The sequence below is a fragment of the Eumetopias jubatus genome, unplaced genomic scaffold (genome assembly GCF_037043125.1).
Source record: "Eumetopias jubatus isolate StellerSeaLion01/CBP00866 unplaced genomic scaffold, mEumJub1_p1.0 scaffold_12, whole genome shotgun sequence".
Classification (NCBI taxonomy): domain Eukaryota; kingdom Metazoa; phylum Chordata; class Mammalia; order Carnivora; family Otariidae; genus Eumetopias; species Eumetopias jubatus.
In genome coordinates this window covers 40634905-40764851 of record NW_028274818.1, presented here as the reverse complement: position 1 = coordinate 40764851, position 129947 = coordinate 40634905, and the positions used below count along the sequence as shown (strand labels likewise).

General features: G+C 39.4%; 3 protein-coding genes and 1 pseudogene across 7 annotated transcripts; 2 read left to right on the top strand and 2 right to left on the bottom strand.

Annotated features, from left to right (window-relative positions):
- Positions 1-8252: 8252 nt before the first annotated feature.
- Positions 8253-48029, bottom strand: TOR1AIP1 (torsin 1A interacting protein 1). 2 transcript variants are annotated; one of them, XM_028121501.2, is made up of 12 exons: positions 47117-48027; positions 45365-45442; positions 42392-42451; positions 41446-41490; positions 31164-31205; positions 30242-30328; positions 27282-27338; positions 23509-23550; positions 22698-22766; positions 13574-13618; positions 13153-13209; positions 8253-10674 (listed from the first exon to the last, which is right to left on the bottom strand). In XM_028121501.2, the coding sequence occupies exons 1-12, from the start codon at positions 47601-47603 to the stop codon at positions 9881-9883; spliced, it is 1863 nt and encodes a 620-aa protein (XP_027977302.1). In that variant the 5' UTR covers positions 47604-48027; the 3' UTR covers positions 8253-9880. The 2 variants fall into 2 exon arrangements, with proteins under 2 accessions (XP_027977302.1, XP_027977303.1); XM_028121502.2 differs by lacking the exon at positions 13574-13618 and having other exon boundaries at positions 47117-48029.
- On the top strand, positions 47199-87984 carry LOC114222830 (torsin-1A-interacting protein 2-like). 4 transcript variants are annotated; one of them, XM_028121504.2, is made up of 5 exons: positions 47199-47285; positions 75488-75666; positions 77698-78174; positions 80953-81054; positions 84298-87984. In XM_028121504.2, the coding sequence occupies exons 2-5, from the start codon at positions 75633-75635 to the stop codon at positions 85050-85052; spliced, it is 1368 nt and encodes a 455-aa protein (XP_027977305.1). In that variant the 5' UTR covers positions 47199-47285; positions 75488-75632; the 3' UTR covers positions 85053-87984. The 4 variants fall into 4 exon arrangements, with proteins under 4 accessions (XP_027977305.1, XP_027977306.1, XP_027977304.1 ...); XM_028121505.2 differs by lacking the exon at positions 47199-47285 and adding an exon at positions 52127-52335; XM_028121503.2 differs by lacking the exon at positions 47199-47285 and adding an exon at positions 65876-65961.
- Positions 65958-68259, top strand: LOC114222831 (torsin-1A-interacting protein 2). Its single transcript, XM_028121507.2, has one exon. The coding sequence runs from the start codon at positions 66461-66463 to the stop codon at positions 66854-66856; it is 396 nt and encodes a 131-aa protein (XP_027977308.1). The 5' UTR covers positions 65958-66460; the 3' UTR covers positions 66857-68259.
- An 18283-nt stretch (positions 87985-106267) lies between the features above and the next one.
- On the bottom strand, positions 106268-107057 carry LOC114222858 (small ribosomal subunit protein eS6 pseudogene; annotated as a pseudogene).
- Between the last annotated feature and the right edge of the window lie 22890 nt (positions 107058-129947).

Sequence of the window (129947 nt, the reverse complement as noted above, 5' to 3'; positions counted from 1 at the left end):
GTTTAAATAAATGTAGCTCTCTGCCCTAAATTAACCTGATCTCTAGTCATTAAATTAACTTTAATCCTGAGCTCAGGCCAAAAGGAAGGAGAAATTTATGAATTCTCCATTTTGAAATGTAGTTAGAGTTCACATGCAGTTAATATTATCAAACTTTATTTTTGTCCTGTGATTAGTTTACTTCTAGCACAAGTATTTGATATCAGTATATATAAATATAACGATTTGTATTTGTGATTTTAAAAAAAGATTTATTTATTTTAGAGAAAGAGAGAGCATAAGTGGGAGTGGCAGAGGGAGAGGGAGAGAAAATCTCAAGCTGACTCCATGCTCAGCATGGAGCCTGACATGGGCCTCGATCTCACAGCCCTGAGATCATGACTTGAGCCAAAGCCAAGAATGGGTCGCTTAACCAACTGAGCCACCCAGGCACCCCTGTTTTTGTGATTTTTGTCAGAAGTAGTAATACCAACTCTGCACTGAAAAGTTTGTGTTCATGAAGCAGACTTTAAAAGAGTTAAAAGAGCTTAGAGATTAGGACTAAAATCAAAGGAACAGTCTTGAAAGGACAGCAAACAAGAACCACCCTCTCCCCTCATAATTTGTTCCCATAGAAATTACAGAATTTTCAGGGACAGTTCTGAGTGGGAGTATAAAGTACAGAATAATCCCTAAACCTTTTCAGTTCATGTCTACCTTACTAAAAATCATGTGGGACACACACACACAGAATAACCATTAGGACATTGGATACTAACTGACATAATTTTGTATGGTTCTATATTAGATACCTAACATAGGTTCTCCTAAATAACCTAAACCGAATGTGGCTACTTTTTTGAATCTGAGATAATTTATTTTTGGATCGCCTCTTAAATATCACCCATGAAAAGCAACCATCACTTCCAACAAAAGCATTTTCATTTCATTGTTTACAGAAGATAATATTGGTTTTAAAAGTACATTTAATACAAATTTACACCAATAAATGTCTTTTGGATCTGGAAAGCTGACCTAGTGATATGAACAGAAAAGTAGATTAGATTCCTGGAATAAATTTCTGGTTCCATCACTGACCCATTGTACATGCCTAAGTAAGTTATTTAATCTCTTGGTATCTTAGTTTCTCCACCTATAAAATGGGGATAATAATATTTGCTATTAGATAATGTCAGCAAAGCACTTGGAGAACCTCAGATGAAAGGCGCCACAAGTATTTTGCTATCTTAAGCATGACCTCATACTGTCTGAAAAATGGACTTTACCAGGCTTGCTGATTATCCCAGCACCTTAATTCCAAACTTTTCCTGTTCAGCTGCTTTCTGGCTTTACACATTTCTGTTTATACTATTTACATATTTTGACTTCATTGTGCTGTTTGTATTGTTTTGAGGAGAGTTGATGCCTTGAGGAAACCACGAGACCATGCTTTAATTTGTTTGGTTTGGGGATTTTTGGTTGTTTGTTTAAACTCAAATACTTATGTTTAAGGTTTGAAACAAATATAGAGCACTTAAACAACTTTTTTTTTTTTTAAAGATTTTATTTATTTATTTGACACACAGAGAGAGATAGCAAGAGCAGGAACACAAGCAGGGGGAGCGGGAGAGGGAGAAGCAGGCTTCCCGCGGAGCAGGGAGCCCGATGCAGGGCTCGATCCCAGGACCCTGGGACCATGATCTGAGCCGAAGGCAGACGCTTAACGACTGAGCCACCCAGGCGCCCCGAATCAATTTTCTAATTATGGGAGACAACTATAGCTATGTGAATTATATTGACCTTACCCATCCATCCCACTTGTTTGTGTTATTTATATTTTATTTCATATTAAAAAGTAATTTTTAGGATGCACATATATATTTACATTCCTCCCTGAACACTGTGAAAGATTTAAGGCAGATGTTGAGACTGTTGTAAATTTTGATGTTTGTGCCACTTTCCTAGAGGCATTAATGAGATAACATGATACAAAGGCAAAAGATTCATTGCTTAGAACTAAATCTGAGCTTGACTTATAGTCCAATCATCTAATAGGGGAAATGGCAAAGGCCAAATAGTTACTTCAAGAATAACCACATGACTCAAAAAGCAGAGCTGCTGATTCAGTAACAATTAGTACTTAGAGGTGAAGTCAGAGATAGAAAGTTGGCTACATTTCCTGAACAGAAAAACACTTCATTTCCTCTCTGTCAACTTGCCTATCCAAGACTAATACAAATACTTCAGAGGAGCAAAACTTTGGTCTTTGGAACCTACCAGCTAACGATAGAAAATCTAATTCTTTGGGACCATTTCCAAAGAGAAAGATTTCATTGGAATCTGCCCACGAAGATGTTCTATTTCAAACAGCAAGTATTACACTATGCAACCACAGTTTGAATCATCTGTTGAACAATAGACAGATAATGAACTGCCAGAGATAAAGACTCTTTCAGAGGAGACATGGAGCAAAATACTCTGGACTTTACAGTATTTTCAGATATTAGAACCTTTGCCAATTTTATAGAGTTGGCATTGGCAGAGATTTTAAATATCTAGTTGCATGTACATTCAAGTTAGGAAAATCAGAACCACAGCTTGCCTTTGTTATTAGAAAAGTATTCTTTCTAACAGAGCTTCAAGTCTTTTTGCCAGGTATTATCTCTATGGAGAGGTGTAAATTTCACCAGATAATGAAGTGATTCTGTCAGTCACTATGTTCCCCTAAATTGTATCTATTGTATGTTTATGGTTTATAAGATATGGTTTAATATTTCACTTAAAAAGTAGATATTATGGGGACACCTGGCTGGCTCAGTCAGTAGAGCATGTGATTCTTGATCTCAGGGTTGCAGTTTTGAGCCCCATGTTGGGTGTAGAGATTACTTAAACATAATTTTTTTTAAAAAAGTAGATAATATGATGGGATAGAATGTAGTATGATGGTTAAGAATGTAGGTTCTTGACTCGTGGTCTGAGTTCAAATTCTATCTGCAAAGTATAACTTTGTGTCTTTGTTTTCTCATCTATAACAGGGAGATAGTAGTAGTATGTACTTCAAAAGACTATGAAAATTAAATGAGATACCATATGCATGATGCCAGTCATGGTGCTTGGCACAAGTGCTCAAAAAACATCAGCTATCATTCACTCCATTTATACACTAAGTTTAGAGTGTGGCACAGGTTGGGGTCTCTGAGAAGCAGACTCAGACAAAATTTAGTGTGCTGGATGTTTACTAGGGAATGCCCTTGGTATGAACACCTATGGAGAGGAGGCGGAGGAAGCAGGATGCGGTTGAGGGGGGCGTCACACTATAATACAGGTCCTATAGCCTCAGCTAACTCCATGGGAAAACTTTGGAGTGCAAATGGTCTGTCCAAATTGCACTGTGTTGGGCTGAGAAGCTCGAGCCTTTATATCCTTTTTATCAGTCATTGGATGCGTACCACTCTCCCCCTAACCTGGCATGACCTTGAGCAAAATGACCCCCTGCAGCTGAAATAATCCACGAAGTGGCTGATGGTGAAGGCTGTTCACTGACTGCACTCCCAGCATTGGGTGCAACACAGCCTTCCTTTAAGGGATTCTAGGTGGTACATCTTTATGTTCAACACAGGATACTCTGTGCTGCACTTAGAAAAGAATCTCAACCAATTACAATCGCTTGAATAAAAGTAAGGTCTTTAAGGATGGAAATGGGATAGTGAAGCTGAACAAGCCATGGAAAGATGGGAGAAAGAGGTCTCTATGTGTGACAGCTTTCTCATTCTTTATAATTCCCCAGATTTTTAGAGAGGGTGGATTCTGGTTCACCGGAAGACCTTTAATGAACTGTGAAGGGTTGGGGTTTGTAGTGGAGGTGGAGGCTAGGAAAAAGCCGAGTACTCTGCATAATAAGGGTCGCTTAGGAAGGTGGAAATAGAAGCCAGCCAGTTGATGTCACACAGAAGAGAGGAGAATTAATAGTAACAATTAAGTGAACAAAAATGGCTAACATTGTACACTTTGGTCTCCTCAGCACTTTCTAAGTGCTCTGCATAGATCTAACTGACAATCCTCACAACCACACTGTAAGATAGCATTTACATTATTTTCCCCATTTTAGAGATGAGAAAACTGAGTCAGAGAGAAGTTAAGTAATTTGCCAATGTCGTTGAGCGAGAAAGGTGTAGAGTTGGGATTTGGACTCAGGCAGTCAGACTCCAGACTCGACTGTTGGGGATGTGCTCTTGGTCAAACTTGCCCCTCTGTTTCTGTGCAATTACCAATGTTTCTGATGCAGACTCTTTCTCAGCAATTCAAAGAGGTGCCATTTTGCATCAACACTGAGAGAGGGCAAACAGAGGCTGTGTGGTCTGTAGGGACAGCGAACACCTAGGCTACATATAGGTATTTCAAAAAATTCAACTGTGAGTCCACACTGCAGGTCTTTAGTTCCAGAAGCAGGAGTATGAGTCAACATGTAAGACTGCGTGATGACTGTCTCACCCTTCTCAAAATTCTTCGGACTCTTAGTGTGTGCAATATTGGATTCCACAAAGCTGGGCAAGGAGGAAAGAAAGACAGAGGTTTAAAGGAGAGCCACAAATAAGAACCTACAAAGTGGAAAAATACTCCAACCTGTACAGAACCTGAATAGATTGGGGGAAATACCATATTTAGGGGTTCTAGAGACTATGTACATAGTGGTTGACAATAGATGTTTTAAAGCCAGACTGCCTAAATTCAAAACTGCCTAAATTCAAATTTCTGCTTCACCACTTTTTCCTTGGGTATTCTTGAGCGTCACTTTACCTTTCTGTGTTTCAGCTTCCTATTAAATTGGGATAACAGTACTACCTCACAGAGCTATCATGAGACTTGAACCTGTTAATGCATGTGAAGCACTTGAAACGGTGTTTGGAGCTTTAATAAACGTAGTAAGTAGCTGACAAAAAATAGGAAAGGGTGATAGGCAACTTAATACATATTCAAATATGAAGATCATTATGTAGATCTTTTCCATTTATATGGTAGACGAAATGCGAGGAAGTCCACTTAAACTATGAGAGATTGATTTTCTAAAAACCGCCCATCAAGAATAACTACTGAGTCAATGTTCTCTATAAGGAGCTGCATAACATGGAGAAGATTCTCAAGTTTAGCCTAAGAATGGTACTCTCTAAAATTGGGGTGGGGGGGACAAACTTAAAAAAATCAAATTTGAATCAGGTACATAGTCTCCTACCACTACACTTGCCCAAGACACAGTTTGAAAACTAAAGAAAGCTCAGTGTTCTTTTGAGGGACTTATAACAAATTAATAACAGCCATTATATATTAAGATAGTACCTGCGGTTTTGATAACTGTTCTCTTTTATCAGCATAAAAAACGCAGAAGCAACGGGAAGAAATCAGAACACATTTGTAGCAGAGCCACATCAAGAACTTCCTTAGGCCAAATTTCTCTAGACCGAGCCATGATCAAGATTCAGATTTTAAAATTTTAATAGTGTTTCCATCATTTTATTTCATTTTTTAAAGTGAAAATGGAATGAAATAACCAGCATCATGTCATATAAAGGTCTTTATAAATTTGAAGATGTTTTTAGTTGTCCCTTAACCCTACCTGCCCACTTGTTGGCCTGACTTCAGGAGAATGCCATTCCTCATTCCCACCCCATGGTCCGTGTTAAAGGAGTGACCTAGGCATCTTTGTTTCATTATATATTCTTTTCAGGGATCATCCATACACTGGATTGAGCCAATCAAATTCATCCTCTTGACGTGGTTCAGTCACAAAGGCAAGGTTACTAAGGTGAAACAAGCCAGGAGTGGAGAGGCAGAGGGAATGGCAGCTGATCTGTCAATCAACAGTCCTCTCCATCCCAGTCTCCGGTCTTGGAGGCTGAAATGCTTTCTTGCAACACCCACCCCACCCCTCCTTCTCTCTTCTGGTTAGACAGGGTATTTTACAATCAAACAATTCCTGACTAAATACATGTCTATCTCTACTTCAAACTGCTAAAAGTCAACAAAGACATACAGAGATAAGAGTTTAGTCTACCACTGTGTACTCAGTATTTGGGGGAGAGAAGATACAGGGGCGAAATTGAATGAAGAGGTATTTTTTCTAATATTCAATTAACCACACCTTGTCATTTCTACCTAAATATTTTTTTTCATCCGTCTTCTCTCCACACCTATTGCCATCTCTTATTTGGACTATACTACCCTCTTAGGCATTATGAGATGTAAGGAAACTTGCTTTTTAAAAGAAAACTCAAATTCCAAATCTCAGCATAAAGACCTCATGGCCTCCCAGTTTTGTCTCTTACCATTCACCTTGCCCTTGGGGATCCCTCACTAATAATCCTTGCTTCCACAAGAAGTGGAAGTGCCAGTGTCCCATGGCATCAGTCCTCTACCTTAAATTACTCATAGCACTACTGAATTGAGGTTGAAGTAGTTATACAGCTTTAGAAAAAGGCTCAGGAATAACAGGAAAAAGCAAGTAAAGTACTAAGACGCAACTTACCTATTTTAGCTAACTAGATAGGCTGTGCAGTTTTTATTCAACAAGTATTTGAGCAGTCTGTGGTTACCACTGTGCATATATAGATGACAGTCTCTTGCTCTCAAGAGGCATATGGTAGTGCAGAGTGAGCTAACTGCTGTGTCAGGGGTAATGTACGATGAATGAGAGCATAAAAAAGAGGCACCTAAATCAGTCTTGGGGGAAGGAGACTAGTAAAGGTTTCAGTGAAGTTCTGCCTAAAAAACTGAGTCCTGAAGAAAAAACAAATAAGAATTAGCAAAGCATAAAATTGGGGAAAGGGAGAGGGCAAGAAAGGAGGAAATATTCCAGACGTGTCTAAGAATGGGCAAAAGACAAGGGTTCAATATGTAAATGGTGAGAGGTTTCTGCCTATTGATGCTCAGGTGACAGGCTATCTTCCCTACAATCCCCAAGAGCCTGCCTGCAAGCAAACCAGAACTTCTCTGAACCTAGGCCAAAGAGAGAAAGATATTCAAGGCAGGTGTTTCCTTTTAGTCGATGGCAACCTTCTCGGCTTGTTTTCCAACTCAGGACTCACATCTTCTTTCCAGGTGGCTAATGCCAGTAGAATCCTCTGTAAGATTTTACTCTATGACCTTGATAGAGACAATATAGCAGAATAGTCCATTATCTGTTCAATAGAAATGCTTCCTTACATTGCCAACATAAAGGCCACTTTCCAAAGACCTAAGATCAAAGGGAAACTGGATTTTGTATCTTTAGGCATTAACTAATGGCATGAACTATGCAAACAAGTTACAGTTCTTTTCATAGAATGAAAATCAAGTTTACTTCCAACCTTTGTTTTGAGAATTGGAGGTTTAGAAAACTTCCCTAAAGATAATATAAGAAAGTCATTAAAGGAAGGGAAGCAAATTAAGTTTCTAGAAATCTGTAAGACCAGTACTGTGTTGTGGTTTTCCCTGGGCCAGTGTTGCCACCCAAAGTCACAATGTGCCTGATTTCTAGAAACCCTAACTCCTATTTTCAAGCTGATGACTTACTAAATTTTCCCTTCACCCTATGTTATTCAGGGTAATAACATAAACAGAAAACAGAATGTTTTTGGCAGCATCAAAAATACAATGTTCTCAGGGTGCCTGGGTGGGTCAGTTGGTTAAGCATCCAATTCTTAATCTCAGCTCAGGTCTTGATCTCAGGGTTCTGAGTTCAAGCCTGACATTGGGCTCCATACTGGGCATGGAGTCTACTTAATGAACAGATAAGTACGTACATACATACATACATATATATATACATACATAAATTAAATATAGATAGATGTTCTTGAGCATGCATTCTCAGTGGCAACAAATACTGGTTCTTGGAGGGCAAAAAATGTTACTCTTATGTATAAAGGACAAAAATATAGTCCGTAAACAGATACACAGTATATGTGTGGTATTAGAATTTCAAGGGGGTAGACAATTAGGAAAAACAATATCTAAAAAGGCTCTTTAGCAAGGTGAGAAGGAAAAATTTGAGAAACACTGCTGTAGATACTTTTGCCAAGTCAGGAAAACCTAAGTTAATTCCAATATAGTGGTAATTCAAATACCAGCATGAAACAGAAAATCATGGTGATTATATTTTTAAACAATGTATTTGTGAATGGCTCCAGTTCTTTGGCCTTTGTTTCTCTTAGCAGAAGTTACTAAAATTGTTCAAGAAAAGTCTAGGATTAACTGGAAAAAAAAAAAGGTTTATGAATCATTAAGTTTACAACACAGAGTACAAATCAAGAAAGTAAATTTATTTAAATTACTAAAATAGCTTCTAAAGTCATTTACAGATCAGCTACTACAATTATTTTTTCTTGAAAGATATAAGTAACATTAATTTCTTTAAAATTATTTTGGTCAGCGAAACATTTAATAAAAACATTTGTTTCTCCATATAATATATGTGTATAAAATAAGCCTTTTCAAAAACTCTTGTTTTAGAATCCTCTATAAATCAGATGGCCTGACTTGTGACAGTCAGGAGCAAATTTCAATAAAGGGTATAAATTTATGAATAGTGGTTGTCCTAGTTGGAAGAAACCAGACCACATTCCACTACGAGGCATGGGATCCTCAAAAGGTAAATGATAAAGCCACTGACTGCCTCTAGTATTCTAAAAACAGTATTTTCACTTAAAAACAAAACAAAACAAAACATGGTAGATCCGGAATCTTAAGATTTTGAGAAAAACAACGGAGGCGACAGATTTTGAGAAAGCTCAGTTACAGAAGCAAAGTGACACTTGAAATGCAACAGTAGTACAGGAATGCACAATAGTACATTTCAACATTCTTCACATATGGTCAAGTTCATTTCCTTTTGGCTTGAGGCACTCTTAATAAAATTTATCACATGCATAGTAAATCTTTACATTTGTCATAAGAGTGACATTAAAGGACTTAGGACTGCACACAGAAAATCAAATCCTTCTTCGACAGTCCAGTACAGACAGTCCTGGCTGACTGATGGTTTAACAATTCCTGCAACTATATTTTCTGAATTCAAAACAAAGGCTTCAGGATATGTCCAAAATAAAATGCTCTGAATTGACCACACCCTTCAGAGTCAAATGAACAAATATGCTAAACCTTGTAATATACATGCTTCAAAATCCTTGGGAGGACCAAAAATTTCCTAAAGGAGAAAAAGGACATGTGAAAAACAAACCCCAACAGAATTCACTGAGAATGGAGTTTATATGGCTATGCCTGAGTGACCTAAGTCTCAGTGGCTTATTTTAAATTTCATCTTGAAGATTTTTTCCCCCCTTTCCTTCCTTATTCCACAATTTCTCTTTTCCCTAGCCCCCTTCTCCTGCCCTCCAAAAACAAAGAAAAAAACAATCCATACACATACTCAGGTGACCTTTCATTACTCTTATTCCTATGAGGGGAAGCTGACTAAGGAACTTGCACCTAAATGATGTAAAAGAACAAAATGGGAAAACCCACAGTTGCATTTAGAGAGCTGCCTTACTAATAGCAAACTCTGTGAAAAATCTAACTTAAAAAATTGAGAGGATTCCTAGGAAGGAGCCCAATCCCCCCCAACCTGGTCTGGTCATACCATAGTAATAATGTTTCAACCCCGAATCTAGAGATCCTCTATGGGACTTGCATGTAATTTATAGTCCTCAGAGATCATTAACACAGATCTCAGTGGAAACAGGGAAATGATTCTCTCAAGTAACAGATACTTAGGTTGAATATATGATTTAGATGTTCTATGTTTACATAAGAACTTAATTTCCTTTAAAAAGAAACCAGTTCTTTCAAAAAGAGCTCTGAATCCCGTCTCTGGCTAGAAAGTCTGAAAAATTCTCAGAACTTGAGACATGATTTTATCGTCTGTCACCCCTTATAAGCAGATGCCACTTTTCAGGGCATTTTCAGGTTGGACAGGCAGGACCAAGTGAGAAATACGGCTCCAGAGCCCACTCAATTTGTCTGGGTCCATATGTTTGCTGGAGTTGGGTGTGTCAGAGTTGGTGAACTTGACTTTGAGGAAATCTCTCACTTTTTCTTCAATTTCCTTTAGGCCTAGACTGGTTCCCAGTGTCTCTTCCTCCAACAAGACAGTCAGGACTAAGGCTACATCTTTGAAGGCTGCATTTTCATGGTCACAATATTTATAGAAGATCAAAGTAGAGCCTGCAGGCAGGGACTCAAAGCGGTGTACCACAGCAGCATTCTGGCCATTCTTAAATCCATTGCTCAGTTCCCAATCTACCTCTTGTTTGACAATATCGCTGTCTTGAGTAGCTTTGCCTGCCCCATCAATCCGGATGGCACGGACACTCCGGAAAGAAGAGTAGGCATCAGCAATTTGTTCGCTCAGACACCTGAGCACTTCTTCAGCATCCCGAGCAGCGGCGAGCAGCAAGATAGCAGGCTGAGGCCGAGGTTGGGAGCTATTAAGATGTTTTTCCAGGAATGTAAGACTCCTTTTCCACAGCTTCTCATCTTGACCTTGATACTTAGTCATTAGTTGTCTCATCTGGTTCTGGAACTCTTGAACAGCAGTGGTTTCTACTTCAGGACTACAAGGGAACAAAAAACTCCAAACGGCCAAAAAAACTATACAAACAGGTAGACACCACCACATCTTGATAAAAGATGCACTTTTGGGTTTTTTGGGTTGTCCAGTCACTTCTGCTCAGGACAGAAAAAAAAAAAACAAAACAGATTCAAATACCCTTTTCTTGGATTCAAGAACAAGTGACTTTTAAAATCAGTACTAATCTTCACAAACATTAAATAAAAGAGGAAGGAATTTAAAGAATGGAGCTGGTAATTTACTTTCTTAAAGAAATGTTCATCACATGTATTTAAGAAAATCTCACGCCCATAGGTTTTAGGTGTATTATAAGTATGCATGTGTCTCTTCAATGTCAAAATGATAAAAAGCCTTAGGGGAAAAAATAGAATTCAAAGATATGAAGTGGCATAAGCAAGTCAGAAATAATATAATTTATAAAGCAAAACTATTATTACTACTACTAATATTTGGGAGGCAAACAATAATAAAAGTCACTTGATAAAATATTTTTAAATTTAGATACCCAGAATTCATACAGCTTATTATCCAGGGTGGAATGTTTCTGAAGTATGTAAAGGGATTGAAAAAGGATGCACTGTAAGTTGAACATCTTCCATATATTATAATAGCTAGCTGTCCCTTTAATTGCACTGATGCCCACCTTTTGTGGAATGCAAGTTAATACCAGTAAAATTGAGTATGCATTTCATCCCTAATTATTATTGGCAATAATGATACCAATTTACATTTATCTAGTGCTTTTCAGTTTTTAAGCACATTGTCACATACCACTTCATTTAATAGGATAGCAACAATACATTTACACCTTCCATTTTATTTGTACTATGGACCTTTTAGAGCAATAGTTCTCAAAGTGTAATTGCTGGGTACCTCAGGATCCTTCCAAGAGGGTCCTTGAGGTTAAAGCTAGTCTCTTAACACCAGGACGTTATCTGACTTTCCCCAGCATGTTGACATTTGCATTGATGGTGCAACGCCATGGTGGGAAAAACAAATGATACCTTAGCATGGACCACAGGGCAGTGCTAATGTAGTCTTTGTATTCACAGCCATGCATTTAAGGCTATCAGTGAAACTGTTTCATAAAGCAGTTAAAATTATTCATCTTATTAAAATTCAACCCTTGAGTATAAATCTCAATAGAGTATATGAAGAACTGGGAAGTATACATAAAGCACTTCTGATACCTATAGCACAGTACAGTTTTCTCAAGGAAAGGAATTTTGTGCAACTCAGTTGAGCTGAACTAGTACTTTTAAGAACAAGTGACAAACTATGGTTAGTCAGACTTGAGTATTTGGCAGACATTTTCTTGAAAATGAACAAAGTGAGTCTGTTGTTTCTAGGAAAACAACTGACAATATTTGTTGCCAATTATAAAATTCACGGTTTAAAGTGAAAATTAGGATTGTGGAAATACTGTATCTGCCACTATAAGCTTGACAGCTCCTAAATCCTTAAAGACTTTTAGAGACATTGGTGGTGATATTAACAAATGTGGTCTTTTTATACTGTATTAGAATGTGTCAGTGAGATTGGTGGTGATTTTAACAAATGTGATCTTTTTATACTGTATTAGAATGTGTCAAAATTTGGAAGATTACAGAACTTAGTGAACCTTTATTTTCCAAATGATCAGTGTATGATATTCCATTCAAAGTACAAGAAAGACCAATGGATTTTAATGTAATAGAACACAAAAAGTTCATTAATTTGGTTTCAGATCTCACATTTTAAGTAACTTGTTGAGTTTTGGATAGTATCAAAAGAGAATATCCAAAATTATCTTTAGACTATTAAAAAATCTGTATTATCTGTATAAAGCTGGATTTTTGTATACACTACAACCAAAATATATTGTAACAGATTGAATACAGAAGCAGATATGAGAATCCAGCTCTATTTTATTAAGCCAGACATTAAAGAGATTAGAAAATACAAGCAATTTGTCACTATTCTTACTAAATTTTTAAAAAATAAATAGGTATTTTTAAAATGTTTCAATTTTAATTTCTAGGTAAACATGGATAGGTATAGCCCATACAAAAAAAAAGCTCTTTTAGGTACTAATTTTGCTAGTAGAAAGTGGTATTGAGACCAAAGTGAGAGTCACTGTGAAGTTATTTTCTTCGTACTCATTCGGGATAATAAATAGGCTTAGAGAATTAAAGAAGCTTGCTGCAAGGCTATAACAGAAGGTTAAGTGGTCCAATCTAATCCAAATACAGGTCTGTGGACTCTAAAACCCATGGTAAACATTACATCATGCAATGTGCCATCTTTCTTTTGACTCAGCAAGGTTCACCTGGTTATTGGTATTAGTAGTTCTGCTTATTAACTTTTACTTTTGGTCGTATGGCTAATTAAGTGAAGGGGAAAACCAGATGTTGTTTCATACAGTTTGTCCTTAAAGAATTTCACTGCTAGTAAAATATATACTTTTTCCTCTTAAGTGCTTAAAATACAATTTTTCAAATAGCATTGTTTATTTGCAGTCAAAAAAATTTAAAACAATTATGAATGACCAATTTTAGAAACTCACTTAATAAAAACTGAATAGGCAAACTTACGTTGGCTGGAGGTTGATGGAGACCAGTTTCCAAGCTCTGATTTCTGACTGCTGTCATCTAATTATAGGAGTAATAAAGACTATCAATTTATGGTTCATAATTTAAGTATTTCCAACAGAGAAAGAAAACACAAATTCCACCAAGAGAATATAAGGCAGAAATCAGCCAGAAATAGAAGAAAAAGTAGAAGATCTAAGTGCCCATTAGACTGACAGCTCCTTGAGACTTAAAGAGTTATTTCTTTCATAATTATTCACAGCATGCCATGGGGTCTAGTATAAAGCATACTCTTAATACATTTGTTTTGTGAGAAAGCCTTAAAGTATTTGACCCAAATTATTTGATGGAACTAGTGAAACTTACGGCACAAAGTTAAGAGAAGAAAATAAGCACAACTAAAAGAAAAGAAAACATGTTATACCATCGGAAAAACTGCCATATATTGAACTCTTGCTTGGTGATGATGCTGTAAGAGGGAAAAAAGGACAAAATATGGATTATGGATTACTGAGCTACCTGGATAAGGGGTTTTAAGGTAAAATGCAATGTTAATCCTATTCTCTACCTCAGACTGATACAAATATTTATTCTGGTGCCTCTGATCATTTCAAATATCAGTAATATTTTTTTAATTATATTAAAAACTCTTCACCATTTCTATTAATAGACAATTCTGTTTTATTTAGGTTTGTGGTTAAACCACAGATTTCAAAAATAATTTTCTCTCATGACTCCACCAAATCTCTATTTCTATCATTATTCTAGCAAACAAAAACTATCCTAACTCTTTACTTTTCCCCTCCATCCTTCTTGGCATGACCACAGATTTTAACATAAAAGAAAGAAGAAATTGAAGGACAGGGTTCAGAAGGTGGAGAGGCTGAATTACTAATTCGTATGACCTACTTTTACCAATACTGCCATGTATTATTTGCCTGGAGTTTTATAACTTATGTATCTATAAATGACCTTCCTGGTGTTTAGCAAGAGCTTTCATTTGAGAAACACTAGACTAAACTAGAGGTGTAAAATTAGCACTGCTAAGATATAAAAATAGTCTTATTTTTGGTCATATGATAAAAAAAACCTCAAATGAAACAAAATGACATCAACCTTCATTCTAAAGGCATACTGTTTTACAATTACTGGTTTAGCCTAAGAAATTACATTATTTAGAAACTTCTAAGTTAGGTCACCAAAGTTAACAAGTATATTACTAAAACAAACAAATTCCATCAAGTGATGTTTATCTTGAATACTTTATTCTATGGTGCAAAGATCAAATGAAATAATATATGATATTATAATAATACATAACTACAATAATATAAAACTATAATACTGTAATTATTAAAATTAAATTATTATAAAACTAAAAATACTGTAAATTATAAAAAGATCAAATGAGGTAATTTTTTATGTAACACCTAACTACAATATATAACTATAATAATACATACTATACTTATCATGTAACATTAGTTATAGTTATTATGTAACAAATGTAATATTTACATAACTCAGAAAACATTTTAAATTTTAAAATTAAATTAAGAAAATAATCCCATTTACAATAGTATCAAAAAGAATAAGATATTTAGGAATAAACTTAACCAAGGAGGTGAAAGACTTGTACACTGAAAACTATAAAACACCAATAAAAAATTAAAGCAGACACAACTAAATGGAAAGATACCCGCGTTTGTGGATTGGAGAATTAATATTCTTATAATGTCTATACTACCCAAAGCCATCTACAGATTCAGTACAATCCCGATCAAAACTCCAATGGCAAAACTCCAGAAATAGAAAACAATCCTAAAATGTGTATGGAAACACACATTCCATAAGATTCCAAACAGTCAAAGAAATTTTGAATAAGAAGAACAAAGCTGGAGGCATCACACTTACTGACTTCAAAATACTTTATAAAGCTAGAGTAATCAAAACAGTATGGTACTGGCATAAAAAAAGACATAGAGACCAACGGAAGAGAAGAGAGTTCAGAAATAAATCCATGCAGATATGGTCAGCTGATCCCTAACAAGGGTACCAAGAAAAAACAATGGGGAAAGGACAGTATCCTGAATAAATGGTGCTGGGAAAACTGGATATCCACAAGCAAAAGAATGAAATTGGACTCATACCATATACAAAAAATCAAAATGGATTAAAGACTTAAGCATAAGAACCAAAAGTATAGGGGGTGCCTTGATGGCTCAGTTGAGGAGCGTGTGACAATTGATTTTGGGGTCATGAGTTCGAGCCCCATGCTGGGTGTGGAGATTGCTTAAATAAATAAAACAAAACAAACAAACAAAAAAGAAAACCCAAACGATAAAACTCCCAGATGAAAACACAGGGAAAAAGCTTCCTGATACTGGTCTTGGCAATGATTTCTCGTATATGACACCAAGAACACAGGCAACAAAAGCAAAAACAGACCATGGGATTACAGCACACTTAAAAAACATGATGAGCTACATGATCAAAATCATAGTAAGATTCACCTCACACCTGTTAAGATGGCTATTATCCAAAAAACCAGAGCAAGTTATGTACAGAGGATATAGAGAAAAGGGAACCCCTGTACACTGTAGGGAGGAATTTAAACTGCGATAGCCACTATGGAAAAGAGTATGAAGGCTCCTCAGAAACTGAAGAATGAAACTACCATATGATCCAGCAATCCCACTTTTGGATATATACCCAAAGGAAATGAAATTAGGATCTTGAAGAGATATCCGTGTGCCCATGTTCACTGCAGTAATATTCACAATAGCCAAGACATGGAAGCAACCTAAATGTCTGGTGATGGACGAATGGATAAAAAAATGTGGCATACACAGTTAATCCTTGAAAAATATAGGTTTGAACTGTGAAGGTCCACTTACATGTGGATTTTTTTTTTTTTAAGATTTTATTGATTTATTTGAAAGAGAGAGACAGCAACAGAGAGCACAAGCAGGGAGGAGAGGGAGAAGCAGGCTCCCTGCTGAGTAGGGAGCCCAATGTGGGGCTTGATCCCAGGACCCTGGGATCATGACCTGAGCCCAAGGCGACGCTTAACTGACTGAGCCACCCAGGCGCCCCTATATGTGGATTTTTAAAAATAAATACATTGGAAAATTTTTTAAGATTTGCAACAATTTGAAAAACCTCATAGTCGAATTGCATAGCCTAGAAATATTTTAAAATATTAAGAAAAAGTTAGGGATTTCATGAATGCATAAAATATATATAGATACTATTTTATCATTTGCTACCATAAAATACACACAAACTACAAAAAGTTAAAATTTATCAGAATTTACGCATACAGACTGAACATGGTGCCATTCGCAGCTGAAAGAAACGTAAACAAACATAAAGATGCAGTATTAAATAATAACTGCATAGAATTAACAGTAGTATATACATGCCATAGTTGTTACAGAAAGAGCCATCAAACCCAAAACAATAAATTCCTGGAGAAAACTGTGTCCAAATGTGTATGACCTCACAGGATTTACAAAACAGCCAATCAAAGAAATCATGAAAGAGATCATGATTATGGCAAAAAAGGTAGGGGGTGAAGGGTTTCAAGATATGGATCTTAGATTTCAAGATATACTAAAAAGCTGTAGTAATCAAAACAGTATGGTACTGACACAAAAACACACATATAGCCCAGAAATAAACTCATGATTATATAGTCATTCTTCGACAAAGGAGGCAAGAATATGCAACGGGAAAAAGTCTCTTCAACAAACAGCGTTGGGGAAACTGGACAGCTACATGCAAAAGAATAAAACTGGACCACTTTCTCATACCATATACAAAAATAAGTTCAAAATGAATTAAGGACCTAAATATAAGAGCTGACACCATAAAAATCCTAAGAAAGAGCACAGGCAGTAACGTCTCTGACATTGGCCGTAGCAACATTTTTTTCTAGATAGGTCTCCTGAGGCAAGGGAAACAAAAGCAAAAATAAATTATTGGGACTCCACCAAAATAAAAAGCTTCTGCACAGCAAAGGAAATCATCAACCTACAGAATAAGGGAAAATATTTGTAAATGACATATTTGATAAAGGATTAGTATCCAAAACAGAGAAAGAACTTCTACAACTCAACACACACAAAAACAAATAATCCAACTAAAAATGGGAGACATGAACTAGATATTTCTATAAAGAAGACACACAGATGGTAAACAGACACATGAAAAGATGCTCAGTATCACTCATCATTAAGAAAATGCAAAGCAAAACCACAATGAGGTATTACCTCACACCTGTCAGAATGGTGAAAATAAAAAACACAAGAAGCAAGTGTTGGCACAGATGTGGAGAAAAATAATCCTCACTGAACTGATGGTAGGAATGCAAACTGATGCAGCCACTGTGGAAAACAGTATGGAGGTTCCTCCAAAAATTAAAAATAGAACTACCCTATGATCCAGTAATTCCACTATTGGGTATTTACCCAAAGAATATGAAAACACAAATTTGAAAAGATACACGTACCGCTATGTTTACTGCAGCGTTATTTACAATAGCCAAATTATGGAAGCAATCTAAGTGTCCATTGATAGATGAATGGATAAAGAAGATGTGGTATATATGTGTGTGTGTGTGTTTGTGTGTAAAAGAATGAAATCTTGCCATCTGCACAACATGGATGAATCTAGAGGGTGCAATGCTAAGTGAAATAAATAAGTCAGTCGGAGAAAGACAAATACCATATGACTTCACTCATATGTGGAATTTAACAAAGAAAGCAAACAAAGAAAAAAGGACAAACAAAAAACCAGACTCTTAAATACAGAGAACAAACTGATGGTTACCAAAGGGGAGGTTGGTGGGGGTATGGGTGAAATAGGTGAAGGGGATTAAGAGCACACTTACTGTGATAAGCTCTGAGTAACTGCTGAGTCACTATACTGTACATGTGAAACTAATATCACACTGTATTTTAATTATACTGGAATTAAAAAAAAAGATAACGAATCTTAGAGAAACTTAAGAGCAAATAGACACAGCAGAGGAATTAAAAGACCATGACTTGATGGAGATGAGCGCTCCCACACTGAGGAAGAAGGCAGAAGACCTAGAAGAAGTGCCAGAAAACAAACCGACATTAGACAATTTGGCAGAAGGGTTCCAATTATTCAAGACTGCCTTCTACTTCTTTTACGACATGGACCCTTTTATGATAGAGGCACTAAAACTAAAGGAAATGGTGGAAGAAAGTTGGTACCATATAGACACATTTTTCGAGACATGAGAAGGCAACAAAGTCAGACAGAAATTACGTATTTTGGAATGTGCCTGCCTCCCCTTCCACATTCTCCACCTTTTCAGCCTCTGCCACCCTTAAGACAGCAAGACCAACCCTCCATCTTCCTCCTCAGCCTACTCAATACAAAGAAGATGAGGTTGAAGACCTTTATGATGATGCACTTCCACCTAATGAACAGTAAATAACCATCATGCTGTACAGTTAATGAGCTTATCTGCTGGATGTGTATGAGTGTCTTTGTGTGAAAATCTAATTAACTGTACGGCAAGAACTGTAGACGTTTTTGTGTCATCATCTTCTCCTAAGTCCTCACTGTGTAGAACACTGTGTACAAGACTTGTATGGAAGAGGATAGCCTACCCTTACATAGGTATGAGATGAGTGATACTTAATATAAAATTAATAATGTCAGTTTTCTTACTGTTTCATTACTTTGCTTTCAGGGAAATAGGATACTGTATACCTCTCTCTCTAGTAACTGGAGAAACTGCCTATTGGCCTATCTTCACAGGTAAAAAATTTTTTTTAAGTAACAATGTTTCCAATACTGTATTATGAATATGACTGTAATACTGTATGCTATAGAAATTTTATAATGATCTATTTATTAGTGTATAGGTTAGGCTACTATGAAGCAATCAATTATACTAGGCTACCATAAAACAACCATAATGCCACTTCTTCATTGTCAATTTATGAATCATTATACCTGTAAATAAATACAAATTTCTTTTTCATATTATCTTCTCATTTTTAATGGTTGCTGTCAATAACACATATAAAATCTACAATTGTTTTGCATCACGTAAGACAATAGAGTTGTAGTTCTGACAGACAATTCATTTTATGAGGAATCTAAAATAGACAAATTCACAGAAGCGGAGAGTAGAATGGTGGTTGCTGGGGGCGGGGAAGGGTAAATGAGGAGGTATTAAAGGGTACAAAGTTTCGGTTATAGAAGATGAGTAAGTCCTAGAAATCTACTGTAAAGCATAGTACCTAGAGTTAACAATACTGTACTGTATATTTAAAAATTTGCCAAGAGGGAAGATCTTATGTTAAGTGCTCTTATCATACACACACATAATAATAAATGAAGAGGGTGGGAGGAAATTTTTGGAGGTGATATGCTTATGGCATAGTTTCCCAGATAGTCATGTTTCCCAGATGTATACTTATCTCCAAGCACATTGAGTTGTATACATTAAATGCATGCCAACCATACTTTGATAAAATGACTAAAAAAGTTATTATATGAGGATGGCAAGTAGAGGAGCCTGCAGTGAAAGAGCATGTGAAACATAATACAATTGTCTTAGAAAAAAAAATCCATCAAGATAATGTTTATCTTGAATATTTTACTCCACGGTTGCAAAGTTCAAATGAGATAATATATAAAAATTCTGTTAAGTGCTCTTCTATGATGATTTTAATGAGGAAGGATAGCTAAATAAGTTATTATATAACATGTAGTATTTATAAAATTCACAAAACACAAACTTAGCAAGGTATCTACTGCTCAGGCAGAGCATTCTCTAAGATAATCTCTATCCCTCTTATTAAAAATGTTATTAGAAATAGAGACAGAAATTCCTTAAAAACACAAACAAAAGATAAAACTCAAGATTTTCCAGTTTGAAGACTATGATAACAATCAATCACTCTATAAAAGTCAAGAGCAGAGGGCATGAATCTTTCAGAGTAGTTATTATTGATTATTACACAATATATTGTTAACAATAAACACTAGTAATTTTTCATTTGTTATTTAGACTTAAACTAATTAGAATAACTTAATTATAGGCACTATTGTCTCTACTTTAAAGGTAAGAAAATTGAGGTTCACAAAGGTTAAGTAGCTTTACCAAGATCACTCAATTACTAAGTAGAAGAGGTTGGGACTGGAGCTCTAACTCCAAACTCTTTTTCGTGTCTCTGCACTACTTTTAGAGATAGGTTCCAAAGCACATATATTGATGAAGCACTGACTCAGAAGTCTGACCTCTCCATAGAAACTCTTCCCTATTCTCACTGTTTTATCACCTGGGAAACAGGAAAAATAAAGACAGTGGTACCATCTTCCCCTAAAGGTTAGGACACAGGCAGAAACCCAAACTGGGACCTGTCTACCCAGGAAACTGGTGCTAACACGGGATAACAATAAGGATCTAAAATTCCACGTTCTTGAACACCTAAATCTAAATATTAATTTTTTCTCACTAAAGCAGGCAGAAATGTAAACTTAATGAAATATGAAATTCAGAATGCTAAGCAACCAATTTTTTTAAATGGTCTTGGATTGAAAAGGAATCTGTAAGGCTGTATGACAATCACTGCAGTCTTCCACTTTTATTGAAAATATTTTCTTCATGTTCACTGTTCTTATCTTAAAGTCCTCATGTGGTTAAAGGTCTAAAAAATTCTGTTATCTGCACCTTACTGCACAAACTTCTGGTATATAATTTCTATATGACTCTCAAAACTATATATGGTAGATGGCTATTAATCAGTATACCCATTGTTTAAGCCATAATAAGTGCACTAAGTTAAGACAAAGTAGGGATGCAAAAAGATAAAGTACTAAGACTTAGCTATCAATTTAGCAACTAAAAAGATCTACTTCTACATTCCAATCAGATCTTTAATGTAATTATTTTCCCTTCTGCATTACATTTGCACAGTGTCTTATCAGAGGGAATAAAAATTATACAAACATTTTTTGGTAACAATGTGTACTACACTTCACTTACTTGGGAGAAATGTATCTGCTATAAATTACCCAGAATATATAGTTAAGAGTCAAGAAACAGCATAACAAGTCCCAGAGATTTACATAGTGTATATACTTAAACTCATCCATTTTTACTTCTAAGAGTATATATCTCAGATCTATAAAGTAAGTTTTAATTTTTTTTTTTTTTTTTTTTAGAGAAAGAGAGAGAGGGAGGGAGAGAGAGGGGGCGGGGAGGAGCAGAGGGAGAGAGAGAAGCAGGCTCCATACCCAGCATGGAGCCTGACGTGGGGCTTGATCTCATAACCCTGAGATCATGACCTGAGCCAAACAGTCAGACCCTTAACAAGCCACTTAGGTGCCCCACAGGTTTTAATTTTTGATACTTGCTATAAACATAACCCTAGTAAGCTAAATAATGAATATTTGCCTTCCTAATTATAATAGGTCAGAAAGAGCAAACTGCAAGAAGAAATGGTTTTCTGATAGCAAGGCACATACAATAATAAGGAATGACAGGCAACAATAAAGCAAGGACAGAATGTTATTTCAGTTTTAGACAGCTGAAGAACTCACATGTGGGATAAAACTTGACTGGTGGGAAAGAATGAACTGTGACCATGGAAAAACAAAGCCACAGAGGTTCGTTTACCACAAGGTAATCTTGTCCTGTTACAGTTCGTCATTTCCTTTTCTTTTCTTTTTTTGTTAAGATTTTATTTTTAAGTAATCTCTACATCCAACATGGGGCTTTATCTCACAACCCCGAGATCAAGAGTCACACACTCCACCGACTGAGCCAGCCAGGAGCCCCCCTACAGTTTGTCATTTCTTGAGCAAGAGATATGTGATGGGGATTTTTACATTATCTAAATAAAAGTAAGGGAGTACCTAATGACTTTGAGATTTATTGTGGTTAGATGAATAAAGAAGGGATAAAACGTTAAGGGTGAGTTAGTATTTTTTTTTAGCATAGTCAAGATTTAATGTGGACACAACTACAGAAATTATGACAGACACTGAATTCAAAGCATGATTATTTCATCACATCTATCTATGGTATTTCTCAAATTCTGTGACATTTAATCCACCCTAAACCTAAACATGAATATACTACTTGTAGGTTTCAACCTTTATTACTTCATATAATGGGCAGGCAGAGTTGCTCTAAGTGGTTATTTAAATAAAAGTAAACAAAGTCCGCTACAAATAAAAAACAGGTGCTGTCAAGAGAGTAGAATTTCATGATCATGTACAGACTGGACTGCTGCTAGATAGAGCTGACAATTTTTTAAGTCTAGACCCATCATCCGCAGGCTTTCTCACACCACTATTTACACTTTACATCCAGACCATCTCCTGCTCCTCCAAGCAGATGGAAATAACTAGTAATCATAGCTGTTCTTTATTAATGAAATTACAGTCAAAATGCCTATCTGAAGAACTAAATATTTTTGTATGTTGAACAATAAAGAAAAACAGCAAATAAACTTAAAATTACTTCAATAGGTAGAGATTTATCAACTTACTTTGCATCCTAGCCCTTATTCTTGTGGTTTGTTCAAGCCATTCCTGAGGTTTTTTTTGATATCCCGAGCCTGAAGCAAATACATATATCAAAATATCATTTCACATACTTTGAAAATGTATACCATACAAATTTACAAGGTAAATTTATCAGAAAGGCAAGACAAATTTGGGGAGGAAAACAACAAAAGCAACAGGTTCAGAAGTAAAAGATAATGTTAAAGGACCATTCCATGAAGGATGAACCACTTACAGCAAAATAGGCAGCAAATAAATATATAATCATCTAATAGACAAAACTATGTACAAGTCCTTTGTTCTGGTCTGAGAATGACTGAACTCAATAATACTTGAACTTGATTTCAATATTAGGAAGAAAAAGTTAACCATTTATTCTTTTTTTTTTAAAAGATTTTATTTATTCACTTGAAACACAGAGATAACAGAGAGAGAGAGAGAAGAGAGAGAGCATGAGCAGGGAGAGAGGCAGAGGGAGAAGCAGGCTCCCTGCTGAGCCAGGAGCCTGACGCGGGCCTTGATCCCAGGACCCTGGGATCACAACCTGAGCCGAAGGCAGACATCCAACCATCTGAGCCACCCAGGCGCCCAACCATTTATTCTTGTAAGTAAGTTACTTTAGGTAAAATAGTCCTAAACACATTTCCACATCACAGAATAATTACACATTTGGTACCAATGTGTGGTGAGATTAAAAGGCAAAGAGGGTAAAATAACTTGAAACCCTATTCAAATCCAAATTTGACAAAGTCAGAATTACTTGACTGATAAAAGAACAGACAACCAACCACTTACTTAGCACAGAAGGTTGCTTATCAAGAGTTATGAAGTCTCGACCTAAAACACAAAACAAAGATAAGGTCATACAATACTTGGAAATAAGAACAGTGAAGATATTCCATAGATATTCTACTTGTATAATATGGATACTATAAACCAAAAAAATCCCCACAAAAATCAAACCCTTCTTTCATCAGTCCCAAACATGCAATATATCCATTTTTTCCCTTTTCTAAACTTCCAAAGTATTCAAGAATTGGATAATAAGAAGTCAACTTTAGGATCAATACCATCAAAATAATGGCTGCAGGTACTGAATGCTTACCAGGTATGAAGTATAATTTTACTTAATTCTCAAACTTTATGTGGTTGATATACCATTATCCCTATTTACAAATCAGGACACTGAAACTGAAACTGATCATTTCCCCAAGATTACATATCTAGAGGTAGTAGGGCTGAGATATAAACCCAGGCAGTCCATATATGTTAATATATAGTATGTTAGCAATGTGAGCATTACAAAGTAGTTATGAAGAGAAAGATGCTATTTTTTGTTTTGGGATGGTATCTAACAACTGTAAAATGATATAATGGGACGATTAGAAATGATATTTCAAACAATTATAACAAAGTAAATTTCCAAATCTGCCCTAAAGAAATGAGTTATTTCTACCCATTGTTACAAGTGTCACTGTAAATTTTTCAATTTTCTTCTGTATACAAATGCAATATATGCTAGCTGTAAAAGAAATAAAACATTCTAGAAACGTGTAACTTAAAAATTCATAAGTATTTATTAAGTGCCTACTATGTGCAGGAATACCATGGTGAATTAGACTTATGAATATTCCTTTAGATTTGTTTTCAGTCTATACCAACAAAATACTTAAAAAAAATAGACACATGCTTTTTAAAATGTCTTTCATCATTGATTTTAAGAAGTACTTTTTTTAATTAACAAGTCAGGAAACGACAGATGTTGGCGGGGATGTGGAGAAAGGGGAACTCTCCTACACTGTTGGTGGGAATGCAACCCCTCTGGAAAACAGTAAGGAGGTTCCTCAAACAGTTGAAAATAGAGCTACCATATGATCCAGGAATTGCACTACTGGGTATTTACCCCAAAGATACAAATGTAGGGATCCGAAGGGGTACGTGCACCCCAATGTTTATAGCAGCAATGTCCACAATGGCCAAACTGTGGAAAGAGCCAAGATGTCCATTGACAGATGAATGGATAAAGAAGATGTGGTAAATATACACAATGGAATATTATGCAGCCATCAAAAGGAATGAGATCTTGCCATTTGCAAGGACGTGGATAGAACTGGAGGGTGTTATGCTGAGTGAAATAAGTCAATCAGAGAAAGACATGTATCTTATGACCTCACTGATATGAGGACTTCTTAATCTCAGGAAACAAACTGAGTGTTGCTGGAGTGGTGGGGGGTGGGAGGGAAGGGGTGGCTGGGTGATAGACACTGGGGAGGGTATGTGCTATGGTGAGTGCTGTGAATTGTGCAAGACTGTTGAATCACAGATCTGTACTTCTGAAACAAATAATGCAACATATGTTAAGAAAAAAGAAAAAGAAGATAGCAGGAGAGGAAGAATGAAGGGGAGTAAGTTGGAGGGGGAGACGAACCATTAGAGACGATGGACTCTGAAAAACAAACTGAGCGTTCTAGAGGGGAGGAGGGTGGGGGGATGGGTTAGCCTGGTGATGGGTATTAAAGAGGGCACATTCTGCGTGGAGCACTGGGTGTTATGCACAAACAATGAATCATGGAACACTATATCAAGAACTAATGATGTAATGTATGGTGATTAACATAACAATAAAAAATTAAAAACAAAGAAGTACTTTATTTTTATTTTTTAAAGATTTTATTTATTTATTTGACAGAGAGAGACACAGTGAGAGAGGGAAGACAAGCAGGAGGAGTGGGAGAGGGAGAAGCAGGCTTCCCGCCGAGCAGGGAGCCCAATGCGGGGCTCAATCCCAGGACCCTGGGATCATGACCTGAGCCGAAGGCACACTTAACGACTGAGCCTCCCAGGCACCTCTACAAGTATTTTTTTTAAGATTTATTTATTTATTTGAGAGCGTGTGTACATGTGAGGGGGCAGGGAGGGAGCGGCGTGGGGGGGGGTAGGGCAGAAGGGGAAGGAGGGGGAGAGGGAGAGGGAAAGAATCTCAAACAAACTCTGTGCTGAGTGCAGAGCCCAACACGGGGCTCAATACCACAACCCTGAGATCATGACCTGAGCTGAAACCAACATCGGACCCTTAACTAACTGAGCCACCCAGGCACCCCAAGAAATACTTTTTAAAAAACACCTCTGACCTAGGTCTGTATCTTATAATCAAGGATAAGTCATAGTTTAACTGGATGGTTTATCTTTCTCAGTGACACATAAAATAATGGCATCTTAGATTTAAGGATATATATCTTGATCACCTATTCATTAGTATACAAAGTACTAATTTTTCATAATTAAAAAGTATTCCACTATATGCATGTAGCATAATTTATATAGGGAGATACTTTTAAGAGCTTCCAAAAATCAAAGACGTAGAATAACAAAGGCAAAGACATAAGATGATTTAGCAAGTAATTTTCCACAAATGATTTATTTTTGTGTCTTAGTGGGTGGGTTTTGTTTTATTGCAGTTTTAACTTCAAACCCAGGACCTTCTAAAAACTAAATATATATAAAGTGAAATAAAGTGGAATTCTATAAACAGTGATTACAAAGCAAATTTCTAAAGACTTCCTCCTTAAAAACAGTCTCATGGGACGCCTGGGTGGCTAGTCAGTTAAGCGTCTGCCTTTGGCTCAGGTCATGATCCCAGGGTCCTGGAATCGAGCCCTGAATCGGGCTCCCTGCTCAGCAGGGGAGTCTGCTTCTCCCTCTCTCTCTGCCTGCCACTCCCCCTGCTTGTGCTCTCTCTCTCTCTCTGTCATATAAAGAAATAAAATCTTTATAAATAAATAAGTAAATAAATACAGTCTCATATTTCAAAAAAGGTGATGTGGAAAGAAAAAAAAGTCCTTGAAGATTTTATATACAAGGATATTTTAGGTTGATTAATAACTAACTCAAATTCTGGGACTTGGTTTAAAAATGGAAAACAGTATCATTTCTGCTTAAGAAACACATATCCACTGTAGATAATCTGCAAAATACAGAAGAAAAGGAAAAGAAAAATGTCACCAGTTATTCTACCATCCTGAACAAATCGTTAGTAGCATTTTAGTATATTACTTTCCAATCTTTTCTTTTGTTAAAATTGCTCAACACATTGTGAAAATTTTCAAGATTGTAAGCGAGGTTCTAAGATTTTTATATACCTACCACCTACCTTATCATTAACTTTTTACTATACCTTGGTTTGTTACTCATTCAACCTTCCAAACTTTTGCAATAGAGCTCAAATCACACTACATATACAATTTTATATTCTTATTAGAATATGTCCATATAAGTATGCTCAAACTACATTAGTTAAATTAAACTAAAAACAGTCAACAAATTTATATGGGAAGCAAGGACATTCAACAAGTTGAAGAACGCAGATTCTTGTTTTTTAAAATAAAATTCAAGCTTGAGTACAGAGCTGAAGCAAATTCAAGATGCTGGGTGAGTGTTTTAGCATTCACTAGACCTCTTTTTCAACACTTCAGGTTAAAGTGGAAAAGAGGATCTTCAAAAATAAAAACAACATTTGACCACACATACAGGTAGACTTTTAAGAGTTGAAGACATGGTTTTACTCTTACTTTGTGATGACTGCCAAAATGATTCTGGATATTGAGTTGATGATCTGGGGGTTTGATCTAAAAACACAACAAAAATAAATATAGTACACTGTAAAGTATATTGTACTTTTTAAATGCATATTTTATAAGAGAACAATGAGTAATCAAAGGAGCAAAGATATTCAGTAATACCCTAGGGAATTCAACACTTGGGCTCACAATTTATTTTTAAAAAGTTTCTAAAGAGTCATGTTGTATTTAAAAAATTAACTAATTAACTCTTTCCCTAACCACTTCCTAAAGAAAAAAATGTAAGATATAGAACATGGCATGAGGTAAGGGAGATAATAAAAAGCTTTGAATTGGGGAATATTTTGAAAGTTTATAATGGATCTTCTTGAAATCATTAACACCCATTTTGCCTCAAATTTTTCTTGTAAGTGGCCAATACGTTACATATTACATATTTTAGTCTACTCTTCTTTAAAATCTTGTTTTCATATAAAAATGGAAATCGTAACTAAATCTGTTCAAAAGCGATCAGATGCAGGAGCATTTGACATATTCAGGGTGGTAGCTAAATATTTTTGTTACTGTATTCCTATTACTAAAAAAATTGGAGCATCAATCTCCAAAACATATACATGTATTACTGAAATAATATATTAATTAACATGTTGCATTTATTATAAAATAAAAATAGACATTTTAAATGGATGAAATAAAATATAAACATCCATGAAATTCTAGTATTTTCTTCCTGCACTCCAATGGATCTTTGTTTTTATTTAAATTCTAGTTAGTTAACATATGGTATAATATTAGTTTCAGATGTACAATTATTTAACACTTCCACACAATCCCTGGTGCTCATCACAGCAAGTGCACTCCTTAATCCCCATCACCTGTTTCGCCCATCCCCCCTCTCACCTCCCCTCTGGTCAGTTTGTTCTCTACAGTTAGGAGTCTGTTTCTTGGTTTGCCTCTCTCTCTCTCTCTTTTTATCCCTTCTCATTTGTTTATTCTTGTATCTCTTCGCTGATAATTAACCCAGAAAATAATCTAGGAAGATCTGTATTTTGTTCTTTAGCTAGAGTTTTCTTCTGCATGTGGGTAGGTGCTTCATTAAGAATTTATTAGAATTTTAAAGGGATCACAGAGCCTGCGGTTTATGTAGTTTTGAAGAGCTATATGCTAGTGGCAATAGCATCAAATTACTGGCTATATGAATGGCTTAATCAGTCTCTTAATTTTTAGAGCTTTGTGTATACATATACCAAAACTAATCAGAACACTTAATTTAAGTGTTTACTATGTGACAGGTACTTTCTAGGTGCTTGCACATGTGAACTAATTTAACCTCTTAACAACCCAGATGAGGAAACTGAGGAACACAGAAGTTAAACAATGGCCTGAGGGCACCAACCTAGTAGTGGAGGAGTGGAACCCAGGGATTCTGGCTCCAGAGCCCATGTTCTTAACCACTATGCTAGAATGGTGCATATCTCCTCTGGGATTTCTGTATCAAGAAAGAATGGGGGAAAATGAGGAAGGGTGGGAAATATAGAGAATACCAAATGCCCATAAACCAGCTTATGAGCTTATTTTGAAAATGAAATGATGAAGTAAAACTGGAATTACGGAAATTCTCAAAAGGTGGTAAGGGGAAAGTGGAGAATTACTCTTTCATAGGACTAAAATATAAATTATTCATTATTTACAGAGTTTACAAATTGGTTCAGGACTCTCTTAAGCCTCAATTGGTATTTTTTTTCTCTTCAGTCAATTCTTTCCTTTAATAAAACACAAATTCATGTGAACAATCATAAACTGTTATTATTGACCTGGTGTGAATTTGAACAATCCAGAGATAAAAGCGATTACCTAGGTATATTAAAACTTCATGTATCATATGATCTCACTGATATGAGGAATTCTTGATCTCAGGAAACAAACTGAGGGTTGTTGGAGTGGGGGGGTGGGAGGGATGGGGTGGCTGGGTGATAGACATTGGGGAGGGCATGTGCTATGGTGACTGCTGTGAATTGTGTAAAACTGTTGAATCACAGACTTGTACCTCTGAAACAAATAATACATTATATGTTAAAAAAAGATAGTAGGAAGGGAAAAATGAAACGGGGGAATCAGAGGGGGAGACGAACCATGAGGGACTATGGACTCTGAGAAACGAACTGAGGGTTCTAGAGGGGAGGGGGGTGGGTGGATGGGTTAGCCTGGTGATGGGTATTAAAGAGGGCACATATTGAATGGAGCGCTGGGTGTTACACTCAAACAATGAATCATGGAACACTACATCAAAAACTAATGATGGAATGTATGGTGATTAACATAACATAATAAAATAAAATTAAAAAAAAAAACTTCCTAAAAGCTAACTAACATTCCTGATAGTGTAATGAGTACCACTGCCAATGAGATCAGTTTCTCTATAACATTTTTAAAATTTTTTAACGATTTTATTTGAGAGGGAGAGAGGAAGCACATGCACACACACATACACACACACACGCATAAGTACACAAGTGGAGGGAGGGGCAGAGGGAGAGGGACAATGGACTCCCTGCTAAGAGGGGAACCCAACATGGGGCTCAATTAGGCCCTGGGATCATGACCAGGGCCTAAGTTAGATGCTTAACTGACTGAGCCACCCAGGCGTCCCTCTCTACAATGTTTTTTTAAAAACTACTTCTTTTGAGCACAAAAAATATCTTATATTTCATCAATATCAAAGTAGGCTAAAAAGTGACTTATTTGTTTAGATGTTATATGGCACTACATTACTAATTAGATGCACACATGAAATCAGTAATTTTCATAAATATTAAAAAGTACACTTTTTAAATAGTTTTTATAAAATACTTTGGAGTATTTTTTTAAAAAGCAGATTCACAAATACCTTTATATTTTAACTAAAAAGACACCTCCTAAGATAAAGTCATATGTATATAAAGCAATGTTACCTCCAGAATCAAGAGAATCCCCGGATCTGACCTTAACAGTAGTAATATCACTGTCAGAGCTGTCTTGATCATCCTGTTCAGTTTCTCCTAAAAAGAAGTAAATAATATACTAGTATAGTCTTTATTCTAATGCTCTAAAGATCTAGAAAAATAAGTAATTCAACATTAAAATGAAGCTTCTCTAATTATCAGATACAGAATTGCTATTTATTATGCTTACTATTCTGGATCACAAATTTTCATATAAGCTAAAATCGAGCACATTAATGTTCTCTGAGGTACATAATTATATCTCAAACAAATATTCAGAGTAGTATCTACAAGATTATATTCTGAAGCTTTACTGTAGAGTCAGAGAGTAAGCAAATGAGCATTAAATAGTGGAAAAATTCTATCTTATGGGAGGAACTACATATAGTCAGTGTGCAAATTCAGACAAGATTAGTATATGCACACACATGTGTTTACATATGTCCATCTGTGTTTCTGAAAGGGGGATGTACACATACACCCATAACAAACATTTTGTTATGCAGGTAACCTTAGATTATGGCGGGTTCTAAAATGGTATGCAGGTAACCTTAGATTATGGCAGGTTCTAAAATGGATTAAATTTTACTGTACTATTCACAGACTGATTTTGAAAAAATGATTATTTTAATACCATAGTCATAGGCCAGCATATGCTAGAACCTTTTTTTATTAACTTTGCTTAAAATTATTAACTCAGACAAAAGATGCTTAAAATGCATATAAAGACTATCATTGCTCACGCTATCCTATTTTACCGGCCCATCAGATAAGCATGAATTTTTTTTTTTTGTGAAGAAAAATACACTATTTTCTGCTCTCAAATACCTGTCAAACTTGCACCTCATGTTAATGGGGAAAAAAAGATTTAGAATATTTTAAAAGAAAATACCTCCTTCAGAAAAATTGACCTTCTGTTGGACACCGGTGGCTTCTAGAAAAGAAAAGCAGACATGTCAAACATAGTGTCAGAAGCTAAAGCTCAGGAATAAACAAAAGCATATAATTTAGGAAAGTGAACATAAAGATGGACCAACTAAGCTTTTTTCCTATTAAATCTTAAAAATACACATATTATATCTCTCTAGGTTATTTCAGAAATAAGTCTGATACAAACTAGAATCAGGAAGAGTTTATTTTTCTTTCAGCTGCAGGTCCGTTTGTACTCTAAAATGTACCCTGTTTGCAGAAAACATTAAATTCTGTTGACAAATATTCCAGTCCCTATAAAGGTTAACTGTATTCTCATTCTATCTGCCAGATTCCCTACACTCTCTTTAGAAACCCACCATCCTGGCAGAACTGATGAACCAGTTCTTTATTGCACTGATATATCCAAAAAGGAAGAAAGAAAGAGGGAAAGAAACTCTGTCTAGCTCCAGCAAGTTCATGAACACCACTATTTCTCAGAGCCAGAGAATTTGGACAAAGATAAATGAGAAAATGTATCAAACAAATTTTAAATGTAGGGCTATTCTGAAAGATTTTTATTAAAGGGAGATAAACCCAAATGTGGCATTGCATAATTGGGCTAAAACATTGCTGAGTGATCATTTGAGAAGTAGCATGAAATAGACTGCTCACAAAGCTGAAATCTGTTTTTTTATTTTTTATTGTTATGTTAATCACCATACATTACATCATTTCATTAGCTTTTGATGTAGTGTTCCATGATTCATTGTGAAATCTGTTTCTTTTTAGCTTTTCCTTCTAATGATTTTAATCCCTATTTGCTTTTCAAAAAGGGAAAACCACTGTGGAAGGCAAGGGCCAACACATTATATGGTGAATTTGGGAATCTTTTCTTCAGATCAGTTTAATTATATTAATATAACACTGGTCAAACTACTCCTACTATAATAGTGGCAAGTGTAAATCAACATGTGAAATATATTTGCCAGTATTTTTGGTATAAGAAAAAAACTAACCATTAACTACACATACTCTGTACTTTTAAAAAGCTAGAATCTGGTATATTATATTGCATTTTAATTTAGGATCTTTAGGGAGACTGTCTTTTCAATTTTCTTTTCCAAGCAGAAAAATGGAAAGTCAAACTTGCCTTAGTGCTATTCTCTTAAAACTTTTTCATAAATATTTCCATTCATACAAAAAGATATCATTCCCCTTTTGGAGTTTTCTAAGCATGTAACTATTATTGTACTTGTCTTTTGTACAGCAGTTTACATTCTTTATTCATATAACTAATCCCATAGCACGCAAACAAAAGATGTTTTCTTAAGAATCAATGGTTACGGGGTGCCTGGGTGGCTCAGATGGTTAAATGTCTGCCTTCAGCTCAGGTCATTCTCCCAGGGTCATGGGATGGAGCCCCACATGGGGTTCCTGACCTAGCTGGGAGCCTGCTTCTCCTCTGCCTCTCCCCCTGCTCATGCTCTATCTCTGTGTCTCAAATGAATAAATAAAATCTTTAAAAAAAAGAAGAATCAATGGTTATGCCTTAAGTCGTTATCTTAATAATAGTTAAGCCCTTGATATTTGCATGCTGCTAGTTTTCAGAAAAAACCATCATGTCTGCAATCTGATTCCCATAACGTCATAAGGGAATACTCTCCTGGATAAGGCTCGTTGATATTAAGTGATTTTTCTAAGGGTGTCTGAACAAATAAAAAAAGGACCTGAACACAAGCCCTTCTGATTTCTAGTCTACTACCCATCTACCACTGCATCAATCTCATTTATAATGGCATAATTACTTTTTAAATTAATTCTTTTTAAAGAGCAGTTTAAATTCACAGCAAAATTGAGGGGAAGGCAGATAGATTTCCTATACGGTCCCTGGCCTACACATGCATAGACTCCTCCATTATCAACATCCCCCACCAGTGTTCTGTTTGTTGAAAAGTGGTGTCATTGATGGATCTATATTTACACATCAATCACCCAAAGACCCTAATTTACATTACAATTCACTCTTGGTGTTGCACATTCTGTGTTTAGACAAATGTATAGTGACATGTACCCATCATTATGGTATCACACAGAGAATTTTTATGCCCTAAAAAATCCTCTGTGCTCTATCCTATTCATCCTTCCCCTACCGCCACTGCCACCGCCACCGCCACCGCCAAATCCTCGATGACCATTAATCTTTCTACTCTCAATAGGTTTGCCTTTTCCAGAATGTCATATAGGTTCCTGCGTGTCTTTTCATGGCTTGATAGCTCCTTTCTTTTTAGCACTGAATACTCCTCCGTTGTCTGGATGTGCCAGTTTATTTATCCATTCACTTACCGAAAGACATGTTGGTTGCTTCCAAGCTTTGGCAATTATGAATAAAGCCGCTATTAATGTGTGTGCAGGTTTTTTTGTATGGCTCATTTTTCAATCAGGTTGTTTTCTTATTGTTGAGTTCTAAGAGTTTTTTGTATATTTTGGATAACTGCCCTTTATAAGATGTGTCATTTGCAAGTATTTGCTCTCAGTCTGTGGCTTGTGTTATTCTCTTGTCATTGTCTTTTGCAGAGAAGTTTTTAACTTTAGTGAAGTTCAGCTTACCAATTCTTCCATGGGTTGTGTTTTTGGTTTATATCTAAAGAGTCATTACCACATCCAAAGTCCTCTAGGTTTTCTCCTGGTATCTTCCAGTTGTTTTCTAGTTCTTTAAAATTTATATTTAAGTCTGTGATACATTTTAATTTTTGCAAAGAGTTTAAGGTCTGTGTCTACATTCATTTTTTTACATGTAGATCCAGTTGTTCCAGCACTCTTTAATAAAGACTCTCTTTGCCTCTATTGTATTGCCTTCACTCCTCTGTCAAAGATCAGTTGACTACACGTGGTCTATTTATGGGTTCTCTATTCTATTCTATTGATCTATTTGTCTACTGTTTTACCAACACCACACTGTCTCGATTACTGGAGGTTGAGCCCTTCTACTTTGTTCTTCAATACTGTCTTGGCTATTCTGGATCTTTCAACTCTCTATATAAACTTAATCATTTTTTAATATCCGCAAAATAAGTTGTTGGGATTTTCATTGGGAATGCACTGAATCTATAGATTAAGTTGAAAAGAACTGACACCTTGACAACAGAGTCATCTTATCCATGAATGTGGAACCTCCCTTTAAGTAAATTCTTTGATTTTATTCATTAATTTTGTAGTTTTTCTCAGATAGATTTTGTACATAACTTCTTAGATTTATACCTCAGTATTTCATTTGGGGAAGGGATGCTATTGTAAATTGTATTGTTTTTTATTTCAAATTTCTCCTATTCATTGCTGGTATGTACAACAGTGATTAGCTTTGGTGTATTAAACTTGCATCCCATAACCTTGCTATAATTGCTTATCAGTTCCTATTTTTTGTCCATTCTTTTAGATTTCTACATTGATGATCATGTTACCAGTGAAAAAAGACAGTTTTTTTCTTCCCAACCTGTATACCTTTTGTCTCCTTTTGTCTTAACGGCATTAGCTAGAACTTCCAGCACAATGTTGGTAAGGAATGGTAAGCAGGGCCATCTCTGCCTAAATGTGCATTCAGGTTCCTTTATGTCTTTTCATAGCTTGATAGCTATTTCTTTTTAGCACTAATACTAATACAAAAGCTCCCAGTTTCTCACCATTATGAGGTTAGCTGTAAGATTTTTTGTAGTCTTATAAAGTTGAGAAAGATCCCCTCTATTCCTAGTTTACTGATAGAGTTTTTATCATGAATGGGTGTTGGATTCTGTCACATGCTTTTTCTGCATCTATCAACATGATCATGTGACTTTTCTTTTTTAGTTTGTTGATGTGATAGATTTTCAAATGTTGAACCAGCCTTGCGTACCTGGGACAAATCCTACTTGGTTCTAGTGTGCCTTTCTTTTTTTAAGATTTAAAAAAAAATTTTAAGTAATCTTTACACCCAATGTGGAGCTCGGATTCACAATCCCTAGATCAAGAATCCCATGCTCTACTGAGTGCGCCAGCCGGGTGCCCCTGATTCGTTTTGTAGTTTGGATTCATTTTGCTAGTATTTTGTGGAAGACTGTTGTTGCATCTATGTTCATGAGATATTGATCTGTAGTTTTGTTTTCTTGTATTTGTCTGGTTTTGGTATTAGGGGAATGCTGGCCCCACAGAATGAGTTGGGAAGTATTTCCTCTGCTTCTATCTATAGTAATTTGTGTCATTTTTTTCTTAGTTTCTCTTTTTTCTTTTTTCCTTGGTTAGCCTGGGTAAAGGCTTTACCTTTGAAAGATAATTTTGCAAGGTACAGAATTCTAGCTTGGTCATTTTTTTTTTTAAATCTCAACACTTAAAATCATTCACTCCACTCTTTTTTGCTTGTATGGTTTCTGAAGAAAAGTTGGATGTAATTCTTATCTTTGTTCCTTTATAGGTCAGGTGTTTTCTTCCTCTAGCTTCTTTCAGGTTTTATCTTTGATTTTCTGTAGTTTGAAAATGATAAACACCCACGTGTATTTTTTTGGCATTTATTCTGCTTGGTGTTCTCTGAGCTTCCTGAATCTGTGATTTGGTGTCTGACATTAACTTGGGGAAATTCTTAATCACTATTGTTTCAAGTATTTCTTCTGTTCCTTTTTTCTTCTTTTGGCACTCCGATTATGTGTGTTACACATTTTATAGCTGTATAGTCCTTGGATGTTGTTTTTTTCAGTCCTTGTTTCTCCTTCCTTTTGGCTGAGAATTCTAGTTTTTAAAATTAAGGTATAACTGACACACAACATTGTGTAAGTTTGTATATAACATGCTGACTTGATAATTTATATATTGCATTACCACCACCACAGCCTTAGTTAACACCTCTATCAGATCACATTATCATTTGAGAATTCTATTGATATGCCCTCTAGCACAGAAATTTTTTTCCTCAGCCATGTCCAATCTAGTATGTCCATCAAAGGCAGGCTTCATTTCTATCAGAGTGTTTGTTTTTGTTTTTATTTTTAATCTCTAGCATTTCTTTCTGATTCTTAGGATTTCATTTCTGTTTATATTGTCCCATCTGTTTGTGCATGCTGTCTACTTTATCCGTTAGAATCTCTAAGATATTAATCATAGTTGTTTTAAATTTCTGGTTTTGTAACTCCAACATTCCTGCCATATCTGGTTCTGATGTTAGCTGTCTCTTCAAATTGTTTTTTGCCTTTTGGTACATCTTTTTCTTTTGAGAGAGAACAAATGCGTTCACACGCACATGTGAGGGGCAGAGAGAGAATCTTAAGCAGGCTCCATGCCCAGTGCAGAGCCTGACACAGGGCTCCTCCATCTCACGACCCTGAGATTATGACCTGAGCTGAAATCAGGAACGCTGCCTCTTGATACCAAATCTTAATCTCAAGATTATGTCCTGATGGTTGAACACGATGTACTAGGTAAAAAGAACTGCTGTAAACAGGCCTTTAGTAATGTGCTGATGAGGTGTCAGGGGAGGGAAAGGGCTCCATTGTCCTATAATTCTTTCTTTCAGTGACTTTATGCCTCTGAACTGTGAACTTCAAAAGTGGTTCTCAATATTTTTCTTTCGTCCTTAGATGGCACAGGATGTCTAGAGTGGCCCAGAGTAGGGAATTTTCCTTCTCCTAGCTCAGTTGGGCTCTGATAATACTCCAGTAGGTCAGGCTCTGGTTAACTAGATTGCCCTGAAGGCAGGCCTTATTAAGAACAAAGTGCTCTGACATATTTCAAAATGATTCCTTTCCCCCCCTCTCCCTGCGAAAGCATGAGGGCATTTTTCTCTGATATATACACCATGGGGATTTGGTTGAGCTCCTGGAGGTAAATCTCACAGTATAGTGAGGGCCCCATGAGACTGGGTCCCGTTGGCATTTTTCACTCTCAGACTTCTCCACATGGAGCCTCCGGCAATTCATCAGTTACAGCTCAGGTTTTTCTACCCCAGAACTGGTACCTGCAAAAGTCTCCACTTTTGAGTCAGCTCTTGAGAAGCCATGATATCCTGTATTTGTCTCTCTACTCTGGGAGGCAGGCATTTGCCCTGTGTTCTCTCCTTTCTCACAGATCCAAAAAGAGCTTTTGATTTTTCAGTTGTGTTTATTTGCTGTTAGGTTGGCGTGGTGACTTCCAAGCTTCTTACATGTGGAATGGGAGGGAAACCAGAAATCTGTCTCAATAATTTTTTGAATAAATTGATGAAGAAAAGACAGAGGGGCTGAACTCTTCTGAGGTTCCAACAAACAACAACTTCTAAGGGTAACTCATTTACAACAGCAGCTTTGCTAAAGTCACATTTATATTAGGGCATTATGTTTTATATAATTTAAAAATTACTTGGTATAGCAAAATTTAAGGCCAAATTGATTTTAGAATCTATATATTCCTTCATTGAGCTATCAGTAAAAAAAAAAAATGAATAGTGTAGTTACCCTCTCTTTTTGATCCTAATTTATTTCTGCATACTTTTTAAACTCCAGGTCAATTTGTTCAGAGCCAATTCACCTAATAATCAATCCCTCATATAAAGGTTGCCTAAAATTCAATATCTTTTGTCTTCTTTATATATGTATTGTCTAATTAGCCTGGGGGAGAATTTAAGAATTATTTTTTTAACCAACTTATATACGGGAGCTCCCTATTTATTTTTTATACCATTATATTTGAAGTATTCCCTATTTCATGGATTTTACCTATTTTTGAACACTTTTAAAACTTTGATTCTAGTCTTTAAAAGTCCTTTCTTTAGAATTTTTCTAACAATATTTATCAATAGTATTCAAGACACGAACAGTAACTTGTTAAACAAGGTTGTCTTGATATCACTAATATCATTGTGCCTATGCATAGTCCAATGATATGAATTAGATGTTCTAAATAATAATAAATCCTATAGGTTTATTTGATTTTATAATAAACATCACTGTATCAGTCTACCCATTGTCTTGCCTATATTTACAATTTTTTTAAAACATGATTTTCATTTTAGTAAATGAAGGTCAAGAATTCCAAGTCTACTATTAGAAAGTCATCCTAAAAGTTATTTAACATATCTCAGAGTCACAGCTAATCAGAGACTGTTGACTCTAATGCAAAAGAGTTTAATTTCTCATACTGCACAGACTCTGAAGATAGTGATGTCTATTACAAGACATTTACAAGTACCTGCAAATCTCTTTCCCCATTCTGCTTGCTACTCATCTTCAAAATTCAGGTCAAATGCCATTTCCTCCATGAAACCTTCCCAACCTCTCCTGCAGTGTGGGGCACTTCTCCTCCAGCCTATCGCATACACGTACCACCATTTCAACACTTAGAACATTACAACAATTTTTCTAACTTGTTTTTCTTTTCCATTAGATCATGTACTGTAAGAGCTAGAAAAAAAAAAGTCGTAGTTCTTTATGGTTCTAGCATTTAGGCCACTGATCGATTTATATATATATAATAAATGAATAAGTTTTTATATCACAGAATAAAGATTTTTAAGTTAAGGCTTTGTTAATATAATATTTCTCATACCATGACAACATTACTTAACCACTCAAGAAAATAGTGTGAAATTAGTGCTTAATAATTAGGTTTTATGCAAGGTTTTAAACTTTCCAGTTTCATCTTTTTAACCTAAGCCGCAAAGAATGTATAAATATTTAAATACAATCTGATGATGAATCAGCAGCATCTAGGACTATGCGGAAGTTTTAATTTCATTTCCCTCTTTTGTATTCATCTTCCTTTATTTTAAACTCCTTTGCTTCTACATGTAGAAGGTTAAAACACTTGTTTTTTAAAAAGGTATTATTCTTCCCTATGGTTATGCAGAAACTTTGAGAAATTAAACTTTTATTTGGAGCAGTAATACCCTTAATTTTTAAAAAAAGTTAAAATATTATAAAGCTGGGGCAAAGCAGAGAGAATAGGCTGGGTCAGAGTACATCCGCCCACAGCTGGGGACAACCTGGCTGAGGGGGATAGAGCTTGGGCCTGGGGCTGGCAGCTTCACCACCCAGGGTCCCCAGGACTCACCATTCCCCTCCCCCCCCACTAGTGTCCCCCAGATTCACTGTGAGAACACAGCACAGGTCTTAGTCCGGACATTCTGGCCACTGACCTCACCTACTACCTGGTCCGCAAAGGGATGCCATTCCACCAGGACAAGATCTCCAAGAAGGCAGTGCTCATGGCCAAGACCAAGGGGGTTGCCCTCAACCAGTTATCGCTGAAGGAGCTACGCGCCATCAGCCCCCTGTTCGTGGGTGACACAAGCTGCCCGTGGTACTACAGACACAGTGTGGAGCAGTACACTGCCTTGAGTGGCACGGTGGGCTCCAGTGTCGACTGGCGGATCAGCCAGGTGCGAGCACTGCTGCGGGCCCAGCGGGCCTGGAGCCCTCCCCACCCTGATTCCAAATAAAGTGGGTTCAAGAGGAAAAAATAATTATAAAAGCTGTAGCACTTAATAGCCACACGGCAATAATTAAAGGAGCTGTGAAGGAGGTACTGCTGTTCCAATAATCTCAACCAATTAGAAAAAGGTACTTTCAGAAGTCCTAGGAACTTGTCTGTCGTAAGAATAGATCACTTAAGACCATCTCTCCTGGTGGAAACCAACCACTAATTGTATCACTTTCTTTTGCCTGGTTACAGAATTTAAGGAAAATACAAAGTTCCAAGTATATCTTTATTATAGAGTCTCTATTCCAAGAGACTTATTGAGTGTTGCTGTGAGAAGTGAAGGATATTCAAGGAAATAAAACTTTGCTTATTTTTTGCTCTTGTCTGGGGACAAAGATAAGAAGATTTCGTAAATGAGATTCTGGTGCTTTTTCAAAGAGAAGACTAGATAGAATGTAGGAGTCATTTTGCCTCCTTTCTTCTTGTGCTGTCCATACAGGCTAATATGGAGTGCTATGATAAATATGTCCAGGTAAGTATGTAACTCTCTGAATTTACTCTTAGAACAAACAAATGTCACTTTGAGTAATTTGTGGTCTTTATTCCTGCCACTGGTATAAACCAGGGACTGGTAAACTTTTTCTATACAGGGCCAAATAGTAAATATTTGAGACTTTGCCAGCCACACGAGGTCTCTTTTCTTAGCTCACAGGCTGTATAAAAACAGGATTGCAGGTCAGATTTTACTCAGAGGCCAACTCCCCATACAGACACCTTTAAGAGCGGTACCTGTAAGATTATTCAGTGCCAATCACGCTTTCGCGAAGAGTCAGAATGGGGTAGCAGGAAGGAGAGTGTAAAGAATAGTTTGGGGATATCAATAATACTCAAGCTCCATGAATAGTCACTTTTAATACTCTAAGAAGGTACTAACATTACTATAAAAAAGAATGAGAGGATGCCATTCTCTATTAATCCTGTAGAAATTTTTCTTTAAACTGGAAAGCAGTTTTTAAAAAGTTAGTTCTTATTATAAAGTACTTACAAAAATAATTTCTAAATCTACAATAGAAAGTAAAAGTACTGGATTAATTCAGCTCCAACTTCTATCCCAATTAAGAGACTGTAACTTAAAAACTTTTTTTTAAGTTTTTAAATAGAACACTTGAGAAACTCTGGTGGGTATGAGTACACATGAGTTGCATACTGCAAGGAACATTTTCAGTACCCAGACACTAAATCCTGAAGTCTCTAAGAAATCAGCCTGAACTTAAGTGAAAGATGAATTTCAAAGAAGTTGCAACAAGTTATTAAAAAAAAGGAAGCGTCCTTCCTTTTGACTCATCTCTAAACTTAGAAAAATACTGTAACTTAAAACTAAGTCCAACCACAATCAATGTAGGTTCACTCTTGGTATCTTATGTCCTACACCAAGGCAAACACTGGAAAAGCATTTAAACCAATTCAACAAACATGGCAAAGGACACTGAACTTACTATGAAAAACATCTAGAATTTACTTTCTAAATCAAGAAAAAATGTGAGCATGTAAGTTGAGATCCCCTTTTCTCTCAGCAGTGTGAATTTAACAAAGTCTAATTAATAAAAATTAAAATGTATTTGTTATTACACGTTCATATACGAATTTAAATTAATATGACAAAAGACATAATTTCAGATAGAATAAAAACCAGGGTGATTAAGAAAGATCATGGCCATAGGGACAGTGTCCCACAAGCTGAGATAATGAACAAAGTAATATTCTCAAGCTCACGACTAAATGTGTATATTCCTGTATTCTGGTAATGAAAATCCTCAAAAAGAACCTATAAGAATTAGAGATAAACAAACCTAATTCACTCATTTTAGTATTTCCATTTGTTTTGTATGCCGAATCTGCAAGAGAGATAGCAAGAAAATGATTAGAGCTTAAAAGGAAATGCATCATATGGTTCTTTACCACAAGTTCATCATCAAAACCTTAACAGATCTTTATCATTATAATACTTAAAATAACAGTTAGCCATCCATCAAAAAAAACCATCCTAATTCTTTCTTAAAGAAAAGGACTGAGGAGTAGAAACCTAATGTGAAGATAAATAAGGTTCTTTTTTAGTTTCCATGAGAAAGTACCCTAATAAACTCTGAAAATGAAGCAAGAGTAGACTGCTTGGAATGACTTTACTAGTTTTCTTTTATAGTCAAGAAATCAACTTAAGGGCAACATTTCTTAGAGGTTTTAGTCAAAAAGAAATATAAATGAGGCAGAAAAATTTTATAGCCCTGAGCTATTAAAGCCTCAGTCTTGTTTTTTTTTAGTAGCATTATGCTGGGAAAAATAAAAAGTCCCTGATCCTAGTTTAAAATCATCATGCTAACAAAAAATATCATAGCAACATATTAAGAACAACCTCTTAAAAAGAATAAGAAAGCCCTTTATATATGTATATGGAAAGATGTGTTAATATATTAAATAGAAATAAACACAATTAGGAAGGTGCAGAAAAGAGTGTTTATTGGGCTAACATTTGTGTTAAGAAGGGAGGAAAATATTTATACATGAGTTTCCTTGTATCTCCATAAAATATCTCTAAAAAAATACCTAAGAAACTGAAAACATTGGTTGCCTCTGATGAGGAGACTGAGTGCGTAAAGGACAGAGAGGGCAGGGAGATTTTTCATTGTATATTTATAATAACTTTTAAATTCTGAACCATATGAATACACGTGCTAACCTATTTAAAAATAAAACTATATTTATAAAACAGTTAAACCAACAGACAAAATAATCTCTTACCAGATCTTGGACTTCTTAGAGGGGGTCTACGCAGGCTGATTATAGGATCTTCACTCACCACTAATATAGGAAAACATTTAAAAAAAATATGAAATGAACAAATAAACAAGTAAACAATAAACAAATAAATTATTGTTGTCTCCAAAACAAAACAGATAGTGAGGGAATGATTTCCATTTCAGTGAAAATGATCAGGCACTATATGAATGGATGTTGACAAAGGGATACCTGCACTGATAGAAACTTTGAGCAGATGACTTCCCTAAATCTTTCAGCTCTCAGATTTTATGAAATATCTACCTTAGTTGCTAGTACTTCACACATCAGGTATTTAAAACTTAAAGAATTACCTTTAAAAATAAATCTTGTACATGTTCATAATCCCATCATTACAACTTCCTTCTTTTCCTCTTCTGCATTCCCACCCTTTTCAGATTTAGTTAAACCTAAAGCTCAACTTAATCTATAGGCATCAATTACTATTTCAGTTCCATCTTTTAAGAAGCATTTCCTGTATGCTCGCCTTATATAAGATACTTGAAGGAGAAAGAGTACCAAAGAGAGGTATTAGAGAATAAAATAGCAAGTATCCTTCTTCTGTAGCAATCTTTGTCCCTTGCCTGCTTTTGCTCACCACCGCACACCCAGCATCTAGTGTGGGGACTGGCATAAAGTAGGTGCTCGATAAATATCTGGAGAATGAATGAATGCTCCAAAGAATCAAATGTTCAGCAGCCAAAGAATCAAATGTTTGTGATAAAATAGTAGGCATTAAAAAATAATTATCCATGATTATTTAGCTAGGAACCACAACTATTAGAACAAAAATATCTATTTAACTGTAGGAAAAATAAATGAAATTCTCCTAATATAATTTCATGTTGTAAAATTAGCTTCATGATTTCCAGTAAAGAATGAATCTGATCGCAGAACAGTCATGTAAGTATACATGGACTGAACCGGATGAACAACCCAACAGCTATTTTAATGTGAAAACAATTCAGTTCTGGGACTTCTAACAATAAGAAGAGTTCAAACTGTATCCGTCTTCTAAGCTAATATAATCAACGTTTAACATGACTTACAAAAACAGGATGACAAATGATGTAGTTGTCTTTATTAGGTTGTTTTAGAAGGTGGCCCCTTGGTTTAGGTCTTTATTTTTTAAAGATTTATTTATCTGAGAGAGAGAGACCATGCGTGCAAGTGAGGGAAGGGACAGAAGGAGAGAATCTTTAAGCAGATTCCCCACTGAGCAGGGAGCCCTATTTGGGGCTCAATCTTATCACCCAAGAGATCATGACCCATGGTAAAACCAAGTCGGATGCTTGACTGAGCCATCCAGGCGCCCTTCAAAGTATTTTTCTAAGAGAGTTTATAACCCTTTTTTTTTTTGACAGTGAGAGAGACAGCGAGACAGGGAACACAAGCAGAGGGAGTGGGAGAGGGAGATGCAGGCTTCCCGCTGAGCATGGAGCCTAATGCGGGCCTCGATCCCAGGACCCTGGGATCATGACCTGAGCCAAAGGCAGACGCTTAACGACTGAGCCACTCAGGCGCCCCGAAGAGAGTTTATAATCTTAACACAGTAATATAGGCATCAAATATAAAGGGTATGTTTATTTGGAACTAAACTTGAACTTTATTCTAAATTGAGAACAGAATAGGTCAAATTATAAAGCATAATTTTTTTTTTTTTAAGATTTATTTGAGTTAGAGAGAGAGTGTGTGCGCACGTGCATGCATAGGAGGAGGAGCAGAGGGAGAGAGTCTCAAGCAGCGAGCCCAATGTGGGGCTCGATCCCAGGACCCTGAGATCATGACTTGAGCTGAAATCAAGAGTCTGACGCTCAAATGACTGAGACACCCAGGCACCCCAAAGCATAATCTTATCAGAAGCAATGGATAAGGAAACAAGTCAAGATATGTTATTAAAAAAAAAAAAAGCCAGGGATGGTCAGTTTCATAGTTACGATTATTTACAGTTGTGGGACTTTCCTAATATCAAAAAAAGCAAACTGAAAATAAATAGAACTAAAAACTAAAAGGATACTAAGCATTAATAACTGAACTAAATCCTTTCCCCTGCTTTTCAAAATAATTTAAATGGTTTTTAAAACTCAAGTAGACTATCAATGTAGCCTACTTCTATGTTACATTGATACTAAGATACAAATATTTCTACACTTTAACATCTCTGAAATTGGGATGCATCATACCATCTATGGCATATTATAGTTTAATTGGCAGTATTTCTTCTTTCTAGGTGGTACATAAAAAAATGATGGTAGATCTTACAACTGATGACATTTTAGATTTGATGAAACACTGACCATATCATGTCATGATTTTACTATCTAGACTACTTAATCCATTTTATTTTATTTATTTTTTTAAGGAGGCACCATGCCCAAAATGGGGCGTGAATTCATGACCCTGAGATCAAGAGTCCCATGCTTTACTGACTGAGCCAGCCAGGTGCCCCCCACTTAATCCATTTTAAATGGAAAGTAGTGTGACATAATCATGCACACCACACTTAACGAACTTCACTGAGTAGCTAATTATTACACAAGAGAGTGACAATGAGGTGCTTAGGGAAAATGAAAAGGCTTTGGAGAAGACAAACCTGGGTATGAATTTTGGTTCCATCATATATCATGTAATCATAGGGAAGAGTCTTAGCTTCTCTGAGCTCCAGTTTCCTCACCTATAAAATCGCTACATTGATCCTGCAGAGTTATGTGAATGAATGACGATACACAAAGTGGCAGGTAATTAGTAGTTACTCAAGTATCCATCCCATCTTTTCTTGACATATGCCTATATGGCTTAATCCAATAAACAATCTACAGAGAAGATTCACCGAACCGCCGAGTAAGTTATGATTTGGGACCCTTGATGAACCAGGCTACCATGTGTACATAAAAAAAAGTTGGCAGATAAGGCAAAAAACAAAATCACTTTTCTTACCCGGAGTTTCTTGTGTTCTCTGGATAGTTTTCTTTGGGACTGTTTGGCTTAAAACAGTTTGTGAAGATGGTTCGTCCTCTAAAGAACAGACATGACTTTTGTCAAAATTCAGAATATATGACGTGGGTACAGATTATGCACCTTAACAGCAATATATAAGCAGAAATGCAAGTAATTCATTTCTTTAGAAATGTGTAATTAGATCTACCAAAATTTAGGAATTTGGGTATAACTTCTCAAAGCTATATAAAAAATAAACTCACTTTGGATGGTTTACAATGAGTATATTACTTTAGAAATTTAAAAGATGGGCCACAGTTTCAGAAATGATGTGGAAGAATGGAGAAGTGTGAAAAATGTTTAGAACCTTATAGATTTACTAAAACAGAAATAAACCCTTTATGTATTAAAAAAAAGTTAGCGTATATAACTGCACTAGGCTCTGTGGCAGAGTCAATATAATGTAACCTATTTATTGCCTACCATGTGCAAAGAGGTCTTCAGATATAGAAGGAGATAAAATTAACCTAACTTCAAAGATGATGGGATCTTTGTCTTCAGGAAGCTTCTAATCTTAAAAGAGAGATAAAACTAAGTGGGCTAAACTCTCTTGAGTAGCTACACCCAATAGCAACTTACATCCCTTTAACATAGAGTTTTCAAAATCAACTCATCTTCAAATGTGTCAGCACTTCATGTGTCAGGTACAAGCGTTGCTTATTAACTCTGCTCTGAGCTGAAAATCCACCTCTCCATATCTATCAATGGGCTACCATTAACTATGTAATCCCATTGTGATTAAAACCCCCGGATTTTTAGCTCACAGGTGCCTTACGTGGGGCTAACACGAAACTTCACCTGTGACTCAGTGTTAGCTGGGGGAGAAGGAGGAGGGTGGGAGAGGATGGCTTAAGGGAGTTGCTTCACCTGTGACCTACCTAAAACTATACACTCGCCTTGCCAGTATCCTCTCGGACCCATTTAGTGGAAAACTAATTAAAAATCTCGTTTTGTCGAGCTACTTAACCAATGAGATCACATCGAGGGCCCCGAACGTGGCGAAGTTTTACAGAGTCCACCATACTTGAGACAGAGCTCAAGTTTATCAGGCATTAGGGATCCTCAAGCTCAGGATACCTGCCTTACCCCACCTCAGTGTATTTGGGTGGGGTCTCCAGTCAACTCACCAACGAAGCTCTCTCTCGAAACGCCCACTCACCAAATTTCCCCTCCCTCTCCCCCCGACAAGGGTGGCTATGGAAAAGGACTGGAAGGTTACATCGGAACCATAACTCTCAGCCGGGGGCTTCTGGCCTCTGAGAGTTAGAGGAAATGGAAGTGGCTTTGGTAGCAACATCCGTAGGACAGAGGGAACCGAAATGAAACCGAGCCTGAAGTGTTTCCCTGTCCCGCCAGCACCCAACTCGCCACCCCCCTCCCCGTGAAGGCCTGAGAAAGTGGCAATTCGGAGCCCCTGAGGTCGATGCCCAGGGATGCGCAGAGCACCCGGCTCAGGTCGCTCCGCCAGACCGCCTTTCCAACCCTCCCGCCTCGGGTTGAGGCGGACCCCGCGTGGGGGCGCCAGTCCATCCGCGCCGCCGAGCCACCCGAGCCCGGGCGGGGATGAGCTGGGCGGGGATGAGCTGCGCGGGGACGCACGCCCGCCCGGCACGCGCACACACTCCGCTTGCGCCCGCGCGCTGCGCTCGTTTTCCGGCTCACAGCTGAGACTGTTACCTCCGGCGGCCTCACCTTCAGAGGAATGAGAGTCCCGTAACCCTCTCCTGGTCGTAACCGGAGACGGGTGGAGCAGGGACTGGTGTGACTGCTGCTGTTGCTGCTGCTGCAGGCGGGTAGTCCTTCGTGTGTTCATCTCCTCGGCCCCCTGGAGTCGCGGCTGCCTCCGCTGCCGAGACCGAAGGTAGTAGGCGCTTTCTCTCACTTCCTCTTTCGCAGAATCAGGCCGGAACTCTTCTAGCGGGACTCGTCTTCTCGCCGGGGACTTTTCTTTGGCCACTCGGGGCTCGAAGTCGCCGTACACTTCTGGCGGCTTTTCTGAGAACCTCACTTCCCGCCGGCCGTGACGCGACGGCGAAGGAGTTCCGTACGCAGGCGCGTCACTGCCGCCGCCATTTTGAGGGGCGAGCCGGAGCTTTCCCTCCCGTATGGGGGCCCGGGGTGTGACGTACATCCCCCATCCTTCCCTCCCCGGCTCCGCCCGCCGCCCGTCCCCCGCCATAGTTGTTGACGTAGCTTGAGTCGATCGCGAGGGTGGTTTTGGGGTCCTTAGATTCTCTTGCCGTTGGTGGCGACGACTCTTCGGGGTATTGGGCGGTGGTCGTGGCGGTCAGGGAGGCAGTTGAGAGTCGCCGGGGCCACCGCCTGCGTCGTCGCTGCTGTGCTGCAAACCGGCCTCTGGGCCCATGGTGTGTCCTGAGGGCTGTGGGAGAGGCAGTGCCTCTGCCGGGTCAGCTGTTGCGGGTCACTCCCGCCTCTTGGCTGAAGGCACCAAAGAGGAGGAGAAGAGGGAGGACGACGTCGCTGTCCTTGGCCTTGGGGGAAGGAGGGAGGGAGGGGACGACGGAGAAGGGACAACTGGCTAGGCAGACTGCCTTTTCTAAACCCAGCTGCTCGTGGCAACTGTTGCCCGGACGCAGGAGGCGCCGGTCCTGGCCCCCGGTTCCGAGGCTCTTGAAAAGGCCGAGCCAAAGTTGGGTGGAGAAGTTTCTGTCCTCGCCCCCAGGCTGTTGCGCAGTTTTCCTGGAACCTTTTTGACCGACTGCTAGCTTAGCCATGCCTTTCTAAGTGTTTCTAGTAGGAGTGATGGTTTAAAGATACTTCTGCAAGTGCCATCTTTTCTTGGAAAAATTTTTAGTTTTAAGCCCCTTATGAAGGCAGCCAGTTTTAGTTTTTAAATCGCCGGTTGAGAGTGCAAAATCGTATCTACAGACACACACGGGTGGATTTACATTTGCAGAATTTATGCAGTCTTATTCCTGGCTTTCGTATAAAAACTCTATTCCAGTAGCGCTGTTCAGAAACCTTATTAGGGCTGTGTTACGGACTTTGAGAAATAAGCGAATACTTTGATTAAATAAGAGCAATGTAATTTTAACTTGTGGTCCATTATTTTGATTTTGGGTATGATTTGATCTACTAAATTTTACTTAGGGTTTCCTGCCTTTAATTTACCGAGTAAGAAAACATGGTAGGGCGCCTGGGTGGCTCAGATGGTTAAGCATTGGCCTTCGGCTCAGGTCATGACCCCACGGTCCTGGAATCGAGTTTGTTCCGCATCGGGCTCCCTGCTCCTTGGGGAGCCTGCTTCTCTCTCTCTGCCCCTCCCCCCTGTCTCATGAATAAATAAATAAAATCTTTAAAAAACAAAAGAAAATAGGGTAAGAGCTATTTGTTTCACCTCTCTATACCATATTTACAGATGTGGTTAATTGCAGTTATTTAGCCAGATTAAACATGGAGAAGGTTAATATTTGGGAGAAAGATTAATATTTACCTCAAACATACACACTTTTTTTTTTTTTAAGATTTTATTTATTTGACAGAGACACAGCGAGAGAGGGAACACAAGCAGGGGGGAGTGGGAGAGGGAGAAGCAGGCTTCCCGCTGAGTAGGGAGCCCTATATGGGGCTTGATCCCAGCAGTCTGGGATCATGACTTGAGCCCATGGCAGACGCTTTAAGGACTGAGCCACCCAGGCGCCCCCACGCTTGTCTTCTTGAAGGGCTTTCTAGAATTGAATTTAGTCAGTAGATTTAAGAAATTGTAATTTTGGGAACCAATTACAATGAATGATTCTGAAAACTCTGAAGATGTTTATTTCAGGTATTTTAAATCACCTTAGAATGTTTTTCAGCGACTCATTTGCTTAAACTGGACAAAAATTTCAATTTAATGAAATCTTCAGGTGTATTGTTTTCACTAATAGTTCATAAATTTGGCCGCAGACACAATTACATGCTTTAGAGTCACCCAGATTTTAGCCTGTCAGGAGCTTAGTTTTGTTTATAATATACAACATAGCCAGAGAAACTGGAGGAAGAGTAACAAAGGAGATGCTACTAATTTTTTAATCTTTCATTTTAAGGGAAAATTAAAAGCGTATTCTCCTTTGCCAGCTCGGGTTAAATGATACAGTGTTTGGGAAATTTGTGGGACTTAATTCTTCTCTGATAAAATACTGAAAAGATTGATACTTGGTAATACCAGGCTTTGATTTTATTTAAGTAATGATTTCTCTATAAGGTGCCTATTATATTGCTCATTATTAACATAATAGAAGTTTCATAGTGTAATTATTACAGAATATAAAACTATAGTATTAATATACAAAGTTCGTATTATGAACATTAATGCATATTTAAGTACCTCTTTAAAACATTTACCAGTACAGTTTATTTTTTTTTTAAGATTTTTTATTTATTTATTTGACAGAGAGAGACATGATGAGAGAGGGAACACAAGCAGGGGGAGCGGGAGAGGGAGAAGCAGGCTTCCCACTGAGCAGGGAGCCCGATGCGGGGCTCGATCCCAGGACTTTGGGATCATGACCTGAGCTGAAGGCAGATGCTTAATGACTGAACTGCCCACGTGCCCCACCAGTACAGTTCCTATGTAGAAACTTGGACACAGACTTTTAAACTTAGGTTTGGGGACATATTAAAAAAAGAAAGGACAAGAGGTTCTGTATATTACTGAACAATCAGAGAAGATGATCTTCATGTTACTGAATAATCAGTACTGTGTTATACAAAATCCTTGTAAAGGCTTAGGAAAGAAACTAATGGCTTTGGCTTTCCAAAAAATTCAGGAATCTTAAAATCAGAGGCGCATGGTAACTTTAACGTTAACACATGTATTTGCTTAGGATTTTCCCTCTTTAGGTAATAAGAATACATATTCTTGTGTATATACGTGTCTCCCACACCTAGCAACCTTACAAATAACAACTTTCGTTACTAACTGTGAGGTAAAGCTAAACTCTTGTCAAACCCGATTTTCTGCTGTAGATGTTTTCCAAACTACAAGGGTGGCCCAAAAGAGGTGACATTAGAGGCAGTAGATTCATAGCCAATAGTAGAAGGGACTTGCTGGGTCACCAATACCAAGAAGGGGCATGAGCTCTGGATGTTAGACAGTTACCTCAGGAATTTGAAATATATAGAGGAATTCAGTGGATCACAAGAGAAGACAGGTAAGAGAAGAAATGATTATAACAAGGAATTTAATTCATACATTTATCAAACATCTGTGTTGCCACAGCATAGATGTTTGATAAATGTATGGATTAAATTAATGTGTATTCTTTACCCTTAGGGAATTTGCCATTTATTAGGGGAAAGATACACACAAAAAATTATAATTCAGATTAAATAACTGGCATCAATTTATATACCTAGCTGTTATCCCTAGGTCTAGAAATCTAGTGTTGTTGACAGTGGATTTCTAAAGCAGCTATTCTAAAGGAAACATTTTATTTTAAAATAAAGTAATTTTTGTACATGAGTTTGTTTAGGGTAAGCACAAATCCATTTATTTACTTAGAAAGCATCTATCAATTCTTTGTGCATACTCACATTTCTGGTCAGGTAGGGAAAGAACTTTATATCTTAGTAGAAAGGCAACATTGTTATTAATAAGTTAAAGATAATTAAAATATTAAGAGAAAGTAAAGAAATAGTAGCTAACTCCATTTATTCCCCATTCTCACAAGTGATAGGAAAAATATTTTAAAGACTGTTAATACAAATGAAAGCGTCTAGCTAGAAATGTTATACTGAAATTTTAAAAAGTTAAATTCGACAAAGTGGGATATATTCTTCCACTTATTCTTTGTTGAATTAGAAATTGCAGTCAATTATTAAGCAGCATCTAGGAGTGTTCCCAAATTCTGTGATTTCTGCAGAAAGAATGAGAAGATGAAGGCACCAAAAATCATCACTACATGAAGAATCATTAACCAAATAAATGTTTGAGCTTCTGCTATGTACTAGACAAACCCTGTTCTATGTGCTGAGGATATAGCAGTGAAAGAATACAACCAAAATACAACCCTCCTTGCCTTGGAATTTACATTCTATGGGAGTCAGATAAAATCAAAGTAAGTAAAATAGTGTATTGGTCAGAAATGTTATGGAAAAAATGAGGAAAGGAAAAGTGAGCTTTAAGAGGGATTTCTTCTGTGTTGTTTTGTGTTGGTGTTGGTCAGGAACAGGAATTTTAGACTTACTTCATTGCCCATGACCGATCATGTGTTCTAGGGTAAATTCCTTGCCCTTTCTCAGTCTTCACATTTATAGAATTAATCAAAATAAGAGCTATTTTTTATTCATCATTTACTACTATCGTTTAGCAGATACCCTTACCTTCATTAATCAGCACGTTTACTCACAATAACCTTATGAGGTATGTAAGAGCCTTGTTCCCATTTGACGCAAGCAAACTGAGGTTTGGATTAAGCAACTCGTTTGAGGGGGACACACCTAGTAAAAGTAGAGGCTGAGTTTCAAGTCACGTCTGACTGGTGTTTGCTATTACTGGGTAGTGCCCCTCACTGAGTTGGTTCCACGGGTTGTTCCAGCCTGTAAATTTGTAAGTGCTAGAGTTGGTGGTTGTCTTGCAAAAGTGCGTGCCTTCCTGTGGATCTGCAGGGGCACTGGACGCCGGCGGTTCTGTTGCGCGTACTCACCACGCCCCCCGCCCGGGCTCTGGATGGGGAGTAGAGGGAGGGGGGTGCGCACTAGGAAGGAAGAGGGGTGGGCCGACTACCAGTCCCAGCATTCCGCGGGCTCCTCCCCTCCCCACGGAGGTCGTATCACGTGGACAGGGACTGGGACGACATTCTGCTCGGCTGCGTCCGAGGAGGGGTGCAGCCCGCGTCGTGGAGCAGAAAGAACACCCGAAGGGCTTCCCTGACGTTGACAGTTGACGGTTTAAGACCCTGCTAGAATTTGTAAGTAGATAAAATGTATATACAACTTTTCCATGTGCTAATATTTTCTCAGATATCTTCTTTGGAAAGATTTTTCCAAAATGATTCCTCCCCACCCCCACCTCCCTACCGCAGAAAACCTTAAACGGAGCAGTTTGGGGGCATATTTTTGTTTTGGAGTAAAAGAAGAGAAATCAAATCCTATAAACATTAAACAGATTAAGGTGGGAATAAATGTTTGATTTGGACTTCGAGACAAGAAGCTCAGAATATAAACGGGAAATTGGCTAGTGCAGGTGGCGATTACTCCCTTTACCTGCGTGCCTAACAGGATCTCGTTATTCGTTTTTATCCTTATAAAATAGTACTCTCCCTCCACCTTTTTTAGCCTTAATGGTGCTAAAAGGGCTAAGTTTGAAGTTTTGGTAAGACCCTACAATTATTACTTTGTTTACTTATTCTATATATATTCTCAGTTGCATTTCATACCCGTTGTGAAAGTTTACCCCTTTTTCCTTCAAGAAAGTGTATAGTACTCTATCAGTAGTGCTTGTTAGACTTTGTACATAGGTACAGGAGTTTTCTTAATCTAATTTTACATACTGCTTTTGTTTCAGTTTTACCTGTCTCTAGGTTTTAGAACATTTTATTTTGGATCTGTATGAGAAATCCTTTACTTGTCTCTTTTTTTTTTTAATGAATTGGGGCTGTGGGGGGGGGCGGGGAAAAGAATTAGGGCCATGGAATCTATCCATTTGTATCAGTTTCACTTTTTAAAGCACATGATTAGCCTATACATGGCCAGTGGAAAATCATTTAATGAAAAAAGGAACTTCATGGTACAAGAACTAAGAATGTTCTTGGAAGTGCCTGTGTGGATTACAGCGGTTTGAAAACTGACATTTGCTATGGAAACTTTAAGTGAGATCCTCTCCTCAGTAATTTTTATTATGTTGAAGCAGAGTCCACAACTTGATTACCACTTTTACTGCTTGTTCATCACATAACGATGAGTGACTCACTTAAGCTCTGTTTCATTTATCTTCCTTACCAGCATAGAGAAAATACTGGCCCTAGAGTCGAGTAACTTACAAATTTAGCTAATAAGATTTGAGGATTTGGGGGTATTTTAATAATGTATTGTGTCTTGTATGTAATTTGTTTTTGCCCAAGAAGTTATTTTAAACTGTATACCATGGAAATCCACGTTTCTCTGAAGTGCCACTTAAATTTCCTGAAGGGAAGTTTGTTCAGAGAAGCCTTACCTGCTTTCTGTTTCTCATTTTGTATATGGAATTTAATTGTGTTAAGGGGCGCCTGGGTGGCTCAGTTGTTGAGGGTCAGCCTTCGGCTCAGGTCATGATCCCAGGGTCCTGGGATTGAGCCCCACATCGGACTCCCTGCTCAGCGGGGAACCTGCTTCTCCCTCTCCCACTCCCCCTGCTTGTGTTCCCTCTTCTCGCTGTCTCTCTCTCTGTCAAATAAATAAATAAAATCTTAAAAAAAAAAAATTTGTGTTAAAATTTTGTTAGTATTCAACGTCTTATGGCTACTATTGTGTCCCAGAAGACTTAAGTCCACATAGTGAACATACTTTAAGTTTTACACAGCAAATCAAGCTTTTTGTGAATAAAGGTGATGGCCTCAACATTGGTCATGAGTATAGAGTTTGGAGTCAGAGCTGAGTTTGAATTCCTGTTCTGTCACTCTGTGACTTGGGCAGTTTGCTGTATTGCTCTGAGCTCCTTTTCTCATCTGCAAAGTGGAGAGTCACAGGGTTATTTGGAGTATTAAATAGGACAGTTTAAGGACTCAGTAGATGGGAACTGTTAATACTAATTGGGCGACTTTCCTCTTTGCTAATACTAAAGAAGTTGGTCCATGATTTTGATAATCAAAATAGAAAGGAAGAAAATTCACCTATAATTTCAACAGATCAAATTTTTTTTAAATATACTCATTTAGCCCTTGACTATAGGTATACATAATGTAAATGTAATAACCTTTTTGCAAAAAGTAAAAAATTTAAAAGATTGGTTTTTTAATTTCTGAGAGTTTTGTTTTAACTATATAAATAGAGTTGTCTGGGTCTGCCTTTATTCTGATCTATTAGTGAAGAAACAGCAGAACTTTCCTTTAGCACAGTTTCCACTTGCTCTCCCCATTCCAAAAAATAAAACCTCTAGTGGCACTGTTATTTAGTAATTCAAATAATAATAGTTTTTGAGGGCTTCTTTTGTGCCCTCATAGTGGCAAATGTAGCATGTTATCTCTTTAACCCTCACAATGCCTCTTATCTAGGTAGTGTTATTCCTTTTTGTGGTAAAGAAAATGAAGGCATAGAGATGATTTCACCAACAATTGCTCAGGCCCAGGTAGTCTGACTTCAGAGGACAGTGCTGCAAGAGATTTATCTTTGCAGCTTCAGCGTATGGTTGTTAAGTCATATATGTAGGCAGGAATTGATCCTGGAGGCTGACTTACAACTTTTTTGTATAAAAGTATAACAGTATCTGTAACTACTGTAACCACTTCAAAAAATTTTTATAGGAAAATAGTAAGAATAGGGAAGTACTGACTCTTTGAACAGATGAGGCGTTCACCTATAGTTTTATTAGTTGTGTCAGTGAAAGTATGATTTATTATATACAAGATGAGTTATTAGAGTAAGTTTTCTTTTTTTATTAAACATAGGGTCTACATTGAAGGAAAACTTCTTCAAAGCAGTGTTTCTCAAACTTTATAGTGAAGCCGTAAAATCATTTGACAAATCTTTTTGTTGTTAATTCTTTTATTTTTTTATTGTTGATCACCATACATTACATCATTAGTTTTTGATGTAGTGTTCCATGATTCATTGTTTGTGCATAACGCCCTGTGCTCCACGCAGAACGTGCCCTCTTTAATACCCATCACTAGGCTAACCCATCCCCCACCCCCCTCCCCTCTAGAACCCTCAGTTTGTTTTTCACAGTCCATCGTCTCTCATGGTTCATTTCCCCCTCCGATTTCCCTCCCTTCATTCTTCCCCTCTTGCTATCTTCTTTTTTTTTCCTTAACATATATTGCATTATTTGTTTCAGAGGTACAGATCTGTGATTCATCAGTCTTGCACACTTCAGAGTGCTCACCATAGCACATACCCTCCCCAATGTCTATCACGCAGCCACCCCATCCCTCCCACCCCCCCACCACTCCAGCAACCCTCAGTTTGTTGCCTGAGATTAAGAATTCCTCATATCACTGAGGGATTTGACAAATCTCTTAAAACATAGCCTGCGCCAGCCTCTCAAAAGATTCTGGTTAAAGGAGGTCTGGGATCGGGCCCAAGAATTTGCATCTCTAATATGCTCCAAGATGATGCTAATAATTTCCAGCTAATGAGTGTAGTAAGAAGACAGATATTAGCAGTGGCTCTCTAGATTGTTAGTTTGACAGTGAAACTTTGGTAAAGCACTGTCCTTTGCTAAAAGGACTGAGGATATTTTTTGAAACATAGTTGACTCCAGAGCTGAAGCAGGGAGCCTGGAACATCTGTAGTGCTTGAAATGAATGAAATGCTCAAAAAAGTTTAGGGGCTTGTTGAAAGGACACAGGAACCAATTTGAAGGAGCTTCTAATGGCCAAAGTTGGAACAATTTGAGCAACAAGATGAGTAATGGTAGTATTGGATATTAAGGCATGGAACAAAGTAAGTATCCATGTTGAATGGATATAGTCGAATAAACATATGGAAGAAGGGACAACTCTTACTGAAGAAGTCCGGTGAATGAATGAAAAGCAGGAAGTAGAAAATCATCAGACACACAGCACTGTAGTAATTATTGCAGACAAAATCTACCTGTAATGCTAGCGGATAGAAATTTGAGGAAAATCAGGATATTTACATGGTTTGAAAATATCTCTCCTAAGATAATTGTTAGTTGCAAAGCAAAAATAGTAACTTGGCAGTGGAGATACTGTATTAACCCAGTGATTGAAGTTAACATGACCTGTAGTAGGACATGGACATCATGAACTCAGTTATATGCTGTTAGAAGGATACAACATCATTTCTGTGGTGTTACTCTTGCCAAAAATGCAATCTGTTTATCTTTCTGATCATGAGGAAACATACAAACCCAAAGTGATCATTCTACAAAATAAGTGACCATTTTTTTCAGAAGTGTCAAGGTCACAAAGACTAAGTAAGTTCACAAAAGACAAAAGAAACTGTAAAGACTAAGAGACTGTCAACAGTTTAGAGATTCAGGAGAATTAACAACTAAATGCAATATGAGATCCCAGATTGGATCTGGAACAGAAAAAGGACATTAATGGAGAAACTGGTGAAATTTGAAGTCTGTAGTTTAGCTAACTGATTTGTACCAATGTTTCTTTTTTTTTAAGATTTTATTTATGAGAGAAAATACTGGCATACTATTTTTTTTTTTTAAAGATTTTACTTATTTGACAGAGACATAACGAGAGAAGGAACACAAGCAGAGGGAGCGGGAGAGGGAGAAGCAGGCTTCCCGCTGCGGGGGCTCGATCCCAGGACCCCGGGACCATGACCTGAGCCATAGGCAGACACTTAATGACAGAGCCACCCAGGAACCCCAATACTGGCATATTATGACAATAAATATGAGGCAGAGGAGGGGGCAAGACTTAGAAACTTAGTTTTAAATACAGATATAAATAGCTGTGTATTAATCTTAAAGGTTTTACTGCTGGTGTTCGAAATTGAAACTGTAGATAGACTTTGAACCATGACTTTAGGTCCATTAGAGCAAGGTCAATTGAAGTGTACGAATAAATGTCTAAAGCAGTTGTTCCCTTTTAGTGTATGCTAGCAGTCCACACATACACCTGCTTTGTCTGTTCCTGGAGTGAGAGGGGAACATTCAGCAGCTGTTTTCCTAACTCAGGATCATTTTTTTTGTTTGGCTCATGTGTTCTTCATAAGAGGGAACAGTGTATGTGGTAAGTTGTGCTGAAGATTGTTATCCATATGTCTTCTCTAACTGATTGCAAGACTACCGAATTAGAAATAGTTCCTCACAAAATAGTCTGAAGACTTTCTAAGGAGCGTTTATTTTCATAATATATTTTTAACAAAATTATCTTAGATTATGTGAATTTAAAAAGAAGGTTCCTGTTTATCCCCATGCTCCTTAATTTCCTGTCATGTAAATTCCAAACTACTTACAAAATATGAAACGTGAATGGTTTGACTTTGTGTATGAAACTTATCAGAGAAATTGTCTCGTATAAAAAATAGATATTTTTGATTATTGGTTAATCTTAGAATATAATACTCCATGGAGGAAAATAATTAAAATGGGAACTCACAGTTTAAAGCATTTATATTTTTTCTGTGCATCTGTCTTCTGATTTTATATATTATATGAGGAGTTAGCAGAGGCTGAATTCTAAGGGATATGTTTGCCTGGAGAAGTCACCCCAATCCTGACTCAGTCTGAGACTTATATTATCCTACCATAAAAAAGAGAATTTTTGTTTGTCAAAGGCGGTTTTGAGCTTGCTTACTAACATCCATTCAGGAAATAGCAAAGAATGAAATAGAATTAGGATATTTAGAGAAGATAATTATTTAATATGTATTAAACTGCCATTATTAGTAGATACAAATTTCAGTGGATTAGTTGCATTTTCATTTTGCAGCTAAAGTGCTATTTTCTAAATTTTCTCCTAAGTTTCAGGAAGAATCTTAAATTTACTGTAGTTCTTACACATAAAAAAACTTGATTTATGTTACCTTTTGTAAAGCATTTGTGCAGTAGAGAAACTCTTTAAACTTCGGTTTTTACCCACTTGGCAGGTTAAAAGGTTTGAAAACCTTGCTTTTTCGTGTGGGCCTTCCAGAATTTCCTAGGAACTCTGCATACAGTCTTTTAATATCTATCTGAAGGCCTTCAGCCTTTACCCAAAGCATCGCTTCCAATCTGGATTCCCTGGACATCTGGAAGTCCTGTAAGATTTTTCTTTATGTATCCAAAGTACTTGGCATTGAGCCAACTACTCAATGGCTCAATGGTACTACCAACTAAGTTGGTTTCCTCAGTAACGTAAACAGTTATGTTTAATAATCAATAGGGAAATGGTGGTTCTCAAGGTATTTTCAGCATTTCTACAAGCCTAACAGTAATCATATATTTACTATAAATCAACTGCTTTTAATGTAAGCTGACAACGACTTGAGGAAAGAAACAAATCCAGAATATCTAAATCTTTCCAACTTTATGATAGAGGCATTTTGAATATTTATCTGTAATTTACTGAAAATTTCTAAACCGGGTCTAGTAATAATAATTATCTTCTTTCTTAGAAGTTTTGATTGGCAGATTGACATTGGCAGACGTCTGATTAATAAAAATGAGAAAATGAAATTATTACAAGAACGCTGTTTGTTTAGACATCCTTCCAAAATGAGATCTGAGGAGGGGTGTGCTGGGATAAAAATTATATTTGGTAGTAAAATGATTAGGAACCATTAACAACCTAATGGTTTTGGGGAGTCTAAAAGTATTCTCTTTCCAGAAAAAAGCACAACTGTACATAAAAAATCTCAATGTAATTTCAGGGGATTCAGGACTCCCTAAACCTATCTTAGATCTTTTTCTGTGGTTGTGGAAAGTTGTGGTAGGTGATTTTTTCCACCCCCACCTCAGTATATACACACCACTGAAGAGTAGCGAACAGCTTGTGAAGGGGCTTTTTAAAGCTTAACTGTTGCTGTTTCAAAAAGGCGGTATCTTTAGTAGCTTAAGAGTACAGGCTCTGGAACCAGTCTGCCTGGATTCAGATACTGATTTCTCTGCAGTGACCTGTGACCTTTGCAAGTTGCTCAACCTCTCTGTTTCCTTAACTATAAAATTGATTATTGTAAGGATTGCATGAGTTAATATATGTAAAGTGCTTAGAACGGGTAGTGGTACTTGGTGTTAGTTACTGTTAGTAAGCATAATTATCTCACAGACAAAGGATTACTGTGGAATACCTGGCCATGTGAGGTTCTCTGGGCTACAACTTACTTGGAGGAAGGATTCCTTTTTCTAATTTAGCACAAAGGCGCCATGTGAAATAAAATCCTTGTACACAGATGCAGGCCTTGATGGGAATATGCCTAGATAAACTTCCTTTTCCATACCAGCATTAGGTAGGCTTCTCTTATTTTATTTTATTTTTTTTAAGATTTTATTTATTAGAGTGAGAGAGCGAACAAGCATGCACAAGCAGGGGGAACAGCAGGCAGAGGCAGAGGGAGAAGGAGGCTCCCCGAGGAGCAGGGAGCCTGATGCGGGACTCGATCCGAGGGCCCTGGGATCATGACCTGAGCCAAAGGCAGATGCTTGACCGACTGAACCACCCAGGCGCCCCAGGCTTCTTTGATTTCTATGAAGAGATAGTTGCTTACAATTTTATGAGAAAAAGATCTATATCCTTCTTTAAAAAAAAAAAAAGATTGTATTTATTTATTTTGAGAGAGAGAGGGAGGGAGCACAGCCAGGGGAGTGGGAGAGGGAGAAGCAGGCTCCCCGCTGAGCAGGAAGCTGAGCAGGAAGCTGAGCAGGAAGCTGAGCAGGAAGCGCAATGCGGGGCTCCATCCCAGGACCCCGGGATCATGACCTGAGCCGAAGGCAGACGCTTAACGACTGAGTCACCCAGGTGTCCCGATCTATATCTTCTGTAGTCTCTTTTTTCCTCCATATACTAGTCACCCTCTGGGCAAAGTACCTGCTGCTGCTCCTCTTGGCCACAATGTGGAATTTTGGTTTTGCTAAACCTCTTTTTCTAGACCATTGCTATTTCCACTCTACTCTTTTTTAAAATTATAACATATTGAATAGAGATTTTGTAAGCTGTTAGGACTTTAGGATACAGTGAACCTTGTACCTCCACTGAGTTAAAAAAAAATTTTGTTTTTTTAGATTTTTTAAATTTAAATTCAGTTAACTAACTTAGTGTATTATTAGTTTCAGAGGTAGAGTTTAGTGATTCATCAGTCTTATATAACACCTAGTGCTCATTGTATTGTGTGCCCTCCTAAATGTCTATCACCCAGTTACCCCATCAGCCCACCTCCCAAAATTATCATCTTTGAAATAGTTTGTATGCCTTCCCCAATCATATCCCCTTTCTTCTCCCATCAAAGGTATGATCATCCTTGTGCTTTTCCTTCTTTTCTTTATAGTTTTATTGAATATTCCTAAATAATATATTAAAGCTCTGCATAAATGGAGACTATAAGTGTGTGTGTGGAAGGAGATGTTCTACTTTTTATTTTTTTAGCTTAATATTCTTGAGTTTCTTCTGTGTCTGTATGTGCAATATTCCATTTACAGCCATAATGACAGGTTTTTCCCCACCACTGTAGTAAAGCAAATATCTCAGTAAAGGGAGTCAAGTCAATTTTTTGGTTTCCAGTGCATAAAAGCTATATTTACACTATACTATAGTGCATTAATCGTGCAATAGCATTATGTTTTTTAAAAATGTATATACCCTAATTAAAAAATAACTTATTGCTAAAAAAAATGCTAACCATTATTTGGGCTTTTAGTGAGTCATAATCTTTTTGCTGGTAGAGGGTCTTAGCTTGATGTTGATGGCTGCTGATGGCTGGGATGGCTGTGGCAATTTCCTAAAATAAGACAAGGGTGAAGTTTGCTGCATCAATTGAGCCTTCCTTTCATGAATGATTTCTCTGTAGCATGTGATCCTGTTTGATAGCATTTTACCCACAGTAGAACTTCATTTAAAATTGGAGTCAATCCTGTTAAACCCTGCCACTGCTTTATCAACAAAGTTATATAATACTCTCATTTTTTGTTGTCATTTCAACAGTCTTCACAACATCTTCACCAGGAATAGATTCCATCTCAAGAAACTACTTTCTTTGCTCATCCATAAGAACCAATTCCACATCATTTAGGTTTTATTATGAAATTACAGCAATTTACTCAAATCTTCAGGTTTGACTCCTAATTCTGGTTCTCTGGCGATTTCCACCACATCGGCAGTTACTTGCTCCACTGAAGTCTTGAAACCTCTCAGTCATCTATAAAGATTGGAATCAGTTTCTTCCAGAATCCTGTTAATGTTGATTTCGGCCTTTTCCCGTGAATCAGGAATGTTCTTTTTTTTTTTTTTTTTTTTAGTTTTATTTATTTGAGAGAGAGAGTGAGAAAGAGAGCACAAGAGGGGGTAGGATCAGAGGGAGAAGCAGACTCCCCGCCGAGCAGGGAGCCAGATGCGGGACTCGATCCTACCTGAGCTGAAGGCAGTCGCCTAACGAACTGAGCCACCCAGGCACCCTCAGGAATGTTCTTAATAGCATCTAAAATGGTGAATCATTTCCAGAAAGTTTTCAATTTACTTAGCCCAGATCCATCAGAGGAATCATTCTCTATGGCAGTCATAGCCATATTTCTGAAATAATAAGACTTAAAAGTCTAAATTACTCCTTGATTCATGGGCTGCAGAATGGGCATTGGGTTAGCAGGCACAAAAGCAACATTAATCTCATTATACATCTCCCTCAGAGCCCTTGGGTAACCAGATGCATTGTCAAGGAGCAGTAATATTTTGAAAGAAATCTCTCTTTGAGCAATAGGTCTCAACAGTGGGCTTAAAATACTCAGTAAACCATGTTGTAAACAGATGTGCTGTCATTCAGGGTTGGTTTTTCCACTTAGAGAGCACAGGCAGAGTAGATTTAGCATCATTCTTAAGGACCCTAGGATTTTTGGAATGGTCAGTGTGCAGTAACAAGAGTCGGCCTGTCCTTTGAAGCCAGGCATTGATTTCTCCTCTCTAGCTCTGAAAGTCCCAGATGGCATCTTCTTCCAATAGAAGGCTGCTTTAATCTACATTGTAAATCTGCTGTTAGTGTAACCACCTTCATTAAGGAAGTTAGCTGGATCTTCCGGATAACTTGCTGCAGCTTCTCCATCAACACTTGCTGCTTCACCTTGCACTGTTATGTTATGGAGACAGCTTCTTTCTTTAACCTCATGAACCCACCTCTGCTGGCTTCAGACTTCTGCTGCTGCTTCCTCACATCTCTCAGACTGCATAGAATTCAAGAGAGTGAGGATTTTGCTCTGGATTAGGCTTAGGCTTAAGGGAATGTCGTGGCTGGTTTGATCTTCATTCCAGACCATTTAAACTTTTTCCATATCAGCAGTAAGGCTGTTTCACTTTGTTATCATTTGTGTGTTCACTGGAGCAGCATTTTTAATTTCCCTCAAGAACTTTTCCTTCACATTCACAACTAAGCTGTTTGGTGCAAGAGGCCTTGTTTTCAGCCTGTCAGCTTTGGACATGCTTTTCGCACTAAGCATAATCATTTCTAGCTTTTGATTTAAAGTGAGAGGCGTGCAGCCCTTCCTCTCACTTGAATATTTAGGGACCGTTGTGGGGTTATTAATTCGCCTGATTTCAATATTGTTTTGTCTCCGAATAGGGAGGCCCGAGGAGAGGCCGAGAGATGGAGGAACAGCCAGTCAGTGGGGCAGTCAGAACACACACAACATTCATCAAGTTCACTGTCTTATATGGGCACGGTCTTGGACACCCTAAAACAGTAACAGTCGTAACATCAAAGATCACTGATCATAGATTACCATGGCAAATATAATTAATAATGGCAAAGTTTGAAATATTGTGAGAATTTCCAAAATGTAACATAGAGACACAAAGTGAGCAAATGCTGTTGGAAAAATGGTGCCGACAGACTTGCTTGATGCAGGGTTGCCACAAACCTTCAGTTTCTAAAAATGCAGTATCTGAGAAGCATAGTAAAGTGCAATAAAACGAGGTATGCCTGTACCTCGATTTATTTATCCATTTTACTGTTCATGGCCATTTTGGCTGTTTTGTTATTGCACGCAGTACTACCATGAATATTTTCATTCATGTGTTTAAGCACAAATTGCAAATTTTCTAGGGTATATACTTAAGAGTGGAATTACTGAGTTGTAGGAAACGCACATCTTCAGCTTTACTAGGTAATGCCAAATTAATTCCAAAAGTGGTTGTACTAATTTATGCTTCTATGGTATAAGGATTCAAATTATTTTTTTGTTCTTTTTATGTTTATTGGGCATGTACAGCAGTAAATACAAAAAACCTTGTTCTCAAGGAGTGTATATTTTCATAGAAACAAATAGCTAGAATATTTAATATATCAAAATGGAAAATATAAAGCAAGGAGAAGGGGATGTTATCTTGGCTGCTGTTGGATCCATATGGGGATTAGAGATTAAGGCAATGAAGTACAACCAGGAAGCCCTGGGCTTCGTTTAGTGGTCACCATAAACAGAGCTACAGGTATGATGAGATTGGCCGGTCCTGATTCTTTCAAGCCATTAATGGTAGTGAAGCTATGAGTGGGGCAGGGGGGGCAGTGGAGTTTGAGAATCGTGCTGGGAGCATTTTCAGGAGGCCCTCTTTACTCATTTATTAGTGGTAAGGCTAAGGAATGAGCGAGGAGGCTGGTGGATAAGTAATCTTATTCTGAGCACTTAGTGCTTTGGGGTCCCCTTTTGACTCTTGCCCATGGTGATTTAGAGGACCAGGGGAGGGGCTCTCTTGTCTGAAACATAAGGAACACTAAAGTTCTCTTAATTCAGGAATATTTGGAGCTCTAATGCTTTGTTGACTGTTGAAATTGGAGAAATGAAGGTTGGGGGAGGGTGGACTTAACTGAGTATTTGGAGCTTTAGGGCTCTGACACTGCCAATGGAGATGTGGAATCCTGGGGGTGGTGGGGTGGTTTTGCCTAGAGTATATACAACCCCAATTGTCAAACTTGTTAATTTTTGCCATGAAATAGTATCTTGTTGTGATTTAATTGCATAGCCCCTTTTCACTCTAAAAACCCAAAATTCTTTATCTTTTCAATGTTATCCTTGCCATATAACTTTTACTATTAACTTTTATGTTGAACCCCATGGTTGTGTGGGTTTTATTCATTGTCTGTTCCATGTACTAAACATGCAAGATTTCCCAGTTCAGTAACTGAAACTTTTGTGGTGCCTCTTGTCAGTAGACCCTCAGGGAAATCCGTTATGCCCTGTATTGTCACTACAAAGGTTATTGAGTCAGGAACCCTGCCATACCATCTGTTAACTTTGCCTGAGGAGCTGAGTTGGTAGCCCACACCTGTACATTGTTACCTAACCTAAGAAAATACTTCAGTGTACCTTCATTGACCTGTCTACCCTCATCCTGGGCTCTCATCAAAATAGGAGCCCTGTGTTGTAGCACTGTCAGAGGCTCTTCGGTTACCTTTTAAACTTGCCATTTTAAAATCTGAGAATCACAGCTACTGTTGACAGTCTGTAAGGAAAATGTTTTGTCTGACCACAACTAAGGCTGTCACTCCTCTGCTTTTCAGGCCAAATCTTTATACAGTTTTAGCACTCACGCCTTCCCCAGTGTCTCTACGTGCTCTCACAGGATCAAGCCTCAGAATTCACAAAAAGAACACTGGAGAAAAGCAAGGTATATGTCGTATTGTGGTATGTAGCACTCCCTAGGTGGCTATGCAGTTGTTGATACATCCTAGGACCCCACCTTTTTTACTTGTTATGTTCAGTGTCGTGAAGGAGTATGAAAATGATAGTATCTGCAAATTCCAACTGATTTCTAAATGTTTTCCAAGAATTGCTCGGGACTGTTGCTCAAGACTATACCTTACTTGCTTTCTTAAATTTGTAATGTGCATAAACCTATAAAGATAGATGTGGGTAATGAGACATGCCCTCTTGGTTTCTTTTTCAGCCTTCAAAAGGATTTCCTCCCAACTTCCTAGAGTTAGCTATTAAGAATATTTCCTGATGATTTTGTAAGCATTTTCCTGGATGGATTAAAGTCTGTTATAGAAAAGCAGTCACCATTGTTAAGGTTATCCCACACATTACAGGAATACCATATATGGTACCCATTTCACAGAAAAGATACACGAGAAATCTCAAGAGTTTTACTAGATTAAACATGATGATACACACTTTACTAGTACTAGAGGGCAGAAGGAGTTAGAAAAAAGAAACATAATCCTAAAAATATTAAGCTAGTACAAAAATTTTTTTAAAGATTTTGTTTGAGAGGGAGAGGGAGAAACAGATTCTCCGCTGAGCAGGGTTTCTGACATGGGGCTCGATCCTAGGACCCTGGGATCATGATCTGAGCTGAAGGCAGAGGCTTAACCTCCTGAGCCATCCAGGCATCCCAAGCTAGTACGAATCTTAAGTGAACCAAAACCCTTCCTAGTGCCCAAAATAAGCATAAGAATAACTCCCAGTGGATAAATTGGTGTGGATCCCCTATGAAATTGTCATAAAGAGACCCACAAGACAATTTTCATCCACCTTGACTGGCCCAAATGATTTCCAAGTGCATGTTTCTAATATTGTGAGCAACTCAAAGCCTATATGAGTCGTCTGAAGTTTTATCATTTACAGGTGTGTGAAGCATTCCCAGACGCTTCAACCAACTCAGCATCAACTGCTTCTCTCTGACTGGGTCCTGATTAAGGTCCTGCCAAGAAAGACTTCATTGGATCCACGCTCAAGAGGACTCTGCTAGGTTTTCCTGACCCCCTACATTGCTGTAAAGTGCCAAGGCCTTAAGACTTGGGTACGTGTATTACAACGGCAAGTGCCAGCGCCCACAAAAGACCCATTGGACCTGTCAGCTCCTTTTGTTTCACCAAGCAGACATAATAACTTACCAGCAAAGCAGAGTAAGCCAAGTGCCTCTGCATGACACCACCAGCTGATAACACACAAGAGAAAATAACCAATTTAGACTAGAGCCCTATCTTTTCTTGAGAAGCTGGGATTTGAAGGAGCTATTCTGAGATCTATGCTGCTAGTGAGTGACTGATAACATTATAGACTGGATCGGTCCCTGAGTTCAGAGACTTGAGTTGCAATTGAGTGAAAAATAGACAACGAAATCTTGAAGAATTGCACGGAGGTGCAAGCCAAATTTAACTCCGGTCGCCAAGTATTGTTGGTTGGACTGAGAAATTGCTAAACCAGACCTGTAATAGGACTGGTTATTTGGGTATCTCTCTTTGTCATTGTTGCCTTTTACTGTTACATTGCTTTCTGTGTTATCTCTCTAAGCCCAGATGTTCTCAGATAATTCACATTGCCCGGACTGTGGACAACAGTGGTTCCCTAGTTTAGAACTAGGCCATTGGTTGTACCAAACTGAACTTGTTGAAAATGAGTGTTACCAAGTATTCTTAGACCGTATTAACAGAGCGGATTATTGCCCTGAGTGTTACCCTGATAATCCTGCTAATAGAAGCCTTGTTCTTCCTTGGTCTTTCCCACTTGAGTGGGCGCCCCAAAATCTTACTAGATGGACCTTTGAAAAAGCTTGCCACCCGTTTCTTCTGGGTCCTCCACTGGTTAGAAAAAGGATACATGACTCTAGAGTAGCTGGCTTTAACCCTGCATTGCAGTTAATCTTGACCAGAACAGACAAAACCTTGAACAAAAAACTTGGCCAAAACAAATAACTTCTTAAGCAGTCAAAATCATGGAGACTCTAGAGTTTGTACTAGTAGCTCAAGGAAGACTGGGAAAATGACTCCTTTTCTAAATCTGATCTGGACTGTCACTACTTTGGGGAATTGCTTAAATTGTTGGATCTGCTCCCATCGGCTACACATATTTTGTTCAGCATGAATTTAATCAGTATTCCAGTCAGACTGTTAATCTAGAACCAGTCTAATCTACGTTCCCTATGTTTGGGAATTAGCTTACCCATCCTAAAAAGCTCCACAGCCTTATTATGGATGTATGACAGGATAGTCCTGGAGTAGAGGCCCTGTACTGTGTGTACCATAATGATACTTTTAGTGATAACTTTTGTGGGAAAGCATCTTTGTAGCTGGATTATAGATTATTCCAGTAAACAGCTAGATATTTTAATAAGAAACTGCATTGTTCTCCATTCCACCTCTTATACATTAACCAGTGGTAATATCTACATAGGATACACACAAACATGCAGAAATGCCACTGTCTTTACTTACTGACTCTACATAGCAAAGGCTATCCTGTTTTTGTGGTGACTGAACTTTGAATGTCCTCCTCTGGAAATGGAAAAGTACTTATACTATGGGATAGGTGACAGAAGGAGTTATCAAGCTTGACTCCATAGACACTCTGAGGAAGCATCTTTTCTGAGAACTAAGAATGTCTTGCTGGGCATTGACCACATTCTGGCCTTCACCTGTTGATGAGAATCATGGAACTAGAGTATAGGAGAAACTTAGAAAAATTTGCTGAAAACATCTCAGAGGCCATTGAACAATTTTTAAATTCCACTTAAGATACTAGATAATCCAGTGCTTGTGTAGCAGCTGAACAATGTTCCTAAGGTCCCAGGCTCTTTCTCTTCTTCTCTACCGGGATCCTTATCGTGGTGGCTTTTTGTCCTCATAGTTGTTTCTTCAGTGAGTATAGTGTGGCTGTTACTGTTCCAGACATTTCATTCCCAATCAAAGGCTGGAAATACGAAGCAAAAGCTTTTTCCTTTCAAGTCTGTGTCTTTTATTTGGGGAAAAAGGTCTTTCTCAAAAGGCCCTCACAGATTTCTCCTTATATCTCATTAGAATGTACTGGTTCACAAGCCTGGGAAGCCCAGCAGAGGGGAAGGGGGTTAGCAGTGCCTGGGTAGGGCCCATTGTCTCCCCTAATAAAATCATGGCTCTTTTAGGAAGGGAGAAGGGAGGAATGAATAGCTGTTGGTATGCAACAAATCATGCCTGCCACAAGTTGTGAAACCTAAAGTTACTTGTTCGTCTGTATAAAGGATGTACCCCAGAGACCTACCCTGTGTCTGCCTTATGTCTGTCACAATGGAAGTTCTCTCCTGTTACATTGCTGAATAAACTGTGTGGACTGCTAAATTGAATGAAGACTAGTTAGTTTATCATTGACCCTTGGTTAAGAACTCCTTTACTGTCCTAAAGCTCTTTCTACAAAGTGAAAATTTGCTTAGAGCTATTGCTTTTGATCACTACTATTGGTCCCTAAATTTTTTCAAACGCATATTGACAAACACTCTACATACATGCAATTTTAAGTATCAGCCAAGTGTTTTAACCAAAGATTGTTTTAACCAGTCTCTCCTTTAAATAGTTAAGAAAAAGTAAATGGATTTGTACTGTTGATTTTCAAATCAGTACCTGGATGAGCTTGTCAGAACATGCACATTTCTTGATCTCAGAGAAATTTTGATTCCTTAGGTTGCTCACAGGCCCCGGGAATCTGCATTTCTAAGTAGTGGTGCAGGAGATTCTTAGGCAGGTGCTCTGTGGATACTTTGAGAAGTACAATAGCAGCACCTCCATGGTGTTTAATTACCTGGCTTCAAAGGATGGGAAATGAGTACTCATAATACCGCAAGGTAGTGATAGTTATTGTCCTTTGCTAGTGCCGTATAAAGAGGTTTTATGTCAGACTGCAGGTAGGTCACTGTGGATATTTCAGATTATAACTCAGTCACATTTTTCTCATTACAATAATCAGGACTGTTGTAGTTCTGTGTGGTGTCATTATAAGCTTCGTAAGTATATGGGCAGGAGAAGGGAATCAAAAATATTAACTCAAATATTACATTAAGAATACTTTCCCTTCAGACATGGTTATATTATCACATACCTTTTACATGGTCAGCTCTCAGAAATAACATGTGGCAGAGTTCATAAAATTGAGCAAAGAAGAAAATTTAGAGAACTTTGTAGCTCTTCAGCTTAAGTCTTAATATGATTTTACTTGGCTTAAAATATTCTAGAATGCTCCAGTTCATAATTATGAACAGTGAATTATAAAGCATAAATATATTCCTAAAATTAAGTCTCACAACAAATGATCTGGAGGGTTATCCCCTATTTTAGATTATGTGAGCCACATTAATCATCTTTATACTGTGGCAGAGTTGATACTATTATATATATTGGTGGCCATTTTTAAAATGATTGTCAAAACTACTTCCAGTTATTTTATGGCAGACCTGGGAGTGGAAGGTTAAGAGACACATGCTTAAGTAGCCTGGGAAGGAAATAATCTGCTAAAGAAGAGGCTATCTTGGGTTGGGGGTGACTGAGTTATGATTCATCTCTAAGTGATAGGAGGAGAAACAAGCCCAGGCAGGCAGGCAGGCATAAAAGAATTCCATGGAATCCAAAGAGTATGTGGTAATCAGCATGATACACTTATCTGTAAAGCGAGATCTGTAAGACTGTTTCTTCAGTCTTCCCTGACAGCCCTGGATTCTCCATGGAATCCTGAGAACACAGCTTGAAAACTGCTTATTATACAGGAAAAATAATGGCGTTGCAGCCAGCTGACCTGGGTTTGTCATCAAATTTTGGTACTATTAAATGACTTTGGGCATTTTAACCTCTCTCTATCCAGTTTCTTTATCTGTCACAAAGGTAGTGCAGTAATAACCTACCTCATCCTGTGTGGGGTTTGAATGTGATAACATGTGCCAATCATATGGCACACATTAAGTCTTTAGGACTAGAAAAGGTACAGGAGAACGAGGCAGGAATAAGAGTTTAGTTTTAGGGGATTAAAGCCAATTGTTAGAGCTTGATGCTGAATTATCGAAAACTTAAGTCCCCTCCAATGAAGGACCAGATTAATCTTGGTACTGAGGTTGAGTCTGTAGTTGAGTTGAGTCAAATGGTATTACGTTTAAAGATTAAGAAATCTACAGGGATGGATGACCCCAAGCAGTTCCTTGTCACATTTTTTAGGCCCATTTACAGTCATAATGGTGGTAGGTGTAATTGCTGTGGGATTTACTATCTCACCTGAGACTTTCCACAACACCAAACTAAGCAGTTTGAGAAAAGTTGAAGGTTAGGTTATGTGTAGATTCAACCAGGTCATATGTGCTAGAGTCACAATTGAAGACTACATACAGGTCGCTTTGTAGTATGTTTACTATAGGTGGTTTTTTTGTTTTTGTTTTTTTTAGTGTCATGGTTAAAAGCTTGGGTCCCACAGTCAGATTGAGTTCCGATCCTGACTCTGCCTTTACTAGTTGTGTGTTTTTGAGTAAGGTTCTTAACCTCTTGTGTATGTCAGTTTCCTTGTCTGTAAACTAGTAAGAATATTAATGGTTCAGACATAAGACGATTGTGAAGATTAAATGAGTTAATACATAAAGTGCTTTGGATGCTGCTTGACATAAACAAGGCAATAAATGTTACCTATTATTTTTGTTGTGTATGTTTTGTATGTTGTCTCTACAGCAGAATTATAAATTGTTTGAGGGCCAAGATATCTGCTTTTTATCCCTAGAGCCAAAATTGACACCATTCACTAAAATAAAAGTGTTTAAAAATAGAAAAAAGATATATGTACTTCTTGGGCTCTGACTGCCATACATTTGTCATGATGGCATTTATATCTAAATTACCATCTTGGATTGACTGATTCTCTTTTGTCCTTACTGCTAAACTTCTGATTCCCTCCCTCTCTCTCTCTCTTTTTTTAATTCACCACTTAGGGGTGCGTGGGTGGCTCAGTTGGTTCAGCATCTGACTCTTGGTTTTGGCTTAGGTCACGATCTCGGAGTCGTGAGATCAAGCCCCACGTTGGGATTCTCTCTCTCCCTCCCCCACTTATGCTTACTCATGCTCACTCTTGCTCTCCCTCTTTCTAAAATAAATAAATAAATAAATAAAATCCTTAAAAAAAAACTATCACTTAGTGTTGCAGATTCCAGTGTTTCCTGGTACCTGCCCCTTCTCTCTTCCCCAGGTCTCCATCTCCTCCCTCCCTCCTGCCCGGTCCCCATGTGAGACCAGAGGTTGTCAGGATGAGTAGAGGTTGGGTGAAGTCCTGCTGTTCTCCTAGCCCTGATTTTGTTCTCACGGACAGCATTTTTGTGTCCTGTCTCCTCCCAGCTGGTTGTGACAAAATGCATGGGAGGCTGTGGTTGGAGTGTGCCTCTGTAACAGAAATGCATTGCTTGTGAGCTCAAAAGAGTTAGCATTTCAGGCCCCTGCCTTTTGATTCTTACTTTTCCTCACAGAGGCTGATACCTTTTATTGCTCATTTAAAAAAGTATTAACTACATCAAACATATAGAAAAGTCCAGAGAATAACATTCACCAGGTACCCAGATCTAAAATATGTCAACATTTTGCTACATTTGCTTCAGGTTTTTTTTTTCTTTAAGATACTTGACAGAGTTGGAACCCATTCTTGTCATCCTCTTCTGTCCTTCCGTCAGCAGAAGCAAGCACCAAATGGAAGTTTATGTGTATCCTTTCTGCTCATGTGTTTAATTTTTTTTATATGTATTTAAACAATGGGACAGAGCAATAAAAGAATTGACTGCTTTCAAAATGTTATTAGTAACATATCAGTAACATTTGTACATAAAAATGTAATATGCACCAATTTGTAGACTTGATGACACTTATGACACTTCATTTTGTATGTTGGGAGTCTGCTAAACTGGGTTGTATTGCTGCCGTGCAAAGGTCTGGGAGCGTACCAGTGAATGAACACATACCAAGTTGTCAAAGCATTACCATTGGTACAGTGAGATGGAACAGAAAGGATGCATCTTAAAAGAGCACAAGGCAATCACATCAGCAGAGGAGGTAGGCAGGCAAATTTGTGTCCCTATTTAGGAAAGTCCCAGGATGTGGAAATGAAGGAAGGCATCCCTCAGAGTATCATCTGTTGCATTCTCTGAAAAGGGAGAATAAAACTTTATTGCTTTATCCTGTTTAAGCCCTCATATAGAGTAAACTTAAAGTAAAATGATACAAGGGAAGTGCAAATAGCTGCCAGTGATGAAGCTGTGTTTTACTGAAGTGGCAAAATGAATCTTAACCTCCATAAATGGGCTTGTAAGGGATTTGCTGAAAGTAAATACCTTTTGTGCCATATGAAGCACGTGGGTCTTCATCAGTTCCTTTTTGCAAAAGATACCATCAAAGGGATCTTTTTTTGGACATGATTATGGAACGGTTATTCCTACAGTTGCAAAACGTCTCCAGCGTTCCCATTTTCCATCAGGATGAGGCTCTGCCTCACTTCCATTAATCAGTCCAGAGATTCCTAATGTACACGCTTCCTCCTATGGATTGGACACTGCTCAAAAGGTTGACCTGCTTCGGGAATAGTGGCCTCAAGATCTCCCAGCTGCCCCACCATGTGACTTCTTGTGAGGATGTGTCAAGAACCTCCGTGTTTATACCACTTCTTCCCTGTAGCCTTGAGGGAATACCATTTCAGCTCTGAACAGTGATATGTTACAAAGGGCCTGAATGAAATGGGCTGCAGGAATGTGTGCCTCCTGACAAGAAAGGTATATACTGAGCATTTGTAAGATTATAGAAAGATCTGTGATGGTTCCTTTTGTTTTAATTGCCATATCTAATATTGCATTGCAAGAATATACCACGATTTTTTAAAATCCACTTCCTAATTAATGGACATATAGGTGGTTTTCTCATTTTTTCCTCATTTTAAGCAATGATGCCATGAACATCGGTGAGCACTTGAGGGAAAGTTTCTCTAAGGCATATATCTAAAAATGCAATTGACTATTTGTAGAACATGCACATCTCAACTTTACCAGATATTGCCATATTGCTCTCCAAAGTTGTAGGAACAGTTTACCTCATTGCCAGTAGGATTTAAGAACTCTGTATATCCAAATCCTCACCAACATCTGGTATTGCCCGACTTGTAAATTTTTGCCAATCGATGGTTGTAAAACACTGTTGTATGTCATCATTAATTTGTTTTGCATTTCCTTGACCACTCTTCTTTTTGATTCATAAGAACGTTAGGTTTCCTTTTGTTTTAACAATTTGTTAAAACTGTTAAACTCTTTTGCCCACTTACTTTTTCATAGCATTATCTGTCTTTTAGGAGTCTTTATGTATTCTGGATATTAATCCCTTGCTGATTATACGTGTTGCTGATATTTTTCTAGTCAGTGAATTTATGTTTTAACTTTGATGATTTGTATAGAAATTAATATTTAAAATGTAATCAAATTTGTCAAATTTTCCCTTTATGGTTTGTGTATTTTATATCTTGTTTAAGAAAACCTTGAGATTATAAAGATACTTATTTTCTTAATTCAAAATTTTTCTCTTTACACTTAGGTCTTTAAATGGGAATTGATTTTTGTGTCGGGTGACAGGTTGAAATCTTAATTTTTTTTCCCATTTAAATTGTCACTTGTCCTCAAACTACTCATTAATCCATTCTTTCCCTCTTGTCCCTTAGCCAATTTCCTTTACGTATGTGTGCATGTGTTTCCTTCTCTCTCTCCTGTCTATTCTCTTTGTTCTTGTACCATTGTCCTATCGTTTTTATTTACTGTAAGTTTATAATAAGTCTTGATATATCTGGCAAGGATAGGCCCCCCTCCCTCAGAATTATCTTAACTCTTTTTAATCATTTACTGCTCTGTGTGAATTTTAGAGTCAGCTGTACATTCTTTAAGAAACATACAACAGTCCAAAAATTATCTTGCAATTTTGTTTCAATTTACAATGAACCTATAGATTGATTTGGAAAGAATTGGCATCAGTGGTTTAGAGTCTTACCGTCTCTGCACATGATGTATTTCTCTCCTTAGGTCTTTTTTATGTCCTTCAATAAAGTTTTATGCTTTTCTTCCTATGTATTTTTTTTTAATACAGCTTTATTGAGGTGTAATTTACATACCATAAAATTCATCCCACTCTAAAGTTCTTGCATATGTGTTAGATTTATTACCAGGTATCTTTTAGTTTTTATTATGAGATTCCTTATAGTTATTATGAATAGCATCTTTGCTTTCTAAAATTTTTGTCACTGGTGCATAAGAAAGTTCTACCCATTGTTTTCTTGGTTTGGGCTAGCAGGAAATAAGTGTTTTAAGAAATATGAAAAAGACGGGACTTTTTATTTTCTATCATGAACTAGGATAGGAGAGAAACCCTCATTGCAACATATGATGGTAATGAAAAGGAGAGTTGGAAGCCCAGTCTCAGGAGATTGAAGAAGATAAAAGGGTGACCGGAACTCTTCAAATATGAGACATGTTCCTGAATGTTTACACCAGCAGAGAGGAGGCCTGTCTCTAACTCCTCCCTTCCATTTATAATTGGCACCACTCTATACATTCATACATTTATTTATTCATATTCTTTTTAATTAAAATAGGGAGTTCTACTTTATACTAGGCATTATGCCAGGCATTTGGGATTAAAATTTTTAACTTGTAAAATTGAATTTTACAGAAGAGTGCTGTGAAAAAGACATAAAGTTAACTGGCTAGCCTCTCAACTTAGGCCATCAAAAATGTAACCCTTTCCAAACCTCTTTCACATATACTTTTGTATTTAATCCTCATATCACTCCTTAATCATTTTTACAGATAAGGAAAGTTAAATTAGGTATTACTGTTCCTGACAAAAAATGTGATTTAACTATAAAATAATAGAATATTTTATTGATTATTAATTACCTCTGATTTTGATTCCTTTTGTATATAGTTCATAATAATTTAAACATCAGTCTTCTTTGAGCACCACATGGAAAGGCATTGAAGAGATCTAAAAAGAATACTGTGAGAGAATCACTAAGAAGGCAGTAACAGAATTCCAGATGTGTATTTCCTACTCCTGATACCAAGGCAGCTACCTTAGTTTGTAGGGTACTCCCTGTGCATTGTTAGTAATGATAACTGAAAGCTGCTGATAGGCTGAGAGATTTATATGGGACAGAAATTGAAGACATAAAGGAAATATGCAGTGATTAACTGAGCAGTGACTTAAATTTCTACTCTAAGAATCACTTTTTATTCCATTTTCAAAGACATTCTCTTTAAGATTCTGGTCATTTAGCTTTTTCCATCCTTTCAACACACTAGAATGTATTAGGAGATTATGGCATACATGCAAGGTTAATATTATCTGAAGCTGTTTTCTATTTGTAGTCAAGGATTTGAAGATCCTCACCAATGCCAGAAAACATTTCTCCTTCACTAGAAAAGTTTCAAAGGGGAACTATTACTCAAACTAAACAGATTGAATAAATAAAGCTGAAATTGGCATTTCTTCCATGTATGAATAAAAAGTCATTTAATTTTTTTCATTTTATTTTAGTCACTGTATAAATGCCTTGTTTCCTGGGTCCACGGGAAGCATGAGTCTGTTGGGACTTGGGATAAGAAGAAAACAAGACATCTTCCCAAGAAAAACCAGACACTAACAAAAAGTATCCCAAAGTCTGAAGAGCTAGAACACAAACATGGCCGACAGAGGATTTAGGGATCCTGCAGAGGGTAAGACTAGTCTGTACAGCACTGGTTTGTCCAGGTTTGTGCTGTAGGAATCTAGATCTATGCTAAGAGAAGATCTCATGATGGAAACCTGAAGTTCGGAAGTAAAAAGGAAGTTAGCTTAATTGATTAGTTTGTTATGATTCTTATTCTTTTGTATTTACTGAAGTCCACCATAATATCAGACCCGAATTATAAGGAAGATTAATGTTTTAGAAAAGACTCCAGGAGTAGAAACCTGTAGTATTGGAAAAATACATGCATCTTAGGGACAATAGACCAATTTTTAGAGCTATATTTTTAAAAATCAAGAAAACCGATGTGCCATCTACTTTCAGTTATAGAGAATGATGAAATTTAAATTCTTGCTTGTGTATATATATGTAGAAGATATAAAATAGGCAGAATATGAAGTAGATATTTCAGAAGAGGGCATATTTACCTAAACCTTTTATTGAGGGTATTTTAAAATATGTAAAAGTTATAGCGCTCTAGCGCTATAATGAATTTGCATGTACTCAACATTTAATTCCTTTTTTTAAGTTTTTATTTAAATTCCAGTTAGTTAAAATACAATGTAATATTAGTTTCAGACATACAGTATAGTGATTTCAGCATCTGAATTTCAATTATAACCTATATAATGCTGATCTTTTTGTTTTTTAAGATTTTATTTATTTGTCAGGGAGACTGCACGCAAGCATAAGCAGGGGCATTGGCAGGCAGAGGGAGAAGCAGGCTCCGCTGAGTAAGGAGCCCGATTTGGGACTCGATCCCGGGACCCTGGGATCATGACCTGAGCTGAAGGCAGATGCCTAACTGACAGCCATCCAGGCATCCCTATAATGCTGATCTTGTTGCCTGCCTTGGAATATTTAAATGCAAATCCAAGGCATTTTATATTTTTGTTTGTACATACTTTATATCTCTTAAAGATAGATTTTTTTTTAAAAAGTAACGAAAATAGTATATCACACCTGAAAAATATATTAGTAGTTGTTCTTTAATATCCTAACATGTTTCATCAGTATGTACATTTCCCCACTTGTCTCAAATCCTTTTTTTCTCACTAATCTTTTTTTTCTCCCCACGGTTGGGGTTTTGGTTTTTTGTTTTTTTTTTCTTTATAGTGGGCTACTCACTGCATTTGATTGATATATCTTTTAGGTTGCTTTCTTTTTAAGCTTTATTATAGAAAATGTCAGACATACGTTAAGAGTAGAGAAGGAGATGAGATGAATCCCATGTACCCATCAAATGGCTTCATCTGCTGTCAATATATTATTTCATCTATAGTCTTGCTGCTTTTCGATATGTTTCTTCTCTTTAAGTTTCTATTAATAGGTCACCCCTCCTTTTTTTTTCTTTTCCATTTATTTTTATTTCTTGCTCTTATTAAAGAAACAAAGTCTCTTGTCCCTGTGAATTTCTCACATTTTGGGTTTTACGGAGTATATGTCTGAGACGTGATTTAATATATTCCTCTATCTGTGTTTTTCATGGAAACTGATAATTAACTCTAGAATCTTGATCAGATACCAGTGCATTTGTTTGGCAAGAATACTCATGGGTGGTATAGTGTACTTCCCACTGCATTGAATTGGGAGGTTAATGATGTGTGGTTTTCCTTCTTTCTGTGATGTTAAGATTGATCAATTGGTTCAGCAGTTCTGTCAGGTTTACTCATTATAAAATTTCTCATCAGCTTTTTGCATAGTGGCTTTAGTTGCTGTTGATGATTATTGCGTAGATGCATTATTTCACTAGGGAAGAGGATGTATTTAATACAACCAAAAATCGGTTCTGTCATTCAGAATAGTTTTACATTAGTATTACTAGATTTATTAACACATAATAAGTTTGTCTTAATCACCTTTAGTGGAAATCAAGAGAAATAATGTTTAGGAAGAGTGCCTTGTAAACCATCAAATCTATATACATTAAATAATAATACTTATTAATCAGGGACCTTGTGAAACTACAAAACAATAGGGAATTTTTTTCAAGAAAAATTATAAATTTTTATCTCAATAGCCTCTCAAAAGGATTTGGAAAATGACCCATCAATAAGTTCTCAGGCACTGGAGACCTCAGTCCCAGCAAGTACCACTGAGGAAGCTGAGACCCCAGACCCCGCCTCTGGTCCTAACGAAGTCCACCAAGAGGTAGAAACAATAGTTCCAGGAAGTGCAGACACAGATGGCCAATCAGAAAGTCCAGATGGGACCGATTATGGGAACTATCCAAAGGACAAATCAGAGCATGAGAACAACCAGAGTTTTCGCAAAGAGCAGAACCCACCAGAACCCACCTGTTCTCCAAGTGGCAGGGTGGGAAGAGAAGATGCACTCTTAAGGAGCGGCTCTGCAGCCCTGCCTGAGGAGGTGAGCAGCGGACCTGGAGTTTCACCCGAGCCACCTGCCACAGACTCTCAGGCTGCCCAGAGCCCTGAGCGTTCCCCCGCAGTGCTGGAGAGCCAGGCTACCGTGAGGAGGCGACTGCTGGCACCAGGTGAGGGAGCCCCCTGGACTTCTGTTTTGTATTGCTCTGTTCCCGAGGACACAGCATAGGTCAGGGTCCTTCTTTATAGAGAGGTTCTCTTCATAGGTTCAAGGCCTTTGGGCCTTGCTCGAGGTCACTTAGAGAGATACGACCGAGCTGAGATTGGAGTGAGGTTTCTCATCTCCTTGGCTCGCTCATTACACTACTTAAGTAGCTTCTAGCATACAAACTACATTTTTAAACTATTTTTATTTACTTACTGTTTGATGTAGTATGATTTTATTTTATTTTATTTTATTTTTTTTAAAGATTTTATTTATTTGAGAGAGAGAGAGAATGAGAGATAGAAAGCATGAGAGGGAAGAGGGTCAGAGGGAGAAGCAGACTCCCCGCTGAGCAGGAAGCCCGATGCGGGACTCGATCCCGGGACTCCAGGATCATGACCTGAGCTGAAGGCAGTCGCTTAACCAACTGAGCCACCCAGGCACCCAGATGTAGTATGATTTTAAAAAAGGGATTGACTTTTTAAAACTTCACCTCTGGCTTTTCATTTATTTCTTAGGAGCATATTTTTACTTAACATTTTTTAAATCTTTTATTTTATTTTTTTCTGGAAACTAAATGGTACACAAATCAAGAGATGGGTATATATACATATATATATATATTTTTAAAGCTTTTATTTATTTATTTGACAGAGAGAGACACAGTGAGAGAGGGAATACAAGCAGGGGGCAGTGGGAGAGGGAGAAGCAGGCTTTCCGCTGAGCAGGGAGCCTGATGGGGGCTCGATCCCAGGACCCTGGGATCATGACCTGAGCTGAAGGCAGACGCTTAACTACTGAGCCACCCAGGCGCCCGGGGATGGGTATATTTAAAAACTAGCATCAATGGCCCAGTACCCTTAACTCAGTCATATTTTATCAGACTTTGAGCAAATCATTTAATTTCTCTTTACATGATTTTCCCCACTTCTGTATTAAGGAGAGTAAGCATCCTATCTTCTCTTATGAAGATAATAGTTTTAGTGGCTAAGTCCTTGACTGGAATACAAAAGAGACATGAATTCTACTTGTGGCCCTACAGTTTGCTAACTTGGGTGACCCTGGGCAAGTGTCTTAACTCCCTGGTACTTCAGTTTCCTATTTGTAGAATGAGAAAGTTGGATAAGAGCTATCCAGCTGGTCTCTCCAGCTCTGTCTATAATTGCATGTATGGATTTGTATTTTATAAGTACACGGAAGAGCTCAGTCTAAAATGCCTATTTGCCAAGTGCAAAGGGATATAAAATGTTAAGACATTCTGTTCATCTGGGACTCGACTAAGGGCTGGAAATTCATGCTTCATTATAAATCAGTGTCTGATCTCAAATAATGTTTCATTCACTAATCATTAGAATAGTCCGTAACTTCATTGAAGGTAAGGACTATGTCTCTGTCATTCATTGTTTTTCTGTGGCACCTGGCACAGAGAAGCAACTTTATGAATAGTAGTTACATAAATGAATGAATGTGACTTGTATGAACTACTAATTTTCCATCAGATTTTCACCAGTATACAGGTTCACTGAGTAGAGGAAGAAAATATTGTTTTAAAAATGCAGGCTGTGTATGGGAAGCAACTTAATATAATGGAATGAGCTGACCTAGCAGATGAGAAACCTTGTTTTAATCTCAGCTTAGCCACATCTCTTTATATGACCTTGGGCAAAGCCCTTAACATCCTTAGACCTTTTGCTATGATAGGTAAGGTGGGGCTACAGTACGGGATCATTAAAGATCCTTTCATATTCTGTGATATGATATTTTAAAGTCCTGTCTTTTTGGGTGTGCTGTGACTAAATACATGACCCTTTATAGGTGGAGATGATCTTATTTCTTTGTGTTAATAGAGTTTGAGTTGTTTTTCCAGTAAGCACACATCTTGACTGTAGAGTGACTTAGAATGCTACAAAAATACTGCCCTCCTTTTCACCCACACATTTTAACATTGATATCTCGCTCCACACCTACATTTTTATGTAGTTCATAGATTTTCTTAACTTTGTATTCCTTGCTTTTTATACTGCCTTCACTAAGAGGTTCAAACTTGCTTTTGTAAGCTATTTTGTAACTGTACAGTAATCTCTCCTATCTCTAAACTTAAGAGTCTCTGTTTTTATGTACTTGGGGTCTTGAGAAGCCACATGACTTGAACCCTGGAATTAAGAGTGCCATTGCCCTGTGATGTTGAGTCTTGTGTTCAACTAACATTTCTTTTTTTTAAAAAAGTGTTTCATTATGTGTGCTTTATTTATTTTTAGTAACTATTATTTATTGATTGATTTAAAGTAAGCTCTACTACGCCCAATGTAGGGCTTGAACTCAATGACCCTGAGATCAAGAGTTGCATGCTCTCCCAACTGAGCCAGCCAGTGCCCACAGCTAACACTTCTTAAATCCCTTTTTAATTTTGTACATTTTCTCGAAACACATTGTAGATAGGTTTGGCTACAAAATTAGGATGCTTGTTGCTTTGTCCTTGATGTGAGGGCCAGTGAGGAATAGTGAATGTAGCAACAGTAACCTTACATGAATTTTCACAGCTCTTCATTTGATTCTTCTAAGTAGAATAAAAGTAATAGTTAGCCTTAAGGAAAAGACAGGAAAAAAGTTAGTTTTGTATAAGAAGATCTTACAAAGTATAGAAATCCTCTCAATCTAATAATTCTTTTGTTTGGTAAGAGATTTAAAGTATATGATACCCCAGCAGTGTATTGTCTGAAAATAACATTCCTTTTCTCCCCAGAGGCTGAAAGTCATCAGCAAGAAACACAAGAGTTGGAAGAAAACAAAGAGAATGCACTTGATACCGTAAGAAAGATGAGTGAAAAGAATCAAAGACCTTATGGTGAGAACAAAATTAGTCTTATTGCCATGTTGATTCACATTCAGAAATCTCAGAGAAAACTAGCAGATTTAAACAGTTTTAACATTGTTTTATGTTGTATTGTTTTAATTCCAGTACAGTTAACTTACAGTGTTACATTAGACTCAGGTATATAATATAGTGATTCAGCAACTCCATACATCACCCAGTGCTCATCACAGCAAGTGCACTCCTTAATCCCCATCACCTATGTAACCCATCTCCCCACCAGCTCCCCTGTGGTAATCATCAGTTTGTTCTCTATAGTTAAGAGTCTGTGATTTTGGTTTGTCTCTTTTTTTCGTTCTTGCTCATTTGTCTTGTTTCTTAAATTCCACATATGACTGAAATCATATGGTATTTGTCTCTGACTGACTTATTTCAGTTAGCATTATACTTTCTAGCTCCATCCATGTTGTTGCAAATGGCAAGATTTCATTATTTTTGGCTGAATAATATTCCATTGGATATATATGCACCACATCTTTATCCATTCATCTATTGATGGACGCTTGGGCTGCTTCTATATTTTGGCTATTGTAAATAATACTGCAATAAACATAGGGGTGCGTGTATCTGTTTGAGTTAGTGTTTTGTATTTTTTGTGTAAATACCCAGTAGCACAATTACTGGATGGTAGGGCAGCTCTATTTTCAACTTCTTGAGGAACCTCCATACTGTTTCCAGAGTGGCTGCACCAGCTTGCATTCCCACCAGCAGTGTAGGAGGGGTCCCCTTTCTCCGCCTCCCCGCCAACATCTGTCGTTTCCTGACTTGTTAATTTTAGCCGTCCTGACTGGTGTGAGGTGATACCTATTTGTACTTTTGTATTTCTGTGATGAATGATGTTGAGCATCTTTTCATGTGCCTGTTGGCCTTCTGGATGTCTTCTTTGGAGAAATGGCTGTTCATTTCTTCTGCCCATTTTTTATTTGATTATTTGTTTTTTGGGTATTGATTTGTGTAAGCCCTTTATAAATTTTTGATACTAACCCTTTATCAGATATGTCATTTGCAGATCTCTTCTCCCATTCAGTAGGTTGCCTTTTAGTTTTGTTGATTGTCGAAGTCTAATTGACCATACAGTCATGGGTTTATTTCTGGGTTTTCTATACTGTTCCATTGATCTGTGTGGCTGTTTTAGTGCCAGTACCATACTGTTGGATCACTGCCACTTTGTAATATACCTGAAAGTCTGGAATTGTAATACCTCCAGCTTTGCTTTTCTTTTTCAAAATTGCTTTGGCTATTCAGGGCCTTTTGTGGTTCCATGTATATTTTAGGATTATTCTACAGTATTCTGTGAAAAATACTTTTGATATTATGATAGGGATTGCATTAAATCTGTAGATTGCTTTGGGTAGTATAGCCATTTTATTTATTTTTAAAGATTTTATTTATTTGTTCATAAGAGACAGAGAGAGGCAGAGGGAGAAGCAGGCTCCCCGCTGAGCAGGGAGCCCGCTGCAGGACTCGATCCCAGGATCCTGGGATCATGACCTGAGCCGAGGGCAGATGCTTAACTATCTGAGCCACCCAGGCACCCTAGTATAGCCATATTAATAATATTTGTTCTTCCAGTCCATGTGCATGAAATGTCTTTCCATTTCTTGGTGTCATCTTCAGTTTCTTTCATCAGTGTTCCTTAGTTTTTAGAGTACAGGTCTTTCACCTCTTTGGTTAGGTTTATTCTGAAGTATCTTACTATTTTTGGTGTGTAAATGGGATTATTTTCTTGATTTTTCTTTCTGCTGCTTCATTATTAGTGTATAAAAATGCAACAGATTTCTGCACATTGATTTTGTATCCAGCAACTTTAGTGAATATATTTATGAGTTCTAGTTTTTTGGTGGTGTCTTTAGGGTTTTCTGTATAGAGTATCATGTCATCTGCAAATAGGGAACCTTTTACTTTTTCCTTACCGATTTGGAAGCCTTTTGTTTCTTTTTTGTGTCTAATTACTGTGGCTTGTTTTAATGTTTTTTAAAAATGTTTGATAATAAGTAATAGTGAAATAGAGCAATAGAGTTTTAAGGATTTTTCCTTTAGGGGCCCTGGCAGATATTTTGCCATCCTTAACAAGATGGGAATTCCCAGGAGGAAAAGCTTTTCGTGAATAAGAAACTAAAACTGCTTTTTTAAAAACTTTTATTGTTATGTTAATCACCATATATTACATTATCAGTTTTTGATGTAGTGTTCCATGATTCATTGTTTGTGTGTAACACCCAGTGCTCCATGCAGAACGTGCCCTCTTTAATACCCATCACCAGGCTAACCCATCCCCCCACCCCCCTCCCCTCTAGAACCCTCAGTTTTTCAGAGTCCATCGTCTCTCATGGTTCGTCTCCCCCTCCAATTTCTCCCCATTCATTCTTCCCTCCTGCTATCTTCTTCTTCTTCTTTTTTTTTTTTTAACATATATTGTATTATTTGTTTCAGAGGTACAGATCTGTGATTCAGCAGTCTTGCACAATTCACAGCACTCACCATAACACATACCCTCCCCAGGGTCTGTCACCCGGCCACCCCATCCCTCCCACCCCCCACCACTCCAGCAACCCTCAGTTTGTTTCCTGAGATTAAGAATTCCTCATATCTAGGGCGCCTGGGTGGCTCAGTTGGTTAAGCGACTGCCTTCGGCTCAGGTCATGATCCTGGAGTCCCGGGATCGAGTCCCGCATCGGGCTCCCTGCTCAGCGAGGAGCCTGCTTCTCCCTCTGACCCTCCCCTCCTCTCATGTACTCTCTCTCTCTCATTCTCGCTCTCTCAAATAAATAAATAAATCTTTAAAAAAAAATAATTCCTCATATCTAAAACTGCTTTTTAAATGCAGAGTATTTATTAACTTCTCAAGTGGCATTTTTACATTTTGACCCTTAAGGAAAGAATGGCTTATTGTAGGTAATAGGTACTTTGAGAAGGTGGAAGACTATCCTGATAGTTCATTTCCAAATCACATCATTATAATGTTATAGCAACAAATACACAAACTTAGCTTTCACTTTTTAAGAAAAATATTATATCTTCAAATAATTCAATCTAAGAAATTAGAGAATAAGTATTTCTGGTAGACCTTAATATCTCAAACTTTAAAGGATATAGGCAAAAGAAACACCACAATTAATAAAATCTGACAGTATCTCTAACTCATTTCAGTTTGCCCCAGGTTTTATTTCTGATCCACGTTCTAATTTTGTGTTTTGTTTTCCCATTTTCTGACAGGCTCCATCATTTTTGGCATCCTGGTTATGGTTTTTTTGCTAAGTTGTGTTAATAGCTATTTCTCTCCAGCCCAGCAAGTGTCCAAAAGTCCAGCTTTGGAGGCCTTTTTGGCTCAGTTCAGCCAATTGAAGGATAAATTCCCAGGCCAGAGTTCCTTCTTGTGGCAGAGAGGACGTAAATTTCTCCAGAGGCACCTCAATGCTTCAAACCCTACTGAGCCGGCCACCATCATATTTACAGCAGCTCAAGAGGGAAGAGAGACCCTGAAGTGCCTGAGTCACCTCGTTGCGGATGCCTACACCTCCTCCCAGAAAGTCTCTGCCATTCAGATTGATGGTGCTGGAAGAACCTTGGAGGACAGTGACACCGTCAAGCACTTGGTTGACATGGAGCTGAGCTCGGGATTTGAGAATGGCCAGAAGGCTGCTGTGGTACATCACTTTGAATCCCTTCCTGCGGGCTCTACCTTGATCTTCTACAAGTATTGTGACCACGAGAATGCCGCCTTCAAAGATGTGGCCCTGGTCCTGACTGTTCTCCTGGAGGAGGAGACATTAGAAGCAAGTGTTGGCCCAAGGGAAACTGAGGAAAAAGTGAGAGATTTACTCTGGGCCAGGTTTACCAACTCTGACACTCCCCGCTCCTTCAACCACATGGACTCGGACAAACTGAGTGGGCTCTGGAGCCGCATTTCACACCTGGTGCTGCCCGTCCAGCCTGTGAGGAACATAGAAGAACAGGGGTGCCTTTTATAAGCTAAGCACAGAGCTGGTTTCTGAAGGCCTGGATTTATTAAAAAATCAGTTTAAAAACCTGTTTCTGTGGAAGGAGGTTGATGAAAAGCCTGGAAAGCACAAATGAGCTTATTTTAGAAAAGAATTTTCATTTTTTTAACTTTTGTACTATCTTCTAAGTTTGACAAAACTCGGGCCTTTCAAGCAAATCAGGTTTAAAATATGCATAGAACATAATAACTGAAGCTTTTTTTTTTAATCCAAAAATATAGCCACAGAATCATTGCATGAGAAGATAAAATCTTCTCAGAATGACTACAGAGTGATTTTTGTTTTCTTGATAAGGAGCCTTTTGGCTAGTGTTTGGACTTGGACTAGAACAATTACAGTTATGAAGCAATAGTAATTTAAAACATGTTTTTTCTATCACATATTAAATATTTTTAAAACTGATTTTAATAACTTAGTCATAGGATTACATCTTATACTAATTTGCATTTTTAATAGTTTGAAAAGAAATATGAATTAAAATACTTAGCTATATGTAAGGCACTGTGCTTTTATTCCATTAATGGGCTGAGGTAAAAGCCACTGTCCTCAAGAAATGTTCTTAAAAATTGGAAACAAGGGGGAAATTGTTTATAATCATTGGAAATGAAGAAATTCCAACAGCCTATATCTTTTCTTCAGCTTTCTTGAATGTTTTAGAGCAGGGGTTTCTAAGCTGTGTCTACTGACGAGCCCCTCCTTTTTATCAGAGCAGTTCTGCTTTTGACTGCTTTATGTAGTGGGAGTCTCCATAAGATTTCATTGGAAGAGAGAGTTCCACTGATAATGAAATTTGAAAATCGCTGATTAAGTGAAAAAAATCTTAGAAGATAGGAAAATGGGTAGGAAAATAATGAACGTATTAAAGCTTATGAGTTGGAAGAAGATGAAATACAGGTTTATTGTACAGACATGCTATTTATGAAAGATAAAGAGCTACAGATAAAAAGAAGAATGTATAAGCGAGTATTTGCTAAGCATATTTCTGATGCTCTTGTTAATTTCTCTTAGTCATCATTTCTGTCTCCCCTGAATGGAATTTTATAGTTATCTAGGATGAGAGTTTGAGTGCCATTTAAGCAGAACAGAGTTTAATAACTAATTGAATAGTGGGTTTTATGTGGGTGTAGTCTCATAACTGCACTATGCTGTTCACTTGTTACACAGTGGTGGCACATTACATAATGCAGCTCATTTCTCGACTAGATGGTTAGAAATACCATTAGGTTAACAATTAAAGAAATGTAAGAGATCTTATACTTTGCAAAAGGAAGCAGACGTGGTAAATGGATTCTAAGAGGTTTTAATGACCAATATTAGTTGTTGAGCCATGTTCTGTGGTTATAAGAAAGATTGAGAACAGTGTTTATGGAGACAGTAGTTGTTGATTTGCATTGCAGCTCTGAAGGCAGAACGCTACTAAAATTATCTTGACCTAATGAAGGGTCTGTTCCATGACATGGCATACCTGGGAACCATCACCATGATGCTGGAATATTGCAACAAGGTTTTGGCCTCTCTGCTGTGGTGGGAGCAGAATATGTATGTATATATATCTTCCTAGTGTTTCTAAAACCCTTCCATCCTTAAATCATGTGACTTCTTTCATGCTTTAAGCATTTTGATGATTAAAGCATGAAGCAAGTCACATGATTAAAACATGGAAGGATTTTTGGAAACACTAGGAAGATACAGGGATCTTTATCGATCCCTAAAGGATTACAGAGACATGGGAGAAGAGAATCTATTGGAAAATATCTGTCACAGGAAAAACATACATCTGTTCTAACCAGGGCCTTAAGCAGTGTTCAGTTGAGTGTAGGGACATACCTGAAAGAACTAGTTACATTTGCAACTTTGTGAAGGAATCTCTCAAATAGATTTGAGGAAAGACCTTCCTGAACAAAAAGACAAAGCATAGTGACTATCATATCAGTATCAATCCAATATAAAATCAGAGAAAATTGAAGAAAAATTTATATACCATAATTGAATTTTTTTGCTGTATTTGTAGATCTCAGGTGCCAGCTAGCGTTCTGTCACACAAAACCAATGGTGCCTTGTAGAATTGTTCTGTTGGCCAGCTGACCTGTGCTACCTCAGATCTGTGAAGAACCAGTATGAAATGTGCATATCTATCTCATCTACCAGTGATTTGGATCACCGACGAAACAAAAATTTTTGTTTCTTGGTTCAGTTGAATATGGTTTTTCATCATTTTCTTCCAATATAATTTAGAAAAAGATTTTAAAGTGGCATTTTTTTTAATGTTTAGCCTTTGTTAAAAAAAAAACACTTTTCTTTCCATGTGTAAGTGCAATCAACTGAAATTATTGTCAGTTTTCTATCCACTATTTCAAAACTTAAAAAGAAGCAGTATATTAGCTTTGGGTCTATTCATGAATAAAATGATTATTTTTAAAGCATAAAACTTTATATTTTTTAAATGTAAAATAATTAAAATTTATTATCTAATGTCCTCTTAAGTTAATTTTTATTCAGTTGTTTTGTTTTTTCAAGTTTACAGGTTTTCTTTTGTGTATCTGGTAGTTCATCTTTCATTACTTTCGCAGTTTGTTTTTTTGACTTAGAACAGGGACTTGTGGGCATATGATACCATACATGATACTGTACATCACTTTAATTCTTATCACAGAAAAGCTCTAATTACATTCTGCATTAAGATGAATTGCTTCTTGAGTGATACCAGACTTCTAGAAGAAACTGGTGTAGAATCAGAAACTGTCTCTGGACTTTGGAGGTTTTTCTCCTGTGAGGTAAATTTAAGTTTCCCAGTTCGTTTTCAAGGGTTGGCAGAGAAGTTCCAGGGACTTCCTATCACTAAAAGTAGTAATGCTATTGTTTCTATTTGTATTTTTTAAATTAATAAAATAGTTTAAATGTATTTCATTTGAAAGCCTCCAAGCTTTGTGGCAAGGCTCAGCAAGCCTGTGACCTCTCATCCTCCAGCTGATGACCCCGTGGAACCTGAAGAGCTGGCCTGGGTTATGTTCCAATTACAGATACCCGAGGGGCTTGATTTCTGTGGGAGCCTGGTACCACACCAGGCAGCACATCAAAATGGGGATTGACTGTTGCCAGTTTTAAGCTGCAGCCTCAACGACTTTCGTGGGTGGACTCCCACCAGACAAGGCTATACAGGTGGTTGGAGACCAGCCTGAGTTCCATAGGTCTACAGGACCGTGGCTGCCAGAGGTCAGCTGATAGTGCATAGGGTGCACACGTGGGCCATGCAGGTCATGGTAGGCAGGGGCATGGAGCAGGCCAAGTGTAGGGAGAGGCCAGATATCACAAATGGGCCATGGGTGTCCATGGCATTTGCCTTATTTCAAGCCCTAACGTCGACAAATATGCATACTCCCCCTGAAGGCAAAGTTGGAAGAATCTGAACGTTCTTGCCAGGGCAGGGCCAGGCAGGCTAGCTGGGAGATCCTCCACTAAGCGACGCTTGGGAGCTTAGGTTCTGGATAATCCCTGGATCCCATCAAGCAGACAGTCAAAATGGGGACCTGATGTTACCAGGTTAGAGCTGCTGGTGGGGGATGGGCCTGAACTCCACAGGCCCAAGGGCTCTAGCTGCGAGTTTGGCCAACAGTGTGTACTGTGCGTGTGTGGGCAGTGCAGGTCAAGGAAACCAGGGAACTTGCAACTGGCGAGTGTCAGGAGAGGCCAGGTCTAAAATGCAGGCTCTTGGGGTACCATGGCATCTGCCTAATTCTAAGTCCTAACCTACACAATCGCACATAGTTGCCCTGAAGGCAAAACTGGAGGACTCCGTACTGCCTTGCCAAGGCAGGTCCGATGGCTGGCCTAGGTATCCTCCATAAGAGATACATGGGAGCCTGGATTGCTGGAGAAACCCAAAACCACATCAGGCAGCCAGCAAATGGGGACTTTGTCCAGTATGAAGCAACCAGCTAGGAGATTTTAGGGGGCAGGGTCCCTCCACCATGGAGGCCATACAGATGGTTAGAGACCAGCAGGTGCTCCTCAGGCTGGAGGGCCTCTGCTGCCCCAGGCAGGCTGCGGTGCATGCAAGGGCCAAGCGCAGTGCCCCGGTGATGGCTGCTCCCACAGTGGGTTGAGAGCACAAGACCTCTGCCTAATTCTAAGCCTTAGTCTATGCATATGCACATATCGCCCTGAGGGCAAAGCTGGAGGAACCTGGGCTGCCTTGCCAAGGTGGGATGGGCACACTGGCTGGGATAGCCTTCGCTAAGAGACACCTGGGAGCTTTGATTGCTGTAGAAACCCAGGATACCCTTAGGCATCCAGTCCAAATGGGGACTGTCGCCAGTTTCAAGCTGTCTCCTCAGAAGGATTTTGAGGGGTGCTCCCTCTGCCCTGGAGGCTGTGTAGGTGGTCGGGAAGGACTGCTGATAGGGTCTGCGCTGATTAGGGCAGCCAAAGACCTGGAACTGGGCAGTGTCAGGAGAACCAGATCTCAAGGGGGTGTTTTTGGGGGATCCATGGCATCTAACGAATCTGGATAAATGTGAATATTCCCCATGAAGGCAAAGCTGGAGGAGTGTAGATGGCCTTGCCAGGGCTGGATTTCAAGGCCTGGTCAGGGTATCTTCCAAAAAGAGACACCTGGGAGCCTTGATTACAGCAGAGGCCCAGGACCCTGACAGCCAGCCAGTCCACATAGCTGATGCCTCAGAGCGATCTTTAGGTGGGTTCCCTCCACCCATGAGGCCATGCAGGTGGCTAGGGATGGGCCTGAGCTCCACAGTCCCGGAGAGTTCTGGCTGCCCAAGTTTGGCTGGCAGGGCACATACTGTGCATGCGCAGTTCATAGCCGTCAAGGTCGCCGGGGACCTGGCACAGCATAAGTGTAAGGATAGGCCAGTCACGGCAGCGGGCTACCATGGATCCAAGACATCTGCCTAATTCCAAACCCTAACCTACACAGATGTATATATTCCCCGCAAAGGCTGCACTGGGGATTCTGGACTGCTTTGTCAGGGCTGGTCTCTGTATCCTCCAATAAAAGACACCTGGGGGCCTTGATTGTTGCAGAAGCCTGGGACCCCAGCAGATAGTAAGTCCAAACGGGACAGGCTCACCCATTTCAGCAGCTATCTCAGAGTGCTAAATGGTGGGCCGGCTCACTCCATACCTCTAACTACATAAAAGTGGTTGGGGAGGGGCCATGTCTCCTCCAGGCCCAGGATGCCTAAGGGTGGCTGATGGGGTGTATACTTCATACATGCAGATCAGACAGATCAGCCAATCCAGGGACTGGGATTGGGCAATGTCAAGAGAATCTAGGGTCCGGAGTTGGCTCTTGGGGATCCATGGTATCTTCCTACTTCCAAGTTCTAACATGCACAAACGGGCATACTTCCCTTGAAGATAAAACTGTCGGAATCTGGACTGCCTTACCAGAATGGGGGTCTGGGGGTCTCGGGTCGGACTCGCTGGGGGACTCCTTCACTAAGGGACACCTGGGAGCTTTGATAGCTGGAAAAGCCAGGGACTCCATCCTGCGGCCAGTGTGAATGAGGACAGAACGTTGCCAGTATAAAGCTGCCTCCTCACAAGGATTTTCAAAGGGAGGTCTCCCTCCAACCAGGATGTTATATACGTGGTTGGGGACCAGTTTGAGCTCCACAGAGCAGGAGGGGCCCCCACTTGCTCAAGACTGCTGAAAGAGGGCAGACTGCCCAAGTGTGGGCCCTGTAGGTCAGGGAAGCCTGGCCCTTGACGGGCAAAATTGGGAGAAGCCTGGTAACAAGAGCAGGCTGTTGGGAACGCAAGGCCTCCGTCTAACTGCAAGCCTCAACTCACACAAGTTCTCATACTACCCCTGATGGCAGAGCTTGAGGAATCTCAAGCCTTACCAGGGTGTGGCAGGGGGTGCGGGATGACCTGGATGTCCTTCACTAAGGGACACCTGTGAACCTTGATGACGGATCCACCCAGTACCCCAAAAGGCATAATAAAGTGCAAATAGGGGCTTCCTGTTGCCAGTGTAATGCTCCAACTCAGATTTTGGAGGGTGAGCTCCTTACTTACGCCCTAGAGGCAATGCAGATGGTTGGGGCCTGGCCTAAGCTCCACAGGCCTGGAGTGCGAAGGCTGCCAAAGGCCAACTGACGGTGTACGTGTGCATATGCACAGATCACAACGGTCAGTGTAGCCAACGAGCCGGCAGTGCGAGAATTCAGGTATTAAGAGCAGGCTCTTGGGGTTACAATGCAACTGCTTGACTCCAAGCCCTAACCTATGCAAATGTACCTATTCCCACTGAATGCCTAACTGGAGTCATCTGTAGTGCCTTGCTGAGGTCAGATCAGCGGAATTGGCCAGGAGAGCTTCCACTAGGAGCCACCTGGGAGCCCTGATTGCTGTAGAAGCCCGGGAACCCAGCGGACCAGGAAGTGGGCTCCCTCCATCCTTGAGACTATGCAGGTAGTTAGGGACGGGTTCTAGCTCCACAGGCCTGGGGGGCCCCAGCCGCCCAGGGGTGGCTGATGTGATATGAAATGTGCATGCATAGGATGAGTAGATCATCGTCAGGAACCTGGGACAGGACAAGTGTCAGGAGAGGCTGGGTCACGAGAGAGGGCCCTTGGGATTCGGAACTTCAGCCTCATTGCAAAGCTTAGCTACCATTGTGGAATATTGCCCCCCACCCCTCCCCAAGTCACAGCTGGAGGCTTTTAACTCCCTTATGAGGAAGAAGCTGGCCAGGCAGGACAGGGTATCCGTTGATTAGGAGTCACCTGGGAGTCCTGGTTCCTTATGTAGCCAGGGATCCCATCGGGCAGCAAGACTGCATGGGGACCGACTGTTACCCATTTTTTTGCTGCTGCCACCCCAGAGCAATTTTCGCTAGGGGGGGTTGCCTCCATGCAGGGGTGAGTGAGGCCTGGCCGGAGTGCACCAGCTTGCAGGGTGGGGTTGCTAGGCCAGCTTACAGGTGTGGGCTGCACAAATGCTGGTGGTGCTGATCAGGGTAGCTAAGGATCTGAACGAGGCAAGAGCACTGGAGTGGGCTCTTGGGGTGACAGGGCAACTGCCTGATGCTCAGCCCTAACCTACACAAATGTGCACGTTCCTACTGAGGACCTAACTGGGGTCATCTGAGCTGCCTTGCCAGGGCTGGTTTGGACAACCCAGGGTTGCCTCCAACAAGAGACACCTGGAGCCCTGGTTGCTGCAGAAGCCAGGGACCCCAGCGGACAGTAAGACTACATGACATTGATTTTCACCCATTTCAGGGGCTGCCACAGTGAGGACTGGGGGGGTGGGTTCTCTCCATCCTTGCAGCTATGCACATGGTTGGGGATGGGCCCTACTCCACAGGCGTGGAGAGCCCCGCTTGCCTGAGAGTGGCTGACAGATTTGAACGGCGCATGCACGGACACGCAGGTCAGGGTGGCCAAGGACCTGGACCAGGGTGAGTGTTGGGGAAAGGCTTGGTCACAGGACCAAGTTATTGGTAGTACCTGGCATCTGCCTAATTCCAAGTCCCACTCTACACAAATGTGTATATTCCCTCTGGAGGCCGAGCTGGAGGAATGTGAGCTGCGGGCCCAGGCGGCAGGGCGGGAGTGCTGGGTACCTTCGGATCAGAGCCGCCTGGGAGCCCTACTTGCTGTTGGAGCCTCATCTCATCAGCCAGCCAGTCTAAACTGGTACAGGCTGTGGCTGGCTTAAAGCTGCCGCCTCACAGAGATTTTCAGGTGATGGGCTTTCTGCACCCTGAGGCCAATCAGGTGGTTGAGGTCAGGCTGGAACTCCACAGGCCTGGTGGAGTGGCCCTGTAGGCCAAGGCCAGCTGAGAGACGTCAGACCGCACGTGAGTAAACTGCGAAGGTCAGAGAGCCAGGCGTCTGGAACAGTGCAATGTTGGGAGAGGCCTGGACAGGCAGCGCTATGGGGGATAACTGGCATCCTCCTGATCCTAAACCCTAACCTACACGAACAGGTATATTCCCCTGAAAGCAGAGCTGGACTCATCTGGGCTGCCTTGCCAGGGCTGATCTGGTGGGCTGGCTGGGGCGTCTAGCAATAAGAGACCCCTGGGAGCCTAACTGCCACTGTAGCCCGGGCCCCACCAGGCAGCCAGTCCTCCAGGGGCCTGACTGTAGCCCATTACAGCCCCCGCTGATTTTCAGGAATGTGGTCTACCTCCACCCTTGAGGCAATGCAGGTGATGGGGCCTGGGCCCTAGCTCCACAGGCCTGGAGGGCCCTGGCTACCCAATGGTGGGTGAAGGGATGTGCAGGTCAGGCTTGCCAGGGACCTGGAACAGAGCAAGCATCAGGAGAGGCCAAGATCTAGGAGAGAGCTTATGGGGGTCGAGAACACTGGCCTAATCGCAAGGCTTACCTACCATTGTGTAATATTCCCCCAAAGGCCGAGATGGAGGTTTTACAACTCCCTCGTGAAGGAGGGGCTGGGCAGGCAGGACAGAGTAGCTCTTGACTGGGAGACACTGGGAGGCCTGGTTTCTTGTGAAGTCTGGGACCCCAACCGGCAGCAAGTCCATATGGAGATTTACTGTCTTGCATTTGTAGCTGTTTGCTAGGAGCAATTTTCTGAAGGTGGGCTACCTCCCCGCCGCAGGCTATGCAGGTGCTTGGGGCCTGGTGGTAGTTTCATAAGCGGGGAGGGCCAGGTCAGCCCAATACCAACTTTCCAGGTGTTTACTGTACATGTGTGGAGGTCACTGGAGTCAGTGACTTGGGTCAGGGCAGGGGTGGGTGAGGCCAGGTCAGAGGATGAGGCTGTCGGGGGTAGAAGGCACTGGCCTGACGCACAAGGCTTATCTACCCATGGTGGAATATTTCCCTCGAAGGCAGAGCTGGAAGTTTCTCAACTGGGCCAGCCGGGGGCCCAGGCTGGCAAGAAAGTCTGTTTTCCATTCGGGGACACCTGAGAATCCTGGGTTTTAGGCAAGCTTGGAACCCCATCAGGCAGTAAGTCCACAGAGGGACCGACTGTCGCCCTTTTGCAACTATGGGCTCGGAGTGGTTGTCGTAAGGTGGGCTTCCTCCACCCTGGAGTCTATTCAGATGGTGGGCATCCTTCCTGAGCTCCGGCCAGAGGGCCTTGGGCAGCCAGAGAAATGCTGACAGAGTGTGGACTGCACATGAGTAGGCGGTAGCCGGTCTGGAGAGCCAGTGACCTGGCTGGCTCTTGGGTGGCCTGGCTGGCCCTCACAGGGCCATGTGGGGTGAGGCCAGGCCACAAAGAGGGGGTTGGGAGTACATGGCATCTGATTAATTTTAAGGCTTAACCTACACAAATGTGCATATTTCCCTGAGGCAGTGCTGGAGGAATCCAGACTGCCTTGCCACGGTGAGGCCAGGCAGGATGGCTGGGGTACCCTCTGACAAAGAACACCTGGGAGTCTCGAATGCTGGAGAAGCCTGGGACCCTATCAAGCAATGGCTGGGGTACCCTCTGACAAAGAACACCTGGGAGCCTCGAATGCTGGAGAAGCCTGGGACCCTATCAAGCAGCCAGTTCATAAGGGGACTGACTGTCACCGGTTTAAAGCTGTCGCCTCAAAAAGATTTCGGAGCGTGGGCTCCCTCTACCGTGAGACTGACCAGGTGGTTGGGGTCCAGGTGTAGCCCCACCGGCCTGGAGTGCCCCCTGCAGCCCAAGGCCTGATAACACAGGGTGGGCTGTGCACACATGGTTTGCACAGGTCAGGATAGCCAGGGATCCAGAACAGGATGGGAGGCAGATTCCCAGGGTGGGGTTTTGGGGTCCCTGGCCAAATCCCAGACCTTCGTCTACACACCTGCACATACCCCCTCTGAAGGCAGAGCTGGGGGAATCTGGCCTGCCTGGCCAGCACTGCATCCTGAGGGCACCTCAGAGACAACTAGAACCTCGACTGCAGCAGAAGCCTGGGACCCCCATTAGGCAGCCAGGCCGCATGGGGCCTGACTGCCGCCACTTTAAAGCTGCTGCTTAGGGGCGCCTGGGCGGCTCAGTCAGCTGAGCGTCTGCCTTCAGCTCAGGTCAGGATCCCAGGGTCCTGGGATCGAGTCCCACGTCCCTCTGCCCCTCTGGCCCTCCCCCTGCTGGTGCTCTCTCTCTCTCAAATAAATAAATAGAATCTTAAAAAAAAAAAAATAAAGCTGCTGCTTTAGGAAGATATTCAGTGGGTGGGCTACCTCTGCCATGGAGGCTCCACAGAGGGTTGGGACTGTCCGAGTTCCACAGGCTTGAGGGCCTTCACTGCCCGAATCTGGTTAATGGGTTGTGTATTGCTCATAGGTAGACTATGCAGGACAGGAAAGGCAGGATTTTGGAACTGGGGAAGTGTAAGGAGAGTCTAGCACTCAAAGTGGGCTCTTGGTTCTCTGTGACATCGGCCTGGTTCCAAGCCCTAAGCTACACAAATGCTCCTGTCTTTTTCTGAAGCCTGAGCTGGAAGAATCTTGACCACCTGGCCAGGGTGGAGCCTTGTGGGTTGCTCTGCGCATCCTTCATTAAAAGACACCTGGGAGTCTAGGGGCATCTGAGTGGCTCAGTTGGTTGAGCATCCGACTCTTGATTTTGGCTCAGGTCATGGTCTTGGGGTTGTGGCGTTGAGCTCCATGCTCAGCGAGGTGCCTGTTTCAGATTCTCTCTCTCCTTGCCCCTCCCCGCTCTCTCTCAAATAAATAAATAAAATCTTAAAAAAAAAAAAGACACCTGGGCATCTTGATTATTGGTAAGTCTGGGACCCCATTAGGCAGCCAGTCCAAACGGGGTCTGTCACCAGTTAAAAGGTGCTGCCTCAGAAAGACTTTTGGGGGGTGGGATCCCTTGTCCTGCAGGTTATGCACATGGTTAGGGACGGTCCAAGCTCCACAGGCTTGGGAGAGTCTGACTGCCCTTGGCCGGCCAAGGGGGCTTATCTGGTACATGAATGGGCCTCGAAGTTCATGGTAGCCAGAAACCTATTCTAGGAAAATTGTGGAGTGAGGGCAGGCCACTGAGGCAGCTGATGGTAATTCCGGGCCCTAAACACAAATGCACATAATCCTCCTGAAGACTGTTTTCTTTGGGGAGGCAAATTAACGCTCAGACTGAGTTTGTCTTCCTCAACAATTTAATAAAAAACAATGTATTTGTGAATGTCACAAGCATATAGGATGTCTTCTCATAAACCATAATGACATAATCCAAACCAATGATCGATTAATCACACTGTCATTCCAGGAAAGGGGAGATGAAAGGAATAAAGTCCAACTTTAGCTGAGGTGCTCCTTTATGAGTTGGCTTGGGAGAGCCAGCACGTCCTGTGCAAAAGTAGACATCCTGCGTCGATGGAGCATGGAGGGCATTCCTAGGGAACAAGGGGGATGGTGTTGATGGGCAACAGAGTCTTCCAGGAGCTGCGGCATGGCTTTTTGCCACTGCTGGTAGAAGAGCCACCTTTATGGCCGCAGAACCCAACTGGCCCGCGGTGTTCAGGTGGCTGTTTCAGATCAGCAAATGGTAGCCTTACCCAGACCAAACACCGTCGGACTGTCCTCACAAACTCTCAGTGTTTGCAGTCCAAATGTCCCCGTGCCATAGTTACTTCTTCATCTGTTTTTGACAAACCCCAGCGGAGCCCCTCAGCAGCTGATCATCTGAACTCTTATCCATGAGGACAGATGAGAGATGACATCCTGACGCAACTGACTTCGTGTTTGTATTGTTAATGCAAAATGAACAAACCTTCTAGAATTCCTTAAAAAAAGAAGAAGAAGAAGAAGAAGAGAGTTTTGTTGGAGCCCAAGTGAGGACAGCTGCTGCTCAGGATACACAATCTTCACAAAGATCTGGGAAAGGAACATATGGTGTAGGGTTATATATATTTTTTACATAGAAAGTTACAAATTATTAGACAAAGGACATTTTGTAAAGTTGCAGACCTTAAATTTCTAGTATACACAGAGCTGAATGACTTTAATCTTGTGGAAACCAGGGAACTTTCTTCCTTTTTCTTATCTTTCGTGTTCAGAATGTTCCTTTTTGGTTACTTTCTTTAATGAAGTAGATGAACAATGTGTGCTCAGGGGAGACATTAAAGCCCATGCTTTGAGGTTTTGCCAAGTCGTTGTGATCTTGTTAAATGTTAAAATATAGCTTCCCTGGGAGCTTAGGAGCACGGCCCACAAACATTAAAAGTTGAAAATTTCAGGGCGCCTGGGTGGTGTAGTCAGTTAAGCGTCCGACTCTTTGTTTCAGCTCAGGTCACCATTTCAGAGTCATGGGATCAAGACCTTCATTGGGCTCCCTGCTCAATGGGGCGTCTGCTTCTCCCTCTGCCTGCCACTTCCCCTGCTTGTGTTTTCTCTCTCTCTGTCAAATAAATTAAAAAAAAAATTAAAATAAATAAAAATTAAAAAGGTGAAGGTTTCCTTAATATCAAAACAATTTTACTTCTAATGTATGATTTACATTTATTAGATTTTTTAAAAACAAAATATCTTTCTTCCTTCCTTTCTTCTTTCCTTCCTTTCTTCCTTAATCTCTACACCCAGTGTGGGGCTCGAACTCATGACCCTGAGATCAAGAGCCACATACTCCACTGACACCCAGCCAGGCACCCCTATATTTATTAGATTAACTTTAGGATGTCTTCTGTGAAATATTTCTCTGGTTATTTTACAAATAGTTCCTTTATCATGCATTGACCTCAAATCTCTTTTTCCTTCTATTGACACATTCATTACCTGTTCTATTTTTACACATCCTATCATGTGTGTTCCTTATTTTTTCCTGACTCTAACAGGCTAGCATGAGATTTGGCTTAGAGCATACAATCCTGGTCCAGTTTCCATGTTTTATATAACTGCTGGAGAAGGCACCAAGACCATAATCACAGGTCCTTGCTTCATAGGTATGTATATCCAAAGGTCCAGCAGGCATAAAGGTATTTGTGTTCCATTCCAACGACATATCCTTAGGAATGTGTTTTCCTTCTATCATAAGGGAACTTTTTGTGGCCTGTAAACTCTACTCTCCCTTTCAATATTGGGGAACTGCAAAAGTGTTGTACCTAATGTCATGTTTCATCCGTCAGGTGTCAATATCTGATTTCACAGTTGCCCAAGGAATCACAACCACTAGGGAAATGTGGTATTTACTCTACTTCTGGTTAGGTTGTCTATAATCTCAGGTGACCAATATTGCCCTGAGATTATAGCTTTTTTTAAAATTTCATATACCAACCAAGCTTAACTTCCACATTGACAATCTACACTTAGAGAAATATTTAATGGAGTTTTTTTTTTGGGTGTTTCATTATTTTTAGCATTTTCTCCAACTGCTTTATGTCAAATTTCCATTGCGCTATTTACTTCCAGGTGAAATTCATTTGCATTTTGTAATGTATTGCTAATTTTATCCATCTGCATACACAACATCGACAAAACTGCCATGCATATGTATTCAATTGAGATCATTTGGTTTCAAAATTTTTACTTATTTATTTTTTATTTATTATTATTATTATTTTTTTAAAGATTTTTGTTTATTCATTTGTGACAGAGACAGAGAGAGAACAAGCAGGGGGAGAGGCAGAGGGAGAGGGAGAAGCAGACTCCCTGCTGAACAAGGAGCCCGACGCGGGACTCGATCCCAGGACTCTGGGATCATGACCTGAGCTGAAGGCAGACGCCCAACCATCTGAGCCACCCAGGCGCCCCTTATTTATTATTTTTATTATTTATTTTTTTATTATGTTAGTCACCATACAGTACTTCATTAGTTTTTTGTTGTTGTTTTATAAAAATATTTTATTTATTTATTTGAAAGAGAGAGACACAGCGAGAGAGGGAACACAAGCTGGGGGAGTGGGCGAGGGAGAAGCAGGCCTCCCGCTGAGCAGGGAGCCCAATGCGGGGCTTGATCCCAGGACCCTGGGACCATGACCTGAGCCGAAGGCAGATGCTTAACGACTGAGCCACCCAGGTGCCCCATTACTTCATTAGTTTTTGATGTAGTGTTCCATGATTCATTGTTTGCATATAACACTCAGTGCTCATTGCAATACGTGCCCTCCTTAACACCAGGCTAACCCATCTCCCCACCCCTTCCCCTCGAAACTCTCAGTCTGTTTCTCAGAATCCATAGTGTCTCATGGTTGAGGTATCCAAGTCCACATCATCCTGACCGTTTAGGTGGGAACTCTGTTTATACTTGATTGCTACATAAGATAAAAAGACTACTGTGGACTACAGAAGGTTAGGTTGAAACCTATAATCTTCAAGGTCTGGAGCGTTCCATGACCTTTTCCACTGATAATGTTAATATCCATACATCTCCTTTTTTCATGTGCTTCTGTCAATCTGTGAGAGCAGAACCAGTTGTGAAAAAGCTGATGTAGGAGGCCTGTGGTTCAGTTCAGGTAGCTATACAGCTTGGTTTTGTCACCTGGCCAAGTCAGTCCAGAATTTTGATCCACCCAAATATAGTCTTTGGTATTGGGCCATCTAACAAGGAAACAGCTGAGATACTCCATGTTGTACAGGGATGATCTTTAAAATAGTTGGTGATTTGGCAAACTTCTATGCTACAGTTACTTTTACTCTTGTCAAAGTTGAAGGTGCCATTTTTAGCATCTGTTGGGATGGCTAAAATCAAAAAGACAAGAAACAATAAGTGTTGACAAAATGTGGAGAAAAATGAACCCTCATGCACTGTTGGTGGGAATGTAAATTGGTGTGGCCACTGTGGAAAACAGTATGGAGGGTCCTCAAAATATTAAAAATAGAAATATCATATGATCCAGTAATTGCATTATTGGGTATTTATGCAGGGAAAGTGAACACACTAACTCAAAAAGATAAATGCACCCCTATGTTTATTGCAGCATTATTTACAATAGCCAAGACATGGAAGAAACCTAAGTGTCCATCAATAGACAATTGGATAAGGAAAGTGTGTGTGTGTGTGTGTGTGTGTGTGTGTGTGTGTGTGTGTGTGTAAGATATTCCATAGCCATAAAAAGGATGAGATTGTGCCATTTGGGACAACCTGGATGGACCTAGAGGTATTATGCTAAGTGAAATAAATCAGACTGAGAAAGACAAATACCATATAATCCCACTCATAAATGGAATCTTTAAAAAATGAATAAACAAACAAAAAGAAGAATTAGAACTATAAATACAGAGAATAAACTGATGGTGGCCAGGGGGAGGAGGATGGGGTATTGGGCAAAACGGATGAAAGGGAGAGGGAAATACAGGTCTCCAGTTATGGAGTGAGTAAGTCACAGGAATAAAAAGCAGAGCATAAGGGATATAGTCAGTGATATCATATCAGAGATGTAATGGGACAGAGTAGTTATACTTGTGCTGCACATAGCATAATGGATGAACTTGCCAGGTCGCTAAGTTGTAAACCTAAAACTAATGTAACACTGTGTGTCAGCCATACCTAATTTTTTTTTAAGATTTTATTTATTTATTTGACAGAGAGACACAGTGAGAGAGGGAACACAAGCAGGGGTAGTGGGAGAGGGAGAAGCAGGCTTCCCGCCAAGCAGGGAGCCCGACGCGGGGCTCCATCCCAGGACCCCGGGACCATGACCTGAGCTGAAGGCAGATGCTTAACTGACTGAGCTACCCAGGGGGCGCCCTATACCCCAAATTTTAAAACCTAATTTTTAAAAAAATTGAAGATGCCATTTTTAGCATCAAACCACAGAGTTTGGTTGTAATATGGTCTTGGTGTATCACCCAGGAGAGTTCCAATGGCATGTCTGTTTTCAATGCAAAGGGAAAAAAAATTCAACTGTTGTCTTTATTCAGACAAGGGATAACCCTTGGGCTTCTGTAGAGATTGTCTAAAGCCCAAGTAACTCATCAGAGGAAATGTTCTTCTGGCCATGGAAACCATACTTTGTTGTTTATCCATCTTCTATACTGCATCTACCAGGTATTCACAACGGCAGGAATATCTACCAGGTGCTGGAGTTCTTTTGCACTGTCTAGGTGTTGACATAGCCAACAGCTGGACTGCTTAGCTAATGTGGCCAGGATTTGGTAATCTGGCACAAGGGGTATTTGATCTGTGCCTGACCTGTTGAAAAAAAGAGGATCAGTAAGAGCAAGGTAGGTTGAAAAAGAGCCCCCAGCGGAAACTTAGGGGGAGTAGGGCAGATAGAGACAAGTACTCTCCCATCGGCCTTTTAAAAAATGATTTATAAATGTGGAAAAAGTATTGATAAAAAAGGGTTTTAAAACATGTATATATAGGAAGTTTTAAAAAGTGGGGGTAGGTGAAAGAAAAATTTCTTGATCTGTGATCTTGGGAAAAGCTGTCTACTTCACAATGCCACGTGCTTCCGGGGCCTGGAAGTTGGCCCTGGAAATCCTTAATTTAATGTTGCCTGTAGGGGTCAGTTTCCACTCGTCTTGAAGCCAGTGGTCTGGATCTGTTTTGATGTGGCTTGCACCCATCCAGAAGGATCGTTCTTTTATTTTGATGGCAGTGTAGGTGAGGAGTACCTCATGAGTTCCTTCCGAGTGAAGTGCAACTCACGTTTTCTTCTAAAGGCCTTGATGTACATCTGGACTCCTGATCAAAAGGAGTGGCAACACTTATCGGTTGATGGAGACCATGCCTCTTTTACTTGTTGGTATGCTTTAACTATACCAGTTAGTCCTTGTATATAGCAAGTAATAGCACCAAATGTTCACTTGAATTCCTGTTATGTTCACTTAACTCATGAATGGAAGGTTTAGCCATGTCAGTAGGTATTGGGGGGCCAGTGTTTCAAAATAGTGCCTCCTGTTTGGAGTATTCTGGATCTTAATAAGGGCCAAGGGCAATGCTTCTGGCCATTTAAGTCCATTTTTTGACAGAACTTTCCTGAGGTCCCTTTTATGTCTAGAGTTTTATGTTCTACTTGCCATAATGATTGAGGATGATAGGGAGTATGAAATTTTCATGAGGACCCCAGAGTTTTTGTAAGCAAGTGGTTTATCTCTGCCATAAAGTGAGTCTCTTGGTCTAACTCAATCCATAAAGGAATGCCAACATGAGGAATAATCTCAGTTATTAATTTCTTTACCATTGTTGTGGCCCAAGCACGTCCAGGTGGCTAGCATCAGACCATCCACTAAACATGCAGACAATATCCAGACAGTGAGAATAGCCTTGAGACTGCGGGCAAATCTATAAAATCCTCTGGGAGTGCTGCAAAGTGTGGTGTGGACCTAAGAAAACTTCCTGAGGTATGCTGATTTCTTCCAGAACTTTGGTGAGATTTACTAGTTGTACACAACCTGACAAGTAATTTGGTCAGAAATTGTGTGGATGCCAGACTAAACCAATTGTCTTTTAGTTCCTTAACTATCCTCTATTGGTCCTTGTGTCCCATTTGGTGACAAGCCAACAGGTTAACAGAAACGGGGCTACAGGGATTCTGCTTGGGCCAGTGTGTGATCCATCTGATAACTATGTGATCCATCTGATAACTGGACACTCTTTTGTATCCAACTGTCTTTCTCAGATTGTGGGGCATCTGCCTAATAATTAATAGTATTAGTCAGGGATCAAGGTAGGCTTGAAAATTGAATGGAGAAAGGATAAGGGGAGCTCTCTCAGCCTTATTGTTTAGCCCTAAAAATTTAGCATCAGTTTCCTTCGTATGGGCTGAACAGTAAACAACAGTGATTTTTAGAATGGTGATTTTAGAAGGGAGGTGAATAGCAATTATATGCCCTTTAGCAATAGAAGTACCCGCAGAATTTAAGAATCCATGGGATTTCCAAATGGTGCCATGGCATGGCAGACCCCAAAAGCATATTTGGAGTCTGTGTAATTAGTAGAAGTTTTCCCTTACAGCAATGCGCAAACTCTAACAAGAGCTATGAGTTCAGCCGCTTGGCTGATTTTACAGTGGGCAAAGAATATGTCCCCATAATCAAAACCTCAATGAGATACCACCTCACACCAGTCAGAATGGCTAAAATTAACAAGTCAGGAAACGACAGATGTTGGCGGGGATGCGGAGAAAGGGGAACCCTCCTACGCTGTTGGTGGGAATGCAAGCTGGTGCAGCCACTCTGGAAAACAGTATGGAGGTGCCTCAAACAGTTGAAAATAGAGCTACCCTACGATCCAGCAATTGCACTACTGGGTATTTACCCCAAAGATACAAATGTAGGGATCCAAAGGGGTACGTGCACCCCAATGTTTATAGCAGCAATGTCCACAATAGCCAAACTGTGGAAAGAGCCAAGATGTCCATCGACAGATGAACGGATAAAGAAGAGGTGGTATATATACACAATGGAATATTATACAGCCATCAAAAGGAATGAGATCTTGCCATTTGCAACGATGTGGATGGAACTGGAGGATGTTATGCTGAGTGAAATAAGTCAATCAGAGAAAGACATGTATCATATGACCTCACTGATATGAGGAATTCTTAAGCTCAGGAAACAAACGGAGGGTTGCTGGAGTGGTGGGGGGTGGGAGGGATGGGGTGGCTGCGTGATAGACATTGGGGAGGGTATGTGCTATGGTGAGCACTCTGAAGTGTGCAAGACTGTTGAATCACAGATCTGTACCTCTGAAACAAATAATGCAATATATGTTAAGAAAAAAAAAAAAGAAGATAGCAGGAGGGGAAGAATGAAGAGGAGTAAATCGAAGGGGGAGACGAACCATGAGAGACGATGGACTCTGAAAAACAAACTGAGGGTTCTAGAGGGGAGGGGGGTTGGGGCATGGGTTAGCCTGGTGATGGGTATTAAAGAGGGCACGTTCTGCGTGGAGCACTGGGTTTTATGCACAAACAATGAATCACGGAACACTACATCAAAAACTATTGATGTAATGTATGGTGATTAACATTACAATAAAAAATTATTGTTAAAAATTGTTAAAAAAAAAAGAATATGTCCCCATTGTTTTCTGTGGGGAAACTATGGCATAGCCAGTTATGTTTTCCCCAGAAATGTTATCAGAGGAAGCCATTACAAAATAGAAGTAAGTCTGGGTTGTCTAAAGGGATGTCTGAGAGATCCCCTTTTGGCTTTGAGACCATTTCTATAGTTGTAAGAACAGAATAGAGTGAACTCTCCATCATCAGGGAGGTATAGTAAGGTAGCTGGATTTAAAGTGTTACGACCATATAAGATGATGGGAGGGATAGTCAAAAGAGCTTGTTCGCAAGTGGTCTCTTGCCATTGTTAAAAAAGAAAATTCAACTGAATAAATTTGAAGATCTCATTGGCTTTATTAAATGATTCATGAATTGGGCAGCATCCCATCTTGCAAGTAGAAGGGAACTCTGAGGAGTTGTACAAAATGGAAGGTTTTTATAGAAGATGGGTGGGGCAAGAAAGTTACTAACATTATACTATTTGCAAAAGAAAAGGATTATTCCAGGCAATGTTGCTTTCCCTGAGGGGGAAGAGCAGAGGGTCTTATCACTTCACCAACCTTTGGGCGATCCATTGATCCGTGGATCCATCGGGAGGTCCCATGTGGCAGACTCACTGACACTGATTAAAAAATTCCTGACTAACCAGTTAAAACTACATTTCTGGGGGAGGTTGAGACTGCGATGAGATGATGTATTAAGCTCCAGTTTGGAGACTCAGCCCAAGTGACTCCATGTTGGGCCTGTGATTTTCTTTTTAAGAATTCACACCTTTTGATCAGATTCTCTGCTTACCTGAAAGATGTGGTCCAAATTTAAGGCGTAGTGCCCCTCTCGGCTACCACTGAAATTCTCACTGTTTTTGTTGTTCTTTTGTGGGGTATTGATGGGAGGAAACGGAACAAAGGCCAGACTTTGCTTTGGATCATAATCTCCAGGCAGGAATTCTTGTAACACTCCCACAGCTCCTTCAAGGACTTCTTTTCATGTTTTACCACTATAGCTTTGCTCTGGTTAACGTAACTTCCCTGTGTTAACTGTAAACCTCCCCCCCCCCGCCCCAAACACCAAGATAAATGTTAGCAATCATCCTCCAAGCATATGGCCCCCTGATAAACATTTGAAGGGTCTCATGATTAGTGTTTCACTAGACAGTAGTAAATAACCTTATCTTAGCAACAGCTAGCCTCTTAAGGTCCTCGAAGCCCTACTTCCAAATTCCTTAGACACTTAGCTGTCCCCAACCCCCACTAACTAAAAAGTATATAATTAGTCATTCCTTAAAATCCCTGTGCATCTGTTTCTGCCACGGGTCCTGTCCCCATGCTTTAATGAAACCACCCTTTTGCACCAAAACCATCTCCAGAATTCTTTCTTGACCGTGCACCCTCAGACCCCAATATCAAATCCCATCAGAATCATGACGTTTTTGCTTCACCTCTGATATTCACAGCTCATGGCTTCAGTTTCGTATTAAGTAGATCATTTTCTTTTTTCCTTATACCTTGCAGTCTTAGAGAGATCATTTACTTGGTGGTTAGTGACGGCAAACACGTGTTTACAGCTTTTGAGAGAGTGCAATATACCAGGGGGATTATTATGATTTGGAGTGCACTTTATTTTTTTTAATTAAAAAAAAGATTTTATTTATTTATTTGTCAGAGAGAGAGAGAGCACAAGCAGGGGGAGCGGCAGGCAGAGGGAGAAGCAGGCCCCCCACTGAATAAGGAGCCAGATGCGGGACTCAATCCCCGGACCCCGGGATCATGACCTGAGCTAAAGGCAGACGCTTAACTGACTGAGCCACCCAGGTGACCCTGGGGTACACTTTAGAGCCATGGTCTCAAGACCCAAACAAATTGAAATCAAATAGTCAAAGAAAGACCCAAGAAAAGTGTCATGAGCATGCTATAAAGACACACACATGAGTTGTGTCGTTCCACAATGTCAATTTTATTCATTCATAAAGCAAAATGAATCACAATTATAAAGCAGGATCTGGATTCCAAACTCAATGGCATTTCACCATGCAATTAAACTTGACTTCTTTTTTTTAATTTTAATTATTTATTTCAGGGGTACAGGTCTGTGATTCATCAGTCTTACACAATACACAGAGCTCACCACAATACATACCCTCCCCAATGTCCATCACCCAGCCACCCCAACCCTCCTGCTATGTGGAATTTGAGAAACAGGGCAGAGGATCATGGGGAAGAGAGGAAAAAAATGAAACAAGAGGAAACCAGAGAGGGAGACAAACCATAAGAGACTTTTTTTTTTTTTTTGATGTCTGATCGTATTTATTTGTCACTCATAGAAAATCTCATTTTTGACTGGACTCAGAGGTAGAGGCTCTCAGAGAGGACAGCCTCCGTCTTTTGGCAATCTGTTCCTGGCGTTTTTCTTTGGCCTCCTTCATTCTCTTGGCCAAAAGTTTAGCATATTCTGCAGCCTCTTCCTTATTTTTCTTAGTGCGCTGCTTCTTCAAAGCAATACGCCGCCGTTTGTGCTGGAGGACTCGTGGAGTAACAAGACGCTGAATCTTAGGCGCTTTGGTTCTAGGTTTCTTCCCTTCTTTGTTTAGGGGCTTTCTCACAACATACTGGCGGACATCATCTTCTTTAGAGAGATTGAAAAGTTTGCGGATTCTGCTGGCTCTTTTGGGCCCCAGGCGACGAGGCACAGTAGTATCAGTGAGTCCAGGAATATCCTTCTCCCCTTTTTTTACAATGACCAAGTTGAGAACGCTGAGATTGGCATCCACAATGCAACCCCGAACGGATTTGCGCTTTCTCTCTCCAGTCCGCCTTGGTCTATAGCAGGAATGCCCCTTACTCAGCAGCAGGCGGACACGACCATGGGTCAAGACACCCTGCTTCATGGGGAAGCCCTGTTTGTCATTGCCACCACTGATTCGGACCACATAACCCTTCCATTCTTCACCCAGAGCATCAGCAGCAACTTCTGTGGCCATACGCTTCTCATAAAAGGTACGAAGTTTGCGTTCATCGTCCACTTCAATGGGTTTCTGGCAGCCAGTAGCTGGGAAAGAGATGTTCAGCTTCATCCTGAAGCAGCCTACCGCCTCCGAGGCGCCACGAAAAAGAGCACCATAAGAGACTCTTAATCTCAGGAAACAAACTGAGGGTTGCTGGAGGGGAGGGGCGTGGGAGGGATGGGGTGGCTGGGTGATAAACTTGACTTCTTACACAGCACACAGAGCAGAACATAAGACGAGCCGGGCAACAAACGAGGCAACAGAAGGGTGTAGGAAGTGAATGAAGCAAACGCGAAGTCCCGCTGTGGGCGCACAGTTGAGATGAGGCCTCGGTCCGGTCCGGGTCAGCTCTGGGCACTGACTGCTTCTGATGTTCAAGCAGTGAAGGGTCTCAGCCCTGTTCGGAGACCAGTGGGGCAGAGGCCTTTTTTAAGTGGTCAGACAGAGGGATCAGTGTCTGGAGAATCTGACAGTTTGCTGCAAAAATCCTCCCCTTTTTAAAGGGATTGAATCAGTGTTGGGCCCCTGCAGACCTGCTCTGCCTCTGCTTGTGATCAGTTCTGGGGTGTCGTCAGCTGGTGCTGGTCTCTGTGATAATGTCTCGTGGCCGCAGTGCCCTTAAATGCTGGCGTCCTTGCTTGACACAGGCCCCTGCTGGACGTGAGAGACTCCATCTTGCCCTCTACAGGCGTCACCTTTTTAGACCAAGTGACTTATTCTGTGGTTTTATGTAATCACATTTTAACTTGCCCTGACTTAATCCAAGCACAGAAGGTACCAGCCATAGCACAGATCCCTTCTTGCTTAGCTAGAAGATAAGACTATTCTATTAGCAAGGATGACTTTGGCTGAAGAGTGTAAGGATCTTTGTTGGGCGGCTATTGCTTAGCAGTAGATTTTGTAATAATTTTAGAAGTTAAGGAGAAGTTCTTGATCATAGCCTCATCTACGTTTATCTCTAACCAGGGACCAAAGGACCTGCCAAAAGGAGTGAATCCTGAATCAGGAAAGCCTCCTAGTAGGTCCTTTTAAACTCAACAATCTAAATTTAGAGTAGCTGACCTATGAGATGTCTTATTTTGCTTGTGAAAAGTTAGGGGCACAGTTAGATTTTCTCCTAGGCTAAAATAAAAGGTTGTTTTAAATTCTAGAGGTCACCCACTTTCTCCTCCCTCCCTACCCCCCCCCCCCAGCAATGGCTTGGGAGATAGAGATAAGGGTATTATCTTTCCAGGGCAATGTCAGAGTAAAGGAAAGGAAAAGAAAGTGAAAGAGTTCTTTGCTTAAAGAATGAAGACTTCAAAAAAATAAAAAATAACAGTAATTTAAAAAATCAAGTATGAAGGCTTGATGTGTCATCTTGGACCTATCTTGGAAGTAGTCTACCTCGATGTCAGCTTCTTCTCTTCCTCATCAATTTAATTTAGAGGGCTCCAGCATCTTTTCATTTTGCAGCCGTGTCCATGGTCAGGAGCACTTAGTAAGGTCCTTTCTCAGTGGGCTTAAAGGCTGTCTTCCTTTGATGATATTTCTAGAATACCCAGTCACCAGACTCCAGACTGTGACCAACAGGTTCCTTTGAATTGGGATCCAGAGAGGCTTCTTTGACCTGTGGATGACAGGCTTGAGCGTAAGACCTTAGAGACTTATGGGAGCTGGTCATCACAGCATGAGACAAGAAGGGTCACCAGAAGCTTGTACACTGTTAGAATTTCCAGAAGTTTGCAAGATTTTTGTTAAAGTTCATATGATTTTTCCAGTGGAGTGGGTGCTTGGATCACAGAAGATCATTTCCCCAAGTGGGAAATATACTTTTTAAGTTTGTTTGTTTGTTTGTTTGCTACTGTGGGGGCATCAGCCTTGTATCAGGGAAAAGCTTTAATCTATCCAGAAAACACACATATCATAACAGGAACATACTGATAACCCATACTAAGTGGCAACTGAATGAAGTCCAGCTGTAGGTATTTTAGGGGGCCAGAGCGGGGAGGGGGCCAGTGGGAGGAGGCCTCTGGGAACAAACAAAAATCATTTTGCCAGGACTATGGGCCAGACAGATCAGACATTGATTGTAGACTATTTTTGCAGTTTTAGCGAAGTCTCTCTACCAATGTCAATTCATAATTTGAGTTCATCTTCAATGCCCTGTGGAAGGTAAAGTAATGCAAAAACTGGAAAATGGTATTTGCCAGGGAGCCGGGAAGAACCAAGTAGCCATCTTGGGGTTCCCATAGCTCCAAATATTTGTGGAATTTGTAGCTATGGTTTACCCACCTTAATTTTTCTAACTTAGCAGTAGACTGTTAACAGGTGATGAGGGCCCATTTTTTGCAGAAGCAGAATGGACTTTATCCACATGTGCCACATCTTAAAAATACAATATAAAGGGGTGCCTGGGTGGCTCAGTCATTAAGCATCGACTGCCTTCGGCTCAGGTCATGATCCCAGGGTCCTGGGATCGAGCCCCGCATCGGGCTCCCTGCTCAGCGGGAAGCCTGCTTCTCACTCTCCCACTCCCCCTGCTTGTGTTCCCTCTCTCGCTGTGTCTCTCTCTGTCAAATAAATAAATAAAATCTTTTAAAAAAAATACAATATAAAGAAGGCTTAGTATTACTTATTTGACAATGTTTCCATGTAATTTACATATCATATCTGATTAGTTTATGGGGCATCTGGGTGGCCCAGTCAGTAAAGCAGGGAGCTCTTGATGTCGGGGTCATGAATTCAAGCCCCACTCTGGGCCTAGAGCCTACTTAAAAGAAAAAGTAGCGTGTGTGTGTGTGTGTGTGTGTGTGTGTGTGTGTCTGATTAGTTTAACATGTAGGGAAGGAAAAATTCTTTTTTTTTTTTTGGAAAAATTCTTTCTGTACCCTTCGAGGTCTTCCGGTTGGACTAAGAAATGTACAGAAGATTAACAGGATAAAGAACCAAAGTTTTATTACATGCCCACGGAGGCCTGTAATGAAATTGAGAACTAAAGAAATGACCAAGGTAGGCAGTTTTTATACATTTTAGACAAAGAGACAATAAATTTGTGAGAAATTAGCAGGATAAAGAAAACAGGTGTTTGGGAGCTTTTATTAGTAGGGAATTCTAAGCAGAATTCAGGCTGAGGTAGTAGATTAGAAAAAAGGTAATAAAGTTTTTTTCTATAGCTTTCTTAGCTTTCAAGTCCCTATCTCTGGTGAGAAGGATGTCTTTTTACTTCTTAGTACAAGGAATGTAGTTTCCTTTTCTTTTTTTAAGATTTTATTTATTTGAATGAGAGAGAGAGAGAACAAGCAGGAGGGAATGGCGGAGGAAGAGGGAGAAGCAGGCTTCCTGCTCAGTAGGGAGCCCGACACAGGGCTCCATCCCAGGACCCTGAGATCTGACCCGAAGGCAGACGCTTAACCAGCTGAGCAACCCAGGTGCCCCAGGAGTATATTTTTCATATAGGAGATTTGTCTACTGCTTTCAGGGGGATGGAGGAGGATCTGAGTGTCTTTGTACCATCTGCCTCTTAAATAACTTTTATTTAAAGTAATCAGTATTTTCAAGTGGCACGTTTTGGGGTGACCTGCCCGTGGCCCCTACAAACAGATGCCTTGGAATATTCCAGGTAAAAAGAGGATTCATTTAGAATTTGGTTTTGGGAAGATCCTCAAAAAGATCAAAAAAAGGTTTTAAAGTACTTATCTAGGGGCACCTGGGTGGCTCAGTTAGTTAAGTGTCTGCCTTTGGCTCAGGTCATGATCCCAGGGTCCTAGGATTGAGTCCTGAGACAGGCTCCTTGCTCTGCAGGGAGCCTGCTCCTCTCCCTCTCTCTCTGCCTGCATCTTCCCCTGCTTGTGCTCTCTCTCTCTCTCTCTGTCCAATAAATAAATAAAATCTTTAAAAAATAAAGTACTTATCTAAATAGGATCACAGATCATTATGAAACTTAAAGGTAAAGAAATTTTTACAATCTTATCAAAAGCAGACCAAAAGTCCAAGAAAACTGTTCTTTTAACAGAGAGAAAATCAAATTCTAATTTTGTGCCCACTTACTTTTGATATTTAAACTCATGAAAAAAATAAATTTATTTTAATCTTAGCCAGCTTGACCACACATTAAAATTTCTTTTTAAAGATTCATTTTCCAAAAAATGCATCTCCATTTCTCATACCCTTTCTTTTGTTTCTCACCCTGAAAACACAACTTCCTTTTCTGACATGTGGAGATGGTTCTGTTATTATTTATTTTTAGTAGCTTTAATTACACATATTAATTAGAATTCTTAACCCTTCAAAAACTTAATTTCTAGTGAAAGCTAAGAAGCAATTGTAAATTGTCATACCAGCATTTAAAATTTTTTTCAAATATATGTATACATTTAAAAATTTTTCAAAGCATATGTTTTTGAAAGTTTTCCAATGTTTCATTAACACAACCAAATGTATTTTAGTTTCTGTGAGATAAGAAGCCAAAAGTTGATAAACCTATGCTTAGTAATTAATGTTTTAGTATTTTGTCTTGTTTGGAAATGATCTATGTAAGGTGTCCTGACTGGATGGGGGCCGAGGCTCAAGTAGTGAAAGAATTCACCCAGGGCTGAACAAGAGAGAAGTTTATTGAATACACCACAAAGGAGTGAAGGGCAGAACAGCAAAGGAGAGACTGTTTGCGGTGGTGAGAGACTATAGGTATAGGATGGAGGGAAGGAGTATGGGCCCTATGGAATTTTCCCTTTTTTGGTAACTGTGCCTTGTTGTAAGTAGCCCATTGGTCAGTTCGGGTCTATGACTTAATGAGCCTGTTTGCATCAGCCTGGTGGTCACTTTGGACCCTTCCGCCTTGCTCACATTTCTGTTGCTCAAGCCTATTGCCTAAAAGTGGCCTCTACAGTCTAGATATTTAACAAATTTAACTTAACTCCCCATTTAACTTAGCAAAACATTAATGTTTCAGGTTACCAAAAAGATTTAGGTAAACTGTTTTAAAAGTTTACCTAAAACTTTTTGTTTAATTTACTTGTTCTTAACAATTATGTTTGGTTTACCGACAAAAACTTTATTAAACAAAGTCAGCCATTATCTTGGGCTATTGTTATTTATTCGTGGACAGATCTTGTAAGAGATACCATGAACCTAGTTGGCTAGTAAACTCAAGTATAATCGAAGTTTTATATTTAATGTTGATAACTCTAAAGACATGTTTGTTTTAATTAAACTGTCAACCTTAAACTATTTTTTTTAAAGATTTTATTTATTTATTTGACAGAGAGAGACACAGTGAGAGAGGGAATGCAAGCAGGGGGTGTGGGAGAGGGAGAAGCAGGCTTCCGCTGAGCAGGGAGCCCTATACGGGCCTTGATCCCGGGACCCCAGGATCATGACCCGAGCCAAAGGCAGATGCTTAACGACTGAGCCACGCGGGCACCCTAAACTAGCTTTTATATCAAATATTTTTCCAGATCACATGAACTTGAAAAACATTTGGGTTAGCTTCTGTTTTTTTTGAGAGTTTTATTTTAATTAATTAATTGATTTATTTATAAAGATTTTTTATTTACTTGAGAGAGAGAGAGAGAGCACAAGCAGGGAGAGAGGCAGAGGGAGAGGGAGAAGCAGACTCCCTGCTCAGCAGGAAGTCTGACGTGGGACTCCATCCCAGGACCTGGATGGATATCATGACCTGAGCTGAAGTCAGACGCTCAACCATCTGAGCCATGCAGGGGCCCTGGGAGTTTTGGTTTTTTTTTTTAAGATTTATTTATTTATTTGAGAGAGAGAGAGCATGTGCCTGTGAGCCTTCAAATGAGGGAGGGGCAGAGGAAGATGGAGAAAGAATCTCCAGACTCCCCACTGAGTGGGGAGCCTCCTGACCCTTGGCTCTATCTCAGGACCCTGAGATCGTGACCTGAGCCAGAATCAAGAGTCAGACACTTAACGCACTGAGCCACCCAGGCGCCCCTCTGAGAGATTTAGAATGCCCAGTCCTTACAATCTTTGGCCTCCAAACCAACTAAATAGAACTCTTTTACAAATAAATCTTAGCAATACCATCTAGAGGTAGAAAATACCACATAACTACAATGCATATATATATAGACACAGGTGAACATACAGATAGAGAGAACTTACAGCTTCTGTTTAAAGTTGCTGCCATATTGAAATAGGTACAAAACTTACTAGTTATAAAAGTTGGATCTGAGTTTGTTTTTCTGGTAGATGGGATATTTAAGGTTATCTGTTTAGATGGCTAGAGCTTTTTTATTTTTCCATTTGTAGAGAAGATACAAGATTTGTATTTGTCCTTGGCAAGTCAAGTTCCAAATGTTTTCCCCTTGTTTGTTTTTTCTCAATAGGAATGACCTCTGTAATTTGTATTTGAAAGAGGTGGACTAGATAGAGTTCCTGGAGAGTACCAGGTAGAACATCGAACATTTACATTTTAAAGGCACAAGGGGAAAAATGCAAGTTTTCCCTAGAAGGACTTGTGTTCCCTTAGGACCAGAATTTTTATACTTAACAAGATTTTCGAGATTAAAAAAAAGGGAGGTTTTTGAGTCCGTAAAAAGGATTTGTGGTCTTTGAAGTTTCTGGAACCACACCTCTGATCCTGGGAAAAATAGATTTGTAAAACAAGGACAACTATTTTTTAATTCCTCAAAGAATTGGATTGCCACCTAAATGGTATCAAAGGACTGACATACCCATCCACCTACGAAAATGCCTTCTTTCGCTCTTGGGTACATATAGCTTACGGAAGACCTAAGAAAATTCCTATAAGTCTCCTGTAAGCTTCCAATTTGGCCAGATTTCTGATTATAGAATCATTAAATCCTTTAAAACATCTTATCAGGTTTCCAACCAGGACAAATAGTAAATACTTCCAGCCGTATTAGACAGCCTCATGACCAAAGAGGTGTCCTTAAAGAGAGTGTAAAAGATACTATCTTTATAAGATCTAGAGGCACTCGCAAAGGTAGCCACAGATAGAACCCATCCCAGGCAGGTAGAAACCAAGCCATGTTCTTAGGATGTAAAATGAGACAAACAAGAAGGAGATAGCCAGGAGGGCCTGTCTGGCTCAATGGGTACAGCATGTGACTCTAGATCTCTGGGTCGTGTGTTTGAGCTTCATGTTGGGTATGGGGATTACTTAAAAGTTAAAAACAAAACAAAACAAAACAACCCACAAGCTCCTGGGGTTTAAAAAATTCTTCAACTTGATCAAGGAGTGACAGAGGCCTGAAGATCACCTGTAACCTGAGGGTGTCTTATTTTTATTAATTAATTAATTTTCTCTTTTGTCTTTTTCTTCACATGATTTTATTTATTTATTTATTTATTTATTTATTTATTTATTTATTTATATTTTAAAGATTTTATTTATTTATTTGAGAGAGAGAGAGAGACAGAGCACAAGCAGGAGGGAGGAGGCAGGGGGAGAGGGAGAAGCCGACTCCCAGATGAGCAGAGAGCCTGAGAGCCCGATGTGGGGCTTGATCCCAGGATTCCGAGATCACGACCTGAGCTAAAGGCAGATGCTTAGCCAACTGAGCCACCCAGGTGCCCCGACATGCTCTTATTTTAAAAGGTAACTTTCGGGTGCTTGGGTGCCTCAGTCGGTGAAGCGGCCAACTCAGGGTCATGAGTTCAAGCCATGTTGGGCTCCATGCTGGGCATGAAGCCTACTTAAAAATAAATAAATAAATAAATAAAGTAACTTTAACAGACTCTTCAGAGTGGAAAAGCAATTCAGACAGGATCCCTAGGATGAGTACTGATGAAGGACAGTTGGAGAAAGGCAGGCAGGGACAAGCGCCCCCCCACCTCCCCGCAAGAGGAAACCACCCTTAAAAGGATTTTACACTACCCTGGAAGGAGCCTTTCCCACGTAATTGATAGATGACAAAAACCTGATTGGATGACAGGTGCATGGAGGGTGATCAGAATAAAGCAACCCGCCAACAGGCCCAAAATAAACCCCTCGACTTAGAAACCCGGGTGGCAACCCTCTCAATTCCCCTCCCCCTTTGGGAGCTAAACTTTACCATCACTCAATAAGCCCTGCTTTGCTGCCCTCCACTCTGTCTGGTCTATCTCTTCATTCTTTGAAGTGGCGTGACAAAGAACCAGGGCACCAAAGGAGAAGGAAATCCTGGAACCCTACTCAAAGGATAGAGGGGAGCGGTGGGAGTTATGTCAGTCATGTAGTCTTGTTTAGGTATCCTTTCCCTTTCTCATTTGCTTTTTGCAATGAGTCTTTTAATGAAACTTTTGGAATTTTGAAACATTTGGAGGCTTCTGCTTGCCAGTTAAAACAGGTGTCCCATTCTGCTTCATTTGGGCATCCTTGCTTTCAAGTGCACTTTTTAAATGGTCTTATCTAATTATGTTCCCCATAATGGCCATTGTAATTCCAGGTTGTTTTCAGTACACTTTTTCTATTTTGCTAGTTATCTGCAGCTTCCAGGACTAGAGTTCTGAGACATAAAACGAACAGGTGTGCCAAAGGTAGTGTGCTCACTTCTGGATATAAAGAATCCCATTTCCTTTAGCTAGGTCTTTGGGTTTCTCGGAGTCAACCTAAAACTAAGAGAGAACTGCCATGGGGCTGGGGATCGTGCATGTTTTACAGTGTGCCTTGTTGCATAGTAGTTTTCTTGGTTGGTGGTTGACCTAGTGTCAATCTGATCCATTCCGTGACAAACTTAATCTAACATGGGAGTTTTCTGGAGGTGACAAGCCCTCTAATAGCTCCTAAGTGTTCAACCTGTGCCCACCAATTTTTGCGGCTTTTTGACCTCTGAGATCCCAGCTACCAATAGCCTTTATTTACACAAAACAAGACAAACATGTGCAACATACCAGCAGTAACTAAAATGTTACTGCAGACTGGCCAAGAGAAGGCCATAGGGACCACCAGCAATTCTCAATGTGGACTCCACAAGTGGACTCCCTTCAGGGAGACTGCAGATGGGAAACTGGGGCAAAGATTCCAAAGTGGAATTGTGGACTGAGCCAAGCAAGGGCTAAGGACTGTTACAGCCTCCTGTGAGTGTAAACTGACCCATTAACCTGGACTGGAAAGCCAATTAGATGGGTAGCTTGAATGCAAAAAAAGGGAGCTGAAATAGAGAGGGGCTTACCAACAGCCCTTGGAAAAGGTGAGAAAGACAGTGGACTCACAAAAGTTCTTGGGACACCACTCCTGTGTCTCTTGTTATCCCCAAATGCTGGCAGAAGTTCTCTTTGGGTCCCAATGCTGCCACCAAATCTGTTAAGAGGACAAAATGGCAACTGAGTAAATTTGAAGAACTAATTGTCTTTATTATATGATTTATGAATTGGGCAGCATCCCATCTGGCGAGCAGAAGGGAGCTCTGAGGAGTTGTACAAAATGGAAGGTTTTTATAGAAGAAGGGTGGGACAAGAAAGTTATTAAAAGAAATGTTCCTTGGACAAGGCAGAGAGAGGGCATTAGAATGAATGAAAGAAAGAAAGGAAGAAAAGGAAAGAAAGAAAGAAAGAAAAAGAAAGAAAGAAAGAAAGAAAGAAAGAAAGAAAGAAAGAAAGAAAGAAAGAAAGAAAGGAAGAAAGGAAGAAAGGAAGAAAAGGAAAGAAAGAAAGAAAAAGAAAGAAAGAAAGAAAAAGAAAAAGAAAGAAAGAAAGAAAGAGAAGAAAGAAAGAAAGAAAGAAAGAAAGAAAGAAAGAAAGAAAGAAAGAAAGAAAGAAAGAAAGAAAGAAAGAAAGAAAGAAAAGAAAGAAAGAAAGAGAAAGAGAAAGGAATTTGTTAGCAAGGAATGCATTGTTTAGGAAAGGCTGTCCCCCTTGAGCAGAGTGGAAGTGATCTCTGCTGGTATTGACCAAGAATTTCCATGCTGACTGGTGAAAGGTTACACTCCTGGGGAGTGAAACTGCAGTTCTAAGTTAGGTAGTAAGTCTTGGTTTTTGGATTTGGCTTAAGTGATGTCATTTTAGGTCTGTGGGCTTGGTCTGATGGCAAGGAAATAAAAGCACTCTTCTCATTGCAATTTATAGTGACATTTTTACATAACAAATCTCTGCCAGGAAGGTTTGTTGGTAAACAGCCGGAAACTAGAAAGGCATGGTGAGTGTTAGGAAGGCCTAAAGGTGGTGGGGTGGGCTGAGATATGGGTAAGAAGATTGTCCTATGACTATAACAGTTTGAATAGAATCAGAGGGAACAGGTAGAGAGATATAAATCTTCCGAGAAGATGACAGAGAAAGTCACATCAGTGTCAATGAAGAAATCCAGTTCCCAGATCTTCTACTGTAAGGTTAATGGTGGGCTCCAGGTGCAACTGAGGGTGGGCTGACAGTGTCATTTAAGGGGCAATTGTCCCTCAGGAGAAAAACCAATTTTCTGAGGGTGACCAAGTTTAGGGAAATTGCTTCTTGAACTTTCTTTTTTTTAAAAAGTATAGGACAACTTCTCTTTCAATCACCTGGATTCTTGTAATATCTGCAATTGTCTGGAGGTGAGTACGGAGAGCTCTGTGTGGGCCTTGAGTTACTCTCCAGAGTCATGCTTTTGCCTTTCTAAAGATCCAAGCTGCAGAGCAGGAATTGTTGCTATTAGTTCTTTTTTTCCTCTGCCTTTCCTGCAAGCTATTTTCAAAGAACTGAGTTGTTGCCCCACCCATCCACATCATTATGGATATTGATTGATCAATTGATTGAGGATTTTCCTACTAAAGCAGAAATTAGAAGATTTTTATGTTCTGGGGCTTCTGGATTTAACACGGTGTGCCTTTGGCAAGTTTTGGTGTTTTTATAAAACATCCAACAAAGGCTTTTGGATGTTCCCCTTCTTTCTGAGTGAATATTTCAAACTTAGACCAATTTATTTGGGAAGAAACGTGTCTAGTATCCCTCCTATTAAGCCTTGAATATCAGCTGCTAGCTGAGCCAGCTCCTGGTCATTCATAAGATGGCCTGGGAGAGGCTCTGGCCATGTTTCCCCTATGAGGGGGGTTTTCTCTAGGGGGCCAGTCTGGTAACCACAGTATAATCATTACTTAATTGGAGGAAGACCTCCTCTTAACAGCCAGTCTGAGTATCTGTGATTGGGGTTGTGAATATCTACTAATCTTTCTAATTCCTCTAAATTTGGTAGGATCCTCTGAGAGGTAAAAGGGCTTTATCACTTAAAAGATCTGCTGTCCAGGGGACATGAATTCTTCGCAGTAGGAGTCCAGGATACATGTGCAAAGGACGTTTCATAGGAATGCCTGATACTGGCAGAGCTTGATTACAAAGTTCTGGAAAACAGGGAGTTATAAGGTACAGTAAAATGAGCCTTGTTGCCCCTCCCCAGGGCTTATGCCAAATTTACTTCCTGACACTCAGCATTTACACACATAACTTGTATTCCCAAGTACTGGAGATCAGGCTGAAGTGCTTTCTGCAGCTCTTGGAAAGAAAGGGAAGTGAAAACAGGCAGCTGGTTGTTTAAGGGTTCTTCTGGGGAAGATGGAGTTTTAGGATTTAGGACTGTTGCCATTTTTAAGCTGCAGCCTCAATGATTTTCATGGGTGGCTTCCACCATACGAAACTATGCAGCTGGTTGGGGGCCAGCCTGAGCTCTGTAGGCCTGCAAATGTACAAATGTACCATGGCTGCCAAGGGTCAGCTGACAGGGTGTGTAGGGTGCATACATGGGCCATACAGGTCATGGTAGGCAGGGGCATGGAACAGGCCAAGTGTAGGGAGAGGCCAGATCTCACGAATGGGCCATGGCATTTCCCATATTTCAAGTCTTAACATCAACAAATATGCATATTCCCCCTGAAGGCAAAGTTGGGGGAATCTGAACCATCTTGCCAGGGCAGGGCCAGCTGGGCTAGCTGGGGTACCCTTCATTAAGAGATAACTGGGAGTCTTGATTCCAGGTTTTGGGGGTGAGAAAATTTATTCTACTTTTCAAGGCTCTTCTAGTTGGTCTAAGAAATTGACATGGGACAGATTAATAGGAGGAAGAAGCCTCAAAGTTTGGTTAAATATGCATGGAGGCCCAATAATGAAATTGAGAGTGAAAGAATGATGAAGGGGTGCTTTGTACATTTGAGACTCCAGGGATGCTCAGAAGTCAATATATAGTCTGTTCTACCTCTAACAACCTCTTGAGTAATTTTGTAGTACTAGTGAGCAAGACATATTTGGTATTGTCCTCATGCCTTTTACAATAGTGTTCCAAATATGTTTTCTTATGAAGATTGTTAGAAGGTGGGGGAGAGACAGTAATGTATCCCCCAAATTGAGAAGGCACTTTGAGACCAGAACATGAAGCAGGTGACTCTATACGCTTTACACAGAATTTTACTCAGAGCAACTTACTGACAGGGAATCAGGCAGATGGCTCTCCATGGCAGCTGCTTAGTTATTCTCTGCAAAGTCCAGACCTTAGTCCACAGATGTTGTCAGTGGGCCCTCTTGCTCAACTATAGATCCTAGTAATTAGAACCACAAATAGACAAGACCACTTAGCTCATGCTCTAACTAAAACCCATTGTTCATATTTCATATTTCACTTAAGACCTTAAGACATTGATGGAGATGTTTTGCAATGACTAGAACATTCCAACCACCAGACCATAAAATCCCTGATAGCAATGACTGAATGCCTAGAAGACCACACCCAGCATGATCCCTTCCCTGCCCATGATTATGGGCTGAACATACACTGACCCCTGCCCATGGTCATGCACTCTCTGCCTGCTCTCTTGCATATAGCAGCCCCCCTCCCCAAACCTATCTCTGTAAAACTCTAGGTGTCCATCTTGCTGGTGGAGGTGTTGGTTGTTAAGGCTTGAGCCTGACACCTCCCCTGGCTGCTGGCACCTGAAATAAATCTCTCCCTTTCTATTTTCCAAGCCCTCATCTCTTGAGTTGTTGGCTTCTGTTGCAATGGTTTTTCCAAGTTTGTTCAGTAACATCATTGGCAAACCCATTCAGGAGCTATGCTTTTGATTTGTCCAGAATTTTGGGATTCTCCAGGATGGAGCAGTTGGCCAGGGCAGCATGCCAGGACTTACCATTTGTTTCCTCAGTTAGTGGCTGTGATGGATCATTCAGTAACAATTTTACAGAGTGAGGGGACGCGCAGAAGGGCATTATAGTGAGATTAAAGAGTTTGCATGTACCTAATTGACAGCTAACCTTTAATTTGATCTCGTGGCACCATCTGTGCATCAGGAAGGGAGAAAGACTATGTTATCTCTAACAGATTCATGGGAGGCCAGAGCAAGCTTCCCCATCCTGGCCTTGGTGGACTTTTCTCAAGTATGTATACTAATCTCCAAGGGGCCCAGAACACATAGCCCAAAGAAAGGTCATCATGTGAACATGAGCAAGATGGAGGGCCAAAGATGGAGTCAGTATTGTCAGCACTCCTACAGAGATGCTTAATAGAAAGTTCCAAATAGTTTATAATACAGTAAAGCAGCATTAAGGTAATTTCTGTGGGTTCAACAAGGTGAAGCAATCTACCAGCTCAATTGTTTATTTGTGAAACTTCAAGGATGTTTCAGAGTAGGGACTGTAGGGGCTAAGGGTAGGCTGCCCCAAGAAGGGCCACTTTGGTATGAAGATTATTTTGAGTTAAAAAGCAATCAAATCCCAGCAGATTCAGGAAAAGCTCTACCTCCCCCACAACTGCCAAAAAGAAATTAGATAGAGGACCTACTTCAGGAAGAGAGCTATCACCATAGATAACTATATTACATTGTGAGCTAGGTGTGGTAGACAGGGAGGAAACTAGCAAGACCTGTTTGATCAAGGTCCTCTCTTTTTCCCATTGTTTTTGAGTCGTCCAGCAAACATTTATTTACCATTTACTCTTTTTAATTCTTTCTGAAGATTGCATTCCTTGCCTTTGAAGACACAGACCCCTAACCCCTTCTCCTTAATTCAAGATGACATATATACTTCATTTTGCCTGTCTTTGGAATTTCCATGTCTGTGTGGATTTCCTGTATGTATGTTTTTAAATTTGATTTAGTCTTGTTAAAAAAAAAAGATAATTATTGTGGCCAACATTAGCATCCAAACTATATAAGAACTCTATCAGTTTTGCCTAGTCAAAAGCTGTTTATAATTTCTGTAGGTTGCTATAGATGGTAAACAGTATATTAAATTTAAAGTTTGTCAAACTAGTAATGGGCTCTAGCAGATTTTCGTCAATTACAAATTTAAGATAATTTATCATTTATGTTTATAATTTCATATTTGGCATGAGGTATGATATATCCCACAGCACTGACCAATGTTAATTATTACTTTGGGTGCTGACATCGCCAAATGTTTTGTTTTGGGAGGCAAATTAATGCTCAGAGACTGATTTTGTCTTTGCCAAAAATGTGGTCAGCACAGGTTCGCTGTCGAATTTCACAAGCCAATAGCATTAAGGATAATGTCTTTTAATAAGCTGACAAAGAAATAACATATTCCAAACGAATGACAGATTAATCACACTATTGTTTCAGGCAAGGGGAAATGAAAGGAGTAAAGTCCAAATTTAGTTGAGCTGTACCTTTTGTTAAACAAAATTAAACTTAGTAAATTTAAAGATCTAAATGGTTATATTAAGCGATTCATGTATCAGACAGCATCCCATCCAGCAAGTAGAGAGATGCTGGGGGGAGTTGTACAAAATGTAAGTTTTTTTGTTTTTGTTTTTGTTTGTTTGTTTGTTTGTTTGTTTGTTTTTAATAGGAAGGAGGGGTTGTAAGGAAGCTATTTACAAAAGAAAAGAATGTTTCAGGCCAGGACATCTTTTGTGGGGAAGAGAATAGCTGGGTTTGCTCTCACACAGATTACCTCACTGGGTGCCAATAAGCAAATTTCAGATTGATATTTAAAAGGTCACATTCTTGGGGTGCCTGGGTGGCTCAGTTTGTTAAATGTTGGACTTTTGATCTCGGTTCAGGTCTTGATCTTTGGGTCGTGGCTTCAAGCCCCGTGTTGGGCTCCACTCTGGGTGTGGAGCCTACTTTAAAAAAAAATAATGGTCTCATTCTTGGGATAGTTTAAAACTGTAATTTAGCCTTGGTCATGTCTTGGGGGAAAAAGACTAAATTTTGTATTTTTAAAAATCACTTGGGTGATTTGGTACTTGGTATGAATTGGTACTTGGGAGAGAGGGATTGGTACTTGGGAGATAGGGATTGGTACTTGGGAGAGAGGGATTAGCCAACTGAGAGCTGAAGTCCAGCTACCAGTGAAAAGTCTCATGTTGCTAGAGCACATTGCTAGGGAATGAAGGTGCTGGTGTTGACAAGGAAGATGATCCTCACAGGGACACTGCATGGCTTTTGCCATTCCTGGTAAAAGAATTGCCTTTTACTCTGCAGACACTAGTTGCCCCAAGGGTTTTGGAGAGCTATTTTCTATTTTATTTTAAATCTTTTTTTTTTAATTGAAGTAAAGATACACAACGTTACATTAGTTTTAGTGATTGAGAAATCTGTAGTTATACTATGCTCACTACAAGTGTAGTCACCCTATGCTATTCCAGTACCATTGACTATATTCCCAATGCTGTACCTTTCATCTCCATGACTTACTCATTGTGTAACTGGAAATTCATTTTCTTCTGCTCCGCCCCCCCCGGCCCCGCCCGCTCTGGCAACCGTCAGTTCTCTATAGTTACGGGTTTGTTTCTGTTTTTTGTTCATTTGTTTTGTTTTTTAGATTCCATATACAAGTGAAATCACATGGTATTTGTCTTTGTCTTATTTCACTTAGCATAACACTCTCTAGGTCCATCCGTATCATTGCAAATGGCAAGATCTCATTCATTTTTATAGCAGAGTTGATAGTACATTGTATATATGTCATCTCTTCTTTATCCATTCAACTATTGATGGACACTTGGGTTGCTTCCATATCTTGGCTATTGTAAACAATGCTGCAGTAAACAATGGGGTGCACATATCTTTTTGAATTAGTGTTTTTGTTTCCTTTGTGTGAATACCAAGTAGTGGAATTATTGGATCATATGGTATTTCTATTTTTAATTTCTTGAGGAACCTCCATACTGTTTTCCACAGTGCGTATACCAACTTACATGCCCACCAACAGTGCTTGAGGATTGCTTTTTCTCCACATCCTTGCCAATGCTTGTCTTTTTGAGTTTAGCCATTCTGACAGGTGTAAGTTGATATATCATTGTGGTTTTGATTTGCATTTCCCTGATGATCAGTGATGTTGAGCATCTTTTCATGTATCTGTTGGCCATCTATAGGTCTTCTTCGGAAAAATATCTATTCGGGTCCTCCACCCATTTTTTAATTGGGTTGTTTATTTTTTTGGTGTTGATTTGTATGAGTTCTTTATATATTATGGATATTAACCCCTTATTGGATATCATTTGTAGCTATCTTCTGCCATTCGGTAGGTTGTCTTTTTGTTTTGTTGATGGTTCCTTCACTGTGTAAAAGCTTTTTATTTTGGTATAGTCCCAATAGTTTCCTTTTGCTTTTGTTTGTCTTACCTGAGGACACATATGTAGAAAAATGTTGCTAAGGCTGATGTCAAAGAGATTACTGCCTATATTTTCTTCTAAGATTTTTAGTTCCAGGTCTCACACATTTATGTCTTTAACCAATTTTGAGTTTGTTTTATGTGTGGAGTAAGTGGTCCAGTTTCATTCTTTTGGATGCAGCTGTCCAGTTTTCTCAGCAACATTTATTGATAAGACTGTCTTTTCTTCAGTGTATATTATTGCCTCCTTTTATCATAGATTAATTGACCATGGGTTTATTTCTGGGCTCTTTATTCTATTCTGTTGAACTATGTGTCTGTTTTTGTGCCAGTACTACACTATTTTGATTACTACTGCTCTCCAGTATATCTTGAAATCTGGGATGATTGTGATACCTCCAGCTTTGTTCTTTCCCAAGATTGCTTTGGTTATTTGGGGTCTTTTCTGGTGCCATACAAATTTTAAGATTATTTGTTCTAGTTCTGTGAAAAATGCTATTGGTATTTTGATAGTGATTTCATTAAATATATAGACTGCTTTGGGTAGTATGGACATTTTTAACAGTATTCTTCTACTCCATGAGCAGGGTATATCTTCCCATTTGTTTATCTTGTCTTTGATTTCTTTCATCCATATATATTTTTAAGATTTATTTATTTATTTGTTTGTTTATTTATTTATTTATTTGACAGAGAGAGAGAGAGAGAGAGAGAGAGAGCACAAGCAGGGGGAGCAGCAGAGGGAGAGGGAAAAGCAGGCTCCCCACCAAGCAGGGAGCCCGATGTAGGGCTCGATTCCAGGACCCTTGGACCATGACCTGAACCAAAGGCAGATGCTTACCCACCTGAGCCACCCAGGCACCTCCTTTCATCCATATTTTATAGTTTTCAAAGAACAGGTCTTTCACCTCCTTGGTTAAGTTTATTCCTTGTTATTTTATTTTTGGTATAATTGTAAATGGAATTGTATTCTTAATTTCTCTTTCTGCTACTTCATTAGTTTATGGTAATGCAACTGACTTCTGTGTATTAATTTTGTATCCTGAAACTTTACTCAGTTCATTTATTTCTAATGGTTTTTTGGTGGTGTCTTTAGGGTTTTCTAAATATAGTATCACATCATCTACAAATACCAACAGTTTAGCTTCTTCCTTACCAATTTGGATGCCTTTTATTTCTTTTTCTTGTATGATTACTGTGGCTAGGATTTCCAGTACTATGTTGAATAAAAGTACCAAGAATGAACATCTTTGTCTTGTTCCTGATCTTAGAGGAAAAGCTTTCAGTTTTTCACCATTGAGTATGATGTTAGCTGTGGGTTTGTCATATATGGCCTTTATTATGTTGAGTTATGTTCCTTCTGACCCTACTTTGTTGAGAGTTTTTATCATGAATGGATGTTGTACTTTGTCAAATGCTTTTTCTGCATGTATTGAAATGATCATATGGGTGGGATTTTTTTTTTTTAGATTTTATTTATTTATTTATTTAGAGAGCATGCATGAGTGGGGGGAGGGGCAGAGTGAGAAGGAGAAAGAATCTCAAGCAGACTCCGTGCTGAGAGCAGAGCCTGGTTGAGGGCTCGATTTCATAACCCTGAGATCATGACCTGAGACGAAATCAAGGGGTTGGGATACTTAACCAACGGAGCCATCCAGGTGCTCCTAAATGATCATATGGTTTTTATCCTTCATTTTGTTAATGTGGTATATCACCCTGATTGATTTGCAAATACTGAACCATTTGTGTATCCCTGAAATAAGTCCCATTTGATTGTGGTGAATGATCTTTGCTAATATTTTGTTGAGCATTTTTGCATCTATATTCATTAGGGGTATTGGCCTGTAGTTTCCTTTTTTGCAGTGTCTTTGTCAGGTTCTGGTATCAGGGTAACACTAGTCTTGTAGAATGTATTTGGAAGCTTTCCTTTCTCTTCTATTTTTTGGAATAGTTTGAGAAGAATAGGTATTAACTCTTCTTTAAATGTCTGATAGAATTCCCCTGTGAGTCCATCTGGTCCTGAACTTTTGTTTCTGGGAGTTTTTTTTTTTTAAAGATTTTATTTATTTATTTGACACAGAGAGAGAACACAAGTAGGCAGAGCGGCAGGCAGAGAGAGAGGGAGAAGCAGGCTCCCCGCTGAGCAGGGAGCCTGACGTGACGGGTCATGAACCCATGACCCTGGGATCATGACCTGAGCCGAAGGCAGATGCTTAAACAACTGAGACACACAGGCGCCCCTGTTGGGAGTTTTTTGATTACTGATTCAATTTTGTTACTAGTAATTGGTCTGTTTAGATTTTCTATTTCTTCTTGATTCAGTTTTAATGTTTGTTTGTTTATATATGTGTGTGTGTATGTATGTATGGATGGATGTAATCTCTACACCCAATGTGGGGCTCAAACTCATGACCCTGAGACCAAGAGTTGTATGCCATTCCGACTGAGCCAGCCAGGCATCCCTATTCTTTTTTTGTTTTTATGTTATGTTAATCACCATATATTACATCATTAGTTTTTTGATGTAGCATTCCATGATTCATTGTTTGCATATAACACCCAGTGCTCCATTCAGTACGTGCCCTCTTTAATACCCATCACCAGGCTAACCCATCCCCCCACCCCCTCCCCTCTAGAACCCTCAGTTTGTTTCTCAGAGTCCATAGTCTCTCATGGTTTGTCTCCCCCTCCTATTTCCCTCCTTCATTTCTCCCTTCTTACTATCTTCTTTTTATTTTTTAACATATAATGTATTATTTGTTTCAGAGGTACAGGTCTGTGATTCAACAGTCTTACACAATTCACAGCGCTCACCATAGCACATACCCTCCCCAGTGTCTATCACCCAGCCACCCCATCCCTCCCACTCCCCACCACTCCGGCAACCCTCAGTTTGTTACCTGAGATTAAGAATTGCTCATATCATTGAGATCATATGATACATTTCTTTCTCTGAATGACTTATTTCGCTCAGTATAATACACTCCAGTTCCATCTATGTTGTTGTAAATGGTAAGATTTCATTCCTTTTGATGGCTGCATAATATTCCATTATATATATATACCACCTATTCTTTATCCATTAATCTCTTGAAGGACATCTTGGCTCTTTCCATAGTTTGGCTATTGTGGACATTGCTGCTATAAACATTGGGGTGCACGTACCCCTTCGGATCACTACATTTGTATCTTTGGGGTAAATAGCCAGTAGTGCATAGGTATTTGGGTCATAGGGCAGCTCCATTTTCAACTTTTTGAGGAACCTCCATACTGTTTTCCAGAGTGGCTGCACCAGCTTGCATTCCCACCAAGAGCGTAGGAGGGTTCCCCTTTCTCCACATCCCTGCCAACATCTGTCGTTTCCTGACTTGTTAATTTTAGCCATTCTGACTGATGTAAGGTAGTATCTCATTGAGGTTTTGATTTGGATTTCCCTGATGCCGAGCAATGTTGAGCACTTTTTCATGTGTGAGTTGGCCATTTGGTTGTTCTTTGGAAAAATGTCTTTTCATGTCTTCTGCCCATTTCTTGATTCGATCATTTGTTCTTTGGGTGTTGAGTTTGATAAGTTCTTTATAGATTTTGGATACTAGCCCTTTATCTGATATGTCATTTGCAAATATCTTCTCCCATTCTGTCGGTTGTCTTTTGGTTTTGTGGATTGTTTCTTTTGCTGTGCAAAAGCTTTTTATCTTGATGAAGTCCCAATAGTTCATTTTTGCCCTTGCTTCCCTTGCCTTTGGTGATGTTTCTAGGAAGAATTTGCTGCGGCTGAGGTCGAAGAGGTTGCTGCCTGGGTTCTCCTTTAGGATTATGATGGGCTCCTGTCTCACATTTAGGTCTTTCAACCATTTTGAGTCTACTTTTGTGTGTGGTGTAAGGAACTGGTCCAATTTCATTCTTCTGCATGTGGCTGTCCAATTTTCCCAACACCATTTGTTGAAGAGACTGTCATTTTTCCATTGGACATTCTTTCCTGCTTTGTCGAAGATGAGTTGACCATAGAGTTGAAGGTCCATTTCTGGGCTCTCTATTCTGTTCCCTTGATCTATGTGTTTATTTTTGTGCCAGTACCATACCGTCTCGATGATCACAGATTTGTAATAGAGCTGGAAGTCTGGAATTGTGATGCCGCCAGCTTTGCTTTTCTTTTTCAACATTCCTCTGGCTATTCAGGGTCTTTTCTGCTTCCATACAAATTTTAGGATTATTTGTTCCATTTCTTTGAAAAAAGTGGATGGTATTTTGATGGGGATTGCATTGAATGTGTAGATTCCTCTAGGTAGCATTGACATCTTCACAATGTTTGTTCTTCCAATCCATGAGCATGGAACGTTTTTCTATTTCTTTGTGTCTTCCACAATTTCTTTCATGAGTATTTTATAGTTTTCTGAGTACAGATCCTTTGCCTCTTTGGTTAGATTTATTCCTAGGTATCTTATGGTTTTGGGTGCAATTGCAAATGGGATCGACTCCCTAATTTCTCTTTCTTCTGTCTTGTTGTTGGTGTATAGGAATGCCACTGATTTCTGTGCATTGATTTTATATCCTGCCACTTTACTGAATTCCTGTATGAGTTCTATTAGTTTTGGGGTGGAGTCTTTTGGGTTTTCCACATACAGTATCATATCATCTGCAAAGAGTGAGAGTTTGACTTCTTCTTTGCTGATTTGTATGCCGTTGATTTCTTTTTGTTGTCTGATTGCTGTGGTTAGGACTTCTAATATTATGTTGAATAGCAGTGGTGATAGTGGACATCCTTGCCATTTTCCTGACCTTAGGGGGAAAGCTCTCAGTTTCTCCTCATTGAGAATGATATTCGCTGTAGGTTTTTCATAGATGGCTTTTATGATATTGAGGTATGTACCCTCTATCCCTATACTCTGAAGAGTTTTGATCAAGAAAGGATGCTGTACTTTGTCAAATGCTTTTTCTGCATCTATTGAGAGGATCATATGGTTCTCGTTCTTTCTTTTATTAATGTATTATATCACATTGATTGATTTGTGGATGTTGAACCAACCTTGCAGCCCAGGGATAAATCCCACTTGGTCGTGGAGAAGAATCCTTTTAATGTACTGTTGGATCCTACTGGCTAGTATTTTGGTGAGAATTTTTGCCTCCATGTTCAGCAGGGATATTGGTCTGTAATTCTCCTTTTTGATGGGGTCTTTGTCTGGTTTTGGGATCAAGGTAATGGTGGCCTCATAAAATGAATTTGGAAGTTTTCCTTCCATTTCTATTTTTTGGAACAGTTTCAGGAGAATAAGTATTAATTCTTCTTTAAATGTTTGGTAGAATTCCTCTGGGAGGCCATCTGGCCCCTGGGCTTTTGTTTATTGGGAGATTTTTGATGACTGCTTCAATTTCTTTAGTGGTTATAGGTCTGTTCAGGTTTTCTGTTTCTTCCTGGTTCAGTTTTGGTAGTTGATACATCTCTAGGAATGCATCCATTTCTTCCAGGTTATCTAATTTGCTGGCGTAGAGTTGCTCATAATATGTTCTTATCATTGTTTGTATTTCTTGGGTGTTGGTTGTGATCTCTCCTCTTTCATTCATGATTTTATTTATTTGGGTCATTTCTCTTTTCTTTTGGATAAGTTTGGCCAGGGGTTTATCAATCTTGTTAATTCTTTCAAAGAATGAGCTCCTAGTTTCATTGATCTGTTCTACTGTTCTTTTGGTTTCTATTTCATTGATTTCTGCTCTGATCTTTATTATTTCTCTTCTCCTGCTGGGTTTAGGCTTTACTTGCTGTTCTTTCTCCAGCTCCTTTAGATGTAGGGTTAGGTTGTGTATTTGAGACCTTTCTTGTTTCTTGAGAAAGGCTTGTATTGCTATATATGTTCCTCTTAGGGCTGCCTTTGCTGTATCCCAAAGATTTTGAACAGCTGTGTTTTCATTTTCATTTGTTTCCATGAATTTTTTTTATTCTTCTTTAATTTCCTGGTTGACCCATTCATTCTTTAGTAGGATGCTCTTTAGCCTCCATGTATTTGAGTTCTTTCTGACTTTCCTCTTGTGATTGAGTTCTAGTTTCAAAGCACTGTGATCTGAAAATATGCAGGGAATGATCCCAATCTTTTGGCACAGGTTGAGACCTGATTTGTAACCTAGGATGTGATCTATTCTGAAGAATGTTCCATGGGCACTAGAGAAGAATGTGTATTCAGTTGCTTTGGGGTGGAATGTTCTGAATATATCTGTGAAGTCCATTTGGTCCAGTGTGTCATTTAAAGTTTTTATTTCCTTGTTGATCTTTTTCTTAGATGATCTGTCCATTTCAGTCAGGTGGGTGTTAAAGTCCCCCACTATAATTGTATTGTTGTCGATGTGTTTCTTTGCTTTTGTTATTAATTGGCTGCTCCTATGTTAGGGGCATAGATATTTACAATTGTTAGATCTTCTTGTTGGATAGACCCTTTAAGTAGGATATAGTGTCCTTCCTCATCTCTTAATACAGTCTTTGGTTTAAAATCTAATTTGTCTGATATAAGGATTGCCACCCCAGCTT

Bases quoted from the DNA above. Each gene is read 5' to 3' on its own strand.
- TOR1AIP1 (XM_028121501.2), bottom strand. From the start codon at position 47,603: ATGGCGGGGGACGGGCGGCGGGCGGAGCCGGGGAGGGAAGGATGGGGG. The intron at 27,339-30,241 runs GTAACATTGCTT...TTGTGTTTTTAG, and splicing joins GGATTCTCTTGATTCTGGAG to ATCAAACCCCCAGATCATCA. The intron at 13,619-22,697 runs GTAAGTTGATAA...TCCCTCTTACAG, and splicing joins AATAAGGGCTAGGATGCAAA to CATCATCACCAAGCAAGAGT.
- LOC114222831 (XM_028121507.2), top strand. From the start codon at position 66,461: ATGTTCTCAGATAATTCACATTGCCCGGACTGTGGACAACAGTGGTTC.
- LOC114222830 (XM_028121504.2), top strand. From the start codon at position 75,633: ATGGCCGACAGAGGATTTAGGGATCCTGCAGAGG. The intron at 78,175-80,952 runs GTGAGGGAGCCC...TTTTCTCCCCAG, and splicing joins GAGGCGACTGCTGGCACCAG to AGGCTGAAAGTCATCAGCAA. The intron at 81,055-84,297 runs GTGAGAACAAAA...ATTTTCTGACAG, and splicing joins AAAGAATCAAAGACCTTATG to GCTCCATCATTTTTGGCATC.